Source organism: Bos grunniens, chromosome 12, assembly GCF_055505025.1.
Source record: "Bos grunniens cultivar Pamir isolate PY7600 chromosome 12, Bosgru_T2T1.0, whole genome shotgun sequence".
In the NCBI taxonomy this organism is placed as follows: domain Eukaryota; kingdom Metazoa; phylum Chordata; class Mammalia; order Artiodactyla; family Bovidae; genus Bos; species Bos grunniens.
The window spans coordinates 58,862,327-59,006,505 of NC_141176.1; the positions used below are offsets into that span (position 1 = coordinate 58,862,327).

The 144,179-nt window shown below is 36.0% G+C and overlaps 1 long non-coding RNA gene and 1 pseudogene across 3 annotated transcripts; one reads left to right on the top strand and one right to left on the bottom strand.

Annotated features, from left to right (window-relative positions):
• Window positions 1-441: 441 nt before the first annotated feature.
• LOC147361809 (uncharacterized) lies at window positions 442-111,703 on the bottom strand. 2 transcript variants are annotated; one of them, XR_015137648.1, is made up of 2 exons: window positions 111,241-111,703; window positions 442-4,278 (listed from the first exon to the last, which is right to left on the bottom strand). It is a non-coding gene; the product is annotated as an uncharacterized LOC147361809 (long non-coding RNA). The 2 variants fall into 2 exon arrangements; XR_015137647.1 differs by lacking the exon at window positions 442-4,278 and adding an exon at window positions 52,555-52,834.
• LOC147361810 (nucleosome assembly protein 1-like 1 pseudogene) lies at window positions 31,649-32,913 on the top strand (annotated as a pseudogene). Its single transcript, XR_015137644.1, has one exon. The product of XR_015137644.1 is annotated as a nucleosome assembly protein 1-like 1 pseudogene (transcript).
• Window positions 111,704-144,179: the final 32,476 nt, after the last annotated feature.

Sequence of the window (144,179 nt, forward strand, 5' to 3'; positions counted from 1 at the left end):
GTTTTTGATGAATGTATAATAGCTATTTCTAAAGTAAATCAAGTGGAAATATCAAATAGGCCTTTAGAGGAGCAAGATAAATTTGGAGAAGAGACTCTGACAGCAGATGTAAATTTGTAATTCTTCAGGGTATGGCAGTATACTTAGAACATGAAACTCCTGAGAACGTGGTTTTATATGGTAAGTAGAGATCCAAAAGCAAGCAAGCAAGGAAGAAAAAAAAAATGATACTAGAAACAAAGGGAGAAATGCTATAGCAATGACATGAAACAGCACTAAGTACATAGAATTGAATGCATACATGAAAGTGGTGAATCTATTTAGAAAGGTGTCTGGCAGTTTATTAATGGTGATATGAGAGAACATAAGGTATAATGCATGCACACATTTGGGGATGAAACAATTATGGAAGGGCTTCCCATATGGCTCTGTGGTAAAGAATCTGCCTGCCAATGCATGAGGCGTGGGTTTGATCCCTGGGTTGGGAAGATCCCTGGAGAAGGAAATGGCAACCCACTTCAATATTCTTTTCTGGAAAATCCCATAGACAGAGGAGACTGGTGGGCTTGTAGTCCATGGGTTGCAAGAGAGCTGGGCATGACTTAGTGACTAAATCAAAACAAAAATTATGGGAACTTGCAGATTTTCTCTTCTCTATTCTTCTATTCTGTCAGTAAAATGTAAAGACAGGGTCAGTGAGTTAAGCGTAAATAATAAGAACAGTTGAATCCATAAAGTCAGAAAAACACTTAAATATCATACTTTTAGCCTGGAAAAATAGATGGATTAGATAAATAGAACATGATTGTGGAATAACAGTAAGGGTTCGTGTGAAATCTTTGATCATGACTTTAAACTTGAAGATGCAAAAAAATGAGTTATCCTTCAGTCATATTCAGCATGTTGGTATATTTGTTCTGGCCAGGGTTGTAGTTTAGCCAATTGAACATGAAAAAATAAGGGACTTAAAGGAAACGGAGATGTTTTCAAAAGAATGATTGCAATGATTTAATATGGCATTTATTTAGATTATGGGGGCGAGACTTAAGGGTATTTTGAAACAGAAAAAAAGATGAAAGTATAAATTGATTATAGATTACTCCATGACTCAGCTGCTAAAGAACCTGCCTGCAAATGCAGGAGCCACAAGAGATGAGGGTTTGATCCCTGGGTCAGGAAAATCCCCTGGAGAAGGAAATGGCAACCTACTTTAGTACTCTTGTCTGGAAAATTCCATGGACAGAGCAGCCTGGCAAGCTACCCTGTGTCCATGGGGTCACAAAGAGTCAGACATGACTGAGTGTATGCACAGGCATACATGGTAGGTTAGGAAGGTTGTTGTAATGGGAGTGACACATTTAGTGAGCTAGAAACAGAAGGTGTTAATTAGATAGTGGCATACTTGAAACTTAGATTAATTTAAGGAGGCAGTGGTTGTTATTGATTGTGAAAAGACCTTGTGAATAGAGCTGTGATTGAGTGTCTGAAGTATAGTGGAATATAAGATTATTTGACTCTGGAACAGATCAAGAAAATGAGGAGCAATACACATGTAAGTGCCAAGATAGCAAAAGCTGTTTTATATGCTGCTGGATCTATTATGTAAAGGTCTAAATAACTCTCAGGTCCATATTAGACACTGAAAAATGTTTATTGAAAGAAATTAATGTAATGAATGATAAAAGATATTAATGTGCCAACTTTAAGTACATTCAGTTGTTTAATATTTCATTTTATAAATGGTGTCTTAGTTCATTTGGGCAGACTGGTGGCTTATAAACAACAGAAATTTCTTGCAGTCTTGGAGGCTAGAAGTCTGAGATCAGGATGCCAGCATGGCTGAGTGAAGGACTCCTTCAGGTCTTGGTATGGGATACAGAGGGGCTCTTTAGGATCTCTTTTCAAGGTCATGAATCTTATTCACAAGGGCTCCACCCTCTAAACTTAATCACCTTCCAAGGCCCCACCTCCTGATACCACCACACTGGGCGTGGGATTTCAACATACAAATTTGGGGAGAATATAAACACAAAAGTTAAGGTACAGTGTCAGTCGCTCAGTTGTGTCCAACTCTTTTTGGCACCATGGACTATGTAGTCCATGGAGTTCTCTAGGTCAGAATACTGGAGTGGGTAACTTTTCCCTTCTCCAGGGGATTGTCCCAATCCAGGGATTGAACCCAGAAAGACCCTAGCAAATGGGAATCAAAGGAATAAAACTGGTATGCTACCTTTATCAGTGATGTTTCCTTACTTATATTTTAGAAAAAAGCAAACATACTATTTTGTTATTCTTGCGTGAGATGCATATGGCTTTTCTGGACATTTTTATACATTTCCAAAAAAATGAATGCAATTTTAAAAAGCACAAAGGAAATAGAATGAAATACCTAAAGTGGGGATAACTGAATTTTGCACATAGTAGTAGAGAACTATATTTCTATACCAAGACAAAATTTTGGTCTTTAAAAAATAAACCATGACAATTAGATTAATGCTGAAATGTAGCAGTGAAGATTCAGAATCTAAAGACTTGAAAGAATTCACATGCAAAATGAGGACTTTGCCCAGAGTAACCACAGATTAATATGAAACAATCACTATAAGAAGAACTGAATTAATTAGCTAATAAGTCAAGTACTTAAAGAAATTTCAGTCTCAAAATGTAGCAGAAAATCAGAAGAGATATTTTAAGAGATAAATTGAAAAGGAATTTGCAGTATCTTAAAACTGTCAAGGTAGTTTGGAGGAAGGGTTAATGAAAATCTTTTTAATTCATTCTATAATACTGACATAAGAACCAGAGAAGCATAACAAAAAGAAAGGAAAAATAAAGAACTTTCAACAAATGTTGCTTTTGTACATGAAAACATGAATTTTTATCACAAATTCATTATCATTAAATAAAACCCAGGTTCACCAGGATACACAACAATAATTTCAAATAACTGCAAACTGAGTCTACCGTGAGATTGATCCTAAGCCAGAAATTGTAATGCTACTGGTAAAAGTTTAAGGAGGAGAATGGCTTTTTGGGGTTCCTATGGATACTCTAAGGTCCTATGATTAATGTCCATAGAAAATCAAATCAACCTGATATAGTCAGGATGTCTAAGGACCCAAATACTTAAGGAATTAAGGTTTCTCTCATTCAACCAGGCAAGAAACTACATCCAGCTGAAGCAATTGTTTAGGGCAAAGAGAACACCAAGTGGTTCGGGAAACGGGAGTAAAAATTGCCAATAGTGATCCACAACTAATATCTTTCTATAGCACTTAGATATCATCCAGTATGAATTGAGGTCTGTAATAGTTATGGGTGTTCATTGGAAGGACTGATGTTGAAGTTGAAACTCCAATATTTTGGCCACCTGATACAAAGAGCTGACTCATTTGAAAAGACCCTGATGCTGGGAAAGATTGAAGGGGACGACAGGAGGAGAAGGGGACAAGAGAGGATGAGATGAGTTAGATGGCATCACAGACTCAATGGACATGAGTTTGGGTAAACTCCGGGAGTTGGTAATGGACAGGGAGTCCTGACATGCTGAGGTTCATGGGGTCACAAAGAGTCGGACATGACTGAGTGACTGAACTGAATAGTTATGACTGTTTCTTTATTTCAACAATGGATATATCTGTTTATGCTTTAAATATTTTCCTTCCCATCTCCCATTCTGTTATCAACAAATATAAAATATGATAATAGTAGCTAACCTTATATCTCAATGTTTAGGTTACAGAAAAGAGAAAGTGTGATTCATCCTGAACAGGAATGAGTACCAAAGACTTTGTAAGGACTTCATAAATTTTCTTTGAAAGATGGTTAGTATATTTTCAGTTGTACAGGGGTAGTTGAATCACATTTGGAAGAAGCATGAATTTAGAACTTACTTGTGGTTAGTAGGGATGAATATGGATTCCAAATTATCAAGAGATGAACCTTGATAACCTTCTACTCTGTCAAATTAGGTAAGCTGGTACAATGTTTCTCAGAATCTCTAGACTAAGTTTGGCCATAAAATTGTGCATACAATTTAGAAGGAATAGCTAGCTAGAGGCTTATGAGTTCCATGTAAAATAAAGCAAATTAGAGCTCGTATATGGTGTCTTGAATCTGCTGAGTCACTCACTCACCTTGTCTTGAAGCAGTAACTGGGCTTCTATATCCTCTACTTTTTTTTTTGTCTGGTAACTCCTCCTTTAGCTCCTTTGGGCCAGATATGTGTTCAAACCCTTGACAGATAACACTGGCCTCTTCTGCAAACCATCTGTATCACTGGGGTTGAATAATTAGAGATGCTGAAAGGTGAATGTGGCTTTTAGCTCATCCACATAGGTTCCAGGTCATTCTCACAAGCTCCAGTTTGCCCTTGCTCACTGTCACACTGTGTCCATATATCCTTATATATCACTTGCCTTCTTTATTTCTAACCCAGCACCAGACACAGAAGCTACAGATGTCAATGAACTGTTTAACCACTCCTAAAATTGCATAAAGAAATCTTTACAATAATTTGTTATATACCATTATTAATGGCCCATCTCTAATTCATTTCTGATACAAATGCATACAAAATTGAGCAGGCTTTCTCAAACTGTCTTTTTCTTTTTGAGGGAATCTGATTTAAATCTGTAAAGAATCTCTCTAGGAATGTTCCAGATTGTTTAGTCATTTTGTCATATATAATAAGAAAATCTTTTTTAGAAAAGCATTTTATTTTAAAGTGAACATTTTCTCTATCTAACTGAAGTTATGATGTTTAATTTACTATATTATGTAACAATAGCTCAGTTGGTAAAGAATCCGCCTGCAATGCAGGAGACCCCGGTTCGATTCCTGGGTTGAGAAGATCCCCTGGAGAAGGGATAGGCTACCCACTCCAGTGTTCTTGGGCTTCCCTTGTGGCTCAAGCTGGTAAAGAATCTGCCTGTACTATGGGAGACCTGGGTTCGATCCCTTGGCTTGGATGATCCCTTGGAGAAGGGAAAAGCTAAGCACTCCAGTATTCTGGCCTGGAAAATTCCATGGACTGTATAGGCCATAGGGTTGCAAAGAGTTGGACACAACTGAGCAACTTTCACTTTACTTCATTTTATAAGAAAATCATTGAACCAGAAATTTTTTAAAAATGTCTTGGTAGATTTAGAGACAAAATACATAGTACTTGGTAGGTTGAAATTTATCAAGTTTAAGATAACTAAAATTTGATAAAATTTGTTTTCATAATTAATTGACAATTCTATTTTCCTAATTTTATTCTAAATAAAATTTAATAATTCATAATTAATACATAGGCTTCATTTATAATCCTTTAAATCAAATGTTTACTAACAATTGTTGCTTGAAAGGATATACATTTTCAAGACCTTTATACTTTGAGGTAGTTTGAGTTGTATCACTTTTAAACTGTAAACTCTTTTTCCTTTTAAATCAATAGATAGCTACCTGAAGTACTATTTTTGCAGGTTTTTCACAAGCCCATCTACTATTTTGATATAGTTTATATATAAACTATATATAAAACTATAAACTATATATATATATATATATCTCCTGTATTCTGATTTGGTAAAATATATTGGAAATGACATTAAATATCTCTTGTGTTTTTATAAATACAAGATGCGAAAACATACAGTAATCTCATTGACTCTAAAGTTAATTGTCATATGGTGATAATAACTAAATTTTTTGACTGTTGCATAAAGAACACAGCCCCCGCCCACCCTTCACTTTTGCATAAACTTGAAAGTGGCATGTCTAAATTTTTATGTATATTTAAAAGCACATATGAGCTTGTTTCCTACTGTGTAGTTTTATTTAAATCTTAGTATTTTTTATTCTTTAGTCTTTAATGATGTTTGTGACTAAGAGTAAAGCCAAATTAAAATAAGCAACTTCTCAAAATACTTAAATACAAATTAAATGGTATGATACCTAGGATTTGCTTCAAAATAGTGTGACGTAGAAGAAAGGTTGTGAGGTAAAAGAAAGACTGAGGGCAAGAGGAGAAGGGGGTGACAGAGGATGAGATGGCTGGATAGCATCACTGCCTCAGTGGACATAAGTTTGCCCAAACTCTGGGAGATAATGAAGAACAGGAAAGCCTGGTGAGCTGCAGTCCTTGGCATTGCAAAGAGTTGGATTTGACTTAGCGACTGAACAAGAAGAAAGGAGCATAGTTAAAGAAGAAAGTGTAGATGAAACAATATCAGTCAAGTTTTGATAAATGTAGAAACCTCTTTACAAGGTCACTTATAGCTTCAGGATGGGAGTTGGTTACCAGGAAGAGCAAACACATGATTAGTAGGTTGGAACTTTGAGCTTGCACAAATTCCAAGGTAGGGAGTGTGGTTAGAATTTGAGTTTAAAAAGCTGGTCATTGATTTAATCAATCATGCCTACATGATGAAATCCCAAATAATTCTCTGTATACCTGAGCCAATAGAACTTCCTGATAAACAATATTGATGGGCCAGAAGGGTAGCCCTTCCTGATTTTTGATGAGAGGGCATAGAAGCTCTGTGTTCCCTCTGTGAATCATTATAGCAGTTAATTGAACCTCAGGAGATTGTAGCCAGTTCTTCAGAAGAGGTATAGCCCAAGGATAGCCCTCAAGACTTGACCTCTAAAGTGATAGCAGTCTTTGGAGGACTTTTTTTTTTGACCTGTGGGATCTAATTCAGGTTGTTATTGTTCAGATTTAACTATAGTACACCCAGTTGGGCAGACCAGTTGGAATAAACATAACTGTTTGAATAATGTTTACATTTATTTTGACATAAATTTTTCTTTGATATAGCCTTTTATTCCTCCATTGTTTATATTCTGTAAATCAAACTGGTGTTAGAAACACCAAAATGATTATATTTCCTAAACACACACACACTTATCTTTTTATCAGTGCTCATGACACCATCTTTGTCTAGAATGTCTTTCTTACATCACATAAGTATTGTCCAGTATGATTGACTGATTCCTTTGTACTCAGTTTAGTAATAACTTCTCCAGGGTGCTTTCTCAGCTATCATACACCAACCCCTTCCCACTCCAATACCCACACCAACTGCTGAAAATGTTGAAATAAGGTATCTGTTTTTAGGATGTTTATCAAACCTTGTGTATACCTCTATTACTGTACTTCTACATCATTTGATAATGGCCATCCTTAAGAATATGATTTTATTTTTCTGTTTTGGGTTGTATCTCCAAGACCTAGCTCAATGGTTGCAACAAAGTATGGGCAATAAATATTTGTTGTGGGAATCATCTGAATGAAATGAATGCATTTGTATATGTCTTTCATAATGTGCTTTCATTGTTCTCTAGATCTAAGCTTATCATAGGATTTAGTCTATAGGAAGTTATTTTATAACTTAACTAACTTTAAGCTTTTCTATTATATGGGGAACATTGCCTTGTTATGCTTTATATAAATTTCCTTCATGTTCAGATTAATCTATTCCAGCTACTTTGTGTACATTTTCTCAATTTGAAATGTCTTTGTACATTTTCAAATAAATATTTAGTAATTACTATGTGATTTGGAAATCTGAAGTCGAAATGATAACAAATATTAATTTTGACAATATGTATTACTAACAAAGTTAGATCTTAAGCTTGAAGATTATACAAATGTCTTATTTATCATTTGAGGTTATCTACTGTTGAGCAGTTATATTCCTAATTATTCTATTAGAGTGCATCTTTGTTACACTGATTTTTTTTTTCTCTACAGTGTATGTAAAGCAGGCTAGGTTTGGTCCAACAAATATTAGGACTGTGTCTCTATAATGTCACATGTTTAGATAATGAGTGAAAATTCCAATTAGTCTAAATGCATAATCTGTGTGTAATTAAAAAAATTGAAACAAGAAATTTGTTTTTTTTTTACCACTTAAATTTGCAACTAAGATTATGTAGGCCTCTGGACTCACTGTAAGACAGTTGAGAATAGTTATCTGCATCTTACAGGAGAAATTTCTGTAAGTACTCTTGTCATCAAAAGCTTTTCCAATCTTGTATACAGAGAATGGAAAAAAATACATTTTTATCTCTATATACCATTTTACTTTCCCTGGAAGAAACACAAGCTGGAATCAGATTGCTGGGAGAAATACTAATAACCTCAGATATGCAGATGACACCACCCTTATGGCAGAAAGTGAAGAGGAACTCAAAAGCCTCTTGCTGAAAGTGAAAGCAGAGAGTGAAAAAGGTGGCTTAAAGCTCAACATTCAGAAAATGAAGATCATGGCATCTGGTCCCATCATTTCATGGGAAATAGATGGGGAAACAGTGGAAACAGTGGCTGACTTTATTTTTGTGGGCTCCAAAATCACTGCAGATGGTGACTGCAGCCATGAAATTAAAAGACGCTTACTCCTTGGAAGGAAAGTTATGACCAACCTAGATAGCATATTCAAAAGCAGAGACATTACTTTGCCAACAAAGGTCTGTCTAGTCAAGGCTAGGGTTTCTCCAGTGATCGTGTATGGATGTGAGAGTTGGACTGTGAAGAAAGCTGAGCGCCGAAGAATTGATGCTTTTGAACTGTGGTGTTGGAGAAGACTCTTGAGAGTCCCTTGGACTGCAAGGAGATCCAACCACTCCATTCTGAAGGAGATCAGCCCTGGGATTTCTTGGGAAGGAATGATGCTAAAGCTGAGACTCCAGTACTTTGGCCACCTCATGCGAAGAGTTGACTCATTGGAAAAGACTCTGATGCTGGGAGGGATTGGGGGCAGGAAGAGAAGGGGACGACAGAGGATGAGGTGGCTGGATGGCATCACTGACTCGATGGGCGTGAGTCTGAGTGAACTCTGGGAGTTGGTGATGGACAGGGAGGCCTAGTGTGCTGCAATTCATGGGGTCACAAAGAGTCAGACACGACTGAGCGACTGAACTGAACTGAAGCTATTTCTTTGTAATTATGTAGACATGGATTAAATTTGTTTATGCATGAGATTCTCCTTTCCATCCAGGTTACTGTGTCCACTTACAGGTATTATTACTGTTGAAAAGTTAAAATAATGTATAATTTCTCTCTTAAAAGACAAATGTTTCAGCAGCTGCAAAAAACATGCCCTGCTCAGGACCCTGCAGAAATGTTATCATTCAACAATATTTCTGAATAAATAAATAGGGTGAGATTCACTCCATATTACTAAATATTGCCTGGAAATTATCACCAGATCCATTCCATCTATCTATTCCCACATGTTCTTGTTGTTTAGTCACCAAGTCATGTCCGACTCCTTGCGACCCCATGGACTACAGCATATCAGGCCTCCCTGATCCTCACCATCTCCTGGAGTTTGCCCAAGAGTTTGCCAAGTTCATGTCCATTGAATTAGTGGTTCCATCTAACCATTTATAATTTACATTCTTACTATATGTATTACATGTCTAGATACTATTATCTCTGATTTTAAAGTCCCAGTCAGTTCAGTCACTCAGTCATGTACAGCTCTTTGCGATCCCATGGACTGCAGCACACCAGGCTTCCCTGTCCTTCACCAACTCCCAGAGCTTGCTCAAACTCATGTGCATCAGGTCGGTGATGCTATCCAACCATTTCATCCTGTCATCCCCTTTTCCTCCTGCCTTCAGTCTTTCCCAGCATCAGAGTCTTTTCTAATGAGTCAGCTCTTGGCATCAGGTGGCCAAAGTATTGAAGCTTCAGCATCAGTCCTTCCAATGAATATTCAGAACAGATTTCCTTTAGGAGGGATGCTTGGATCTCCTTGAAGTCCAAGAGACTCTCAAGAGTCTTCTCCAACATCACAGTTCAATAGCATCAATTCTTTGGCACTCAGTTTTCTTTATGGTCCAACTTTTACATCCATGCATGACTACTGGAAAAATCATAGCGTTCATTATATGGACCTTTGTTGGCAAAATAATGTCAGCTTTTTAATACACTGTCTAGGTTTGTCATAGCTTTTCTTCCAAGGAGCAAGCATCTTACTTTCATGGCTGTAGTCACCATCTGCAGTGATTTTGGAGCCCAAGAAGATAAAGTCTGTCACTGTTTCCATTGTTTCCCCATCTATTTGCCACGAAGTGATGGGACCAGTTGCCATGACCTTAGTTTTTTGAATGTTGAATTTTAAGCCAGCTTTTTCATTCTCCTCTTTCACCTGAAGTCCCAACCACCTTAAATATTGAGCTTAAGTCACATCTATCATTGATGCCTCTGGGTTAAAATTAATTTCTCTTATCTTTAGTACTAATGCATAGTATACTACAAAGTAATACTTTCTTGCCCTCTAACTTTAATCTGTGTAAACTATGCCCATCTAGTTAGACACAAAGCTCTTTCAGATCACCAAGAAGGTCTTACTTTCCTGTACTATTTTCCTATTTCAACCAGCAACCCCAAAAATATAGTGCCAAACACTGAGTGGGTATACTATACATACATGACTGAGTGGGTATACTATACATACATGACTAATTGATTAATAGAATGACTAAACTGTCACTCAATGTGACCTTTTTTAAGAAACTTTCTAACATGAAAAGAAAGCCTTAGGCCAATATATTTAAAAATTTTGCAAAATAATGTATTTTCTTTTGTGGATTTAGCTTTATTTGTATTTAAGTGATTGCCTATATTTGACTATATCAATTTAATAAGGGAGGAGACAAGAGGCACAGAGAGACCAACAATATGAATATCACTGCTGTAGAGTTAGGTCTGAAACAAATAAGCCTGTATTCTTATCTCTCTTAGATGTCAGCTCTTTTTTCTTGAGCAAATTACCTAAGTTGTGTGTCTTATGATTTCATCCATATAATGATAATTTGTAAATACTTCATATTTTTATAGAAAATAAATGGATAAATGTGAAATAGATGAAGAGTGTGTGTATATATATACACATATAATGATATATATCACAATATACAATGTAAGCTTTAGTATCAGATCAGATCAGTCGCTCAGTCATGTCTGACTCTTTGCGACCCCATGAATCGCAGCACACCAGGCCTATACATATAGACATATATAGTTCATAACTTACTGTATAGTGTGATCACCATAGTATTATATCATTCTTAGACACACTTTCAAAACTAGTTAAGTTGTTTTGGGGATCTAGTTAAAGAAGATACCAAGTCAACCTCTGGGGAAGAACTCACTGACATAGAAATGTAGTTATAATATTTAGTATGAACTAGTAAAAATCATCAAGTTCAGGAGAAGGAAAATTGGAGCACCAAAGAGCATGTGTCATTTAGCTCACAGCCTGCAGGGATTGCTGCCTGAATCCTAGGAGAAAATGTCACTAAAATATATGTGTGACATTTAGAGGAAAAGGCAACCTGGTCCTGTAGCCTATGTCAGGGAGCATAATGAGGATTATTGTTGGCAAATGATGACATAGATACAACCACTTAAGTCTTACCAGCTGCTCCTCATTCTGGATGTATCTTATTTGTTTTCTAGGCACTAATTCAAGAGGTAAATGAGTTTTGCTGTGGTTCAGAGATTTGTGGTTTGGGGGTATTTTTCTAGTGTTTTGGTAGTATTAACAGCATCCTGCCATCCATAGCAACAGCTATGTATGCTGGGAAACAGATCACTAAAATGCTTTATGATCTGCCCCAAATTTTTAAATAGCAGAATAGAAATAAAACCTAGGCTATTCTGATCCATTGCTGTTTGTCCTGTACTTGGCTGCCATCTTTACACAGATTTTCATAGCTTACTGATCCTCAGAGTCACTTGAAAGATATTTTAAAAATCCATAATATTGAGTCATTGAAAATTTGACCCAGTATGTTGGTGGAGAGTCCAGGAAGCATAACTCTTTAGGTGTCCTTTCTGAATCTGAAACAGCCAGCTTTGGAAACCACTGACCTAGAATATGAATGATTCTTTTTTAAAACTTTCATTATTCATTCAGCTTTGGAATCAGCTAGTCTCGGTAAGTATCCTAGTTCAGACATGTAATTAGCTGTCTGGGGGAGCTTTTCAGAACCTCATGCTACTCTTCCTTGATTAAACCTACTTAGAAAGTGTTGTGAAGATTACAAATAATATGATATGGCCTATTACAGGTACTCAACAAATGACATCTGTTAAAAGATGAATAATGATGACCTAATAAAACTGCCCCAGCATGTTATAGATGATAATTTATACAGCTTTTAAAATCATTAATGATTTGTAAATGTACCATATGCAGTAACATATTTTCTCCTAACATTTTTTATGTAATTAGGTAAGTGTCATTGCAACCACAACAAATTCTAAAAACTTAGCATAAAAATTAATGAAATTTTACTGAACTGAATTCTGTTATAAAAGTAAATTATCATATATATAAAATAATTATCACAGCAAACTAGTTTGTTGAATTACATACCATTTACTATTTTAATTCTAAGAACAGCCTATCTAGTGTTTTTATAGTGCCTTGATTTTTTTGGGTGGTTGTTAGATAGTTGTGTTTGTATTGGTACTTAGAAAATTAAATCCAAGTATTTTTAGGAATAGGTAAGTTGAATTTTTGAGTTGTCCAGTTGATTTTCCCAGTCTTTAGGATTTTGAGAAGTCATAAAAATTAAGTGGCTTGGATTCTCAGCATAAAGCTATTTTATTTTATTCTATTCTTTCTGTGGTATCTAATTTAGCCCCAGATTCACAATTTTACCACTCACCTTTTAAAATATTCCATTTGAGAAATATTATTAATGAAGTTCAGAGATTAATTATATAAAAAGTTGATAAGACTTAAGCCAGTTGTATATCTTCCTGTAAACCAATATAACGGAGAAGGCAATGGCACCCCACTCCAGTACTCTTGTGTGGAAAATCCCATGGACGGAGGAGCCTGGTGGGCTGCAGTCCATGGGGTCGCTGAAGGTCGGACATGACTGAGTGACTTCCCTTTCACTTTTCATTTTCATGCATTGGAGAAGGAAATGGCAACCCACTCCAGTGTTCTTGCCTGGAGAATCCCAGGGACAGCGGAGCCTGGTGGACTGCCATCTATGGGGTCGCACAGGGTCGGACACAACAGAAGCAACTTAGCAGCAGCAGTAGCAAACCAATATAAAGAAAAAAGCAGTAGATCTTTATGATATTGGAGTCTTCTGTTATTTTTGAACGTATTTATAGAAATCCATGCATTGAATACTTCTTACACATGCACACGTGTGAGAAAATATTTTCTACTGATGGTATAGATTCTATTGCTTTGTCACTGCAATCAACTTAAATCATTCATAGAGATATCACAAAGTGGCCTTTTTGTTTTTTTATAAATATATATATATATATATATCATGTACAAGCATATATATTTTAATATAGAAACAGTGACATAAATGTTTTGGTGTTGTTTCTGAAGCCACAAATGAATATTTTTGTTACTTTTGAAACTTAAGAGTTTAAAGGAAAAATTCTTTACTAAAGAGAATTTAAATATTTTCAATTTTTTATAGTCCTAATTGGTAATGTTCTTGACCAAGATTTAAAATGTAATCAATGTTAGTATTCAGCAGGATTTTGAGAATCAGCAGATATTATCCTATTATCAAAATTTAGGAACCCATTCTACTACAAAGACTCCAAAATGCAATAAATCATGTATTTGAGAGCTGTCATTAAATTTGTATAAAATAGCAATAAAAAAGTAATTGTGATTAGAATACATATGCTGAATTTGCTTGACATTCAAATTATGTAAGGATAATGTTTCTAATCATACATGGAAACATGGAAGCTGAAAGAAGACAAAATGTAATCTCTGTACTCAAGATGCTTTGAATCAATTATAGAAGCTAGTACCTAATTTAATAGAAAATCCAATAAATTATTACTGTGCTACATGTACAAATCAAGTTGATTATAGGAGATGGAAACATTCATTTTGATTAGGGACTAGAAGAAATGACAGATGTGAATTCAAACTTAGAAGATAATAGGTTTCAAGTAGGTAGAGAAGGCAGGAAGAGTTTTAGAAAAGACACAGTTTTAGAAAGTGCTATATGCACATCTTGTCAGAGAATGGCAGATTGGTATCTGGTTGAAGTATAAGATATTTCTGGGTATAAAAATAAGAGAGAGAAAGATATAGTGACTTAATCCAGAAAGGCCTGTATGTAAATTTAAGGACCTTGGTTTTTAAGTCTTACTAAACAATTATGGAAAATAATAATGGTTTAAACTGAGTATTAGGATAACAACTAAACACAGTATGCAGAATATATAATAAAAAGGCTGGATTTTGAGCAATTACACTACTGCTAGGCAAGGGGTTTATAAAATCTTAAATGGGCAATAGAGTAGTGTGGACATAAATGAATAAGGAGATATTACAAAATAATTTAGTGACTTATCTAAGGTAAGGGTTAAAAAAGAGAGGTAACTATGAGATTTAGTCTTAACTGGTTGAGAGGATATTACAACTCAAAATGCTAATTTGTAGCAATCAAAATCAGTTTAGGAAATGTATAAAAATATGTGGTTTTCTAATTTTCATGAAGAGATCTCTAGTCTTTCCCATTCTGTTGTTTTCCTATATTTTCTTTGCACTGATCACTGAGGTAGGCTTTCTTATCTCTTCTTGCTATTCTTTGGAACTCTGCATTCAGATGCTTATAACTTTCCTTTTCTCCTTTGCTTTTTGCTTCTCTTCTTTTCACAGCTATTTGTAAGGCCTCCCCAGACAGCCATTTTGCTTTTTTGCATTTCTTTCCCATGGGGATGGTCTTGATCCCTGTCTCCTGTACAATGTCATGAACCTCTGTCCATAGTTCATAAGGCACTCTGTCTATCAGATCTAGTCCATTAAATCTATTTCTCACTTCCACTGTATAATCATAAGGTATTTGATTTAGGTCATACCTGAATGGTCTAGTAGTTTTCCCTACTTTCTTCAATTTCCATGCAAATATGGGCTCGATAAAGGACAGAAATGGTATGGACCTAACAGAAGCAGAAGATATTAAGAGGAGGTGGCAGGAATACACAGAAGAACTGTACAAAAAAGATCTTCACAACCAAGATAATCACGATGGTGTGATCACTCACCTAGAACCAGATATCCTGAAATGTGAAGTCAAGTGGCCTTAGAAAGCATCACTAAGAACAAAGCTAGTGGAGGTGATGGAATTCCAGTTGAGCTATTTCAAATCCTGAAAGATGATGCTGTGAAAGTGCTGCACTCAATATGCCAGCAAATTTGGAAAACTCAGCAGTGGCCACAGGACTGGAAAAGGTCAGTTTTCATTCCAATCCCAAAGAAAGGCAATGCCAAAGAATGCTCAAACTACCACACAATTGTACTCATCTCACATGCTAGTAAAGTAATGCTCAAAATTCTCCAAGCCAGGCTTCAGCAACATGTGAACCGTGAACTTCCAGATATTCAAGCTGGATATAGAAAAGGCAGAGGAACCAGAGATCAATTTGCCAACATCAGCTGGATCATCGAAAAAGCAAGAGAGTTCCAGAAAAACCTCTATTTCTGCTTTATTGACTATGTCAAAGCCTTTGACTATGTGGATCACAATAAACTGGAAAATTCTGAAAGAGATGGGAATACCAGACCTCTTGAGAAACCTATATGTAGGTCAGGAAGCAACGGTTAGAACTGGACGTGGAACAACAGACTGGTTCCAAATAGGAAAAGGAGTATGTCAAGGCTGTATATTGTCACCCTGCTTATTTAACTTCTATGCAGAGTACATCATGAGAAATGCTGGGCTGGAAGAAGCACAAGCTAGAATCGAGATTGCCAGGAGAAATATCAATCACCTCAGATATGAAGATGACACCACCCTTATGGCAGAAAGTGAAGAGGAACTAAAAAGCCTCTTGATGAAAGTGAAAGTGGAGAGTGAAAAAGTTGGCTTAAAGCTCAACATTCAGAAAACGAAGATCATAGCATCTGGTCCCATCACTTCATGGGAAATAGATGGGGAAACAGTGGAAACAGTGACAGACTTTATTTTTGGGGGGCTCCAAAATCACTGCAGATGGTGACTGCAGCCATGAAATTACAAGATGCTTAGTCCTTGGAAGGAAAGTTGTGACCAACCTAGATAGCATATTGAAAAGCAGAGACATTACTTTGCCAACAAAGGTCTGTCTAGTCAAGGCTATGGTTTTTCCAGTGGTCATGTATGGATGTGAGAGTTGAACTGTGAAGAAAGTGAGCGCCGGAGAATTGATGCTTTTCAACTGTGGTGTTGGAGAAGACTCTTGAGAGTCCTTTGGACTGCAAGGATATCCAACCAGTCCAATATGCCATGCTAGTGTACTCAATATATACAATAAGATGGCTTTCACAACACCATCTTTCTGAAGGAGATCAGCCCTGGGATTTCTTTGAAAGGAATGATGCTAAAGCTGAAAGTCCAGTACTTTGGCCACCTCATGTGAAGGGTTGACTCATTGGAAAAGACTGATGCTGGGAGGGATTGGGGACAGGAGGAGAAGGGGACCCGTGAGTCTGAGTGAACTCTGGGAGTTGGTGATGGACAGGAAGGCCTGGTGTGCTGCAATTCAGGGGGTCGCAAAGTGTCGGACATGACTGAGTGACTGAACTGAACTGAACTGATGTGGTTTTCTAAAAATCTACCAACAATTGCTATATTTTAAAGACTTAATTTTATGAGTTCTCTTTAGGAAATCAAAACCTGTATAAATTTTAACATCTTAGAGATCTAAGCACAATAGAAATGATTTTAATTAAAGAAAGTATATTTTCATGTAATAATACTACCTCATTGTGAAGGCTCGTAAATAGGATTTTGACATTTCCCCATGATAAAATTTACAAATTCTTATGGGTAATATTAGATGATATGATTCACATTGTTATGGTTAGAAACATTCTTATCCTAATACTTATTCAGTGGTTAATTTTTTAGGCCATTACTCTTTTAGGGAGTAATGGCCAGCTGTTGCAAAGATCCAACACTCTGGAAAAGACCCTGATGCTGGGAAAGATTGAGGGCAGGAGGAGAAAGGGGCAACAAAGGATGAAATGTTTGGATGGCATCCTTGACTCAGTGAAAACCAGTTTGAGCAAACTCCAGGAGCTAGTACGGACCGGGATGTGATCACAAAGCACCGGACATGACTGAGCTACTGAACAACAACCCTAACAGAAAATACAGAGTTATTTATGATATGTGTTATGGGTATGTACAAATATTTCAAAATTAGGAAAGTATTCATTCTATATTTGATTCAGACCAGAATTGCAATTCTTATGTTTGGATAATGATATGTGAGAATAAGAGCAATTCACAGTAAATCTCCAATGTCAACTGTACTTAATCTTGTTACACTAAAATTTAATCAAATAACAATATAAGCTAAATTTTCTTTGCTTCCGTATGGTATCTGACATGGATACCACAAAGATATCAAATGGACAAACCCTTTCAAGGTAAAAATAAAAGAAGTAGGAGCTGCTTAGTCAAAACTAATGTATAAACTCATGGATGATAAGTTTATGACTTCATTGAGTTATTTACCAATTCCTAAAACAAGTCATTTCAGTATATGAAATGCATGAACACATAAGTAAATACTGGTTTTTATGGCTCTATTAGTCATTTATTTTTATGCCTTTGTATAGTTTATTGACCTTTTTCTCTATATGCCTACAGGCTTTGTGTCATAAAGATATGAACTTAAAAGCAATGAGTAAAATGTGAGTTTACATGATTATGTTGGCCTTGAAAATTACTAATGAGAATAATTGTAAAGGAGTAACAAAAATGGTGAGTCCTAGTTTCCTAAAAATTACTATTATCCTTAGTTAACCTAAAAGATTTAGAAGACATCAGTATTTTTTAAGCTTTCATTGTGTATATTTGACTTACAATGTCATGTTTAAGATATACATCAAACTGCTTCAGTTTTATATTTATATATATACACACACATATATACACATACATACATATACATATTATTTTCAATTATTTTACATACAGATTATTATAAGATATTGAATATTGTTCCCTGTGTTATACAGTAAACCCTTGTTGCTTATTTTATATTTAGTCATTTGTATCTGTTAATCCCATACCCTTTATTTATCCCTTCCTCCCCATTCCCTTTCCCCTTTGGTATTTGTAAGGTTTTTTTCTATGGGAAAAACATACTCTTTAAAGGTTTCTATTAGTAAAGTAAGAATCCAGTGCATTTGCAGTGTGTCTGGTTTTAACTAATATGTCCTCTGCTAGGCTTAGCTTTGAAAGCTAGAATAGGAAAAAAAGATTCAATTAATAGGCTAATTTAATTGGATTAAAAAGGCATCAGGTGGGAAAAATTCAGATGATCGAACTTAAAAGAATGGCATTATATACTATTTGCTAAGAGCCAATCACATATCAACAATGTACCAGGTCCTTAGAACATTTTTTCTAATCAATGCTATTATCAATATCATTTTATAGATGAGAAATCTGAGACTCGGCAAGATCATTAGTTAATTAAAAATGACCTAGTTAGGACATGGAAAGTCAAGGTTTTAATGTAGAAATGTCTGACTCATTGCTGAATACTGGTTTTATGTGCATTTAAGTCAGTTTTCATCTATAATTTTATGATTCTTATTCTAACAGGTGGGATGTCTGTTGATTGTGCCCAGCATTTCCTTCTATTTTTGAATCTCAGCTAATTACGCAGCAAGTATAATAATATCACTTTCATATGACAAATTAAATTTAGAATCAGTGCCCCCACATTTAAGTTAATCAATTGTCAAAGTAAGATCTTCCTCTGTTGCCTTTCTATTTAATCCTGAAAAGAATTAAAGTGAATAGCTCAGTTCTTACACTATTAACAATAACTTGAACCTTAAAGATTTTACATTTCAAGGTCTTCATCATTTTATCTTCTCAGCCATTAGTTTTACATTTTAAAAAGATGAATATGAACTAGGTCACCTACACAACTGTATAAATTTTTTTTAATTTTTTTTAAATTTTATTTAATTTTTAAACTTTACATAATTGTATTAGTTTTACCAAATATCAAAATGAATCCACTACAGGTATACATGTGTTCCCCATCCTGAACCCTCCTCCCTCCCCATACCATCCCTCTGGGTCGTCCCAGTGCACTAGCCCCAAGCATCCAGTATCCTGCATCCAACCTGGACTGGCATCTCATTTCATACATGATATTTTACATGTTTCAATGCCATTCTCCCAAATATTCCCACCCTCTCCCTCTCCCACAGAGTCCATAAGACTGTTCTATACATCACTGTCTCTTTTGCTGTCTTGTACACAGGGTTATTGTTACCATCTTTCTAAATTCCATATATATGCGTTAGTATACTGTATTGGTGTTTTTCCTTCTGGCTTACTTCACTCTGTATAATAGGCTCCAGTTTCATCCACCTCATTAGAACTGATTCAAATGTATTCTTTTTAATGGCTGAGTAATACTCCATTGTGTATATGTACCACAGCTTTCTTATCCATTCATCTGCTGATGGACATCTAGGTTGCTTCCATGTCCTGGCTATTATAAACAGTGCTGCGATGAACATTGGGGTACACGTGTCTCTTTCCCTTCTAGTTTCCTCAGTGTGTATGCCCAGCAGTGGGATTGCTGGATCATAAGGCAGTTCTATTTCCAGTTTTTTAAGGAATCTCCACACTGTTCTTCATAGTGGCTGTACTAGTTTTCATTCCCACCAACAGTGTAAGAGGGTTCCCTTTTCTCCACACCCTCTCCAGCATTTATTATTTGTAGACTTTTGGATCGCAGCCATTCTGACTGGTGTGAAATGGTACCTCATAGTGGTTTTGATTTGCATTTCTCTGATAATGAGTGATGTTGAGCATCTTTTCATGTGTTTGTTAGCCATCTGTATGTCTTCTTTGGAGAAATGTCTATTTAGTTCTTTGGCCCATTTTTTGATTGGGTCATTTATTTTTCTGGAGTTGAGCTGTAGGAGTTGCTTGTATATTTTTGAGATTAGTTGTTTGTCAGTTGCTTCATTTGCTATTGTTTTCTCCCATTCTGAAGGCTGTCTTTTCACCTTGCTAATAGTTTCCTTTGATGTGCAGAAGCTTTTAAGGTTAATTAGGTCCCATTTGTTTATTTTTGCTTTTATTTCCAATATTCTGGGAGGTGGGTCATAGAGGATCTTGCTGTGATGTATGTCAGAGACTGTTTTGCCTATGTTCTCCTCTAGGAGTTTTATAGTTTCTGGTCTTATGTTTAGATCTTTAATCCATTTTGAGTTTATTTTTGTGTATGGTGTTAGAAAGTGTTCTAGTTTCATTCTTTTACAAGTGGTTGACCAGTTTTCCCAGCACCACTTGTTAAAGAGATTGTCTTTAATCCATTGTATATTCTTGCCTCCTTTGTCAAAGATAAGGTGTCCGTATGTGCATGGATTTATCTCTGGGCTTTCTATTTTGTTCCATTGATCTATATTTCTGTCTTTGTGCCAGTACCATACTGTCTTGATAACTGGCTTTGTAGTAGAGCCTGAAGTCAGGTAGGTTGATTCCTCCAGTTCCATTCTTCTTTCTCAGGATCGCTTTGGCTATTCGAGGTTTTTTGTATTTCCATACAAATTGTGAAATTATTTGTTCTAGCTCTGTGAAGAATACTGTTGGTAGCTTGATAGGGATTGCATTGAATCTATAAATTGCTTTGGGTAGTATACTCATTTTCACTATATTGATTCTTCCAATCCATGAACATGGTATATTTCTCCATCTATTAGTGTCCTCTTTGATTTCTTTCACCAGTGTTTTATAGTTTTCTCTTTAGGTAGATATATTCCCAAGTATTTTATTCTTTCCGTTGCAATGGTGAATGGAATTGTTTCCTTAATTTCTCTTTCTGTTTTCTCATTATTAGTGTATAGGAATGCAAGGGATTTCTGTGTGTTGATTTTATATCCTGCAACTTTACTATAGTCATTGATTAGTTCTAGTAATTTTCTGGTGGAGTCTTTAGGGTTTTCTATGTAGAGGATCATGTCATCTGCAAATAGTGAGAGTTTTACTTCTTCTTTTCCAATTTGGATTCCTTTTATTTCTTTTTCTGCTCTGATTGCTGTGGCCAAAACTTCCAAAACTATGTTGAATAGTAATGGTGAAAGTGGGCACCCTTGTCTTGTTCCTGACTTTAGAGGAAATGCTTTCAATTTTTCACCATTGAGGATAATGTTTGCTGTGGGTTTGTCATATATAGCTTTTATTATGTTGAGGTATGTTCCTTCTATTCCTGCTTTCTGGAGAGTTTTTATCATAAATGGATGTTGAATTTTGACAAAGGCTTTCTCTGCATCTATTGAGATAATCATATGGTTTTTATTTTTCAATTTGTTAATGCGGTGTATTACATTGATTGATTTGCGGATATTGAAGAATCCTTGCATCCCTGGGATAAAGCCCACTTGGTCATGGTGTATGATCTTTTTAATGTGTTGTTGGATTCTGATTGCTAGAATTTTGTTAAGGATTTTTGCATCTATGTTCATCAGTGATATTGGCCTGTAGTTTTCTTTTTTTGTGGAATCTCTGTCAGGTTTTGGTATTAGGGTGATGGTGGCCTCATAGAATGAGTTTGGAAGTTTACCTTCCTCTGCAATTTTCTGGAAGAGTTGGAGCAGGATAGGTGTTATATTTCAGCCTATGTTCTTTTCTGGGTATTCATTCTTGACTGTCACTGGTTATTGGTTGGCATGATTTTAAAACATTTAACACACATTAAGAACCCTAAAAAGGCCTGTGCATGCTAAAATATTATACCTGTAACTTCATATTTTCAAGTACCTACTTTGTACTTATCTGGCTATTTGATTTATCTTTGATGCATCTCACCATTTATAAAATTTGGAAATTGATTTGTCTATTAAATTTCTAAAGGAGGTAAAAGTAGCTCACCATTTTTCTTCAACTCAAAAGTGTTAGATCTACATTAAGATCATTTTCCATTTCTCTTGGGTCTTTTTAAATTGTGTTCTAAGGTGAGAACAATGAATTATCTGACAGAAAAAGGTTTTACCTGCACTGCCAGCCTTCCAGAGCATGATAAAAGCATCTTCCACAGTTTTTATGCAACCTGTAACGACTGCAGAGCCAGGTAACTGTGACAGACAAGAACCAGACATCACCTTTATTTCAAAGATCACACAAAACAGCAGTGAATCACGAGAAGGGAGGAAGTGAAGGATGAGAACTTCAATTCACTTCATTTTGAAGGGACATGGCTTACACCTGTCTTTCTACATTTGTGGGGCTGGGGAGGGAGTGGGAAATTGGCAAGCTTGCAGTAAACCAGACTTTCTAAAAGGTAAAATGGTTCAAAGGATTACTGGAAACAGTGAATCTTACCATATTAAATGGGTCAAGGATGAGCCTTGAAAACATAAAATTAAGTGAAACAAGCCAAATAAATAAAAGGCCACCTATTATATAATTCCACATATATAGAATGACTGCAATAGGCAAATCTATAAAAATAAATGGCTTAATTGTTGCCAGGGAGACAGTAGGGCGGGGCTGCCAATGTATACAGGTTTCTTTAGGGGTAATGACATTTTTTCTAGAAATAAATAGTGATGGAGGTTACAAAACTTTAGTAAATGCAGAAGAATTGTATAAATTGTATACTTTGAAAGTCTGAGCATTGCAATATGTAAATTACTTTTTTTTCCCCAAAAAATGGCTTAACACACATTTCTGAAGATGTTAGAAACCAAAAATCTGGATAAAAAAAAAAAAAAAATATATATATATATATATGTATGTGTGCCCTCCTCCAGGGGAGTTTCCTGACCCAGGGATTGAACCAGCATCTCTTACATTTCCTTCATTGACAGGTGAGTTCACACACACACACATATTTGACTAAATGCTAGGTAGTCTAAATTTTTAATAAGCCCACATATTTTGAAGATGATAATTATTTTCAGACACTTGAAATACCCCTTGTGCTTAGTCGCTCAGTAATGTCCAACTCTTTGTGATCCCATGAACTGAAGCCTGCCAGGCTCCTCTGTGCATGGGGCTTCTCCAGGCAAGAGTTCAGGAGTGGGTCCCTATGCCCTCCTTCAGGGTGAAATACACCTTAAGTGAATGTAAAGTAAATTACATCTAATCCTTGAGCAACATGGAGGGTGATCCATATATAACTTATGTTAATAGTTGATCTTCAGTATATGGGATTCCTCTGTATGTATACACAGACCATGTATACTAATGAAAAACTATCTGGGTATATACGTGGACCAGCCCAGTTCATACCCACGTTGTTCAGGTGTCAACTTTATGTCAGAAAATAGGAAAGGCAAGAAGTTTTCAAACATATTTCTTTTTATAGTGACCATGGTATTTGAAATCCAGGAGTCCCTAAACTCTAGAAGTATTGGACAAGTATCTAGAAGTACTGAAGAATTTGCCTTTATAAGACAGATGTATAAAATAGTCAGGAGATATTAAAAAAGAAGAGCAAAATGAACCCGTGTCAAATGTTAGTATTTATATTATTCAAGTTTTAGTTTCTAGTATAGATATATACTTCAAGGTTTTAATATTTACCCTAAAGGAGAAAATTCTGTGATTAAAAGAATTTAACTTCTTTTCTTTCTCTGTCACTTTTAGAGATAGGTAATAGAGGAAGCTTTGTTTTTTATAAAAATGACACATTGAAATTGTTTTGAAAATAAAACTATTCACTTTATATGCTAATATTATAGCAAGATGTGCTTTAGTTAAGTATGCTTATTGAAAAGCAATTGTTTCTAGCTTATTAAAAATTTATTTCTTCCCCTTATACATATTCAAAACATCTAAAAGCACAGTAAATTTTTGGCAGTGTAGAACTCGGGCCAAAAATGTGTATTACTTATACAAATTCCTGCTTTATATATTTCTTAGAAGAGATCAATTCAAACACAGCATCTTATTTTTTGTACCTGGATAGTACACAAGTTGGAGAAGGAAATGGCAACCCACTGGAGAATCCCAGTGACGGGGGAGCCTGGTGGGCTGCCGTCTATGGGGTCGCACCGAGTCAGACATGACTGAAGTGACTTAGCAGTACACAAGTTGAATTGCATATAAAAATAAATGTTTTACATTTTGATTTGCAATTATTTTTATTTGCTTAATTATCTCTTTAACAATTTAAAGTGGAAATGGGATTCAGTATCATGCAGTTAACATTTTAAAACTCATAGTGAAATAAGTAAAGGGAGAAACCTCAAAGGAGAGTAACAGAAAGAATAAGACTTTTTACTTTGAAAATATGAACATGGATTTAGGTACCGTTTACTGAGTATGTATTAAACCCTCACACCATACACAAAAATAAAGTCAAAATGGCTTAAAGACTTAAATGACACCATAAGACTCTTAGAAGAGAACAGAGCAAAACATTCTCTGACATAAATTGCACCACTCTTTTCTTAGATTTCCCAAGGCAATAGAAATAAAAGCAAAAATAAACAATGGGACCTAATCAACTTACAACCTTTTAGATAGCAGAGGAAACCAAAAACAAAACAAACAAAAGACAACCTGCGATATGACCAACAAGGGCATAATTTCCAAAATATACAAACATCTCATACAACTCAACAACAAAAACAACCCAATCAAAAAATGGGCAGAAGATCTAAGTAGACAATTGTCCAAAGAAGACATACAGATGGCCAAGAGATACATGAAAAGATGCTCAATATCACTAATCGTTGGAGAAATGCAACTCAAAACTACAAACAAGTAGCACCTCACACCAGCAGAATGACCATAATTTAAAAAGTCTACAAATAATAAATGCTGGAGATGGTTTGGAGAAAGGGGAACTCTTCTGTATTGTTGGTGGGAATGTAAATTAGTACAGTCACTGTGGAAAATAGTATGGAGGCTCCTTAAAAAAAAACTAAAACTAGAGCTTACCATATGATCTAGCAAACCCATTCCTAGGCATATATCTGAAGAACACTCCCAAAACACACGTGCACCCCAGTGTTTATACCAGCACTCTTTATAACAGCCAAGACATGGAAGCAACCTAAATGTCCATCCATGAAATGAATGGATAAAGAAGATTTAGTGTATATATATGCAGCGGAATACTAAACATAATGAAATAATGCCTTAGGCAACAACATGTATGGACCTAGAAACTATTATATTAAGTGAAGTCAGAGAAAGACATATCACATGGTATCACCTACATGTGGTATCTAAAAAAATGCTACAATTGAACTTACAAAACAGAAACAGATGCACAGATATAGAAAACAAACTTATGGTTGCCCAAGGGGAAAGGTAGGGAGAGGGATAAATGAATAGTTTGAGATTAGCAGATATACTACTGTATATACAGTAGATAAACAGTAAGATCCTATTATATAGCACAGTGTATATATGTGTGTGTGTGTGTATATATATATATATATGTATGTGTGTGTATATATAAAACTGAGTCACTTTGTTGTATACGAGAAACTAATACAACATTCTAACTCAGCTTTAAAGTTCTGCTTACTTACAATATCAGGTAATCATTTTACCATACATACAACTCATAATCATAAAAAAAAAACAAAAAGCCTGAACAATAAAGTAGTTAAACTTTCCTAAAATCACAGTTTAGCTGTATAACATTTAATGGCATTGCACATTAAGTTACATGTAATGAAATTAAAATATCTGTTTCAATAAATTCCACCATACCAAACAACTGATAACACATACCTGTGAAAAAATAAGAAACATAAAAACTACAAAAAAATGTTTTCTCTACATCCAAATGGGGCAAATATTTCTAAAGTATACTTCATAAAATTTGATTTTCAAACAAGACTGCAGAGCTATTCTGTAACCACTTACTAAGTGACATATTTTAAATCACCCAGTTGTTAAATTATTATGCTTGAGTCATCTATTACCTACAAAGTTGTTTGGATACACAAGACCTTCCTCTAGCACAGTGACACAAAGCAGCGTGAAAAACCATGGGTGGAACATATTTACACAGCAGGGTAACCTTAAAGCCATTTACCTCAGTTGAAGTAGTGTGATAAGCCATGTTACCGTTATTGCTTGTGAAAGGGACAATATTGCTGTTTAACAAGCCATCCATTAATGAGAATGATGGTAGTTTTATGTGAAATGTATTCATCAAATTTAAAGGTAAAAAGGCATCTTTTCCAGAAGGAAATGTATGACATTGCAAATACACTCCTGTTTTGGAACCACAGACTTGTTATACATATGGATTCTAGATATTGATGTGTATCCTCTCAATATAGCTTGAAAATGGTGAAATTCAGTGCTTAATGTTTTATAAATAAGACATTCCCCCTAGGGTTTAAAAACATCACACTACATCTTCCTTGTAATCTGTGTAATCATTAACAGGTTTAATGCTTGTTTTTAACATTCTTCCATTATTTTTCTTAGGACATTAAGGACATATTCTATCATGGTATGTTTCTTTAATCAAGCATTAAAATACACTGATACTCAGAATTTTTTCATTTTCTGTGTACACTACCATTAGAAAGACATTACTTTTAATGTGTTTGTTATACAGAAGCCATTCCAGGTTAAAGAATGCTAACAAGATTTTGCTACTAAGATAAAGATACAAGTATCAGATTTTGCATTACAACAGAAAACAAGATCAGAACTTAAATAATCCCAACCTAAGCTATCTTATAAATATTTAGGAAACTATATGTCCTTAAGTTGCACCCACAAAAAAAATCATTGAAAAAGCATCTCTGGAAATGAAATGGTATTTGCCATTTATTTCATAGCTAGTTGGGTTTCCCTGGTGGCTCAAACGGTAAAGAGTCTGCCCACAATGCAGGAGACCTGGATTTGATCACTGGGTCAGGAAGATCCCCTAGAGAAGGAACTGGCAGCCCACTCCAGTATTCTTGCCTGGGAAATACCACGGACAGAGGAGCCTGGTGGGCTACCCTCCATGGGGTCACAAAGAGTCAGATATGACTGAGCCACTAACACTTTCCCTTCACAGCTAGTTTATTGCTGCGATTTGATACAATAATGGAGACAGTGACTTACTCTAGATTGTGCTAGGGCTTATTTTATGGATAAAATGAAGAGCAGAGAATGTATTTATTGGATGTTAATGATACTCAGTCTATATCTAAACTGACTGCCTAATTTTTAGTCAAATGAATTAGTCTTTTTACACCATCATAAGAAAGTGAGAGAGTAAGAGAAGGAGAAAAAGAGGACTAAAATTTTAATGAACTTCATGGAGTGGAGCTAAACCTAGAGAACATGTTATTACAAACTATTTCTCTCCCAATTTAACTCAAAGCAGTTTGTCAAGATTCGTATCTTTTATTGAAGGAAACTGAAACTTAGAACAGCAATGCCCATATTTGTAGCAAGTGTAAATAATAAGCCCAACTAATATACATCAAAGGTAGTCAAATATTCTAACAATTTTTATTGTTCTGTAATTGATTTTTGTCTCCTGTATCCTCAAGCTTACATCTACAGGGGGAAACTTTTGCACAAAGAAAGCAACTGAAATGGAAAGTGGAAAAGTATTCCCGAGTTTATTTCCTTTTCTGTATCCAAACCCTTGTTTCTTATCCTTTGTTTCCTTAGTCAACTAGGAAGGAACTACATGTGAAAGAGTTATCACTGATGGTAGAGCAGTCATCCATACCAAGATGGGCCAAGACATCAATACCTTTAATGACTTACCTCAAAGAGCACTTCTTAAATTAATGTAAAATAAGTCCTGGAGTTCCATAACAATTTTTGGTAGACCATAGTCAAATTACATTAGTATAATTCTCTCAAACAAAATTTTGTAAAAATACAGAAAATATATATATAGAGAGAGAGGCATTGTTTGTTTTAGTTTAGTAGCTAAGTCATGTCCAATTCTTTTACTACACACCAGGTTATGGATTGTAGCCCACCAGATTCCTCTGTCCATGGGATTTCCCAAGCGAGAATACTGGAGTGGGTTTCCATTGTCTTCTAAAGGGGATCTTCCTGACTTAGGGATGGAACCCACAACTCCTGCATTGGCAGGTGGGTTGTTTACCACTGAGCCATCAGGAAAGCCCATATATAGCATACATTTTAATATTTAAACAGTATTAGAATTTCAAATACTGTTATACTAATTTTTTGTTGGATAATATTTATACAGTCTTTTAATTTCCATTTTGAAGCCAAATGGACATATTTTAAATAAACATCATTTTATAGTTTCAATTAAAATATTCTTTTTTTTAATCTTCTATTCAGTTGAATAAACTTGTTTATTATTCTCAAACCATGACTACCTAAAATGAAAAGATTATTTCATTTTGTTATTAGCATTATTTTTGCTTTCTTTCATGTTTGGTCATTTCTTTTCCAGCTTACTTTATCTTAGAAATTCTCATTTAATACACTATGAACTTGAACTTCCAGTTCTGGATATGAACATATCCAGAAATGGATATGATATTCCTCATAAGCTCACAACCTTTATAGTCCAATCTCAAGAAAATTTCACATCATTTAGAGCTGGTTCTGTTGTTAATAGAATCTCAGAGAGAGTGTGATATGAATTCTCTAGGTAATATGATGTCAAGAATACTGATTTTTATACATCAAGAATACTTCTTTTTGAAGTTGCACACATTCTATAATGTGTAACACTAGCAAAGTAAAGCTCAAAATTCTCCAAGCCAAGCTTCAACAGTACATGAATCATGAACTTCCATATGTTCAAGCTGGATTTAGAAAAAGCAGAAGAACCAGAGTTCAAACTGCCAACATCTGTTGGATCATTGAAAAAGCTAAAGAGTTCCAGGAAAACATCTGCTTTACTGACTACACCAAAGCCTTTGTGTGGATCATAACAAACTGTGGAAAATTCTTCAAGAGATGGGAATACCAGACCACCTGACCTGCCACCTGAGAAATCTGTATGCAGGTCAAGAAGCAACAGTTAGAACCAGACATGGAACAAGAGACTGGTTCCAAATTCAGAAATGAGTATGTCAAAGCTGTAAACTGTCACTCTGCTTATTTAACTTACATGCAAAATGCCTCATGAGAAATGCCAGGCTGGATGAAGCACAAGCTAGAATCAAGATTGTCGGGAGATATATCAATAACATCAGATACACAGATGACACCACCCTTATGGCAGAAAGCGAAGAAGAACTTGATGAAAGTGACAGGAGAGTGAAAAAGTTGGCTTAAAACTCAGCATTCAGAAAATGAAGATCATGGCATTTGGTCCCACCACTTCATGACAAGCAGATGAGGTAACAATGGAAACAGTGAGAGATTTTATTTTGAGGAGCTCCAAAATCACTGCAGATGGTGACTGCAGCCTTGAAATTAAAAGTCACTTGCTCCTTGGAAGAAACACTATGACCAACCTAGACAGCATATTGAAAAGCAGAGGTATTACTTTGCCAACAAAGGTCCATCTAGGCAAAGCTCTGGTTTTTCCAGTAGTCATGTATGGATGTGAGAGTTAGACCATAAAGAAGGCTGAATGCTGAGAAATTGATGCTTTTGAACTGTGGAACTGTGGTATTGGAAAAGACTCTTGAAAGTCTCTTGGACTGCAAGGAGATCAATCCAGTTGATCCTAAAGGAAATCAGTCCTGAATATTCATTGGAAGGACTGATTCTGAAGCTGAAGCTCCAATACTTTGACCTCCTGATGTGAAGAACTGACTATTGGAAAAGACCCTGATGCTGGAGAAGATTGAAGGCAGGAGGCAAAGGGGACAGGAGAGGATGAGATGGTTGAATGGCATCAACGACTTGATGGACATGAGTTTGAGCAAACTCCTGGAGTTGGTGATGGGTAGGGAAGCCTGGCGTGCTGCAGCATATGGGGTTGCAAAGAGTCAGACATGACTGAGTGACTGAACTGACATTCTATAATTATGTGCAAAATGTTTATTATATGTAATATTTGAGTAGTGTCATTGCATCTTTTGAGATGCAGGACAACATGGGTGATCAGATAATTGCTCACAAGAGGAAAAGGTTTGGCATGGAAGCTGGGTAGACAACAGTCACAACTATAGGCACATTCCTGACCAGAGCTATTGAGGAAGCACCTATCAATTCATCTTTTAGTATTTGCATAAATGTCATTACATTTCTGCTTTAGCATAAAGCACATACAAACATTACTATTGTACTTTACAAATTATCAGCATCCTGTCCACTAACTCAGTTAATTGCCACCAGGTATCAATGTTTGGTTAACTTTAAAATGCTTATTACATTCAGAATTATTTACTATTTAAGGCAATACCTAAGAGTAAGTGATTTTTCCCCATAACTAGACATATAAATATTTGAAATAATAGATCTTGATCAAGTCATTTAACATTTTCCACCATTGTATTGAAGTTGGAAAGCGGGTGTTCATGACTTGGAAGCAAGTTTTTTAAAATACATAACCTTGTAATATAAAATATTGTCATTCTTAAAGATTTAGTATGCTCATTGAATAATCTAATGGTTTGTGTAGACTATATAAGCATAATACAAAATCAGTTGGTTTTTCATTCAATATTCATTTCAGTTAGTTAAAGCTTTGTGTATGGAGGCAGGGCTCAGTTATGTCTGACTTTGCAGTCCCATGGACTGTAGACCGCCAGGCTTCTCTGTCCATGGAATTTTCCAGGCAAGAATATTGGAGCAGGTTTCCATTTCCTACTCCAGGGGATCTTCCCGAACCATGTATCAAACCCACATCAGCAAGAGGATTCTTTACCACTAGGTCACCTGCGAAGCTCAATTAAAGCTTTACTTGGTTCCTAGTTGTTTAAAAAGTTAGTTACATAGTTTGTGCATGCACTTCTTATGAACCATTAGTTATTGGGAGAAAATATTTAAAACTAAAACTTTGATATAGATATTCATGTGTAGCAAACACCATTGAAAAGGAACCAACTACTGCTTTCTGGAAAATGATGTATAAATTTCACACAAAAAATGTTATCATATAAAAACATGTTATATGATTCCATTTAGATAAAGCTCCCCCCAAAAATGAGGGGCTTCCTAGGTGGTACAAGTGGTAAAGAATCCGCCTGCCAATGCAGGAGACACAGGTGTGATCCTGGGTCGGGAAAATCCCCTGGAGGAGGAAATGGTAACCCACTCCAGTATTCTTGGCTTGAAAATTTCATGGACAGACAGGCATGGTAGGCTATAGTCCATGAGATCACAAAGAGTTAGACATGACTGAACATGCATGCCCTCAAAAACAAATGAAAGTAATATATGGTACTGGAAGTTATGCTAATGGCTGATGCCTGGAATGCAGCATGAAAGTGCTTTTAGAGACTTGGTGTTCTGTTTCCTGAAGAATGTGGTAGTTATACAGGTGTAAGACATCAATGCCATGCATTTGTGCATGTTAAAGTTAATTAAATTATTGGAATCAGAGTGCTTGTTTTAAAAAATCTTACCCAAAATGAGGTATAATGAATTTTTGAACTTCTTTCTAAAAGATATAAAAATACATTGTCTTCTTACATTAAACACTTGATCAAAATAAAACATGGATTTTACCACATGGGATATATTAGACATAATAGAAACATAAGTGCTTCCTCCAATTACTATTATTAAAATGATATTTATGCTTTTTTAGCGCCATCTGCTCGCGGCGCCGCCTCCTGCTCCTCCCGCCGCCGCCCTGAGTCACTGCCTGCGCAGCTCCGGCCGCTCGGCTCTCCGCGCTCGCCACCGATATTTGGCATTTGTACAACATGGCAGACATCGACAACTTGCCTAGGGTAGTTAAAAGACGAGTGAATGCTCTCAAAAACCTTCAAGTTAAATGTGCACAGATAGAAGCCAAATTCTATGAGGAAGTTCATGATCTTGAAAGAAAGTATGCTGTTCTTTATCAGCCTCTGTTTGATAAGCAATTTGAGATCATTAATGCCATTTATGAACCTACAGAAGAAGAGTGTGAATGGAAACCAGATGAGGAAGATGAAATTTCGGAGGAGCTAAAAGAAAAGGCCAAGATTGAAGATGAGAAAAAGGATGAAGAAAAAGAAGATCCCAAGGGAATTCCTGAGTTTTGGTTGACCGTTTTTAAGAATGTTGACTTGCTCAGTGATATGGTTCAGGAACATGATGAGCCTATTCTGAAGCACTTGAAAGATATTAAAGTGAAGTTCTCAGATGCTGGTCAGCCTATGAGTTTTGTCTTAGAATTTCACTTTGAACCCAATGAATATTTCACAAATGAAGTGTTGACAAAGACATATAGGATGAGGTCAGAACCAGATGATTCTGATCCCTTTTCTTTTGATGGACCAGAAATTATGGGTTGTACAGGGTGCCAGATAGATTGGAAAAAAGGCAAGAATGTCACTAAAGAAGCAGCAGAAACACAAGGGACGTGGGACAGTTCGTACTGTGACCAAAACAGTTTCTAATGACTCTTTCTTTAATTTTTTTGCCCCTCCTGAAGTTCCTGAGAGTGGAGATCTGGATGATGATTCTGAAGCTATCCTCGCTGCAGACTTTGAAATTGGTCACTTTTTACGTGAGCGTATAATCCCAAGATCAGTGTTATACTTTACTGGAGAAGCTATTGAAGACGACGATGATGATTATGATGAAGAAGGTGAAGAAGCGGATGAGGAAGGGGAAGAAGAAGGAGATGAGGAAAATGATCCAGATTATGACCCAAAGAAGGATCAAAACCCAGCAGAGTGCAAGCAGCAGTGAAGCAGGATGTATGAGGCCTGAGGATAACCTGCATTGATCTACCTTCTGCTTCCATGGAAAGGATGAATTTACATCATTTGACAAGCCTATTTCAAGTTTTTTGTTGTTTGTTTGTTTGCTCATTTTTGTTTTTGCATCCTAAAAATAAAAATGTCATATAATTTAAAAAAATGATATTTATGAAGTATTAAGAAATTTTGTTCAAAATTTTAAGATAAAGGGATATTAAACATTTATTAGCATTACATAATAAAACAAAAATACACTAAACTGTTAAGTTACTACATTAAGATTTTTTTTCATACCCTATGCTTCTTTGTATCTTTAAATTTTCTGAAATTAACATTAGTTATAACCTAAAACCATGTCATAAAAATGTTCATTTCCATTTACCTATTGATTCTAAAACTAGATTTTATTCTGTGTAAAATAATCTGCTGCTGCTGCTGCTAAGTCGCTTCAGTCGTGTCCGACTCTGTGGGACCCCATAGACGGCAGCCCATCAGGCTCCCCTGTCCCTGGGATTCTCCAGGCAAGAACACTGGAGTGGGTTGCCATTTCCTTCTCCAATGCATGAAAGGGAAAAGTGAAAATGAAGTCACTCAGTCGTGTCTGACTCTTAGCGACCCCATGGACTGCAGCCTACCAGGCTCCTCCATCCATGGGATTTTCCAGGCAAGAGCACTGGAGTGGGGTGCCATTGCCTTCTCCGGTAAAATAATCTAACAGGAAAAATATATATATTTTTACTACTGTATTTATAATAAGGGAATTTGTATGACTGAAGAATATATGATATGCATCTAAAATATACAATTATTCTCTTCAGCAAGTGAGGCTGGGAAAGTTGGACAGGCACATGTAAATCAATGAACTTAGAACATATCTTTACACCATGTACAAAAAAAAAAAATTCAAAATGGCTTAAAGAGTTAAACATTAGACATGACCATAAAACTCCCAGAAGAGATCATAGGCAAACCATTCTCTGACAAAAACATATCAATGTTTTCTTAGGACAGTGTCCCAAAGCAATAGAAAGAAGAACAAAAATAAACAAATGATACCTAATCAAAATTACAACCTTTTACACAGCAAAGGAAACCATAAACAAAATGAAAAGACAACCCACAGAGTGGCAGAATATATTTGCAAACAATGCAACTCACAGGGCTTAATTTCCAAAATATATAAATAGCTCATATAACTCAACAACAAAAAGCAACCCAATCAAAAAATGGGCAGAAGATCTAAATGGTCTTATCTCCAAATAAAACATACAGATGGCCAATAGGCACATGAAAAGATGTTCAACATCACTAATTACTAAAGAAATGCAAATCAAAATTGCAATGAAGTGCCACCTCACACTAATCAGAATGACTATCATTAAAAAGTATACAAATAACATGCTGGAAAGGATATGGAGAAAAGGAACTCTCTCCTACACTGTTGGTGGGAATGTAAGTTGCTACAGCCACTATGGAAAAGAGTATGGAGGTTCCTCAGAAAACTAGAGTTACTATATGAGCTAGAAATCACACTCATAGGCACAGATCTGGACAAAACTATAATTCAAAAAGATACTTGCATCTCAATGTTTATAGAATCACTATTCACAGTAGCCAAGACATGGAAACAACTTAAATGTACATTGACAGATAAATGGATAAAGAAGATGTGGTGTGTATATATATACACCATGGGATACTACTCAGCTATAAATTCGATTATCATACTAAGTGAAGTAAATCAGAAAGAAAAATATAATATGACATCACTTATATGTGGAATCTAAAATATGACACAAGTAAACTTATGTATAAAACAAAAAGCCTCACAGAAAACAGACTTGTGGTTTCCAAGATGGAGCAGGGCTGTGAGAAGGGTTGGAATAATAGATCGGGGTTAGTAGATGCAAACTATTGCATATAGAATGGATGGGCAACAAGGTCTTATTGTATAGCACAGAGAACTATATTCAATATTCTGAGATAAACCACAATGGAAAAGAATGTAAAAAAGAATATAGAATATATATAAATGTATACATATAAAACTGAAAATCTGCTGTATATCAGAAGTTGACAGAACATTGCAAATCAGCTACACTTCAATTAAAAAGCAAAATATACCATTATGGTGATTATCATGTTATTTTTAAAAAGGTTTATAATAGTATAATAACAGTATCATAAGCTGAAATGATCTCAGAGATTGTAATTCTTTCAACATACTTTTTTAGTACTATGTACCCTGAAATAGTCTTATTAAATGAATATTTTAAATGCGCAGTATTTAAAAATTAAGAACCATTCATCAAATCTCAATTAGCTCTCAGATGCTGATGGTCTGCAATAGCTGATGTCAAAATAATGTATTCATTATTTCATAACAAAGGCCTATAATCAAAGCTTTGTTTGCAGGGTAAGTGTGTGGAGGAAAAGTAAAGACATTCCAAAGTCTCAAGCTGGAAAAAAGTAAGGATTAAAGGGTCCTGTGTATCTTAATGCAGTTGCCTCCAAGCCACTTGTAGTTATATTTTTTGGTAGGTAATAGATTCCTGAATTTTATCTCTATCATAAAGAAGTGGAGCCTGAGAAAGTTACTTCTTGTGCTTAACTGGCTAACGGTGCCCTTCAACTGGGTTTCTCTTGACTCCCTAATAGACTTGAGATCAATCCTAATTGTTTCCCATCTCCTCTTTGGTATAAGTAGAGTCAGGCAGTTGCCAGTTGGGCAGCTTTGGTCTGGAATCTTGGTATACTAGCTGCTCTTTCTGCATCACTCACCATATGGGAAATCTTTTTAATAAGTAAAATCTCACACTTGAATAAAGTGAAGGAAGGAGAAAACTCAATACCTACATGTTTGTAACAGCTCACAGAAAAGTTGGGGTGGTCCAGAGAAGCAGCATGTATTAGTTATGCAAATATATATTTTTTCTATTGAACGATGAAATTGTCTGGGTTGGCTATTTGCTTAGATGACAGAGCACAGAGGCCACAGATGAACACATGTAATCTTCATCCTCTTGCCTTTCAAATCTTTTTGAATCGAGTTTGGTTTTGGCAAGAGCATTTGAGAAACACTAATCTTAAAACAGTGAATCTCAGCTCTGATTTCATTTTTTAAAATAAAGAAGCAAAGACATACCTCAGAGCAATGAAATAACTGTCTAAGGTTAAAGCCGGGAGGTTGTTATGAATGTTAAAACCTAAGAAGCCGTGCTAGGGCAGTGGTTTTCAATGTGTGACCAATGGAGTAGCAGCATACTTGTCACTTAGGAACTTGTAGGAAATATTAAAACAAAAAACAAAACAAAAATATGGGGTCCACTTATTCCATCAGAAACCCTGGAGGTGGTACCCAGTAATTTGTGTGACAGCAAGCTCTGGAGCTAAGTCTGATCCATGGCAAAGTTTGAGAAGAACTACATGTGTAGACTAGAATGTAAAGGAGTGACTCAATGTAGTTGATGTGTATACTGGATTTAAATTTACTGCAGCAGTAAGTAACAGTGACTAGGAAATTAAGTTCATTGCAAAAATTTTGCCTAGAAAAATTACCTAGATACAAACATAACTAACTAGGAAGAGGTCCTTATCACATACTCTTCCTTATAGGATACTCCTCAATTTATGAAGGTAAACAACACTGCTATGAGTAGGCGAATATGGAAAAAAAGAGAAACTACATTATTTTACACTTATGCAATGTTTTCCTATTAAGTTTTTCTACAATGATTGTTTTAGTTTTATCCTCAAGTTCACCAATAATGTGATACAGAAATTTCATATACACTTTTTATGGACAAGTAAGGATGCTGAGGATTATTGTAAAATTACTTGTTTAAAATCCCCTGGCTAATAATAAACAGAACCCAAACCTTTGACTTTGGATTCTATATTCTAACCTATGTATATTAAGAAAAAGATGGGAAAAATGCAGTCTTTGACAGCGTAACTATTCATGAAGTTTATCCTGTGCATGTATTTGTGGGTGCCCTTAGATTTACCAATCCCACCCCCATGACAGAAAAGGAAACTGAGCTTGTACACGTTCTGAGTTATAATTAAAACAATCAAGTCCAAGGTCTCTAAAAAGATTCTGAATAGATTGCAGATTGCTAAAATGCAGAATATAATCAAGCAAATCCAAAGAGGATTTAAAGACAAAAACTTCTCCTGCCTTAATTATATGTACTAGTTTAATAGAGAGCCTGTAATAAAGAGGGATAATTTTGTTTTTTTAGCAGAAACTCATCATCTTGCCATTTGTCATAGCAAATATTTATCTTAAAATCTGCATGTGAACGACCTTATAACTTTTCTCTCTGTTAACTATTTGCATCTGAACTTCCCTTCAACAATAGAAAAGGTTATTCAAAGGTCTTTGACTTCTCTCATCTTCATTTAGGTCTGTGCATGAGAGCAAATGATAGAGCCTGCTGCTTCAATTACTACCACGCCACACCCATCAAAAATAAATTCAATTTGTTCTCTGTATCTGTGTCTCCATTGCTGCCCTGCAAATAGGTTCATCAGTTCCATCTTTCTAGATTCCACATATATGCATTAATATGTATTTGTTTTTCACTTTCTGACTTACTTCACTCTGTGAGGAGATATATGTATACCCAGGGCTGATCCATGTTGATGTATGGCAGAAACCAACACAATATTATAATTATCCTTTAATTAAAAATAAATAAATAAAGGAAAATGACATTGAAACATGTATAATATCATATAAGAAACGAATCGCCAGTCCAGGTTCGATGCAGGATACAGGATGCTTGGGGCTGGTGCACTGGGATGACCCAGAGGGATGGTATGGGGAGGGAGGTGGGAGGAGGGTTCAGGATTGGGAACACGTGTACACCCGTGGCAGATTCATGTTGAGGTATGGAAAAACCAATACAATATTGTAAAGTAATTAGCCTCTAATTAAAATAAATAAATAAATAAAGGAAAAATCCAATTTGTTTCAACTGTATAGGAATAGAAATGTGTGAGCCTGGTTATAAAGTAAACTGAAGCATAGATCATACATTACTCATTGTTCTATTATATTATCTTGCATATACTAAGTTTGATTTTTTTATATTGGTTTCAGTGCCCACATCAATGTATACAGCATTCTAATGACAGAAAAGTTCAATAGAACTGGGTATCTATTATGTACCACACATTGTGCTAGTTCCTGGGAAGTTAGGGGTGAATAACAAACATATTGCTCTACTTTGGAAAGATGATGAACAAATAATTTTGAATGCAATAAATATTATGAATGTGGAAAGATAAAGAACTGTAGATATAACCTAGGTAAGAAGACATAGTAAGTCTTCCGAGATCAAGATGCATGGCAGCTAAGCCCTAAAAATGATTTTGTTAAATAAAGAAATTTGGTTGTTATGGAGGAGCATTTTCATTCAAAGACAGAAGTGTGTTCAAAAGCACATACAGAACATGGCTCAACTCAGAGCAGAAAGAAGAAAAGCAGGGATGAGAGTATGGGGGTGTGGGGGTGCGGGGAGCGTGTTAGGAAACAGAAAGAAATGGGGAGGTTTTGTAGGATAGGGATAAAAACAAATATCAACGCTTGAGAAGGAAGATAATTAGCCTTGGGGGAAGAGGGAAATGAAGAGACAAAGATGGGAGCGTTAGGTCTAAGAAAATCTGGAAACTATGACAATGTGATGCATGTAGCCTAATGACTACCTACTATGTGAGGAAGGAAGAACTGTCTGTGTTTCCCTTTTTACATTACATATTAGTAATATAAAGTAATCTGTAAATGCATCTTGGAACTTTATACTTGAGCTAGGAGGAACACCTTTGTATTTTTTCCATTTGCTTCTACTTTTTTCTCTCCTCTCAGCCTACATATTAATACAATGTTGCTCTTTTTCTACTCTTTGTAAGGCTAAGACTAGTCTTGATGGGCAGTTGTTTTCAATTGGCTATTTTTTCTACTTGTGAATGTTTTGTTGTACAAATCATAATTTTGATAGAATTGAAAATGACTTTCTTGAAGTCAGTTTATACTATATATTTTGGAATTATTTCCGTTGTATTTGGAAACCTCTTTTGATCTGAATCACAAAAATAAGATATTAAAGGGATACATGGGACATTCTCACTAAATGCCACCTGTACAGCTAAGAACTGCCATGTTGTCTGGCATTAATTTATAGGGCTCAAAGAATTGATGCTTTTGAACTGTGGTGTTAGAGAAGACTCTTGAGAGTCCCTTGGACTGCAAGGAGTTCCAACCAGTCCATTCTGAAGGAGATCAGCCCTGGGATTTCTTTGGAGGGAATGAGAAGAAACTCAGTTTATGCTGAAACTGAAACTCCAGTACTTTGGCCACCTCAGGCAAAGAGTTGACTCATTGGGAAAGACTCTGATGAAGGGAGGGATTGGGGGCAGGAGGAGAAGGGGACGACAGAGGATGAGATGGCTGGATGGCATCACTGACTTGATGGACATGAGTCTGAGTGAACTCCGGGAGTTGGTGATGGACAGGGAGGCCTGGCGTGCTGCGATTCATGGGGTCGCAAAGAGTCAGACACGACTGAGCGACTGAACTGAACTGAACTGAAGCCAAAGAAACCCAAGCCTTAATTCTAGCCATATAAACCTAGGCAAGTTACTTAAAATTCTAAAGACTCAGTGACTATCTAAAAAATAAAGAAGACAATAATTGCTTTAAAATAACATATACAAGGTATGTATCTTATAATGCTCAATAAATGTTAAATATTTCTATACAAGGTATTTTGAAACAGGATTTTGTCATTGTTGTTCTTTGTTCAATACTGTTTGTTGAGAAAATACTACATTTAGGTTGGACTGTGAAGAAGGCTGAGCGCCGAAGAATTGATGCTTTTGAACTGTGGTGCTGGAGAAGCCTCTTGAGAGTCCCTTGGACTGCAAGGAGTTCCAACCAGTCCATTCTGAAGGAGATCAGCCCTGGGATTTCTTTGGAAGGAATGATGCTAAAGCTGAAACTCCAGTATTTTGGCCACCTCATGTGAAGAGTTGACTCATTGGAAAAGACTCTGATGTTGGGAGGGATTGGGGGCAGGAGGAGAAGGTGACGACAGAGGATGAGAGGGCTGGATGGCATCACTGACTCGATGGACGTGAGTCTGAGTGAACTCCGGGAGTTGGTGAGGGACAGGGAGGCCTGGCGTGCTGTGATTCATGGGGTCACAAAGAGTCGGACATGACTGAGCGACTGATCTGATCTGATCTGGTCAAATCATTAATGATGTTAATTGCTATTATTACTATTAATTATTAAAGAAGGATTGCCAGATTTAAGGTCAGAATGCGTGGCAAACTGGGCTTCCCTGGTAGCTCAGTTGGTAAGGATTCTACCTGAAATGCAGGAGACCCAGGTTCTATCCCTGGGTGGGGAAGATCCCCTGGAGAAGGAAATGGCAACCCACTCCAGTATTCTTGCCTGGAAAATCCCATGGACAGAGTAGCCTGGCAGGCTACAGTTCATGGGGTTGCAAAGAATCGGACACGACTTATCAACTAAACCCCTAGCACAACGGTAAACATCTGGTTTATTCTGTAGACACTGTCACCTATGATTGAATTTAATGACTTGCAGTGTATGTACATTATATTCAGATCAGATCAGATCAGTCGCTCAGTCGTGTCCGACTCTTTGCGACCCCATGAATCGCAGCACGCCAGGCCTCCCTGTTCATCACCAACTCCCGGAGTTCACTCAGACTCACGTCCATCGAGTCAGTGATGCCATCCAGCCATGTCATCCTCTGTCGTCCCCTTCTCCTCCTGCCCCCAATCCCTCCCAGCATCAGAGTCTTTTCCACTGAGTCAACTCTTCGCATGAGGTGGCCAATGTTAGGTCCACAATTTGTGCTTGTTATGCTATCTTCTCTAAATCTGGAACCATTTATCACTGTGAGCCATGGAGAAGTAACAAAAACCTCTATGGGTTTGAGGCCCTATTCCAAGCTCACTCATCTAATGCTTATTGGAAATGAGTTTTACACCAATGCCTGTTTGGTGCCCCACAGTCCATCTCTTTACATTTCACAGCACCATAAATCAAACAAAGAGTTCCCACAATGCATTTCAATTCAACAGAAGGTTCAACTACAAGAACTTCCTACCAGGAACTTGAGAGGTACCCTTCCGGGAAAAATGAGATGCTAAATTACTTTGCCAACAGTCAAATAATATAGTCTCTGTTGTCCAAATCCTCAAGGTCCTTGTGATTAATTTCTAGCCCATCATTAAAAAAAAAAAAGAATTTATTTACATGACTAAGTCCGATCTCCTTTTTTCCCTGGGAAATTATATATAATAAACATCTATAAATAAAAAAGTAGTGTGCTATGGTTATTTCACCACTGCCTTCTGTGGGAATTGGACTCAGATGTCTAGGTTTTGGGGAGCATATTTCATAGGATACTCAAGAATATTGAAATGTTAATTTACAACATCCTAAGTCAACACTTGGCAGTGGTAGAGGAAGAATCAATGACATATTAGATCCCACTGGCTCTGACTGGATTACCTGTAACACTGGAAACCCAATGTTGAAGATGTTAAATATTCCAGATGGTTCTCAGACATCACTAATAAGTTACAAAGTCGTTTTATATGCCGAGCCAATCTAAAACATTCCTGATACACTGTACATAAATGAAAAAAGAGCTTCCATTTCACGGTTATCTCTCTGGAAACTGTCAAAATAATAAAATGTAACTGCCTCATCAAAATTGTTCTGTGACCTATTTGCTTTGGACAATAAAAAATATAAAATTTATTATGTATGTTTTATATTCTTGGAGAAGGAAATGGCAACCCACTCCAATATTCTTGCCTGGAGAATCCCAGGGACAGAGGAGCCTGGTGGGCTGCCATCTATGGGGGCGCACAGAGTCGGACATGACTGAAGCAACTTAGTAGCAGCAGCAGCATTTTATATTCTAATTTTTAGACACAGTTCCAACATCAGAATAGGAGGATGAAGTTCACATTGGAAAATCTATAAAGAATCTTATACACTTTCCTTCTCATTTGGGACTGTGTCTACATAATGCATGGTAGAAGCAGGTGTTTGCAAGATATAAGTTCACATACACACAAATTTATATAGGTACTAAATAATTAAAAGGTTTCATTTGGTATGCAGTACATAGCACAGATGAGTTTGCAACATTAAAGTCTTTGGGGCTGTGGAATTGTATCCTGATATTCAGATTGGTGATGGATTTTTTAGTCTGGGAACAGGGAAAAGTCAACTAAACTGATGATTTTGAGATTGTACATCCCCCCTATTTCCCATCTGCTCGAGTGAAAATCATAATATTGCACTGCAGTATTAAATCCGTCAGTTCATTTGCATTCACTTCTCCCTTGGGGACTATTGTCCTCTGTCTTTTTATGTTAGAACACATGATTAATTTATTCATCCACAGTTACACTGGAAACAAAGCTTATATTTAAGAGGTAACAGTTGTTTTAAACAGAGGTGAAAAGACAACTCTAGACTAGTGGTCCCCAATCCTTTTGGCACCAGGGACCAGTTTCATGAAAGGGTCTCCTTCACTGATGGTTCTGGCAGGGCTGGAGGGGATGGTGCAGGAGGTAATGTGAGTGATGGAGAGTGATGGGGGGTAGCTGAAGAAGACTTGCTTACTCCCGCTGTTTACCTCCTGTTGTATGGCCTGGTTCCTAAGAGGCCACGGACCGGTACTGGTCCATGGCCTGGGGATTGGGGGACCTCTGCCCTACATGATATTTTCAGACTGAAATTTAGTTGACAGAAATAACTTTATGGTATTACAGTCATTGCATATTATAAAATACATATAGCACAATTTGATGTACATATTTGTGTGTATATTTTTATAAAGATGATGCAATCATATTTATACATTTAAGGCAAATAAAATATGTATGTACATAGGGATAATTTAGTTTTTCTAAAACTTTAGTACTTTGCCCACATTTCCCATAAATTGTTATTAATTTGAAGATTCTAGCCCCTATATTACCTAATTGTCAAAATCTCTTTCAAGATATACAGTTTACAAGTGAAAATAAATCAGCATATAAAAGCTAAATGATTTTATAATATAAATATTTAGGAAAGTAAATATGAAATACATGAACTTTTGCTATGGTACATATACACAATGGAGTATTACTCAGCCATTAAAAAGAATACATTTTAATCAGTTCTAATGAGGTGGATGAAACTGGAGCCTATTATACAGAGTGAAGTAAGCCAGAAGGAAAAACACCAATACAGTATACTAACGCATATATATGGAATTTAGAAAGATAGTAACAATAACCCTGTGTATGAGACAGCAAAAGAGACACTGATGTATAGAACAGTCTTATGGACTCTGTGGGAGAGGGAGAGGGTGGGAAGATTTGGGAGAATGGCATTGAAACATGTAAAATAGCATGTATGAAACGAGTTGCCAGTCCAGGTTCGATGCACGATACTGGATGCTTGGGGCTAGTGCACTGGGATGACCCAGAGGGATGGTATGGGGAGGGAGGAGGGAGGAAGGTTCAGGATGGGGAACACATGTATACCTGTGGTGGATTCATTTTGATATTTGGCAAAACTAATACAATTATGTAAAGTTTAAAAATAAAATAAAATTTAAAAAAATAAAAAATAAAAATCAAATGAACTTATCTACTAAACAAAAATGGGTTACAACTGTAGAAGATAAACTTATGGTTTGGGGAGGAGGTGAAGGGGTGGAGAGGGATAAATTGCAAGATTGGAATTGATACATACACCCTACTGTATATAAAATAGAACTGATAAGAACCTATTCTACCACAGGAGACTCTTCAATACTCTGTAGTGACCTAAGTGGGAAAAGAATCTAAAAAGTGTGGATATATGTATGTGTATAATTGATTCACATTTCTGTACATCTGAAACAAAACATTGTAGATGAACTATACCATAATACAAATTAAAAAATTAAATCATATTTGAACTTAATGAATGACAAAATCAGCCTAAGACTAGTGTCTTCATATAGTTCTGAGTATTTTACAACGTTTATGGGACTTAAAGTTAACAGGTTATGTTAATGACATTTATCATTCTTCATTCCTTATGTATACATGCATGCTTATCAGGTCAGTTCACTCACTCAGTCATGTCCAACTTTTTGTGACCCCATGGACTGCAGCACGCCAGGCCTCCTTGTCCATCACCAACTCCCAGAGTTTATTCAAACTCATGTCCATTGAGTCGGTGATACCATCCAACCATCTCATCCTCTGTTGTGCCCTTCTCCTCCTGCCTTCAATCTTTCCCAGCATCAGGGCCCTTTCCAATGAGTCAGTTCTTCAAATCAGGTGGCCAGAGTATTGGAGTTTCAGTTTCAGCATCAGTCCTTTCGATGAATATTCAGGACTAATTTCCTTTAGGATGGACTGGTTGGAACTCCTTGCAGTCCAAGGAACTCTCAAGAGTCTTCTCCAACACCACAGTTCAAAAGCATCAATTTTTCAGTGCTCAGCTTTCTTCACAGTCCAACTCTCACATCCATACATAACTACTGGAAAAACCATAGCTTTCACTAGACAGACCTTTGTTGGCAAAGTAATGTCTCTGCTTTTTAATATGCTGTTTATGTTGGTCATAACTTTTCTTCCAAGGAACAAGTATCTTTTAATTTCATGGCTGTAGTCACCATCTACAGTGATTTTGGAGGCCCGCCAAAATAAAGTTTGTCACTGTTTCCATTGTTTCCCCATCTATTTGCCATGATGTGATGGGACTGGATGCCATGATCTTAGTCTTCTGAATGTTGAGCTTTAAGCCAACTTTTTCACTCTCTGCTTTCACTTTCATCAAGAGGCTCTTTAGTTCTTCTTCACTTTCTGCCATAAGGGTGGTGTCATCTGCATATCTGATGTTATTGATATTCCTCCCAGCAATCTTGATTCCAGCTTTGCTTCATCCAGCCCAGTGTTTCTCATGATGTACTCTGCATATAAGTTAAATAAGCAGGGTGACAGTATACAGCCTTGACGTACTCCTTTCCCTATTTGAAACCAGTCTGTTGGTCTATGTTCAGTTCTAACTGTTGCTTCCTGATCTGAATACAGATTTCTCAAGAGGCAGGTCAGGTGATCTGGTATTCCCATCTCTTCAAGAATTTTCCAGAGTTTGTTGTGGTCCACATAGTCAAAGACTTTGGCATAGTCAATAAAGCAGAAGTGGATGTTTTTCTGGAACTCTCTTGCTTTTTCGATGATCCAACAGATGTTGGCAACTTGATCTCTGGTCCCTCTCTGCCTTTTCTAAATCCAGCTTGAACATCTGGAAGTTCACGGTTCATGTACTGTTGAAGCCTGGCTTGGAGAATTTTGAGCATTGCTTTACCAGCATGTGAGATGAGTGCAATACATCCTTATACATACTTATATATTTATATTGTGTGTGTATATATATATATATGCATGCCTACAATGCAGGAGACCTGGGTTCAATCCCTGAGTTGGGAATATCCCCTGGAGAAGGGAAAAACTACCACTCCAATGTTCTTGTATGGAGAATCCCACGGGCAGAGGAACCTGGTGGGCTACAGTCTCTGGTGTCGCAAAGAGTCAGACACAACTGAATAACTAACATTTTCATATAGGCACAGTATATAACATGTACATATTTCATAGTTATTTTCTTACTGTCCCTCAAATAAGCATAGAACTATAGTAATCACATATGAAGAACAACCAGATAACTCCAAAATGAGTATTCTTAATTATCACTTTTATCTAATTTGCTGTTCCTTGCTATATTTTCTATTCTCTTTCATATAATACAGATCCTGGGAATATTGAGTTATTTCAAGAGATACTTCTAGCATGCCTTTATGAACTATTGACATTTATCTCTAATAAAGTCTACCATTTTTTTGCTTTCTAGGTAAAATTTTAAGTTATGGTGACTCAACATTCCTCTACCAGTTCAAATAACACCCTGAACAGCCAGATCTATTGGCCTCTTTCCGTTAGTGTGGTTTACATTCTGAATTCCATGGTTTTACTGGCAGAGTTTGCATAGGAATGTTGGGTTGTGTCATGTAGTAAAGTATTTTGATTTCCTTCAGAGCTATCATTCCTCTGGACAACTACTCACTGCTACTTATCTCTGCTTGCAGTCTTTACACACAGGTATGACGATTAAATATATTTGTTACTGATTATCACCCCCTGCATATCAATTCATTTATTAAAAAAAAGAGTTTCTAAATAATCAGAATGTAAGTGATGTGAGAGGAGCAAACATTGTTTGCATGCCTTTAAATGCCAATAAGAAATTGTGCAGGTGTTTGGTAGTTCAAGGGCAAGGCATCAGAGGCTTTTCCTTAAATCAGGCTTGTTTGTCCCTTTGAATGAGCTTCCTTTTGTATTCATTCCTTTTTTGGGTTTTGTGTCTGAAGATATGATGAATATTTGTTTCCTCACTAAAGTTTTACAAAATTGAAGGGGATTCTCATAATTTAGAATTACAAAAGCAAAAATAATTTTGGGGGAGAATTCTGAAATCCTAGAAAAGTTACTGAAGGGAGTAAATTTCTCCCAAATGCGACTTTCTGCTTTCCCAGTTTAACCAACACTTAGCCATGCTATAATTTTTCAAATTTTCTGCAAAACTAGTTTTGTTTTTTTTTTGCCTGTTTTAGTTTATTTCCACTGTTGTTTTAAGCCTGGTGCTGCTTGTTTGATGTATGTAAGAGCCATAGCTGATTACAGATTTAAATGGGACAGAAAACATCATGAAAGAATTAGAAACTTTTAATCAGGAAGGGCCAATGTGTGCTCTTATTCCAATGTTACATTTGACAGTGGTATGCTGGTTTTGTAGCTCAGGGAATTTGTCTTATTCGAAGGGTCTCTGTTGTTAGACATTTTAGTAGAGAAGGCACATACTTCCTTACTTATTCATTCATATGGAGATATAATTATATAATATAGATTCAATATGCTCAAAAAATACATGTTTTTGTTTTTCTTTTTAGTAGAGAAAACAAAAAATCAATTTCTGTGCCTCATGTTTCTTTTCCTCATTCATGGTAACACTGGGTATAGTCTTACTGTTAAGGATGACTTGGATCAAACTAGTCTTCCTGAACACACTTGACATTGCTTACTGATTCCCTCCTTTAGAGAAGACAAGATTTTGTAACATTTTATCCATTCATGTAATCAATATGTATATTACCTCTATTTTGCTCCAGGCACACTGCTAGCTACTAGTAATCCAGAGATAAACTCCTCTCCTCATGGAATTTGGTGAGTGTTCCCTGTGAACTTCAGAGGGTGTTCTCTGCCAGGACAGTAAACTCTCTAATTCTAGCAGAACCTTCTTTATCGCCTTGCTCTAAACCTCTTGTATTTTAGTGACACTTTTCACTGTATTTTTTCTATAATAAGTAAAAATAATTTTTAAAGTAATAGAAAGTGTGAGATTGAGGAATGTGCCTTATTATCTATTCTTTCCATATTATATTTAACCTGGAAAATTGAGAAGACTGAAAGTATATGTACAAAGAAAAATGTACAGTTCACCTTGTAGCCACTGATAACTACTTTACATAATTTTCTCAGATTGATTTCCAATGTAACAAATCATAAAGAAAACTTTTCTAGACATTTTTCAGTCTTATTGTCTCTTTTGACAGCAAATGCTACTGGCATTTACAATTTAGCTTAATTATTAGCAAATATGAGTCCAAAAATATGCTTTATTCCAGTTCCTCTGAAATCTATGCATCTCCTAATATTAAAGTTATTCCATCTTTATTTAAAAATCTTAAATTGCACCATTTTCATCAGCAACTTATTTCTCAGAAGCAGTTTCACAGCAGTCTCTTTTTACCACATGTCAATCAACATGATTAGTCCTGCCAAATACTCAAAAGTAAGAAATAAAAGGGCAAAAATAAGACAGACCTGCCAGGTTTAACTTTGCAAATCAAATAATGTAAAACCTCTGTATTTGTGATCATTGTAACCCTAAGAATATTTAGGAAATCAAACCAGTTAATTCTAGAGGAAAACAACCCTGAATATTCACTGGATGCTGAAGCTAAAGCTCCAGTACTTTGGCCATCTGATGGGAAGAGCCGCTGACTCTTTGGAAGAGACTTTGATGCTAGGAAAGATTGAGGGCAGGAGAAGAAGGGGGCAGCAGTGGATGAGATGTTTAGATAGCATCACCAATTCAATCAACATGAATCTGAGTTAACTCTGGGAGATAGTAAAAGACAGGGGAGCCTGGTTTGCTGCAGTGCATGGGGTTACAAAGAGTCAGACATGACTTAGCAACTGAACAACATCAAGGAGGAAATGGCAGCCCACTCCAGTATTCTTGCCTGGTGAATTCCATGGACAAAGGAGCCTGGCGGACCACAGTCCATAGGATCACAAATAATCAGACATGACTGAGCAGCTGAGCATGCATGCAAACACAGCCTTAAAGCTAAATGTATCACTTTTTAAACTTTTAAATAAAAACCTGCTATAATTTTCTGAACACTGTCATTTTTAGAAACAAATAGTAAATTTCTAAAACTCTAGAGTATCTCATCCTCTTTGCCATTTTACTGCTTTAAAAACCGTGGGCCGAGTCAATCAGCACATAGGATTCTAATGGTGACAAGAGTAAGTACAATTCAAGCTAATGATAGTTTACCACTCACTTCTCAGAAAAGTTCTTCACCTTTAAAATCTAGACAACCGTCATCCCTTTCCTGCTGAATAAAAATTGCTGTTGTTTGCAGCAATCATTCTAAATCCACCCAGACTGCCAAAGGATGGCTGAAGAAGACCACAGAAAGAATGTGTGTAAATAGTGATACTATTGTGGCATTAAATCATCAGACCTGAATCCTGTGCTAGTTGTAGCTTTTCTGTTATCTGACTAAATATATATTAATATTGTTCAGAGCAATTGGAGTTGTATTTTTTGCACTTCACTGCTGAAAATGTTTTAAATAAAACATGGTCTCTAGTTTTGATCAAATGTTAGCTTGATCTTCACTCAACAATTGATGCACCCTTTGGACATTTATTAAATATCTACTATCTCAGGAAAGACTGTATTTGGCTGCAAATAAAAGTGTCTTAAACAGGATACATGTTTATTTCTCTATTGTATAAACACTCCAGAGGTAAGTGGTTACTGACTCTGCTCTATGAACTCTCCAGGGAACCAAGGTCTTTCCTGTTCAGATCTCAGCCATGTTTTGAAAAGGTTTGTCTCTAACCCCAAACCTCACGTTCGAAAATGAAGCATGCACATCCCAAGGAGTGACAAGGAGGAGGGGTTGGAAATAAAGGTACAATGTATTTGCCAGCTCTCCAGATGACATTCCTGTTCATATTCCACTTGACCTGAACTTATCCACACAGCTACACTTGACTTCTGAATTGACATGTATAATTCTTGAAAAATAGGAATACAACATATTGAGGACAACCAACAATTTCCGTCACTACCACCGTGTGTCAGAGATTATGTTACCTACTGGATATTAACAGGCTTCCCTGGTGGCTCAGACAGTAAAGAATCCACCTGCAATGTGGGAAACCTGGGTTTGTTCCCTTGGTTGGGAATATCCCCTGGAGGAAGGCATGGCAACCCACTCTAGTATTCTTGCCTGGAAAGTCCCCACGGACAGAGAATCCTGGCAGGCTACAGTTCATAGGATCACAAAGAGTCAGACATGACAGAGCAACTAAGCACAGCACTAGATATTAACAAAATACATATTTCAGAATAACATCATGACAAAGATATTACCAATGAATAGGATAGCCATGAAATTTCTGACATACACCAGAACAACTTTAAGTGTAAAACTGGCACCATTAAAAAGTATACTGGATAATCAATGTAAAAACTGCCTATGGACATAACCTATACATACACACACACACACACACATATAACAGATATTACTTATTTTAATTAAGTAGGAAAAGTACAGAAACTTCTGATACCTAAGTGAGATTTCCATTTAGAGTATTTCCATTTAGATATCAGAGATGCTTCTGTACTTTTCCAACTTAATTAAAACAAGTAATATCTGTTATATAATTTTTCTTACACAGCTGTATATTGATGTTTTAAAATATAAAAGCTGAAATAAAGTTTAATGTATTAATGAAAATGTCAGAAAAATGGACAATTTTATACATTTGGAGACATTTTTAAAGCTGTAAATAAATATGTCTCTGTACCTTTTATTCTGTATGATACTTTACGAGTTCTCATGTTTCTCTTTTTGAGTATTTCTTTTTCCTCTATTGTTAATCTGTTAATGATTTACCTTCATTTTGGTCACTGTGCTTTTAAGAGTAATTCTAACACCCCCATATAAAATTGTTATTCCAAGGTAGTTTACAGTGGGCTGAACAAAGAGATAAAAAGGGCTTGTTAGAATCATGTATAAAATAAAATGCCAAGATGTATCCAACAGAGTAAAGTGCATGAATTTTAGGGCATGAAATTTTAGGCAGCTATTTCAGGTTACCTAAATGGTTGTGTGATTATTTACTTCAATTTTTGTTTTGCTTCAAGAGAGCTCAAACTACTAAAGGAATCTGTGCCCAGAAAATACACAATGTCTGTTTGCTCTGCATTATATCACATTCACTCATTTGTATGGCAAAATGAGTTTTAGACAAATTACTAATTCCCTCATCGTTGCCTTCTTGTAATATGTCTAAGACATCAGGGAAATAGAAATCAATCTATGTTGTTCAAACAGGCTGAGTGGTTACTCAGGTTACAGAGGACTGAGTGATCAAAGTAAAGGTGACCAGAACTGAAGGAATGAAAGTGAAGAGGAGATAATATATCAGATAAGAAACCTAAGTTGCTAATACCTCTGAGCAGGAGCCTACCAGGCTGCATCAGGTACCACACACTAGAAGAGGCTATACTGGTAGTCCTGGGCACACCAATGGGTGATCAATATTGAAACATCTAAAAAAAGCTGAAGTCCAATAGCACCTCACTGCTGCCCCTACTCCAAGTAATTCTAATTAGAATTCTAATTAGTAATTTTAATTAGTAATTCTATTTCAGTAACTCTAGCTCTACCACAATCAGAAAGCTTCTCTTTTCCTTCCACTTTCTGATCTACCAACACTGCTTCCTATTGGCAGAACCTATTAGAAAGCCAACTGATGAGACATAGAAAAAAGATAGTTTATAAATTCCCAGTGTCCTAAAGTATGTGGCAAATCATACTTTAGACGGACACACATGGAGGCCAAGATTAAACAGTCAAAAGATAAGAATACAGACCAAAATTTGGACTCTATGGGAGAGGGAGAGGGTGGGATGATTTGGGAGAATGGCATTGAAATATATATAAGATCATATATGAAAAGATTCGCCAGTCCAGGTTCGATGCACGATACTGGATGCTTGGGGCTGGTGCACTGGGACGACCCAGAGGGATGGTATGGGGAGGGAGAAGGGTTCAGGATGGGGAACACAGGTATACCTGTGGTGCATTCATTTTGATATATGGCAAAACCAATACAATATTGTAAAGTTAAAAAATAAAATTAAATTAAAAAAAACAGAAATAAAATGAAAAAAAAAAAAAAACAAAAAACAAAATTTGAGCTTGAGAAGATTAACGATGTAAGTAGAAAGTGACAGTTGATCTTACTGGTTCTTGGATATGCCTATAATGTTTGCTCCTTATCCTCATAACTGCTTTCTAGGTTCTTATGCCTGGAAATTTTGAAGTACCTCAGCCAGAACCTCTCATTACTAGATTCAATTTGGATCTTACTTTAATCAGTTATAACTGATGAAACTAACTAAGTAAATCATAACTTAGTAGCTACTAAGTACATGGGTCACATAGCCATATGAAGCACGTGTACACAATTAGACTGAAATCTCCTGTTATTACTTCTCTGGAAGGTTGATATGATTATAAAATGCACTTGTGTTTTGTAATGAAATTATTTTGCTGCATTTAGCAATATTTTCATTGGACTAAATATATATTTTCTTCATTTTGCTTTGCTTATTCATCTAAAATATGTACGGACAGTATTAATCTGTACACAGTATATTGGTCTGGTCAGGATAGCCTATGTTTTATTGGGCTAACAAATGACTCCATAATTCCTTACACACAAAATTTTATTTCTTTTTATCCCTGTGGCTGCTGTAGTTTCAGGCATCTGTCTAGACAATACTGTTGGACTGATTTACTTCATGTGTGAAATCAGTCATCCAGTTTGCTCAGATCTCAACACCTCTCCTATATCTCCAAACAAGGTCTTCTTACATTTTGCATCAAGCTATATAATGCAAGTGGAAAGGCTCACAACAGGTTTCCTATGCTCATACCTGGAATTGATACCTCGATTCTTGTAGCAAATCATAGACCAACATAAATGTAAGGGGGCTGGACAAATGGGAGGTCTTGTTTCTTTTACACTTATTATTTGTCCATAGAAGTTATAAGGACCAGGGATATAAAGAAGGACATCTGATAAAATGTCCTTTTGGAGAAAACTAAACGTAGGCAGCATAGTTAGGAAAGAGCTCCCTGAAGATGTAACATTTGAGCTCAGATCTGTATAGGATATGCCTTGACATACTGTCTGTGATTGATTCTGACCCAGACTATGTAGTCACATGTTAAATTATGGATATTTTTATCTAGTAGTGATGCAAATAATTTGTCCAGAAGAAGCCAGTGTTCTGATTATATTGCCTCCTAGAACATAATTTTTGTATATAAGCTGACAAATTATCTCAGTTTCAAGCATTTCAATTCTCAAAATATTATCTTTTTCATAAATACAGTCAACTGATCTTTGACAAAGGAGTAAATGTGAAAGTCGCTCAGTCATGTCTGACTCTTTGGGATCCGATGGATATACAGTCCAAGTAATTCTCCAGGCCAGAATACTGGAGTGGGTGCTCATTCCCTTCTCCAAGAGATCTTCCCAACTCAGGGGTCAAACCCAGGTCTCCCACATTGCAGGCAGATTCTTTACAAGCTGAGCTACAAAGGAGCAAAGGCAATTCAATAGCAAAAGGATAGTACTTTCAATAAATGGTAATAGAGCAATTAGATATCCACATGGCCAAAAAAGATTAACCTAAAAACAGACATTTTATTTTTCACAAAAATTAACTCAAAATGATTATATGCCTAAACATAAAACAAAATACTATTAAACTGCTAGAGGATAATATAGGAGAAAGTTAAGGTGATTTTGAGTTTGGCGATGACTTCTTGGACACAATAATAACAAAGGAACAATCCATGAAAAAAATGATAAATTGGTCTTCATTAAAACTAAGAATTTCTAATTTGTAAAATAACAAGAAGATGAGTTGATAAGCCACGTATTGGGAGAATATTTTTAAAACACCTATTGGATAAAAGATGAATGTCTAGAATATAGAAAGAAACCTTAAAACTAAATGCTGCTAAGTCGCTTCAGTCGTGTCCGACTCTGTGCGACCCCATAGATGGCAGCCCACCAGGCTCCCCTGTCCTTGGGATTGTCCAGGCAAGAACACTGGAGTGGGTTGCCATTTCCTTCTCCAATGCATGAAAGTGAAAAGTGAAAGTGAAGTCCCTCAGTCGTGTCCGACTCTTCGTGACCCTATGGACTGCAGCCCATAAGGTTCCCCGTCCATGGGATTTTCCAGGTGAGAGTACTAGAGTAGGGTGCCATCGATAAGAAAATAAATGATCCAGTATAAATGGGCAAAAGATCTGAACAGAAAACTCATCAAAGAAGGTATGTAGATGGCAAATAAGCACATGAAAATATGTTCAACATCATATGTCATTATGAGTAGCAAATTAACACAACAGTGAGATGTCACTATGTATCTATTGGAAAGTCTAAAATTCACACACCAACAATACCAAACACTGGAAAGGACATGAGACAACAGAAACTCTTATTCATTGCTGGTGAGTATAAAACGGTACAGCTACTTAGAAAAACAATTTTGACAGATTCTTCCAAGTCTAAACATAGTCTTTCCATATGATCCCACAATTGTATTCCTTGGCATTTATCCAAATGAGTTGAAATATGTCCACATAAAAACCTGCATATGGATGTTTATAACAGCTTTATTCACATTGTCAAAACCTGAAAGCAACTAAGATGTCTTGCAATGGGTGAATAAACTGTGGTACATCCATACAATGGAGTGTTACTTAGCATTTGGAAAACATAGCTATCAGGCCACAGAAAGATATTGAGGAGTCTTACTAAAAGCATATTTCTAAGAGAAAGCTTCCAAATATGAAGTCTGTGTACTACAGGATTCCAACTGTATGACATTCTGGAAAAGGCAAAACTATGAAAACAGTAAAGAGATGAGTGGTCACCAAGAGTTGGGAAGGAAAGGGAAAGATAAGTAGTTGGAGCCCAGTGGAGTCTGGAGCAGTAAAACTCTTCTGTGGATAAATGTTATTATACATTGTCAAAACTAACAGAATATATAATGTAAACAGTAAATCCTGATTTAAAAATATAGATCTTAGCTGGTAATAATGTAGCAATATTGGCTCATTAATCTTAAAAGATGTACCACACTAATGTAAAATGTTAATAATAGTGGAAACTGAAGGGAAGGTAAGATGGTATACGGTAAATCTCTACTTTCTGCTCAATTCTTCTATAAATCTAAAACTACTAAAAAAATCTGCTCAAAAATATTCTTTGTATCAATTCTACCACATGGCTTGTGCCATCATAAGAGAAGTTTTAAGATTTCTGACACATTTGTACTCAAGTGAGATCAAGCTTATATAAATTTTGAGTATTATTTTGACAAGTAGGTCAGAAAGAATAAAATATTTAGGAGAAGTTGAAAAATATTTTAATACATAAGGGCTTATTTTATTAAACATTTGGTATTAAATTCAGCTACAGTAATTCAAACAATATGGTGCTGATTAGATTCAAAAAGATTAAGACTTATAGTATAATGGCTCTAAAATAGCTCAATGTATTTCAAGATATTATTTAATATACAGAAGAAGTTTTATTTTACATAATTAGATCAGATCAGATCAGTCACTCAGTCGTGTCCGACTCTTTGCGACCCCATGAATCGCAGCACGCCAGGCCTCCCTGTCCATCACCAACTCCCGGAGTTCACTCAGACTCATGTCCATTGAGTCAGTGATGCCATCAAGCCATCTCATCCTCTGTCATCCCCTTCTCCTCCTACCCCCAATCCCTCCCAGCATCAGTCTTTTCCAATGAGTCAACTCTTCGCATGAGGTGGCCAAAGTACTGGAGTTTCAGCTTTAGCATCATTCCTTCCAAAGAAATCCCAGGGCTGATCTCCTTCAGAATGGTCTGGTTGGATCCCCTTGCAGTCCAAGGGACTCTCAAGAGTCTTCTCCAACACCACAGTTCAAAAGCATCAATTCTTTGGCGCTCAGCCTTCTTCACAGTCCAACTCTCACATCCATACATGACCACAGGAAAAACCATAGCCTTCACTAGACGAACCTTTGTTGGCAAAGTAATGTCTCTGCTTTTGAATATGCTATCTAGGTTGGTCATAACTTTCCTTCCAAGGAGTACACGTCTTTTAATTTCATGGCTGCAGTCACCATCTGCAGTGACTTTGGAGCCCAGAAAAATAAAGTCTGACACTGTTTCCACTGTTTCCCCATCTATTTCCCATGAAGTGGTGGGACCGGATGCCATGATCTTCGTTTTCTGAATGTTGAGCTTTAAACCAACTTTTTCACTCTCCACTTTCACTTTCATCAAGAGGCTTTTGAGTTCCTCTTCACTTTCTGCCATAAGGGTGGTGTCATCTGCATATCTGATGTTATTGATATTACATAATTACATAATTAAGGAAATTATTATGACATAGAAAAATGAACTATTCAAATAAGTTAGATTTTTACTCAACTATCATCCAAAAAATAAATACTAAAAAAAAAATAACTAACACACACAAATATATGGAAGAAAAAATAAAAGAGACTAAACTAGGATTTATGTGCCTGTCCCCTTTCCTGCCCTGGCTTCCATTGTGGCTCAGCTGGTAAAGAATCTGCCTGCAATGTGGGAGACCTGGGTTTGATCCCTGGGTTGGGAAGATCCCCTGGAGAAGGGAAAGGCTACCCACTCCAGTATTCTGGTCTGGAGTATTCCATGGACTGTATAGTTCTTGGGGTCACAATGAGTTGGACACGACTGAGCGACTTTTACTTTTACTCTCACTTCACTTTTCACTTTCCTGCCAAATTTGCTAGAGCTAGCACCGGGTGGTGGGGGAGGGTGTGTTAGGGGAGGGAAGAATGTATAATTTCACAACCACACTTAGACTGGGACAGGAGTCTATTAGAATAAATCTGGAATATTAAAAGAAAATTGAGCAGAGCTAAGAAACACAAAATTCCATATATTTAAATGGCCTGCCAAGTTCCAAGTAGTAAGAATGAGAAATGGCCCACAAGATGCATAACATGGTAAAATCTTTGAACTCAAAGGAAAAAGAGAAACTATGAAAAGCTTTTAGAAGTAAGATATATTGCCTGCAAAGGAAGAAAATAAGAGTGTTGTCAGCTTTCTCATTACCAAAACTAGATTATGTAGACAATGTGTTAGGAGAAATTGATAACTATTCTTAATGCACAGGGCTCATTTTATCAGCCCAAAAATAAACATTGCAAAAACACAAGGACTTAGGTTTACATCTTATACCCACTCCAGTATTCATGTCTGGAGAATTCCATGGAAGAGGAACCTGATGGGCTATAGTCTACAGGGTTGCAAAGAGTCAGACATGACTGAGCATGTACATGCACGCACACACACTCTACCTATGCTGGCCTATTACATGTATTACTTTATTCACTCTCATAATATAAGTAGAATTGTACCTACTGTATAGATGAGTAAACTGAGGTTCCTTGTGTATAGTATGGAGAACTATAATTCACATACAAATTATCTGATGCCAGTGCCTTCTTAATCAATGTGTTATAATGAGATTGCTTAAATTAAAAAGTGAGAAAGTATTGAACATCCATAATATCAAATCACACGGAAGACCTCACGTCAGTAGTAATCATAAAAATCATAGGAGGAGTCCTATAAGTAACACTAGGAATAAAAGCAAGATACTAAAAAGCAATGAACTCTTCACTAAAAGTGAACAATTATATTTGTAGTGGATACAATATATTATGTATTAATATATTTAATAAAAGTTTGTGTATATGTATACAGAATCAGGAAAGAGAAAAATTTAAAATAATTTGAGCTTTTATGTGAAGATAATAGTTATGTAAGACTAAACTAGAGTATCAGCTGGAGAAGATTCTTGAGAGCCCCTTGGACAGCAAGAAGATCCAACCACTTAATCCTAAAGGAAACCAACTCTGCGTACTCATTGGAGGGACTGATGTTGAAGCTCCAATATTTTGGCCACCTGATGCAAAAATCCAATGAAAAGACACTGATGCTGGGGAAGATTGAGGGCAGGAGGAGAAGGGGACGGCAGAGGATGAGATGGTTGGATGGCATCACTGACTCAATGGACATGAGTTTGAGCAAGCTCCAGAAGATAGTGAAGGACAGGGAAGCATGGCCGGTGGCAGTCTATGGGGTCACAAAGAGTTGGACATGCCTGAATGACTCAACAACATTTTTTTTTCAAAGTTCTTCAAAGTGTTTTTAATTTTTTTAAATTTTTTTTTAACTTTACAATATTGTATTGGTTTTGCCATATATCAAAATGAATCCACCACAAGTATAAATGTGTTCCCCATCCTGAACCCTCCTCCCTCCTCCTGTGTTATATGTCCCAAATTTTTCTACTTTTCTAAGAAAGTAATAGAAAATCCTGTCCTATCAAGATCTTTATTTCTTATGATTCTTTTTTTTTCTTAGCCAATAATCTTTTATTTTGCACTTCCCCACCCCTCATCCCTATCCACAAAGCACGAATGGGTAGATTTGTGTTTGTGAAAATATTGTATAAAGTATGTGAGATGATTTTAAATTAATAGAACAAAAACTACCTATCTCAACATAGATGTTTTGCTTCTTTATAGAGATAGAAAAGTTTTAGCTTCTAGAACAAGGAGGGCAATGTCTGTACTCTTGAAAAGATGACTCCATTTCCACTGATTTGTAATTTAACATTCATGGCACAAAATATCTCTGATGATTCTTATTTTTTTCCTCCAGAAATTATCTCTCCACAAACTCTCTAAACTTTACATAATAGTTTTTTTTCTTCACATATACATCTGTAACAAGCTTCTCAAATTTTACAGTACTTTAGAATCATGAAAGATGTCTATTAAAAAACAAACTGCAATCATCTTAGGCCCTTTTGTGCCATTTGATTCAGAGGATCTAGCTCAAGTATTTAAATACATACATGTTTAACAGTCTCTCTGGATATTCTAAATGGATGATCTACTGGCCACATTTTGCTTCATTGTCTCACTAGAAGTTTCTAGTGAGAAATAGTACTTTTAGTACTTTTAGTGAGAAATAGTACTTTATTGAAATAGTACTTTTTATTCAAAGCTTTTAATGATCTATCATTTTTAACAGTTAAAATATTAAATACTGTAGCTAGATGTTCAATGGCATATGTGGTTAATACTGTAAAATTAATCATTAAATCATATATTTATCCATTCATCAACCCTTAGATTCCTTAAAGACATATTAAAACCATATTATGTTCTAGGCATTATTGTTGCTCTGCTGCTGCTGCTGCTAAGTCGCTTCAGTCATGTCCAACTCTGTGCAACCCCATAGGCTGCAGCCCACCGGGCTCCCCCATCCCTGGGATTCTCCAGGCAAGAACACTGGAGTGGGTTGCCATTTCCTTCTCCAATGCATGAAAGTGAAAAGTGAAAGTGAAGTCGCTCAGTCGTGTCCAATTCTTAGAGACCCCATGGACTGCAGCCCACCAGGCTCCTCCATCCATGGGATTTTCCAGGCAAGAGTACTGGAGTGGGGTGCCATTAGTTTTCCCAAATATCCACTGCTTTCATCTATGCGGCATCTATTTACTATCTCTATGACATGGAACAACAGACTGGTTCCAAATAGGAAAAGGATGTACGTCAAGCCTGTTTATTTAACTTCTATGCAGAGTACATCATGAGAAACACTGGACTGGAAGAAACACAAGCTGGAATCAAGATTGCCGGGAGAAATATCAATAACCTCAGATATGCAGATGACACCACCCTTACGGCAGAAAGTGAAGAAGTACTAAAAAGCCTACTGATGAAAGTGAAAATGGAGAGTGAAAAAGTTGGCTTAAAGCTCAACATTCAGAAAACGAAAATCATGGCATCCGGTCCCATCACTTCATGGGAAATAGATGGGGAAACAGTGGAAACAGTGTCAGACTTTATTTTTCTGGGCTCCAAAGTCACTGCAGATGGTGACTGCAGCCATGAAATTAAAAGACGCGTACTCCTTGGAAGGAAAGTTATGATGAAACTAGATAGCATATTCAAATGCAGAGACATTACTTTGCCAACAAAAGTTCGTCTAGTCAAGGCAATGGTTTTTCCTGTGGTCATGTATGGATGTGAGAGTTGGACTGTGAAGAAGGCTGAGCGCCAAAGAATTGATGCTTTTGAACTGTGGTGCTGGAGAAGACTCTTGAGAGTCCCTGGGACTGCAAGGAGATCCAACCAGTCCCTTCTAAAGGAGATCAGCCCTGGGATTTCTTTGGAAGGAATGATGCTAAAGCTGAAACTCTAGTACTTTGGCCACCTCATGCGAAGAGTTGACTCATTGGAAAAGACTCTGATGCTGGGAGGGACTGGGGGCAAGAGGAGAAGGGGACGACAGAGGATGAGATGGCTGGATGGCATCACTGACTCAATGGACATGAGTCTGAGTGAACCCCGGGAGTTGGTGATGGACAGGGAGGCCTGGCGTGCTGCGATTCATGGGGTCGCAAAGACTCGGACATGACTGAGCGACTGATCTGATCTGATGGGATGAATATCCCAATATATCCTAATGGGATGCTTTCTCTCATTGACATCAAAGCCATAGGCTTTTCTGTGACCAATGGATGTAGTAAGGAGCAATATATCACATTCAACCAGAAGTTTTCAGAGCCACTGCATGGTTTTGACACTGCCTGTTCTACCCTCTGCCACAAAATCAGCATACCCCAGGTATAGGGTGCTTTTTAGCCTGAGTGGTAAAATAATAAGACACACCTGCTGCTGCTGCTAAGTCACTTCAGTCATGTCCGGCTCTGTGTGACCCCATAGACAGCAGCCCACCAGGCTCTGCCGTCCCTGGGATTCTCCAGGCAAGAACACTGGAGTGGGTTGCCATTTCCTTCTCCAATGCATGAAAGTGAAAACTGAAAGTGAAGTCGCTCAGTCGTGTCCAACTCTTAGCGACCCCATGGACTGCAGCCTACCAGGCTCCTCCATCCATGGGATTTTCCAGGCAAGAGTACTGGAGTGGGGTGCCATTTCCTTCTCCAAATAAGATACAGATAGAGATACAAAAGAAGACATAAAATAGGAGTGAGGAATAAACTGTCATATGAGGTCAGTGGGTGATATCATTTTAAAAATTAGCTTATACACAGTAGAAATTTTTCACCAATCTGGAGGCAAGAAGACTAAGATCAAGGCACCAGCATCATCACATCATCTGGTGAAGGCCCTTTTCCGGTTCACAGTCAGTACCCTCCAGCTGTGTCCTCACGCAGTGGAAGGGCAATATCATAATTGTTTTGACAGCAGAAATCCTGCCACTTCCGTGTCTGCACCGTCTTTTTCCTCTCCATGTGGTCTCCTGAGGCATGCTGTGTACTTCCTCCAGGACTTGCGAGTAATAAACTTCTGTCTCAATTCTTGTGTGGTCTGTTGAACCATGTTCACTATTTGGCATTATGTGCTCCCCTTAACAAATGTTAATTTAATAAAGTCATGGCACCCTCATCTGGTCCTTTGGAGCTTTTGGGGGATTTTCTCTTCAGAGATTTTTATTTCTTTTTAATGGCTGGTACCTCTAGAAGGTATCATTCAACTCTTGCTTGGTAGTAGAGAGGCACTGTTCAGGTTTGAATAGTAGACTTTACACTGAGAAAATGTATTCCACTTTTAAATGACCTCTTAATCCACTAGAGGACTCTACTGAGGTTTGTAGAAATGGCCACTTAGGAATTAAGTGTGATCATTTCCATGTACGATTACTTCATACTTCGTTAAGACGCTCACTGAAATAAGTAAGACTGCCTGGAGATTTAGGAGTTTAGGATGATAGTTTCTGATCAAATAGCCACATTTATATTAACATATCTTACTGTATTTTTAATTGAAGAGCGTGTATAACTTTTTACTGTATCAGCAGGATATTCAGTCATTTTATATTTTCAGTCTACCAAGGCATTTGAAAAAGTTTGTTATATTTTATAGCAAAATGTAGAGATTTGTGTGTATTATAACATAATTACTTTGTTTTATAACTGTTTGCTCCTTGGAAAAAAAGCTGTGACAAATCTAGATGATATATTAAAAAGCAGAGACATTACTTTGCTGACAAAGGTCTGTCTAGTCAAAGCTATGGTTTTTCCAGTAGTCATGTGTGGATGTGAGAGTTGGACTATAAAGAAAGCTGAGCGCCAAAGAATTGATGCTTTTGAGCTGTGGTGTTGGAAGAGGCTCTTGAGAGTCCCTTGGACTGCAAGATCAAACCAGTCAATCCTAAAGAAATCATTCCTGAATATTCGTTGGGTTGACTCTTGCTGAAGCTGAAGCTCCAATACTTTGGCTACCTGATGCAAAGAACTGACTCATTGGAAAAGACCCTGATGCTGGGAAAGATTGAAGGCAGGAGGAAAAGGGGACAACAGAAGATGAGATCGTTGTATGGCATTACTGACTTGATGGACATGAGTTTGTACAAGTTCGGGGAGTTGGTGATGGACAAGGAAGCCTGGCATGCTGCAGTCCATGCAGTTGCAAAGAGTCGGACATGACTGAGAGACTGAACTGAACTGAATAACTGAGAAATTATGTCACAAGAATGTTGAGTAATAGATTGCCTCAAATTGAGGGTAGGACATATTGGGAGCTGTCTTCATTGGTTTGGTGCAAAGTCTTACCTTTGGCCCTATTACCTTCAGAATTTTTACTAATGCTTTTGATAAAGTTATTTTGTTTGCTAATGTCACTTCAGATGGTGATTGCAGCCATGAAATTAAAAGACACTTACTCCTTGGAAAGAAAGTTATGACCAACCTAGATAGCATATTACAAGGCAGAGATATTACTTTGCCAACAAAGGTCCGTCTAGTCAAGGCTATGGTTTTTCCAGTGGTCATGTACATTTGTGAGAGCTGGACTATGAAGAAAGCTGAGCACCAAAGAATTGATGCTTTTGAACTGTGGTGTTGGAGAAGACTCTTGCGAGTCCCTTGGACTGCAAGGAGATCCAACCAGTCCATCCTAAAGGAGATCAGACCTAGGTGTTCATTGGAAGGACTGATGCTAAAGCTGAAACTCCAGTACTTTGGCTACCTCATGTGAAGAGTTGACTCATTGGAAAAAACCCTGATGCTGGGAGGGATTGGGGGCAGGAGGAGAAGGGGACGACAGAGGATGAGATGGCTGGATGGCATCACCAACTCGATGGACATGAGTTTGGGTGAACTGCGGGAGTTGGTGATAGACAGGGAGGGAGGCCTGGTGTGCTGTGATCATCCATGGGGTCGCAAAGAGTTGGACTTGACTGAGCGACTGAACTGAACTGACCTGAATGACACAGACCAAAGTAAGGAGGAATAATTAACATTTGATGAGTATTCACTTCCAGATAAGCTGATTAAGAAGGAAAGAAATACTGATCCAAACAAAATTTTAAAAACTACAAGCATACAATTATACATGTGCATGTATGTGTGCACCAATAAACCCTCACTCTCTACACAGATTGCATTCCCAATTTAATTACCCAAGGCTATAAAATCATAATGGAAATGAGTTTTCCATGGTACCAAAATATCAATAGATGTAGCCAGAGTCCTTCGCTGGGGAAGGCTGCTGCCCGTAGCACTCTATCCGAACAAAATACATTCTGATTAGACTCCAAAATACCAATTAATGTCACAATTCTGAATTTTTATGCATGGGACTTTAAAATGACATTTTGGAAAATCTTAAATTATCAATCCAGTATGCTGTTTTTAAGGAAGTGTACACAGGTTGTGAACCAACCTCTCAATCAGCAAGGTCATACATTCTTCTGGAGAGAGCAATCAAAATTAGTGCCCAAATGACTGAAAAATATCTCTGCCCCCAGCTTTCACAAGAAATCCCCCCTTTTTCGTACATTACCACAACTAGATTTCAAAAATAAACACCAAAAATTTATCCATGATAAATGGAACATCTATACTGAAATTTAAAACCCAACAATAAGCATATAAATAGACAGGGAGGCAGGGGTAACTTTGGTTCACCAAGGTAAAATGTTCATGTCAAATGTGTGTTGTTTCAGTTTGCTAGTCCATTATGCATTTACAATAGTAAATAGCTGTATAGTGATACATTTTAATTAAAATTGTTAATTTTAAACACTTAAAATTGTTACAGAGTAATACAAATGCCAAATAGCATACTATAAGAGGAATGTGGAAACATGGTTTGGAAAAATAAATAAAATATTTTCAACTACTTGATGGATTTACTGATGGAAAAATTAAGATTTATTTAATATTTGAAAGACCAGGGAAAATCATAGGGAAATTGATTTTGAATCAAGTAAAGAAATTGACTAGAATCAGATCAATCCATTAAAAGGTATCTACTGTATCAGAGGAGAAATGCAAAGTGACTTGTTAATATGAAGTTTAGATAAATATCTGCAAAAAATTTTGTAGAAGGAATTAAAATGAAACAGTTAAGTCACAAATCCATATCTAAATCTGGTTGTGAAAAATAGGTTATAAAATATAGGTCTGAACTCCATGAAAACTTTATAACGATATTGTGAAATGTAAAAGTGCCCAGGAAATAGATCCATATTAACAACATTACTAACTTCAACACACAGGCTCATTGATACCATGGCCTAATTTGTAAGTACGTGTGATATCAAACCTTATAGGAAGACAGAAGGTCATCTATGGCTGTGGTTCTCAACCCATTAGAATAACCTAGGGGATTTTAAAAACTTATTTTTTTTTTAATTTTTTTTTAAATTTTAAAATCCTTAAAGATCAGTTTTATTATTTATATTTTACACATGAGGAAACAGAGGTTTAGAGAGTCAGTAAGACCTTAGATTTAGGGGCTGTACAGCATCTGATTCAAGATTTTTTTTTTCCTTCTTATGAATTTACTTATGAGATTTACTTTATTAGCAACTTCCAAATTTGCAGTAAATATTATTATTTTTTTTTATTCTTCTTTTATTTCTAAATTTTTAAAAGAAAATCCATCCTGAACCCTCCTCCCTCCTCCCTCCCCATACCATCCCTCTGGGTCATCCCAGTGCACCAGTCCCAAGCATCCAGCATCGTGCATTGAACCTGGACTGGCATCTCGTTTCATACATGACATTAAAAACTTATTAATGTTCAGTCCTCTCTATATTCTGTCCCCTCTATATCTAGATATTTTGATATGTGTTTAGTGGGTCTTTCCGTAAGTATTTCTTTCAAAACTTCTTGGTAATTACACAGGTATCCACACCTGTGAGCCATTGACGTGGTCTAAATTATTATAGTAGGAGTTAATGGCACTGTCAACCCCGTTGGATAGTTTATGTACAGTTCCTCAGAAAACATTTTCTCATTTATTCATGTACTAAATAAACAGCCTTTTCACCCCGGCTAAGAATAAAAGGAGAGTAAAGTAACTCTCTCCTGGATGAGATAAAGACGTAAGTAATTAACTGCAAGACAGGATGAATATACATAGCAAAGAGATGAAGTTGGAAAAATAGGAAGGTACAGATTATGATATGAAAGGACACACATCTTGAAATGGCGCTTTGGATCAGAATATTGGAAAATCCTAGAATAGAGGGGTAACTGAGATCAGCTTGGAAAGAACCTCCTATATCCTAAAAATTGTTACCCTGGAACAAAGTATAGAGATATTTGAGGCACTTTTCCGCTCACTCCTTTTTTTCCCCAACACATAGACATATAGGAGCAGTCTTTAATTACTCTTTGGCATGAACTATGTGTTCTTTAAACATTTCAGAATATCCAAATTTGAAATTCCCTTCTCAGTCCCATGTCTCAAGGGAGAATACAATCCTTGTTATCATCATCTGAAAAGACCTAGAAGTGGAGGCTGAAGATTACATGGTTACGCAATGGGTAATTCCGAATAGGAAATTTTGCACTTTGGACAATCAGAGCCTTAGAACAGATTGTTTGAACTGCTAAATTTCACAAAGGAAAAAGATTTAATAAGCAATTTATTAATAGAGTTTAAGAGCTTTAGACACTAATTTAAAGCCCGTATCTAATTATTTATACATGTGTTTTAATTATAGTTATTACTATTAAATACTAAATATATTATTATATTATAGCTAATGCTTATCTGGTGCTTCCTGCATGCTTTTATTTTATAACATTATTAACTGATTAAGCAAGTTGTACACAGTAAATAAAATTTAGAAATAAGTTATGCATCTATGAGATTATTTCAATCACTGGGATGAAATGACAGCGGGTACCAGGAAGTTCCAAGTAAAAAACACATATGTAATATTGTTAATGCTGGCTTAAAATAGCCCTAGAAATAGGCCACATTCTGTGTTCAAATGAGGTCATGGTCTCAATTCAAGCTTCTGTAAAACATATATTTTTAGTCTTTGGCATCCCTTGTTTGTATGTGTGTGTGTGTAAGAATGTGCATGTGAATAGCAGAGATTTGATAAGATTATGCAGGCATATGGCAAGAAGCTGGGTTTCTTGGCGTGTTTCAGCAGAATGACTTTAGTGATTTTTGAGTTATAAGTGAGCAAAAAAAGAATACTTTTTAACTTTGTAAAACATTTGGATTTTCATAACTCTATATAATCCAAAATAACAGCATTTATAATACTTGGCAACCTTAACATTCTTATTTCAAACTCGAAGCAGCTCATGTTGTGAAGTCTATGGAAATGTAATCATCTGCAGTCTATTTCCAATGCATGCAGAAGAGGAGTTTAGTTTCAGATCCTATTTAACTAAATAATTAAAGTTCTTGCAGATACTCTGATTTGTTTAGCAGTATTAGCTAAAATGAGATATGAACTAATGATTTCTAAATTAATATACTCATTAATTTACTTATGATAGTTTGATAATATCACTTCAGAAAATACTCATTTGAATGAAGTCCCCTAATGTTTTGCAATTTTAAGTCAGTTTTGGGAAGTAATAATAAAAAAGTTATTGGTGATAAGCTCCTTGTTACTCTGGTGTTGATACAAGCATGATATGTTGTTTAAACATATAATGGCCAGAGTAGATAAGCTTTTAAAAGACACATTCTTAGTGGTTTCTGAAAAAGAAAACATATAATTTTTTTTTTTAAATCATGAGGATCCATTCTGAAGCATGGAGATTATATACATACATATATATATATATATATATATATATATATATATATATATATATAATTGTAGTTCCTTTAGAGTATAAAAGGCATTACACTTTTACACTGTGCTGGGAAGGTAAAATTCATATGGCTACTATGGGAAACAGTGGGAGGTTGTTGGAAAAATTAAAAATAGAACTCCCATATGATCCAGTAATCCCACATCTGGGCTTTTATCTGAAGGAAATGAAAACACTAATTCAAACAGACATGTGCACCCCCATGTTCACTGTAGGATCATTAAAAGTATCTAGGACAGGGAAACAACCTAATTCCACTGAAGGATGAATGGATAAAGAAAACATGGAAAACATATACAGCTGACTCTTGAACATTGTGGAAGTTAGAGGCAGCAACCCATCCATCAGTGGAAAACTCGAGTATAATTTACAGCAGGCCCTTGATATTTGAGCTTCTTCCATATAAATGGGTGTTGGTTCCACATCTGTGAATCCAATTGATTGAGAATTATGTAGTATTTACTACTGAGAAAAATCCACATATACGTGGACTTGCACAATTCAAATCCATGTTGAAGATTCAACTGAGTGTGTGTATATGTGTATATATATATATACATATATACAATCACATACCATGAAACATTATTCATCCAAAGGAAGGAAGGAAGCCTTGCCATATTGTCACAACATAGATGGACCTCAAAAGCATTATGCTAAGTGAAATAAGTCAAACAGAAAACGATGAATACCACATGACCTCATTTGTACGTGGAATCTAGCAACCAAAACAAGAACCAAATTCATATATACAGAGAACAGATTGGTGGTTTCAGGGGTTGGGGATGGGCAAAATGGATGACCAGGATCAAAAGGCACAGACTTCCAGTTATAATGTAAATAAGTCCTGAAGATATAATCTACAGCATACTGACTATAGTTAATAATGCTGAACTGTATTTTTAAAAGATGCTATGAAGGTAGACCTTAAAAGTTCTCATCACAAGAAAAAAGAATAGTAACTAAATATGGTGATAGATGTTAATTAGACTTATTGTGATGATCATTTCACAATATATACAAACAGAAAAGGCATTACAGGTCAAACCTCATTATCATGGGCACAAAGTAACTCCTCAAAAACTATTGTTAAGAGTGGTTCTCAATTATAAATGTGCTTTGAAAGCTTTACCACACAGAAATTTTGACCTTGTTATAATAGTCTGGCTCACATACAGATGGCAGTAATCACTTGATTATCATTCCCACAAAAGGAAAACATGAGAGATTTCTCTCGGTCATAACTATTATGTGAGTACGAATGGAGAATCTTAAACAATCGGATGACATATGGGATGTTTGTCTTCATTCCCCTTAACTAATTTCTACAAAATGTTGTATGTGTTTATTTTATCAAGATGAAGGATGTATATAACTCTTGTGATAGATATTCTAATTCATTATTTTATGGGGAAAACTCAAGAAGTAATATTTTTTAAAAATTTGCAATTGAAAAGGAAAAAAAGAAAAAATCTTGTGCTTATGTTTGTATATATATCTGTATAAGTATGCAAAATATATATAAACATATGCACTTATATGCATACATATGCAATGTGTCTATAGTTAGGTCAGTTATTTCGATCTTGTATCTTTTTAAACTATCAATATTGAAAATTTATATAAAAACTTTCAAATTCTTACTCTGTTGGAATATTATACATGGTTATTCACTCTCATGCTTAAGAAATAATTAGTACCTATCAGAGGTCTATCAGTTTCTAACACCTATGACAGGTCTGAATACAGTGAAAGTTGCCTAAAGCATGACCAGCTATGAGAGCAAATACTGGAAATAAAGGTTTGAATTTCATTCCCACCACCATTATTCTAACTGTGTCATATTACTTTATAATATCATTCAACAAATGACTTCATTTACAACAATCTAAAGTCTATACAGCACTCACTAGTTGGAGCTGGAAAGGTTTTCAAAATATTATTTCACATTTTACCACAGAAATAAAACTTTTACATATAGGTAGCCATTTAGGTTCAGTTTGTGTTAGGAAAAAAATATCCCTTCTCTAAATTGACAGTTTTGAAGTTGAGGTTTTGTGAGACAGAATTGCCCTTTATGGCAATCCTGTGTTTAAAGCATCGGAGGTACGCTAATTAGCCTCCTGTCCAGGCTATTGATGGAAAGAATACAAAATGCACGCTAGTATTCATGATGGTGCAATTTGAAGCTGATGAAGTCAATGCAAATGTCATGTATGGGATTTTTCAGGGAGAGGGGAGGGGATGGGATAGTAACAGAGTGTTCCTCTATGAAAGGAGTGTTTGTGCAGGCTGCTCAAATGAACTGCTTGTTGCTCTGCTCAGCTGGCACAAATCCACAACGTTTAGACCTCACATGTTCTTAGAATCCCTTTGTCTGGGATACTATACTGTATTTTTAGCAGTTATGAAGATTCCTTATGTCCTTCAAGCATCTAAAAACACAGTGATGTTGTTATTTTTGTTACTAATCCACTCTAGCAGCGTTAAGTCAAATTCCATTACACTTAAGGGCATGTGGAGATAGTGTAGACACTAGCATGAAACCAAAAGATATCTTTGGCACTGGACATTTTTTGGGTAGAAATGAAATGTTTGTGTTAATACAATGCTTGTTAATCATTAGCCTCTTTTCTCTATAATATCTTTTCAAATTATAATGTGCCAATGCTTTACATTTCATGAGTGGTAAAATCTGAAAAGTATTTTTTTAAATCAGAATTAACAAAATTAAAGTTTGTCTGTTTTACTCAGAAACGGATATCAAGAAAACTCTTAGGCAATCTTAATTTAGCTCCAGAGCAAGAGAGGCAATGGTTAAATTAGAAGAGAGAGAGAGTATGTGTGTGTGTATCTGTACTTTTAGAACAAACATGATGGTTGTGGTTTAAAAGAAGAAAAAAAATTTATTCATTGTCTTCCTATTATGTAAGTAAGTTGATTTTGAAGTCAATATGAGTTTAGCAACTTTTCACTTAAAATGGTGATATTCCTGGATAGTTAAAAAAAAAAGTAAAAAAAAAAAAATCAATACAAATCAAGGCCAAGAAAGATATTAAACCAGACATAAAACATTTTTAAGAAGCTAAATTTAAGCTTGTTATAATAAAATTTTGAAAGCAATAGAAAATTTTTATCAGCTAAATCTGGGTCAATTATGAACTGTTAAGTTACTGAGCCAGATAAAATTGGGGAATGTATTAATTATTTCATTTTATCACTTTGAATTAAGTACAATATTAAAATTACAGAAATGCTTATATTTTAAAGGGCATAGACATAACACTCTAAAGAAATTTTAATAGATCATTAATAACATATCAATCAGTAACAACATAAATATCAATATGTGAAATACTTTCATTGGAAAAATATGCAAAAGTTATAAACTATTTAAATTACTGAATGGCATTGTGTTGTGATGTATATTGGTATAATAGTGTAATTAAAGGTCCATATATTTTTTAAGTTTAAACAAATACTAGGGAAATGATGTACTGATATACAAAACTGCAAAATGTCATTAAATTTTTAAAATTAAATCTTTACTAGTATTAGTATAACTCCTTAACTAAAGACGTGCAAAATAGAAGGAAAAAAAATACGTAGTGATTCTTAAACTTCACTAGGCAATATATACTTATCTGGAAGACTTATTAAAACCCATACCTTTGGGCTGTACCTCTAAGTCTCTGGTTCAGTGACTCGGGAGTCAAACTTGAGAATTTCTAACAAGCTCTTGTAAGTGATACCAATGCTGTTGGTGTGAACCACTGGACTAATAAATAAATAAGGAGACACTAACTTACATAATGGGTAAAATTGTAAGGCCAAGTTGCCATTATTTTTAAGAAAATGATCACATTTTAATTTTTACTTGTTTGCTAAATAGAGTGTGAAGCAAATGAGCTACAAAGATTTAGAGATGTATTTATTCTTTGATAAAATCATAGGCAGATTCTATAACTTTATGGTCCTTGTCAGATTTGAAAAAGTCAAGACAGGTGTCATCAAGTTTAATCTCTCATCTCCTGTGTAATTCAAGGCATGTCTTCTATAGTTTTCTGCCTAGAAATGCTTGAGTCTTGGCCCCAGAAACCCATATGCTAGAGGCAGAAATGGTATGGTCTGCCTTCTCACTGCTCTTGTTCTTTCTTTTGGGTTCCTCTATCCTTCACTGGATTGGGGTAGGAATATGTGTCTCATTGGCTGCACTTTTAATTCTCCATTATCTAGGCTAGAATTGATGTCACAAAATTCTGAAGACTACTATCTCATTGAAACATGGGTAAACCTACCGACAGGAGATTCCCAAAGATGGTGATTCCTGTGGCTTGCTCCATTCCAACCTTCTTCTGCTATCATCCCAGGCTTTTCTTCACTTGGCAGCCAGCCAGCGTTCCCAGCTAGGCTCCTGCCACATGCTTCACATCTGATTCTTCTGTGCTAAAATGGAACTGTGTCCGCATGCACTCTCAGGTTCTGCTTGCTGTTCAACCTTGCCTCTTCTTCTTGCCGAGGACTATCGCTTCAGTTCTTTTCCCACCCCTGCTTAAATGAGCACATGGAGGAGCCTGGTAGGCTGCAGTCCATGGGGTCGCGAAGAGTCGGACATGACTGAATGACTTCACTTTCACTTTTCACTTTCCTGCATTGGAGAAGGAAATGGCGACCCACTACAGTGTTCTTGCCTGGAGAATCCCAGGGATGGGGGAGCCTGGCGGCTGCCGTCTATGGACTCACACAGAGTCGGACACGACTGAAGTGACTTAGCAGCAGCAGCAGCAGCTATGATAGTTGGATGGAGAAGGAGACTTCCAGTAGAGGAACGAGGGCAACCCTTAAATCTCTTGAGTAATTTTGTTGGAAATATCCTCATTTGGTTAAAACGGAGGGTTCACCTCCTTCACTGTTGGTGGGACTGTAAAATGGTACAGGCACTCTGGAGAACAGTATGGAGGTTCCTTAAAAAGGTAAAAATAGAACTACAATATGGTCCAGCAATCCCACTCCTGGGCATATATCCAGAGAAAAACATGATCTGAAAGAATACATGCATCCCAATGTCCACGGCAGCACTGTTTATAATAACCAAGAAGCAATCTAAGTGTCCATTGACAGAAGAATAAAGAAGATGTGGTACACATATACAATGGAATATTGCCTGCCAACTTGATGAAAGTCTTGATGAAAATACTTGATGAAAAGTCTTGATGAAAGCCTGGCCTCTGGATGAAAGTGAAAGAGGAGAGTGAAAAATTTGGCTTAAAACTCAACATTCAGAAAACTAAGATCATGGCATCCAGTCCCATCACTTCATGGAAAATAGATGGGGAAACAATGGAAACAGTAAGAGACTTTATTTTGGGGGGTTCCAAAATCTCTGCAGATGATGACTGCAGCCATGAAATTAAAAGATGTTTGTTCCTTGGAAGAAAAGCTATGACCAACCTAGACAACATGTTAAAAAGCAGAGACATTACTTTGCCAACAAAGGTCCGTCTAGTCAAAGCTATGGTTTTCCAAGTAGTCATGTATAGATGTGAGAGTTGGACTATAAAGAAAGCTGAATGCCGGAAATTTGATAGTTTTGCACTGTGGTGTTGGAGAAGTCTCTTGGACTGCAAGGAGATCAAACCAGTCAATCCTAAAGGAAATCAGTCTTGAATATTCAATGGAACGACTGATGCTGAAGCTAAAACTCCAATACTTTGGCCACCTGATGCGAAGAACTGGCTCGTTTGAAAAGACCCTGATGATGGGAAAGATTGAAAGTGGGAGGAGAAGGGGACAAGGATAAGATGGTTGGATGGCATCAGCACCTTGATGGACATGAGTTTGAGTAAGCTTGGCGAGTTGGTGATAGACAGGAAAGCCTGGTGTGCTGCAGTCCATGGAGTCACAAAGAGTCAAACATGACTGAGTGACTGAACTGAACTGAATTGCCTTGCCATTAAAAAGAATGAAATAATGCCATTTGCAGCAACATGGATGCACCTAGAGATTGTCATGCTGAGTGAAGTAAATTGGAGAGGAGGAGAAATATCCTATGACATCTTTTACATGTAGAATCTTAAAAAGAAATGATACAAATGAACTTACTTACAAAACAGAAACAGATTAACAGACTTATGTGAGGAGAAATGAGGGGAAGGGAAGGTTGGGGAGCTTGGGATAGACATGTACACATTGCTTCATTTAAAATGGATAACCAGGGGCTTTCCTTGTGGTCCAGTGGCTAGGAATCTGAGCTCCCAGTGCAGGGGGCCTGTGTTTGATTCCTGGTCAAGGAACTAGATCCCATATGCTGCAACTACAAGTTCACATACCACAACTAGGATTTGGTGCAGCCAAATAAAAATAAAATTAAAAAAATAAAATAAAATAAAATGGATAACCAATCAAGTTCTACTGTATAGCACAGGGAACTCTGCTCAATGTTATGTGGAAGCCTGAATGGGAAAGGAGTTTGGGGGAGAATGGATTCATGTATATGTCCCTTCGCTGTCTACCTGAAACTGTCACAACATTGTTAATTGGTTATACCCCAATAAAAAACTAAAGTTTTTTAAAAATGGAGGGTTCAGAAATTGGAGTAGAATAGGAGCATCAGGACCAGTTCTAACCCTCTTTTAAGTGCTGAGGGCGGCGTTAGGCCTCCAGCTGCTTGTTTTCATTGTTCAGGTGCTCAGTCGTGTCTGACTCTTTGTGACCCCATGGACGGCATCACGCCAGTCTTCCCTGTCCACCATCTCCCAGAGCTTGCTGAATCTCATGTTCATTGTGTCAGTGATGCCACCCAACCATATCATACTCTGTCGTCCCCTTCTCCTCCTGCCTTCTATCTTTCCCAGCATCACAGTCTTTTCCAATGAGTCAGCTCTTTACATCAGGTTGCCAAAATATTGGAACTTCAGCTTCAACATCATTCCTTCTAATGAATATTCAGAGTTGATTTCCTTTAGTATTGACTGATTTGATCTCCTTGCAGTCCAATGGACTCTCATGAGTCCCAGCACCACAGTTAGAAAGCATCAATTCTTTGGCACTCAGCCTTCTTTATGCTCCAACTCTCAGATCCACACCTGTTACATTTTGCTTATCAGCCCCCATTTGTGGATTCCAGTACCAATATGAGGTAACAATGAAAGTGCAACTGAGTATCCTGTTACATGACAAGAATTCAACCTCATAGCCACATTAAGAACAAAATCACAAAACTAATTTATCAGAAACATTTGGTAGGAGGGATGGGAGTTATGATAATGTTTTAAAATTAGTGTTATGATGAGGATGCTAAAATTCAGGTGGAATCAAAAGGAAAATTCAATAATGGGAGTGGTTTGTTTGCATAATGGCAAGATCATGGCATCCGGTCCCATCACTTCGTGGGAAATAGATGGGGAAACAGTGGAAACAGTGTCAGACTTTATTTTTTGGCCTCCAAAATTACTGCAGATGGTGACTGCAGCCATGAAATTAGAAGACGCTTACTCCTTGGAAGGAAAGTTATGACCAACCTAGATAGCATATTCAAAAGCAGAGACATTACTTTGCCAACAAAGGTCCATCTCGTCAAGGCTATGGTTTTTCCTGTGGTCATGTATGGATGTGAGAGCTGGACTGTGAAGAAGGCTGAGCACTGAAGAATTGATGGTTTTGAACTGTGGTGCTGGAGAAGACTCTTGAGAGTCCCTTGGACTGCAAGGAGATCCAACCACTCCATTCTGAAGGAGATCAGCCCTGGGATTTCTTTGGAAGGAATAATGCTAAAGCTGAAACTTCAGTACTTTGGCCACCTCACACGAAGAGTTGACTCATTAGAAAAGACTCTGATGCTTGGAGGGATTGGGGGCAGGAGGAGAAGGGGACGACAGAGGATGAGATGGCTGGATGGCATCACTGACTCAGTGGACATGAGTCTGAGTGAACTCCGGGAGTTGGTGATGGACAGGGAGGCCTGGTGTGCTGTGATTCATGGGGTGGCAAAGAGTCGGAAACGACTGAGCGACTGAACTGAACTGAACTGAACAATGAGTAAATTTTCTCAGCAAAACAATCTGTGGGAAAGAAAGAGGCAAAATATTCAAAACAGACATTATGGAGGCAACCTGGTGGTGATCGGTGTAGTCAAATTTATAGACAGAAATGCCTGGCTCTAGGTAGAACTAAAATGTGCCTATTTTGTTTATAGTCAAAGCTATGGTTTTTCCAGTAGTCACGAACGGATATGAGAGTTGGACCATAAAGAAGGCTGAGCGCTTTCAAATTGTGGTGTTGAAGAAGACTCTTGAGAGTCCCTTGGACTGCAAGGAGGTCAAACCACTAAATCCTAAAGGAAATCAACCCTGATTATTCATTGGAAGGACTGATGCTGAAACTGAAGCTCCAATATTTTGGGTACCTGATACTAGAGCCAATTCAATGGGAAAGACCCTGATGCTAGCAAAGATTGAAGGCAGGAGAAGAAGGGGATGATAGATGACAAGATATCTAGATGGCATTACCGACTCAATGGACATGAGTTTGAGCAAACTCCAGGAGATGGTGAAGGATAGGGAAACCTGGCATGCTGCAGTGTTTGGGGTCGCAAAGAGTTGGACACGATGAGTGACTAAAAAACAATAATTTGGTATATTAGGGCTTCCCTGATGGCTTAGATAGTAAAGAATCTGGCTGCAATGCAAGAGACCCAGGTTCAGTCCCTGGGTTGGGAAGATCCCCTGGAGAAGGGCATGGAAACCCACCCCAGTATTCTTGCCTGGAGAATTCCATAGACAATGGAGCCTGGCATGCTACAGTACATGGGGTTGCAAAGAGTAGGACATGACTGTGCAACTAACACTTTCACTTTGGGTTACTGGTCTACTTCTGGTATTCTCAAGGTCCAGTTTTATTAGTTACAAACAAGATATGAGTTACGTTATTAAGTCTTTAACTTTTTAATATGTAAAATAAAAATTAACCTTTCTACAGGACTGGTATGATGATTAGATGGACAATATACATGAAGAGCTGTTGCAAATTTCAGTGTTGCACTATTAGTACAGTCCAGCAGGCCCTAAAGGAAATCAATTAAGACCACGTTTGAAATATTAGGTCCGAATTTTAAATTAAGGAGGAATTTTCAGATACATAAAGAGCAAGTTTACCAAATAGGATTCAAAACGAGAGTGCCTAAGAATCACTTGGTGGGGGGTTGTTAAACTGGAGATGTCTTCATGGCTAGAGTGAAACAAAGTAATTAAATCCAAATTTATTTTGGATTCTTTTTAAAATCACATGTTGAAAAGTGTGGGAGAGGGGTTGATGCTGGTTAGTGTATTATACTGAGAGAATAGAATAAAAAAGATAAAATGGGATCAGAGATGAATTTTAGCATTAGCTGAAGATCCATTAAAACTCAAAAACTGAAGTGTACTCTCTCACATAGTCATTATCCTGCACATTTGTTTAGAGATATTTTGACCTGTGCTCTCTTCTTTCGTTGCCTGCTCTGTTGTGCTCAATAGTTAACAGATAGGTATTTTAGCTATAGTTATTACATAGCCTGTATCTTCTATAGATACTTCATCTTGTTTTTTGTTACAGACTCTACTGAGGTTATATTTTTCAGACAATGAATCAAGGCATATTTTAGTAATGGGAGAGAGGAAAACAAGGGAAAAAAAATTTTATGTCCCAATCACCATCTTTTAAGAAAATAAGTCTATTAATTGGAGCTAACTTATGGCATTCTATTAAAAAGATTTAACAAAAGGCACTCCTACCAACTGTGTAAAAGGATTATTACCACCGTTGGATATTTTGAGTTTTCAGAGTTAGAACAAGATTCTAAGTATTAACATAGTCTAGACATTTTAGCCATGAAATTAAGATGCTTGGTCCTTGGAAGAAAAGCTATAACAAACCTAGATAGTGTATTAAAAACCTAGGGACATCATTTTGCCAATAAAGATCCATATTGTCAAACCTATGGTTTTTCCAGCAGTCACAAACGGATGTGAAAGTTGGACCAGAAAGAAGACTGGGCACCAAAGAATTGATGCTTTCAAATTGTGGTGCTGGAGAAGACCCTTGAAAATCCCTTGGACTGCAAGGAGACCAAACAGACAATCCTAAAGGAAATCAACCCTGAATATTCATTCAGGAAGGACTGATGCTGAAGCTCCAATATTTTGGCCACTTGATGCGAAGAGCTGATTCATTGGAAAAGACCCTGATGCTGGGAAAGACTGAAGGCAAAAGAAGAAGGCGGGCAGTAGTGAATGAGATAGTTAGATAGCATAACCGACTCAATGGACATAAATTTGAGCAAACTTCTGGAGACAGTGGAGGACAGGGAGCATGGCAGGCTATAGACCATGGAGTCAGGAAGAGTTGAATATGACTTAGCGACTGAAAGACAACAACAGTAATTGCTCCTTATTTATTGTAGTCAGAATATTTACTTTTAATGCATTTCTGCCTTAAATCATAAATGGAACAAATTAATTCATATGATAAATATGTAGGAATTAAATTGTACCCTGGAGAAAATCTGAGAGATCCCAAGAAATTGTTTCCCTATTGATCATATGCTATCTAGTTTAAGGTCACAAAAATGCCTGACAGAGTAATTGTAAGAACTGATAGTTATGTGGTGGTTAACTATGTTTAGTAAGATATTGTGAAGGGTCTGAAATTTTACCCTACTTGCAAGCAGCCCGTTAGTCTGATAGAGTTTTATATCCATATACTGACAGAAGAACACGGGCCTCTGTGTCAGAGACAGTTTATTATTCACAGAAAAAAGAGTAGCCATAGCAATTCCATGCACTGGTTCATCCTGTCCCATTTCCTGCAGGGAAACATTGTGAGGACCTGTCACTACAGGAGAAGAACTTTGAATTTTAGAAGATTCTCACCTTTATCAGAGCTGTTTGTGACATTGACCTTCCCATCCTCCCTTCTAGAGAGATTGAGATTACTCATTACCTAGGGATGAAGCAAATTTCCTCCATGGGAGAGTAGGATGCTATCTTTAAGGTTATTACCCCATAATGTAAGCAAATGCTTCAAGTAAGAGGAAGTAGAAGACGTCATCTTCAATATCCTAGGATGAGTCTAAATATCTCCAGAGGGATATACTCTTTGCAACTTCCAATTCCAGTTGCTATTCATACATGCCCTTTGCTCAGAAGTGAAGAGACCACACAGAAACATAAGGAATCCATGGAGAATTATATTCTAAGATTGTGTAGCATAATTTTTATGCATGTTTTCTAATTTCAATTCCTATGATGGTAGGTTTTTTATTTTGTAGGTAAGGAGAAAATCAAATTTAAGTAGCTGTCAAGATAGATTAAAACAACCCTCATTTCAGCTTTATTTTCTGTGTTCTTTCAGAGCATCAGTAGCTGTCATGGGCTGAATTTCTCCCCCTAAAATTCAAATGTTGAAGTTCCAAACCCCAGTACCTCAGAATGCAACCAGATTTAGAGATAAGACTTTTAAAGAGGTGATTAAGCTACAAAGAGGCCTTTCAGGCTGGTCTTAATCCAGTCTGACTGGGGTCCTTGAAGAAAGGGGAGATTAGGACACACAGACACAAGGATGCATCCACAGAGAGAGAGGACCAGGTGAAAACACATCAAGAAGGTGGCATTCTGCAAGACCTGGAGAGAAGCCACAGGAGAAGCCAACCCTGCCAATACCTTGATCTTGGACTTCCAGCTTCCAGAACTCTGAGAACATAATTTCTATCGTGTGAGCCATAGAATCTATGGTATTTCCAAACAAGCCTAGAAAAAATAATATACTACCCTAGCCTCAGATAGCTTGTGCTTCAGATGCAAATAGCCAGGAATTCAGAGATAGTAATGTTGGATGCATTATACAAGGAAAAAATGATTACACTGTGAAGAACTTTGATAGGTACAATTCAAGCAGGTCACTACATTCAAGATGAGGTTTTATGCTTTGATATTCTTCAACATCAAACATGTTCTCAGAGCCTAGGGCTATTTAGCCTGGAGACCATGCCCTTAATAAAGAATATACTGATAATTATGAACTAGCAATAAGTAGAAAGATGGGGACTACCAAGGGATGTAGGGACTTCTCAGGTGGTGTTAGTGATAAAGAGCCCTCCTGCTAATGCATGAGCATTCAAGCCCTGGGTCAGGAAGATCCCCTGGAGGAGGGCATGGAAACCCACTCCAGTATTCTTGCCTGGAGTATACTATTGACAGAGGAGCCTGGTGGGCTACCGTCTGTAGGGTTGCAAAGAGTTGAATATGACTGAGGGACTAACACATACACAATATTACTAAGGCTCAGCTTCCTCAACTATGAGCATTTTTGCCTGGGCTACTCCCATACCCTCTCCTGCCATCTCAGTTAGCATGGTGGTTCTTCCAGGGCAGCATTGACTGTGAAAACAAGAAGCTTCCATGGAAGAATAAGCTGACTTTGTTTCAATGTGGAAAGTTCAACCTCAATGATAATAGTAAAAATAGGAGCAAACACAACTGGAATCAAATATGGAAAGCTTGTAGCTCTGTTCGCTTAAGGTAACAATTGGAATTGTGGTTAGTTCACTGGGCAACCAAAACTTTTAGCAAGGTGATCTTAGAAATAAGAGCCAAGGGCTCTCCCATATTTCTGCTGGGGAGCTATGTGTACTTGGAGAGGAGACCCAAAAGGGCCCAAGACCTCCAAGCAACTATGGCTGAATGAAATGCTCTGAGCACGCACATGGTGTCTGAAGGGCGTCTGGTAGAAACACGTGCAAACTACCCGGACTTGGGAAATACCCTCTAATCTGGGACAATCATCGCTGCAGAGTGTGGAATCTTCACTGGTTTTGGGTTTGAACAAACTTTAATCAGTCATTGGCTATCTGGCAAGCTGTGCAGACACAGGTAGCATCATTAGGAATCAAGGGCAAAACCAACAAGCAAGAAACAGACAGAATAAAAGTGAGTGAAGCATCACTGAATGATCACACACAGCAGAGGAGAGGAGTCTACAGATTAAGTCCAGGAAAGTTATAGCATAAAGCAAATCAAAGCAAAACATCAAAGATAAGCAATGATAACAATGTTGCTCAGTTAAGAAAATCAGAACCCAGAAATGCTACAACACCCTGTGTTGTGAGAAAGGTACAATCTACAAAACCAAATAAAAAAGTTGAATCATGTAAAGAAATAAGAGAATCTTGCTCAATAAAACTATTAGATGATAGAAACTGTCTCCAATGGACCTACATATTAGATTTTTCAGACGATGATTTCAAAATGACCACTGTATCCATATTCAAAGAATCAAAGGAAACAATGTTTAAATAATTATATAAGATATGAAAATGTTTCACTAAAAAGGTAATATCAGTAAGAAATAGAAATTCTATAAATACACCAAATAGAAATTCTAGTGTGAAAATTTTAAATATAAAATAAGACATTTTCTAGATGGCCTGAATAGAAGGATTGAGATAGCAGAAGAAAACCAAATCAGTGAACATGAATATGGATCAACAGAAATACATAATCTGAAGAAAAGAAAGGAAATACATAATCTGAAGAAAAGAAAGGGAAAAAAAAGGATAAACAGAACCTCAGAGACCTTTAGGACATGAGGCACACTGACATACATATATTAGGAAGCCCTAGAGCTGAGCAAAGAGAGAAAGGGCAGGAAAAGAAATGAAAGATAATGGCACACAACTCCCCAAATTTGGTTTTAAAAAATGACACCAAAGAAGTTTAAAGGCAAAGAGATCCACACACAGATATAAAATAGACAAACTGTTGAAAGCCAAAACAAAAGAAAATTCTTGAAAGGAGCAACCGAAAAACAATTCACCACAAACAAGACAAAAAGATTAATATCTTAGTTCTCATGAAAACCACCAGAAGCTATAAGTTTATAGGATGGTATGTTCAAAATGCTGAAATATATATGTATATATTTAATGTTCGCTCAGTTGTGTCTGACTCTTTGCAACCCCATGGACTGTAGCCTACAACGCTCCTCTGTCCATGGGATTTTCCAGGCAAGAGTACCAGAGTGGGTTGCCATTACCTTCTCCAGGAGATCTTCCCAACCCAGGATCGAACCTGGGTCTCCTCTTTACCATCTGAGCCACCAGGGAAGATGGCTATCTTTAATGATATTAATATATATATTAATATCATTCTTATTATTATCATTAATATATATAATAATATATATAGTGGCTATATTTAATAGGTATTATTCTTTAAAAATAGAGAAATGAAAGCATTCCTGGATAAACAAAAACTGTGATAAATCATTGCTAGTATACCTGTCATTCAAGATATGATAAAGGAAATTGTCAAGCTGAAAGACAATGATACCAGATGTTAACACACATATGAAGAAAGCAAGATCACTGGAATTGATAATTATGTGGGTAAATGTAAATTGTTTTTAAAATGTACCTCTTTTCCCTTCTCAAATTCTTTAAAGAATGCATGCTTCTATAGCAATAATTATACTACTGTGCCTTTCATATTATCATATGTAATATGAATACATAATATATATGAAATTATAGCAAAAAAGAGAGGGAAGGATGGAGTTATATTATAGAAAAGTTGCTATGGTTGTTGCTCAGTCGCCTAGTCATGTTCAACTCTTTCTGACACCATGGACTGCAACTGTATTTAACCGGAATTAAACATGCATTAATTGTTGGGATATAATTCCTCATGGGTTTCTCTCATTTCCATACATCTTGTCAGCAGAGACATTTTTGCCTTTTGCTAGACTGTCCTTTCAAGAATATTTATATAGTGAGCAGCCATACAGGACAGAGATACTGTCTTCTCACTGGAGCAAAACATCAGCAAGCTTGCTGTCCTTGTATGAGATTCAGGTAAGCTAACCTCAGGGTCACCTTCTGTCATGAAACTCATTTTGTGGGCACATGCCACCTGACCATTTGCAGTTTGCCCTTGTAGGAATTAGACCCAGGGCATAAACATGATAATCCTTTGCCTTCCAATACTGTGTGGATAATAAAGTCCTTGGCTTGCTCCCCATGAGTCAGTATCAGTATCTGCTTTCTGTCAGTGTTCATGAGAATGTTGCAGGCATCAATCTGGTTTTGAAATTAGGGTAAAATCTCAAAGTTTCTATAGTTCTTGAAATTTATTGAAAGTATTCAATAGACTGTGATAAATTAATCCATGTTGCAATTCTTACAGCAACCAAGAAAAAAATTGAAATGTATAGTTAAAAAATCACTGGGGAATTAAAATGGACACTTAGACAATACTTTACACAAAATTTTGGAGGAAGAAGCAACAGAGAAAGAAATACATAAGAAAATATTTAAAAATAAATGTGCTGACAGAATTCAAGCATATTAATCACTATATTAAATAAATTTTGACTAATTATCCAACCAAAATGCAAGATGAAAATGCAACATTCAATGCATGTTGTCTACAAGAAGTACACTTAGATCAAAGATATCAATGCCAAATTCTCAGTAACTACTAAAACAACTGTATTAAAAAAATCAGCATTAATACAGAAGTCTTGAACTATTAACCAGCTCATCTGTAGAATACAGCACACATATCATGTACGAAAGGAGTTGCCAGTCCAGGTTCGATGCACGATACTGGATGCTTGGGGCTAGTGCACTGGGACGACCCAGAGGAATGGTATGGGGAGGGAGGAGGGAGGAGGGTTCAGGATGGGGAACACATGTATACCTGTGGTGGATTCATTTTGATATTTGGCAAAACTAATACAAGTATGTAAAGTTTAAAAATAAAATAAAATGTAAAAAAAAAAAAAAAAAAAGAATACCACACACAGCAAAAATATAATTCCTCTCTTTCCCCAGTGCACATGAAATATTTTTCAGGATGTGGCAACTACTACATCTTGAAATAAGACCCAAACTCAAAAGGACTGAAGTAATTGAAAGTATGTTCTTCAAATATACTAGGATTAAATTAGAAACAACAACAACAACAAAAAAAACAGTTGGGAAATCTTCAAATATTTGGAAATGCAGCACAGTTTAAAACCTACAACTGAAAGAATAACAACAGGAAAATTAGAAAATATTTTGAGCTGAATGGAAACAAAATCAAGACATATAAAATTAGCCCCAATTTTTAAAAAAAGAAGAAAAATCTTTATTCAAAAAAATAAATTCAACATTCTGAAAATAACCAAAAAAGAAAAACAAAGCAGAAGAAATGAAATAATTAATATCTGAGAATTCAGAAAATCAATAAATAAAACTGATAAAAATAAAAGATGATTTTGAAAAAAACATAAAAATTGACAATTTTTTGACTAATCAAAATAAAAGAAGACAAAATCAGAAAATTTAGAAATCCATTAGTAATAAATCAACAGAAATTAAAAGTACTGAAAGAGAATATTATGAACAATTTCATGCCAATAAATTAGAAAATGTAATTAAATTGACAAGTTAATGCAAAAGATAGCAATTATAAAAACTGATTCAGGAAGAAAACAGAAAATCTGAATTGGCCCATTACTGGTAAAGAAACTGAATTAAGAATTTAATAAAAATATCACATGAAGAAAGTTTCATGCTCTTACAAATTCACTAGGGAGTTTTATCAGATAGTTAAAATATACATAATGATGATCTTAAACTCTTAAGAAACAAAAAAAGTGGAAGCATTTTCCAACTCTAAGACTATCTTACCCAGATATTAAAACTAGGTGTAAGTAGCCCAAGAAAGTAAAATTATAGAAAGTGTGTGTATGTGTGTACTAGTCAACCAGTCGTGTCCAACTCTTTTGCAAGTACATGGACTGTGGCCTGTCAGGCTGCTCTGAATTTTCCAGGCAAGAATACTGGAGTGGGTCGTCATTCCCTTCTCCAGGGGATCTTCCCAATCCAGGGATCGAACCCAGATCTCCTACATTGCAGGCAGAGTCTTTACTGTCTGAGACACCAGGGAAGCCCCAAATTATAGAAAGAACATGTACATAAATATAGATTACTGATAAAACATCAGCAAATTAATCCCACAACATATTTCGAAGAATGTATATTAGGATGAATTGGAATTTTTCCAGGAATGTAAGGTTTGTTCAACATGGACAGAGGAACCTGGCAGGCTTCAGTCCAGGCGGGTGGCAAGAGACGGACAGGACTTAGTGACCAAACCACCACCACCACCGCATCTGAAAATCAGTCAAAGTATCAATAATACACCATATTAAGAGAATAAAAGAATAGAAAAAACACATCATATCACAGTTTGGGGGAAGGCATTTGGCAAGCCCCAACACATATTAACAATAACAATTTACAACAAACTACAAGAAAAGAAGAATGTACTCGTATAATGACAGCATCTATGAGAAACTTATGGCTAATACCTTACTTAATGGTGAAAATAGTGTTCTCCTAAGCACAGGAACAAGGCAACAATAGTTGATCTAGTTACTTCTATTCAAATATTGTATTGATGGTTCTAGCCAGAGAATTAAAACAATAAAAATGAATAAAAGGCATTTAGATCTGAAAAGAATACTGCCTTTGCATGCAGATAACATAATCCTGTATGCTGAAATTTCTAAGGAGCCTACAAAAAAGGCTACTAGAATTAAGAACTATAACAAAGTAGCAGGATACAAGATCAATAAATTAATTTATATGCCTACTGAGAACCAACAATTCAAAAATTAAGAAAATAACTGTTTATACTAGCATCAAGGAGAATAAAGTACTATGGAACAAATTTAAGAAAGAAATCAAAATTTGTCTACTAAAAACCAAAAACATTGCTGAAAGGAAATTTAAAAGAAATGGAGAGATAGTTCTTTATGCTGCTTTACAATACTGAATTGGTTTTCTCTCCAAATTAATCTGATTTGATGCAATCCCTATAATGAAGCATTTTTTCTTTTGTAAAATTGACAAGCAAATCCTAAAATTTACATGGAAATGCAAATAACCTAGTATATTAATAAAATTTATTTGAACTACAAGAGCAGCTTTACTATAAATCTAGTTAAATAAGATAATGGCGGTATTGGCATAAGAATAGATGCAGAGATCAATCAAAATGAATTGCCAGTTTAAAAATGAACCATTATATTTATGGTTGTAGTTCAACAAAGATGCCAGGACAATATACTGGGCAGATGATAGTCTTTTCAACTAATTGTGCTGGGAAAACTGGGGGTACCCATTTCAAAGAAATATATTTAGACATATCACATCATAACAATAACAATAAAAACTCAAAATGAGTCAGCTGCTTAAATGTAAGTTCTTTAAACATATAAAAATTTTAGAAAAAAATGAATGGGAGAAAATTAGTTTGACCTCGGATTGGTCAAAGAGAGTTGTTAGGTATGAAAACAAAATCATAATCCATTAAAAAATGATAAGCTGAACTTCATCAAAACTAAAAACCTTTGCTCTTCAACAGGCATCTTGTATTAAAACTATCAACAATAACAACAACAAAAAATAAAACTTAAACATTGGGAGAAAATATTTGCAAATCACTTATCTGATTAAAAAGGCAAGACACAAAATAGGCCAGATGTCATTTAGAGGAAATTACAGAAAGGCAAATTGTTAAGACAGAAAGTGAACCAGGAGGTTTTTGATACCTGGTATAAAAACGGGGATAGACAACAAATGTGTACAAGGGAGGGAGCTTCCCAGGTGGCTCTGTGTTAAAAGATAGGCTCCTACCTATCAATGTAGTAGAGGCAAGAGATGCAGGTTTGATCCCAGGTCAGGAAGATTCCCTGGAAATGCAACCCATTCCAGTATTCTTGCCTGGGAAATCCCATGGACAGAGAAGCCTGGTGGGCTACAGGCCATGAGGTCACAAAGAATCAGACGCAACTGAGCAAACGTGCACATGCACAAGGGAAGTTTTAGGCCAATGAAAATGATCAAAAGTGGATTGTGTTGATGGTTGCACTACTCTGTGTATTTACCAAACATCACTGACTAGGACACTTACACTTGGTGAATTTTATGGTGTTCAAATTATAACTTAATAAAGTGATTTTGAAAGAAAAGAAGTAATAGGCACTCATGCTTGAAGTTTAGCTAAAGAAAATGTAAAATAAATCATTTTTTTGATTCGCATGACTAAAACTTTATCAGTCATGCCACTAAAACTATTCACATACCATGCATACTCAAGCTGCAAATTTCACTGGTTATGTGTTGTCTCTTGTAATTTCTCTATCATATACTTCTTAATTCCCCTTCCATAACACAAAGTCCACAGCACCCCTTCACCAGAATCTTTTCACATTTCCTGACATGCCACGTTTAGTTGCTCAGTTGCATCTGACTCTTTGCAACCCCATGGACTGTAGTTTGCCAGGCTCTTCTGTCCATGGGATTTCCCATGTATTCTTGAGATGGATTATTAAGATGGATTAATAAAATGGATTATTCCCCTAAAGGCCCTGTCTCTTGTGTAACCCTGTGAAGTAAAGGAAACTCTTACACCCACACCCCAGGCATTCCTTGCTCCCTGAAACTTCCACATTATTTCCTTAATGCTCTTTTATACAAAACTCAGTTCTTTGAGGTTTATCTATGCTGTGATAATTCAGCATTTTTTCTCTTATTTAGAAAAAAAAAAAAAAGACCTTTGCACACTCTTTCTGTTTTTGTCATTAATCATATAAGCTACAGCATCTACTGGGAGCTTCTACTTCACCGATTCTTTGAACTCATCAGAATTATATTCCTTTGATCTTGGTATTTTCCCTACCATTGGCCCCCTTCTTCCACAGTCATTCTAGGCCTCATTTTCCATTATCTTAACCACTGACTTGTCATTAAGCTGGAGGCTGTCTGTGTACTGTCCTTTAATCATATCCCTCTCTCCTCCCCCAGCAAACTCAAAACCTGAATTAGAACAAATGACTGACTTCACATTCATTGCCAGAGAAAAATATCCAGCTATACAGACCAGTGCTGATATATAAGCTTTATTTTCTCATATCATCTGAGATCTCTACAGTCTGAACAACCCTAAGTTATTGCTGAATCCTCATTCTCCAAATTATTTTAAACATTATCTGCCTTTGTCCTCATTCTCAACAGGAAATCTTTCCCTCAAATTCATAGAACAAACACTCAACTTTCTGCCACCAATATTCAAATCATTGTCTTTTTTATTTTTCAAAGGAAGTTACCTTTTACAGCAGTCATAATCTTACAGCTTTCTCTTCCTTCAGGTTTAGTTCTTAGTCCTGTCTCCGGTCCCACCCTTTTTCTTGGATCTTTTCAATGACTGCTTACATTTACTCTCTTTTTCCTTTTCATTAACCTACCATCCCTGATTTTCCTGCACAAACACCTTGAATTTAACTGAATCAATTGTTGCCGTGTTCCATCAATGACAAAACCCTCTTAAATCTTGCTTCTCTGCAAAATCTCCTTTGTATAAATAGCTAGTGGGAACCTGCTATATAGCACAGAGAACTCAGCTTGGTGCTCTCTGGTGACCTAGAAGTGTGGGCTGGAGGGTGGGGTGGGAGGGAAGCTCAAAAGGGAAGGAATATATATATATGTATACTGTGCTGTGCGTAGTCGCTAAGTCCTGTCCGACTCTGTGACCCCATGGACTGTGGCCCATTAGGCTCCTCAGTCCATAAAATTCTCCAGGAAAGAATTGGAGAATATTGGAGTGGGTTGCCTTGCCCTCCTCGAGGGGATCTTCCCAACCCAGGATTGAACCTAGGGCTCCCACATTACAGATGGATTCTTTACCTATTGCACCGCCAAGGAAGCCCAAGAATACTGGAGTGGGCAGCCTATTCCTTCTCCAGGGGATCTACCTGACCCAGGAATCAAACCAGGATCTCCTGCATTGCAGGCAGATTCTTTATCAGCTGAGCTACCAGGGAAACCAGGATATATGTATACATATAGCTGATTCACTTCATTGCACTGCAGAAACTGACACAACATTTAAAGTAACTATACCCCATGAAATAAAACAAAAAACCTTTCTAATAGTTCTGAAACTGCTGTTAGTTTTGCTAAAACAAATATTCTTATATAAATAATTGAAAGACATTTAATTCTACTCATCATTTATCTTCATGAAAACTCTATTGCTTTGATTCCTTTCTTCCTCTGTGGACACTTTTTTCCCTCACCTCCACCATATCTTCAATTGCATCATTCTTTCAGATTATGTTTTTTGTCCTCTTCTCTTTCCTCCCTCTGCTCTATCTAATATGCCAAATATTTACCATTAGAAATAAGCCACCTTATACACATCTAATTCTCTTCCTGAGCAGCAAACAAAACCCACTTCTGACTTTCAAATAAAAAATAAGGAATTAGGGCATATTTATCTTGGCTTCTTATTCTCTAATGTGTGTGTATAGATATAAAATAATCTTTCTTATATTTTAATGTTGCAGAAAAGATGTCTCCATCCAATCCAAAGCCAATTCTTCTCTCTCCCTCTCTGCAGTGGGTACCATCTCCTCCTACTTTCCAGGAATTCTAACACCCTAGATCATATCCACTTCCTTTTTTATCTTACAATTATCTTCCTTCATGGGTACTTTCGCTTTAGGCTGTATTTTTTCATCTCATTTCAGAAAGACTCCCTCCACCGTGAAACTCTCTTTATCAAACATCTAACATATCTCCATTATAGATATGTCTTTCAAGACATATTCAACTAGGTGTGTCCATTATTCAACTTTCATTTATATCTTAGAATCATGGAAATCTTGTTTCACTCCCATTTCTTCACTAAACCTGCATCCACTACAATTGATTTCATTTGAGAATTCAGCAGCATCTGGAAGGCTGCGTCTTGAATGTTTCTTTCCCTTATATTTGCTAAATAGCACTTTCTGAGGTTCTCCTTTTGTTCAGAACAGTCTTTCTCATTCTCCTTTACACACTTCTAATCCTTTATTGATTCCACAAGTATTAGTGATCTCAACTTTATGCTTTCAATACTCTTGTTACCTTCTTATCCAGCCTCTGCAGTATATCTTTCATGCTGATGGCTTTAAATGAATCATTTATGCTGATCCCTTTAAACTCATAGTGTTCTAATATTTGTTTTACATTTATGCTCTATATTTATAACTATCTATTAAATATAATGGGCTTCCTAGGTGGTGCAGTGGTAAAGAATCTTCCTGTAATGCAGGAGGTGTAGGAGATGCAGTTTTGATCCTTGGGTTGGGAAGGTCTCTGGGAGTAGGAAACGGCAACCCACTCCAGTATTTTTGCCTGGAAAATTCCATGGATAGAGGAGCCTGGCAGGCTACAGTTTATGGGGCTGCAAAGAGTTGTACACAACTGAATGACTGAGTACATAAAATTAACTATAATTACTGACTAATTTATAGTAGAGGCATACAAATTCAGTATGTTTCAAGTTATTGTTTGTCCCTAAAACATGTTCTTAATACTGCACCAATCTTGTTTAAAATCACCATAATAAATCTTCAGAACCATTATTGTTTCACTACTATTAGATTGTTAATATATATAAAGTATGAACTATATGCAGTTGCTATGGCAATGTAATAGCATTATGATGAACTACATACATATGTCACATATACTTTATACATAATATATAAATTACGATACATTATACACAACACATATATATATATATTTATATGTGAATATATGTACATATTATACATAGATTGTGGCTGTACTTTATTTATATAGACATATAAAAATACCTATGGTATATAATCGGAGAAGGCAATGGCACCCCACTCCAGTACTCTTGCCTGGAAAATCCCATGGATGGAGGAGCCTGGTAGGCTGCAGTCCATGGCGTAACTAAGAGTTGGACACGACTGAGCGACTTCACTTTCACTTTTCACTTTTATGCATTGGAGAAGGAAATGGCAACCCACTCTAGTATTCTTGCCTGGAGAATCCCAGGGACGGTGGAGCCTGGTGGGCTGCTGTCTATGGGGTCGCACAGAGTTGGACACGACTGAAGCGACTTAGCAGCAACAGCAGATGGTATATAATATATAATGTATTTGTATATTATATATGTATGTATAATAATACATGTTTCCCTGATGGTTCAGATGGTAAAGAATCTGCCTGCAATGCAGGAAATCTGGGTTCAATCCCTGGGTCAGGAAGATCCCCTGGAGAAGGAAACGGCAACCCACTCCAGTATTCTTGCCCAGGAAATCTCAGGGACATAGGAGCCTGGGAGGCTACAGTCCACCTGGTCACAAATAATACAATGTATTTACAATTGTATTATTGTAATACACAATACAAATAATGTGTTGTTTATTAAATAAAACGTATTTAAGCAAAATGCATGTATGTATAATAATAATGTATTTATATATGCATGTATAATAAATGCATACTATACATACAGAGTGTGGCTGTACTCTATTATCTGTTTGGTTTGTGAAAGTCTGTCTCAATCCAGGGCTTCCAGTCTTTCTTCTGTGACACTCTACCTCCCTATGTCATTACACAACTTTGAGAAATAGTGATATATGTTGTAATAAAAACTTTTAATTTTAGGATATGATGTGGGATCAGTAGGTTTCCATAGAATAACTTTTCTTTAATATGATTGAGTCAATTTCTTTTTAGGGTTTTAAATAATCTCATAAATTATGGTATATAATATTCTCCCTATCACCTCAGTTTAAAACTCAGTTCAGCCTAGTGGGATTCAGGTAATAATGCCATCACATATGTGACATGGGGGAGTTATGTTTTCTTGGTTTTTTTGATGTAGGAAAGAAAGCTTGTTTTCTTTATTTAGGACTAGTGGCCTCACAAGATATTAATTTGGTAGAAGATCATATCAAGGTAACCAATGTTAAAATATTCTGTGAGTATAATAATAATGGGATAATTAGTAGGTGATAGAAATCTACTAAGGCTTAAATGCATTCCTGTTGATTCTGGTGAGGGAATAACTCAGACTTCTGATAGCTTTTGCTACCTATAATCCCTAATAAGAATTTGTATTTTCTAAGGCTGCTGAGAATCTTCAGAAATATATAGAAGTGATATTCTTTAGATCAATGGGTTACAATGTGGGATTTAACTGTACGTATGCTCTTTTAAAATTCCATTCACATATTACTACTATTGAATATCACCTCTAAGTATGCTGGAAATCAAGGGCTCCTACTTTGACTCTTAAGCAGCACATTACAAATGGTTCACAAAAATGCTGTTTAGCTATATCTGTCTACTTAATGCTAACAAACGGCAGTAGCTTTGCAGAATTTGGTATGGTTTTACATTGTAGTCAGTTTCCTATTGCAAACAAAGAACTGTATTATACAGTGCTAGAAAATCCTCCAAATTAGGCTAGATATAGTACTTAATCTGAGGATAATATCCAGAGTTAGAAAACCCATTAGAAATATATACATATAATCATATGTGCAAACAAGGAACTAGGAGTCTGTTCAGCTGCCTAAAACTTGAAATTCTTCTGGTGGCATTTAAACCTACTTCTCACTTTAAAAAGTAAAAATGACTAACATGTCTGCCACTATAGTATATTTTAGACTCAATTATGCAGTATGCCCACATGACATTCACATACCACCCACTAAACCTTATACCCATCACCCCAACAACTTACACCCCCAAGATCTTCCCTCTTGCCAGCTTAGTTTTAGTTGTGCTAAACTTCAAAAAAAGACCAAAATCAAAATATTGAAAGTATCCAAAATAATGTTAGATAAATCAAAGTAAACAATAAATGAAATACATCTTCAAATTTCAAACCTGGAATTAATTAAATTTGGTACTAGCTAATTTTGAAGTATATAATACAAATATTTCTAATATTGATACACATAACTATTAGGAATTATCAAATTATTTAAACCAGCATCAGGTATCAATACGGATATGTTTATAGTTGAAAATAAAATCTAAAATTCCTTTTATCATATATTTGAAAATGTTAAAGACTGAATTGAATGGTATCTATGCAAGGACTCTATACCCAGTTCAGCTAATTTATTAAGTAACAAATTAAACATATTTATTTGAAAAACAGAACATTAGTCTATTAGTTCCCCTTCATGATCACAGCCCTGTTGTGATGAAGGGGTTTGCATAACTCAATGAAGCTATGAGCCATGCCATGCAGGACAGGATCACCCAAGATGGATGTATCATAGTGAAGAATTCTAACAAGAATTCCAGAGAATATCAAGGAGATAAAAGAAAGCCTTGTTCAATGAACAATGCCAAAAATAGAGGGGGGAAATAGAATGCAAAAGACTAGAGACCTCTTAAAGAAAATAGGAGATGTCAAGGGAGCATTTCATGCAAGAGGATGCACACAATAAAGGACAGAAATGGTAAGGACCTAAGAGAAGAAGAGATTAAGAAGAGGTGACAAGAATACAAAGAAGAACTACACAAAAAAAGGTCTTAATGACCCAGATAACCATGGTGGTGTGATCACTCACCAAGAAGCAGACATCCTGGAATGCAAAGTCAAGTGGGCCTTAGGAAGCATTACTACAAGCAAAGCTAGTGGTGGTGAAGGAGTTCCATATGAGTTATTTAAAATCCTAAAAGATGATGCTGTTAAACTGTGGCACTCAATATGTAGTAAATTTGGAAAACTCAGCAGTGGCCACAGGACTGGAAAAGGTCAGTTTTCATTCCAGTCCCAAAGAAGGGCAATGCCAAAGAATGCACAAACAACTGCTTAGTTGCACTCATTTCATATGCTAGCAAAGTGATGCTCAAAATCCTTCAGTCTAGGGAGGACACCAGGCACCCAGAAAGGCAGTCTAAATGTAAGACCAGAAACTATAAAACCCCTAGAGGAAAACATAGGCAAAACACTCTCTGACATAAATCACAGCAGGATCCTCTATGATCCACCTCTCAGAGTAATGGAAATAAAAGCAAAAAGAAACAAATGGGACCTAATTAAATTTAAAAGCTTTTGCACAACGAAGGAAACTATAAGCAACGTGAAAAGACAGCCTTTAGAATGGGAGAAAATAACAAACAAAGCAACTGACAAAGAATTAATCTGAAAAATATACAAGCACCTCATGCAGCTCAATTCCAGGAAAATAAACAACCCAATCAAAAAGTGGGCCAAAGAACTAAGCAGACTTTTCTCCAAAGAAGACATACAGATGGCTAACAAACACATGAAAAGATGTTCAACATTGCTCATTATCAGAGAAATGCAAATCAAAACCACAATGAGGTACCATCTCATGCCAGTCAGAATGGCTGCCATCAAAACGTCTACAAACAATAAATGCTGGAGAGGGTGCAGAGAAAAAGGAACCCTCTTACACTGTTGGTGGGAATGCAAACTAGTATAGCCACTATGGAGAACAGTGTGGCTGCTGCTGCTGCTGCTGCTAAATCACTTCAGTCATGTCCGACCCTATGCGACTCCATAGACGGCAGCCCACCAGGCTCCCCCATCCCTGGGATTCTCCAGGCAAGAACACTGGAGTGGGTTGCCATTTCCTTCTCCAATGCATGAAAGTGAAAAGTGAAAGTGAAGTCCCTCAGTCATGTCCAACTCTTAGCCACCCCATGGACTGCAGCCTACCAGGCTCCTCCATCCATGGGACTGGAGTGGGGTGCCATTGCCTTCTCTGATGGAGAACAGTGTGGAGATTCCTTAAAAAACTGGAAATAGTACTGCCATACAGCCCAGCAATCTCACTGCTGGGCATACACAGCAAGGAAACCAGAATTGAAAGAGACACATGTACCCCAATGTTCATTGCAGCACTGTTTACAATAGCTAGGACATGGAAGCAACCTAGATGTCCATCGGCAGACGAATAGATAAGAAAGCTTTGGTACATATACATAATGGTATATTACTCAGCTATTAAAAATAGCACATTTGAATCAGTTCTATTGAGCTGGATGAAACTGGAGCCTATTATACAGAGTGAAGTAAGGCAGAAAGAAAAACACCAGTACAGTATATTAACGCATATATATGGGATTTAGAAAGAGTAATGATGACCCTATATGTGAGACAGCAAAAGAGACACAGATATAAAGAACAGACTTTTGGACTCTGTCGGAGAAGGCGAGGGTGGGATGATTTGAGAGAATAGCATTGAAGCATGTATATTACTATATGTGAAATAGATCGCCAGTCCAGGTTTGATGCATGAGACAGGGTGCTCAGGGCTGGTGCACTGGGATGACCCAGAGGGATGGGATGGGGAGGGAGATGGGAGGGGGGTTCAGAATGGGGAACACGTGTACACCCATGGTGGATTCATGTCCATGTATGGCAAAAACCACTACAATATTGCAAAGTAATTAGCCTCCAATTAAAATAAATAAAATTTTAAAAAATCCTTTAGTCCAGTCTTCAACAGTACATGAACTAAGAAATTCCAGTTGAAAAATCTGGGATTCAAAGAGGCAGAACCAGAAATTAAATTTCAAACACTTGTTGGATCATGGTGAAACCAAGAGTGTTCCAGAGAGACATCTACTTCTTCATGGACTATGCTAAAGTCTTTGACTGTGGGGATCACAACAAAATAAGGAAAATACTTCATGAGATGAGAGTACCAGACCACTCTACCTATCTCCTGAGAAACCTGTCTGTGGGTCAAGAAGCAACAGTTAGAACTGGTATGGAACAATGGCCTGGTTCAAAATTAGGAAAGGAGTATATCAAGGCTGTATATTATTACCCTGCTTATTTAACTTATATGTAGATTACATCATGCAAAATACTGAGCTGTATGAATCATAAGGAGGAATCAAGATTGCCAGGAGAAATATCAGCAACCTCAGATATGCAGATAATACCACTCTTAGGGGAGAAAATGAAGAAGAACTAAAGAGCCTCTTGATGAAGGTGAAAGAGGAGAGTGAAAAAGCTGGCTTAAAACAACATTCAAAAAAACAAATATCATGGCATCCAGTTCCATCACTTCATGGCAAGCACAAGGGGAAAAGTGGTAACAGTGACAGATTTTATTTTCTTTGGCTCCAAAATCACTGTGGACAGTGACTGAAGCCATGAAATTTAAAAAACTGCTTGCTCCTTGAAAAGAAGCCTATGACAAACATACAGTGTATTAAAAAGTAGAGACATCACTTTGCTGACAAAGATCTGTGTAATCAAAGCTATATCTTTTCCAGTAATCATGTGTGGATGTGAGACATTGACCGCAAAGAAGGCTGAATGCCAAAAATTTGATGACTTTGAATTGTGATACTGTAGACTCTTGAGAGTCCCTTCGACTGCAAGATGATCAAACAAGCCAATTCTAAAGGAAATCAACCCTGAATATTCATTGTAAGTACTGTTGCTGAACCTGAAGCTCCAATAATTTGGCCACTTGATGCAAAGACCCAACTCATTGGAAAAGACCCTGATACTGGAAAAGATTGAGGGCAAGAGAAGGGTGAGACAGAGGATGAGATTGTTGGATGGCATCACAGACTCAATGGACATGAATTTGAGCAAACTCTGAGAGATAATAGAGGACAGAGGAACCTGGCTTGCTGCAGTCCACGGGGTTACAAGGGTTAGACCAAACTTAATGACTTAATTACTGAACAACAACACAATGTTGATTAGTTATTGCTGTCTTTCTTTAAGGTATATTGTGTTACTATTCCCTAAATAGATAAACTTTAAAAGCATTTTTTTATATTTTAATCTTTGGTTGTACACTGTCATATTTCTAACTGTCATTATTATTTTCCTTTTCCTTCCTGAATTAACCTGTATTCTCTTTGCTTTGAGCAATAATCTACCTGTCATCCTGCTTTGGCAGAACCTGGATTATCAGATGAGGCAATGTTTTAAACCTGCCTACTTCCTTAATCCATGTAATACATATATTAAAGCCAACTGCACACATCTTCTAGCTTTTAAGTTCAAAATTCCACCTACTTGTTTACACACACATTCTCTTATAATACTCTAAACATTCATCCAGCTCTTGAAATTTTCTCCCAGGCTATATAGACTGGACTTTCTAACAAAAAATATGTACCTAGATTAACATAATATTTGATTCACATCCAGGCAACTAACTTGGTACAGATATGTAGAACAGGTTAGCAATATTTTAAAACTACCTGGAGTGTTATCTGGAGAAGGCAATGGCACCCCACTCTAGTACTCTTGCCTGGAAAATCCCATGGATGGAGGAGCCTGGTAGGCTGCAGTCCATGGGGTCGCTAAGAGTCAGACATGACTGAGCGACTTCACTTCCATGCATTGGAGAAGGAACTGGCAACCCACTCCAGTGTTCTTGCCTGGAGAATCCCAGGGGCAGGAAAGTCTGGTGGGCTGACGTCTATGGGGTCACACAGAGTTGGACATGACTGAAGTGACTTAGCAGCAGCAGCAGGAGTGTTATCAGATTTTGAAAGAAGGCTAGTAATGCCAGAGTCAGGTAATCATTGCTTATTTTGACCTTACCCTGTAGTAAACACAATCAGGGCATGAAATTGAATTGAAGACTGTAGTGAGACAAAGACATCCTTTTCAAAAACTGTCAACTGTATCACTTGAGTGATGACCTTAAATAAAACAAACAGGTTCATTGATTTTTAAAAAAAAAAAGTTAAGCAAATTTTTTCTTCTATGTTAATGAGGCTGTTTTGTCTGTTTTTATGTTAAATAAATACTTTACCTACAAACGGACAGATTTTCAAAGTGCATGAAGGAATTGATGACAAGCAAGCATAGAACAACCTTGCAAATTCATTGACTATAAACCTAATCTTGCTTATAAGCTTTTGATTCACTATCAGTTTGACATAATATATACTATAATTAATATTTATGAATAATTGCACACACATGTGAATCTAGTTTAATACCTTTTTTTTCATTAAACATCAGGAATTCATTGCATGACAAAATTTTTATTTGTAATTAAGGGTAATAATGATTTTATATGATTTGAACAAAAATACTTTTTTTAATGACAGTGAATTATCTTCAATGCTGTAACTTTTAGCTGGAACATTATCTGATGATGTTGATATTCACACATTTAACAAAATATTTAGTTCTTTGAATTTTCATTGTGTTTGTCTGACATAAACTACTGAATGAACTTTCTTCTGATAACAATAAATGATAATAACATTGATATACTGATATCAATATATCAATGATAAAGTAAATGATAGTAATATTAAAATCAGTCATATTAAAAATATTTATAAATTATCCTCTCAGTTAATTCTTTATTATTTTCATAACAGTAATTCTTGAGATATCAAAGTAGAGAATGTTTGTATCATGCATAATATTAGATGACTTCTTTCCTTTTCATTTATTATTATTTTTCTTAATATTCTAAGTGGTCACTATTGTAAATATTTTTTAAAAATCTGGTCAACAATGGCACTACTGTACAATTCTCTAAAGGTGAATTATCTTAGTTAAAAGTAGTATCAGTTTAACCTGTTTTTACCTTCTCCCTTTGGTGCAGCAAAGAAAATCACCTGTTCAAGTATTTACACAAGAGGGCTAGATAGAGGTGGGACTTAGGCCTTGCTAGCTAATATAAGTAAACAAAAACCTAAGCCAGAGTCAATTCATTTGAATACAAGGAAATGAAACTTAAGTACAACCAATCACAAATAGCCACCTAGACTTTTCCTGAAGTCTGCTGCTGCTAAGTCGCTTCAGTTGTGTCTGACTCTGTGTGACTCCATAGACGGCAGCCCACCAGGCTCCCCGGCCCCTGGGATTCTCCAGGCAAGAACACTGGAGTGGGTTGCCATTTCCTTCTCCAATGCATGAAAGTGAAAAGTGAAAGTGAAGTTGCTCAGTCGTGTCCGACTCTTAGTGACCCCATGGACTGCAGCCTCCATTCATGGGATTTTCCAGGCAAGAGTACTGGAGTGGGATGCCATTGCCTTCTCCATCCCGAAGTCCAGAATTTCCCAAATAAGACAATTGCTTAACTTATAACTTAAAGATGTTATAGATAATATCTTTGCTTTGCTTCCATAACTTCTTTACAAAAACCTTTTTTCTGACTCCTGACCGTGGAGCACTCCTAACCATTTTGGTTTGGGGCTGCACAATTCCAATCAATCAAATTGATTGATTGAACTCTTGAAAAATTATAATGTACTTCAGTTACCTTTTAACACGTTTAATGACTTCTGATCATCAAGCTGTTTATTCAGTATTCTTCCATCTTCAGTGTCTCTCAGTAATAATTGGATAATTATATTTCCATTAAATTGAGAAATTACACTTTATTAGAATTATAAAGTATAAATTCAAAATCCATAAGGTCCTATCCTCCAACTTTTTACAAATTAATCTCTGAAATCTAAAGACATTAGTCAGGGTGATTCATGTATCTAATAAGGCCTGATAATTATTATTTAAACTTATTGTACCAAAATAAGCCTCCAAAAATATTTGACTAATTATTTATTATTTTAGTTCACAGAAAGACCTAAATTTTTATTTACCACACAAGTTCTCAATATCCCCAAACCACCCTGTAACAGGCTTCATGTTTGCCAAAAATCTTAGTTTGGCAGAAGAGAGACAGATGTAAAATCAGCTTAGAAGCTTGAGCAGATTCACACAGTGTGGTTACAATGATCTTAATGGAAGAAAAATCATAAAAAATTGCATCTTCATCCTTCAAATTACTAATATGATCATAAAGAGTATTTCAATATTAAAATTATCCTCCAGTACTGGTGCCTTCTGTAAAAATTTATGTTGTTATTTTTGGTGAATTAGGATACTTGGATTTGCATATATGTACACATACATAATTCACTTATATTATTCAATTAAATTTTATTTGACAACTCATAGATAATTCATAATTCATACATGTAATTCACTTAACACTTGCAAAGTATTTTCTTTATGCCAGGTACTATGCTAACCTCTGAGGCTTCCCTGGTAGCTCAGTTGGTAAAGAATCCTCCTGCAGTACAGGAGACCTGAGTTCAATTCCTGGATTGGGACAATCCCCTGAAGAAGAGATAGGCCACCCACTCCAGTGTTCTTTGGTTTCCCTGGTGGTTCAGATGGTAAAGTATCCGTCTGTGATACAGGAGACCAGGGTTTGATCCCTGGGTTGGGAAGATTCCCTGGAGGAGGGCATGGAAACCCACCTCAGTATTCTTGGCTGGAGAAAACCAGGCAAGAGGAACCTGATGGGCTACAGTCCATGGGATCACAAAGAGTCAGACAGGGCTGAGCAACTAAGCTCAGCACAGCACATGCTGACTTCTGGAGATGAAAACAGAAGAAGGTATTCATAGGCTCCACTTTAATTCTGCTTAAAATCTTACAGAAAAAACGGCTTCGACTCTAGTCCAGAAACCTCTCATTTAAAGTCTTGATGCAATGATGAGAATAAATAAATGTAAAAGTAAATTGTTAAACTTTCGTTTTACTCTACCAGCCCTTCAAACACAGGTTTGGAAGGAAATATGCAAAATTGAGGAGAAAAATGCTCAAAGACTGACTAGAATAGTGTTCTCTGTATTAAAAAAAAAAAAAAAAATGAAAAATTGACAAATTCATCACATTGGTTAAATTAAAACTTAAAGCTTTATTTGAATTGCTTGAATAATTTTTGTTAACCATGTGGTCCCATTTGTTCATTTTTTGCTTTCATTGCCCTTGCCTGAGGAGACAGATCTAAAAACATATTGTTAAAGCTGATTTCAAAGAATTTGCTGCCTGTGTTTTCTTCTACAAGTTTTAGAGTTTCGGATCTAACATTTAAGTAAGCTTTAAATCTCTTTGAGGGTATTTCTGTATATGGTATTAGAAAATAGTCCACCTTAACTCTTGTACAAGTTACTGTCCAGTTTTTACAACGTCATTCATTGAAGAGACTGTCTTTTCCCCACTGTGTATTTTTGCCTCTTCTATTGTGGATTAATTGACTACCTGGGAATGAGTTTATTCCTGCCTGTCTATTCTGTTCCATTTATCTATGTATCTGATTTTGTTCCAGTACTGTGCTTCTTTGATTACTATAGCTTTGTAGTATAGTTTGAGGCCAGGGAGCATGCAGTTTTGCTCTTTCTCAAGTATGCAAGTTCTCAAAAAAATCCTTCCGCAGATCATTTTCAGAAACTACTCGTGGATGTGATCTGATAAACACAAGGCAGGAAGCAAAAAAAAGGTATAATACCAGAGTTGGAACAATCCAGCAAGGAAGGTAAGGAATATTTCCAAGATAATGAGAAAGGGAAGTCTCAAGGATAAAACCAAGTGATAAGAGGAGAATGAATTCAGAATGCACCAAAAAGAAGGATTTCAGGAGAAACACTTCCATATTCAGACTGAAATGAATCTGACATTACCTGATTCCATTTTCTATGCTGAAATATAATTTTTAATTCTTTTGTGCTTATATGGATTCATTCAAATCAAAAAGGTAGTCAAAATTTAAATTCAAAAGTCTCAATCACATGTTATGTAAAAGAGATAATCTAACCATACCACACTAACAAAACTTACAAAGATATAAAACTTAAACACTGACTGTTTATGAAAAAAGTTATATACTATACACAGAGGATGGAATAAGAAGATGTTTGGTGGTGGGGTTGAGAGGGATTATGTATTGACTAAATAATTTTTCAAAATAAAAATCAATAGATTATGTCTGCAATTAAAGATCAGGAAATAACAGAGTACCTTCTGGGTGATAAAAGTGTAAATTAATAAAATACAAAACAAGTAATAGGCCTGCCTTGGTCAATTCTACCATGGAAAGAGGCAAATGACTGCAATTTTTAAATTAGCATTATAATATTATGCACTTTTAATAGCTTGGCACTTCAATGGATACAATAAAAACGGAATTTAATTTTTTGAGAAAATGATAGGACATTCTTATTGGGAAAAGTTTCCATATAAATAAAATAAATAGTGCATCTTTGGTAGATATATTTATTATAATTTTTGTCATAAGAAATAGAATAAATGATTTGTTTCCAAGCCATGATAAGGCAATACTCAACTGTTTGGGAAGAAATGAAATCCTGTAAGAACGTTATAATGAGGCTCCCAGCTTGATCAGATACAGGTTTTGCTTTGCATGTTGGCCAGAGGGAAAGCTGACTGGAAATTTACCCAAGTTTTTGTTGCCCTGAATCTAAGCTACTCTCTGTATTTGGGCAAAATGCTCAGTACACCTGCCAGAATGTGCCCTTTGTGGGGTGGAAGGTTGAGGATTAAGGGTTGTCATAAAGGGGAAATGGAAAGAGAATTCTACAGTTGGCAAATATGCAGAGGTAGATGTGAAAACATTCACATTTATTTTATTTCTTAGAAACTTAATGGCAGTGGGTGGGGGAATGAAAATGGAATAGTATTTTTGTTTAATTCTGATCAAAAGCTACTAAGACAGATAAGATATTATTAAATAAATTTACAAGAATTTCTATGTGTTTTTAAATTTCTAATTTCTTCTTTTATACTCTTTTCATATATAAAGAGGAACATGCTTCCCAGTGTCTAATTCACTACCTGATAAAAAGCTGAAAAGATAAAATGTTACATTAAATTTTTCAGCTTTTATAACACATTTGATTAAAAGTAACAGATTCAAGTGCTTGTTACTTTGCCTTTTAAATAGGTCTCAGGCGGAGGGGGGTTGGGGAACTCATTAGAAATCTCACTGGAAATGAACTGTTGAAATTTGTTACTGACTTCTGCCACCCATGCAATTACTTAGATGACATGGCAATGAAAACATATGAGAGAATAAAATAAAAAATCTGACAGTCTTGTAGGAAATTGGGCATGGAATGCAGCATACATATGTCATAATAAATTTTCACAGTGCATAATAGCAGTTCACAATGTAGTTTCCCCAGTTTGTTTCCCACAACACAAACCACAAAGAAGACATTATTTTCCTAAAAATGTTAATCTGTTTTTGTTTTTTTTTTAATTAGGAGAGTGAAGCTTGACCAAGTCAAATAATCCCAAGATCTCAGAAATTACAGCATCAAATACTGTGATATCAAACTAGTGGGCAAACAAGTAATTACACACAACATGTATTTTAACAGAAGCAATGTTTCTGGCAAAATCACTTTGTAGATTCTAGATAATTTTTTAAAATGCTTGTTAAAGAAAATGTGGGTGTTCTCTTTGTAAAATGAAAATTAACACAGCTTTTATATAACTCATCATCATATGTAAAATTTGTTGAATAAAATAGTACTGCTTCAATATGTTAGATAACTGTTATATATTTGAGGTTTCATGAGCTGTCACACTTGCTGAATCAGTGTGACATCTAAGTTGAACATGGAGTAGAACACGTAAGTTCCCTAAAATGAGTGTGACACCTGCCATGAGGTTTTGTTTTAAGGGATTTTTGTAGACAGCACATTAACCAAACAACTATAAGCCAGTCACAACACTCAGACTGGAGTGGCAATATGACACATAAATGTTGTTATCTGTTTTACTTGTCAAACCAAAATTTCACATTCTGTGATGTAGCTTGAGGTTATGGGAACAGAGATCATTTGGGGGATTTTCTTGTTTGTTTTAATTGTGAATGCAAATAAACCAAAAAGGGCATATAACCAACATAACAGGCAAGATATTAAGTAAAAGAGCATTAAATCACTAGAATATGCCTAAATACTATTGTCTCTCAAAAATAAATCCTAAAAATGCAGGAATATTGAATATGAAAGAATGGGAGATGTGTTTCAGACACAAAACAAAGAGGACATATTCTCTCTGAAAACCAAATGATTTTTAAAGTATTAGATTCTTAATAGAACAGTAATTCTTAAGATAAATAATTAGAATAATTAAGTGTTAAGTACAGCCAAATATTTTGATGCACTAACAGAGCCCAGACAGACCCATATATAATATATATCCTCATATTTATATGGGGAGATTATGAAATTCATTTACTGTCATAAAATAAGACCCCTGCTTATCTGGAAATCTACTTCCAATATTGCTAAAATTAATGTAATTGTATTCAATTTTAAATGTCCTTGAGAAACTTGGGGATTTGAGTAAAATACAGAGCTGATTTTCTTCTTTGTGTATTATAAACTTCTCAATTTTACATGTTAGAATGAACACACAAGGATAACACTGATTAGTTGTACTTCTTTTGAGACTATAAGAAAACTGTATGTGGTATAGAATTTTTATATCTATTTGTAGAATGTTTCCCTGTGGATGAGATAGTAAAGAATCTACCTGCAATGTAGAAGACTCTGGAGAAGGGAATGGCTACCTACTTTAATATTCTTGAATGGAGAATTCCAGAGACAGAGAAGTCTGGTGGGCTACAGACCATGGGGTCACAAAGAATCAGACACGACTGAGGGACTAACAGTTTTTAGCTTTTTATATTTAAGATAAATAGTCTACTAAGGTATGAGAAACATATTTGCCTCATATCAAATATGGGCGGCAGAGGTAGGTAGAGACATAGCCATGATAACTGAATCAATGCACTTTTAACAACATGAAATCGAGAACCACACAAGCCAGCGAAGCCTTTGTGGGAATGTCTGGGTTCACCTCTGGGGTTAGAAGTCTCCGTGGGAACCTGTCTTGGATGGACTGGATTTCAGGAAGCCCAGTGTGCTTGTGAATGTCATCAAACCAAATCTCCTCTGTCCCTGAAGAAGTAACTTGCCCTTGAACATATGCCTATGGTACCAGAACCAAAGACAATTGTGTGGAATCTGGGGTTTTCTAAGGAAAGGCTAGAAATGTCAGATAGCTTGCTTCCTAAGTACCAATGCTGAAGAATTGATAGTGACTGCTTTAGACAGTGTGTGAAGAAGAATTCTTCAGTTAATTCTCTACACAAGTGGGGAAATGCAATTATCAGTTAGGCAGCATACATGCTGTTTACTTGCCAACCTTGAACTGTATTATTCTGAAACTAGAAATCCTTAGAGGCTTTACTAGCTGGATGGGCAATATCAAAAAAGCATAGCTGTGGACAACACAGAGGAAACCAAAATTTCCCTCTTCTGTGAATTTCAACTCACTGTACTTCCACCATTTATAGTTTCAAGACGATAAGTATATAGGGCTTCCCCTATTAGGCAAATAATATTTGGGATGGTTAACATAGGAAGGCACTGGAGTTATCTTTATAGCAAATTTGCTTTATATATGATCTAGGTAAGCTCTTAGCAGACTCCAGCAGTACCAGGGTCATGAATTGCTTTGCTCTCTGTGCCTGTTTTATGCACAGATGAGACTGTGTGAGATATGCAGTGTGGATGACAGCTGGACGGCATTGGGGGAGACACAAATGAAAATAATCCGCAGGTTTAAGCCGCAGGAAACTCACCCTCAGGTTGATCTCAAGTACTTGGATGGACATCAGTGGAGCTCAACTTTCTTTGGAACTCTTTTTATCTCTAAAATAATCAATTGGACTTTTATACTATTTGATCGCAAACTTCTAACACCAGAACTCTATGTATCTTTAACATGTTTCTTATTTTATCTCATTTTGACTTTGTTCTTTTCATCCCTCTTCTACCTCATTTTCTATATTTCTCTTCTATTTTGCTCTTCTTTTCAATGCATGGAAGAACACTTACATCATCTGTTAACCAGTACTGCCAATTTGTTTGGCCTTTTACTTTTCATTTATCCAGCAAAACCGCCACTCTGCACTGACATAATCGTTCTTAGTGATACTGGTACAGGCTGGAGTAAGTGAAGTTCACCAGTAATGAGGACTGGTGTTATTGTCTCTGTTTCTATTCACATTCAGGATCCCAGTCCTGCCCTGTAATAACTTTTCCCATTTCCTGACCATTTATTTGGGTATTGTTTTCCTTCAACTTATGCCACTTTTCTTCCCAGGAAGATAAAAAGGCTATTAGAGTAGAGCTCACTCAATTTTTCTCTTACCCAACCTACAAACCTATTGTTTTGTAGGAACCTGACTAGGATTTTCTGTGGACCTGGGTGCCAACTAGTGAAGGAAATAACATGTGGAGGGAGGGTGGTGGTCTTGGGTACTAGAATACAGCTCATCTTGGCCATATTATCACCCTGTGCCGTGTCCCAGTCAGGAGGTTGATGACATTTAACCATTGTTTATAGACTGCTTAAGATCCAAACTATCCTAACAATCTTCTGCATTGTGAGTACAAGAGAAAGGGAGGGTTATAGTTAGGTCCCGGGACGCATGAACCCACCCATGGCTTCTCTGACCCATGCTCCAGCTTCCCTTCTCTCTCGCTTCTAGTACCCACAGTTACTAAAACAGTGCCTCTAGTATATTAAACAGTCAGTTACTCTTTGAACACAAATTGAAAAAAATTAATCTGACCACAAACTAATGGAGGTATTCATAATTATAGGTCCTCATCTAAATGTTTAGGGCACTAATATAAATGAGGAATAAGCATATGTAAAATTGAACAATTTTGAGATTAGAAATATGAAATTATTTTAATCACCATTATGAATATTTGCTCTCAAACAAATGGTGTGTAAAGCACATTATAGCTTTTCCATAAATGTTAAATCTAAGCACTTCAAGTCAGATCTAAATTTTTAGTTATAAAACATATATTTTAAGTAATGTCCATATTTTCCCCATGTTTCAGAAACATTGTCACAGAGGATGGGTTCACTTTGTACTTTATTAATCTGAATTATTTTTAAATACTTAAGTATATATATTTGAGTGGCTTGGTGGATAGAAGAATAAAATTACAAAAATATCTTTCAAAAAGTAAAATGCCTTACATTTTTACTCAGTACTGAATTGTCAATCAATATTCATTATTCACTATTTTATTTCTACATGCATAGGACGTGGGTCTCAGTGAACTCCGGGAGTTGGTGATGGACAGGGAGGCCTGGCATGCTGCGATTCATGGAGTTGCAAAGAGTCGGACATGACTGAGCGACTGATCTGATCTGATTCAGATCATAATGAATAAATATTAATGTCAAACAATGTTAAAGGAATAGCAAATTTAATTTTCTTTTTAATGCAAGACTTATTGGAAAAATGATACATTTTAATCTTTATATTTTAAACTATCTAAAATCTATTGATTTCTTATTTATATATAAATGACATAATTTAAGTTGTATTTGTTAATATTAGGTACTTATGAAAGTTGTTTCTTATTGCACAGAACAATTGATAGTAAATATGTACAAGAGGTCTGCCAGTATATAGAAGTTGTCCCTAAAAAATTTTAAATATACATTAAATGTTCAAATATACATAGGTGTTATCTGTAATTTTCACTTCTAGAAAGAAAAAATATTCTAATCAATGGGTTGATTACTTATGCTTTTATTATTTAAATATTATTGCATTCTCATTTGGCAATCAGTTACAGATTACCTCTTTAATCTGCTACACATACAAAATATTGAAATGTATGTCAGCTACCGACAACTGATTTTATGGCCTCATGCCTTACATATTGACTACTCACTTGGATTATCCTTTGCCAAATTATTTCCTGGAGTTTAATTCTATACTGTGACTTGAAAATAGGTTTAGGCATTTATAGAAAAGAACAAAGTATACTACATAAATTGTAATGTTAACTTGTAGTGCTACATATGGGCTTTCCTGGTAGCTCCTGGTAATGAATCCTCCTGCAAAGCAGGGGACCCCGGTTCAATTCCTGAGTCAAAAAGACATCCTGGAGAAGGGATAGGTTACCCACTCTACCATTCTTGGACTTCCCTGGTGGCTCAGACAGTAAAGATTCCTCCTGCAATGAGAGAGACCTCAGGTTCAATGCCTCGGTTGGGAAGATTCCCTGGAGAAGGGCGTGGCAACCCAATCCAGTATTCTTTCCTGAAGAATCCCCATGGACACAGGAGCCCAGTGGAGTCAGACATGACTGAGTGACTAAGAACAGCGCTACGTATATTTTGACCCAATTCCTTCTTTTTTCCCAAAGCATCTTTGAAACACTCATGTTTTCTTGACACTGACAATCCTACCTTAGCTGCTGTTCATGTGGATTCCTAATTCTGTGGTATATAGACTCAAATGAGTCACAAAGCATTAAAAGGAATGTATTATTAGTATAGCTTCATGTATCAACTGACTTAACTCTTTATGTTAACTAATTCATTTTGAATCTCTGACATTAAGAGTGCAGTTTTCTCATCTTTCATTGACCTGATTTTAAAACAGGTCAAAGAAAAGGAAGAATTAGAGAAATACTTTGGCAATTCAAAAATAAAGTATTGAAAGAGTAAAAACAAAAGAAAACCAAAAAAAACAACAACTTTGCATTTCATCATTTCAAATAATAATAAAGTAACAATATTTAATCATGGATATTACATATCATAGATTTCTCTTTCTGCTAGTATGGGACATTTCATTATCACTACTACAATGAAGATGTTTAATAACCACAGATTAAACATAGGCCCAGATACCTTTATAGGCTAGGTATTAATCACAAACAAGACCCACTCAGAAATACATGAAACAAAAAAGCTAACTGACGATAGTAGTCAGAAAAACCCAGGGAAATACTGGCACTAGGAAGAAAAGGATCTTGAATGTCAGTCTGTATGTAATGCTCTTCCTGCTTAATTTCTTTTCATGAATACTAGTGTTTAATGAGAATGCCCTAAGATTAGATGTGTTTTATCAGAGTCTGGTGGTATTCAAGCAATGAGATACAGGTATAAATCTGAACTTAAAAGTTTTTGTAAATTGTATTTCTATGTGACAAAAACAAATTTATTGTAGTAATTATTAAGTGTCTTTAACATGTAAAATATCATGTATGAAACGAGATGCCAGTCCAGGTTCAATGCACGATACTGGATGCTTGGGGCTAGTGCACTGGGACGACCCATAGGGATGGTATGGGGAGGGAGGAGGGAGGAAGGTTCAGGATGGGGAACACATGTATACCTGTGGTGGATTCATTTTGATATTTGGCAAAACTAATACAATCATGTAAAGTTTAAAAATAAAATAAAATTAATTAAAAAAAAAAGTTTTTGTAAATTGTATTTCTATGTGACAAAAACAAATTTATTGTAGTAATTATTAAGTGTCTTTGATTTTTTACATTTTAATGTGGCTCTAGATCAATCAGGTTTTTACAGAAAAACAGAAGCAGTAGACTCTATCTACCATTTATCAATCATCAAGCTATCATCTTAAAACTCATATTCAAAAAACTAAGATCATGGCATCTGAGCCCATCATTTCATGGCAAATAGATGAGGAAACAATGGAAAGAGTGAGAGACTTTATTTTCTTGGACTCCAAAATCACTGCAGACAGTGATGCAGCCATGAAATTAAAAGACACTTACTCCTTGGAAGAAAAACTATGACAAATCTAGACAGCATATTTAAAAGCAGAGACATTACTTAGCTGACAAAGGTCCATCTAGTGAAAGCTATGGTTTTTCCATATAGGTTTTTTTGTTTTGTTTTGTTTTTCCAGCAGTCATGTATGTACGTGAGAGATGGACCATAAAGAAAGTTGAGTGGCAAAGAATTGATGCCTTTGAACTGTGGTGTTGGAGAATTGGAAGTCACTTGGACAGCAAGGAGATCAAACCATTCAATCCTAAAGGAAATCAGTCCTGAATATTTATTGGAAGGACTGATACTGAAACTGAAGCTCCAATCCTTTGGCCACCTGATGTGAAGAACTGGCTCATTGGAAAAGATCCTGATGCTGGGAAAGATTGAAGGCAGGATGAAAAGGGGATGACAGAGAACAAGCTGGTTGGATGGCATCACTGACTCAAAATACATGAGTTTGAGCAAGCTCTGGGAGCTGGTGATGGACAGGGAAGCCTGGTATGCTGCAGTCCTTGGGGCAGAAAAGAGTCAGACATGACTGAGAGACAGAACTGAACTGAAGCTATCATTTATCCATATGTAAAGACATTTATTATAAGGAATTGGCTCACTTTATTCTGGGAGCCAGCAGGCCTAAATTTTATAGAGGAGTCCACCAGGCTGGAAACTTTGGCAGGAATGGATGCAGCAGACTTGAGGCAGAATTTCTTTTTCCTCTTGGTGATGCCTCAGGTTTCACTATTAAGGTGTTTCAAATGACTGAATGAGGTCAACCCATATTGTTCAAAGTTCCCTAGTTCCTAATGTTAACGGATTGCACAGCTGTAAACCATATCTAACATCACAACAGCAGCTAGATTAGTGTTTGATTAGAAAACTGGGCATTATAGCCTAGAAAACTTCACAGATAAAAATGAGTATCACAGAGGTTATGTACGTATGAACCATAGCAGCATCTGTCATACTAATAGACAAATTTTCTATGTTCTGTTGCTTATGACTTTTAGTAAAAACTGTTTTTATGGTATTTAGATTTTTTCTAAGGTATCACTTCTACATAAGCAGAATCCTATTGAAAAATATTAGATAAGCTTAAAACACCATTGAAATTTAATATTTTACATGTTACTTAAGCATTCTTATCATGAAGCCTTTTGAATTAAATTTAACCACTCAGTATATTTATATTTTTGTCTTATTAATGACTCTATTTAAAATGTAATGATTTTAGTAAATATAAAGCACATAACCACTTATGTTTAAATGATTTAATATCTAGTGATAAACTTATTTCCTAGCAATATTTCCTATTTTTTTTCATTGTATACTATATTTAATGAATTTTTTAAAATCCAAGATTTAGAACCTTGATATCTTTAGATAAATACATTATAAAATTAGCAAATATTCCAATTTCATATCATAACAAATCATATAAGACTGATATATTTTATTTTTCCTGGCTTGTTTTTGCCTTTGTCCTCAATACTGGACCTAAAACTTAAAACTATTTTTTTCAAAAATGACCTGAGTTAGGAAAAAAAATCATTGTTATTATTATTTCAATTACAAATCCAAAGAGCAAGATTCTATTCTAGACCAAAGTATTACTCTGGATGAAAAAATAGGAAATTTATTACCTTTTTCAGATTATGGACATGCTATAGTTATAATATGAGTGTTAATATAGCTACATAATTACGATCATCAGGAAAAATTAGCATTCTCTAAAATTTGCTATCTTATTTCATCATTTTATCTACTAAGAATTATCTGTAATTCTAAGTTTTAAAAAATATTTTACATTTTAAGTCTTTTATTATTTTCTTTGGTGAACTGTTTTTATCTTCCATTATTTTCAGGATAGGATGTCTTCATATTTTAAATCACCAGTTCAAAATATTATGTAAGTTATTTGTCAGCATTGTCACAGAAGAAATTTAGATTCTTCTATGTATTTTTTTTTCAATTTACTTTTTCATCAGTGCCTACAGGGAAAACCAAGAGATGACCTTGGAGCGTAGGCAACTAGATAGGAAACATGAAAAGAAATTCAGTTTGAAATTGCAATGGCAAGGTTGTGTGCTCTTAGCAATATTCTGAAACACAGAAAAGCAAGACAGTTGTGATAAGCAATGAGGCAGATGCAGAAAGATTTCTGCTGTTATATATCCAGAAATGGTAACAGTTTATTGAGTCTCACTTGGGAATTTAAATGAGTAAATTTAAAAGAGGACTTTGAAATAATATATTTTTTCCTATTTGAAAAATTGCTTCTTTAATGTATTAAAAAAAATAAACTCAGATGTAATCTAACAAAGTTATTTCTTTTAAATCATACATACAGATGGCAGGGTACTATAAATTACTTTCTACTATACTTGAGGCACTCCATAAAGACTTATCTAATAATTGACTGACTGTTTGGATGATTGATGAGTAGTAAAAAAGTCTCCATTCTTGCCCACAATAATAAGAGATTTAAATCTAAATTGAAACATGTTTTACTTTGGTTATTTGCCCTTGGCATTTGGCCACTTCCCAGTCTGCCAATTTTATCTTGTGTACTGAATCTTACAAAATGATATTATAAAAATCTGTCATCAGTATCTGTTACATTTCTACCAACACACTAGTTAAAAATCTACATGGAAATGCCATCAGAGTTTTGAAATAGGACTTATACACCATTTGGGCAGACAAAATACGCCTAGGCACACAAATAATGAAGGGTGAATGGCCAGGTGGTTTGCATGAAGTAAGACCAGCAATTTCAATGATTATTTGTGTTTTCTGTTGTCACTGCCATTATCCCCTAAGAATTTGAACTGTCCAAAGTGGACCTGCAAAAGTGCATGGCTTTGTAATCATAGCTGGAGTCAAATATCCATTACAAAAGCTGCCCTTTAAGTTTTTCTTCATATGGTTGCTTAAATCTCTAGCTGAAATGAGTTGAGAAAATGTTTGCAGAAGTCAGGTCAGTTGAGCAGCTTAACTGCTAACAGCCCCGACCGAAAAGAGGTTTAGGTATGAGTCTTGGAGTGGAGGTTTTCTGAGAAGACCTGACCCTGCTTTCCAGGTTTTCCACATCAGCCTGTTTCAATGGTAGCACGACAAACTGGGCCTAGATATGCCTATCTTCCCTAACTTCACATTTAGAAGAAAATTGAAATATACTGTATCCATGCTTATATTAAAAATTGTTTTAATAGCATGTGTGGGGACATGAATTTATTTCATCCTTCATATTGATCATAATAGAACTTATACACACTCTTAATAATGTCCTTGAGGATATTTCATACTCTTTAGCCATTTGGCACTGATTCTTAAATCAAAACACTTCTCTACACTACTGTATTACTGTTCTATTGCTTTAGCAAATTGCCACAATATATTAGCTTAAAACAACACACATTTACAGACTAACCTTTGGAGGTCAGGCAAGTCAGAAATCCAGGTGGGCTCAGCTGCTCTTCTGCTTAGGCTCTCAGAAGGCCAGAATTGGTGACACTCAAGTTCTGTCCCTTTCAGGAGGCTCTGGGAAGGAATGAATGTGTCTCCAAAACTCCTGCTTGTGAAGGCGTTCATTTCCTGAGACTGAAGTCCTTGCTAATTTTCAGTTGGTGAGCAGTCTTTAGTCCTGAGAAGTTGCCCGCGTTTATTCTCATAATCTCCAGGTGCCTCTAATACCTTTTGGACCACTGTTCCTTCCATGAAATGATAGGTAGACTCCTTCTCATACTCTCCCTTTTGCTTCTGCTGCTTCTCACTGCCGTCCTCCTCTTCTTCCTCCAGCTGGAGATGCTTCCCTGCTTTTAAGCACCCATGTGATTAGATTGGCCCCGGCTGTGTGTTTCAGACTACCTGCACTCGCTTAAGGGCCATGCCTTATGTCAGTCAAGCTCTTTTTATGCAAGGTAATATTCAGAGGTTTTGGGGATGTGGTCACTGCACAGTCGTTGGAGGGGCATTATTCTACCACAGCCGAAGACTCACAAGAACTGATTTATCTTTAATTCACCTTAGCATTTGTTTGTCACATGTTCCAAAATATGAACATAAATGCGTTGCTTGTTGTGGTTTAGTCGCTAAGTCATGGTGTTCCACGCTTTTGTGATGCCATGAACTGTAGCCCACCAGGCTCCTCTATTCATGGGATTTCCCAGGCAAGAATACTGGAGTGAATTGCCGTTTCTTTCTTCAGGGGACTTCCCTGACACAGGAATCAAACCTGATTCTCCTGCATTGGCAGGTGGATTCTTTACTGTCTGAGCACCAGGAAAACACAAAATACGTTGTTTACTATTACTTAATATAGCTATCCTAAAGTGAAGAAATATTTTGATGTTGTTTCTGTCTTAACTATAGACTAAGTAACATGGACAAAGTTTTAATTGTAAAACAACTTGAACCAGTTAAAGAAGTAAGTACCTGTGATCCACCCAAACCATAGCATCTTAGATGTTATGGTAAGAAAAGTAATAAACTGAATATTAAAATATGACACAGTTTCCATTCAATTTTCTCAGTCCCCAGGGGAAGAAAAAATTTCTAGGATCTGAAATTTTCCTTTTTTGTATTTTGTTTAAAATTGCTAACATTTTATTTATTTTTAAAATTAAAATTATCTTTATTTCTTAAAAATCTTATTGGTGTATAGCTGATTTATAATGTGTTTGTTTCAGGGCTATAGCAAAATGACTTAGTTATACATATATCCACTCTTTTTTTAGATTCTTGTTCCATATAGGTCATTACAAAGCAATGAATAGAGTTCTGTGAGGTATACTGTAGTTCTTTTCAGTTATCTATTTTATATATAGTAGGGTGTATATCAGAGAAGGCAATGGCAACCCACTCCAATACTCTTGTCTGGAAAATCCCATGGACGGAGGGGCCTGGTGCGCTGCAGTCCATGGGGTCGCTAGGAGTCAGACATGACTGAGCAACTTCACTTTATTTTTTCACTTTCATGCATTGGAGAAGGAAATGGCAACCCACTCCAGTTTTCTTGTCTGGAGAATCCCAGGGACCGGGGAGCCTGGTGGGCTGCCGTCTATGGGGTCGCACAGAGTCGGACACGACTGAAGCGACTTAGCAGCAGCAGCAGGGTGTATATATCAATCCCAATTTCTCAATTTATCCCTCATGCCCATACCCCTGGTAAATGTAACTTTGTTTTTCTACATCTGTAACTGTATTTCTATTTTGTAGATAAGTTCATTTGTACCCATTTTTTTTTAAGTTTCCACATATAAGTGAAATCATATGATATTTGTCTTTGACTTCATTCAGTATGACAGTACCTAGGTCCAATCCATGCCACTGAAAATGCAATTATTTCATTTTTTATATGGCTGAATAACATTCCATTGTATATATGTACCACACCTTCTTTATCCATTCCTCCATTGATAGACATTTAAGTTATTTCCATGTTCTGGCTATTGTAAATAGTGCTGCAATGAAGATTGGGGTGCATGTATCTTTTTGAATTATGCTTTTCTCTTGATATATGCCCTGGAATGGAGTTGCTGGATCACATGTTAGCTCTATTTTTACTTTTTAAGAACCTCCATACCTGGAGAAGGCAATGGCACCCCACTCCAGTACTCTTGCCAGGAAAATCCCATTGATGGAGGAGCCTGGTGGGCTGCAGTCCATGGGATCGCTGAGAGTTGGACACGACTGAGCGACTTCACTTTCACTTTTCACTTTCATGCATTGGAGAAGGAAATGGCAGCCCACTCCAGTGTTCTTGCCTGGTGAATCCCAGGGACGGGGGAGCCTGGTGGGCTGCCGTCTATGGGGTCGCAGAGAGTCAGACATGACTGATGTGACTTAGCAGCAGCAGCATACTGTTCTCCATGGTGGCTCTATCATGTCACCAATTTTCTTGATGTCTTGTCCTTTTTACTGCTCAGTTGCTCACTAGAGTCCAACATTTTGAGACCCCATGGACTGTAGCTCACCAGATTCCTATGTCCATGGAATTTTCCAGGCAAGTATACTGGAGTGCGTTGGCATTTCCTACTCCAGGGGATCTTCCCAACATAGGGATTGAACTTGCATCTCTTGTGTCTCCTTCATTGGCAAGTGTATTCTTTAACACTTGCTAGTTTGGAAGCCCCAGATCTCTTCCCACCATCCCTGGATGGACTTTTTACATCCTCAACAGTAGACCTTGTATTAATGCTGACTGAAATCAATAAGTATGTGATGGAATATTTTTTCCATACTTATTCTGAATGGGCATCATATTTAAATAGTTGAGTCCCTATTTCCCATTTATCTCCTTAGGGAACTTAAAATTCTTAGAGCAGAAAAAGACATTATAATTTGTGCCTTTCAATTTGTTCCTTTGCCTCTGCAACTTAAACAGTATTTGCAGTTCTATGTTATACAGTATAAGTTCTGAAATGAAAAATGCCTTGACTGTTCCTCATTCCAAACATGTTCTTTAAAAATAATATGTTTATTAGTCTTAAAGATGATTTTTAATAAACTCTTTGAGGTTTTTTTATTAAAGCTTATATTTCCTAAAATGTGTGAAGTAATATCTTTTGTTCATGTTTCAGTTTTTTTTTTCTATTAATTTTACTCCATTCTTAATCTATTTTTAACCACTACTAAGTAAACATATGTAAACTCCTTATTGTTTAAAGCATAAAAGTCTGATGATTACTGAGTTCATAGATGAAGTAGAAACTGAACAGATGCATTAATACTTTGTATCTGATATTAAGAGTAAAAATTGCCTACCTCTATTTTGGGATTTAACTTCTTTATAGTCTGCGCTTTCAGTTCTCAGGACCGTTCAGCAATGATGGATGTTCTAGAAGGAAGGCAATGTCAGACCTGCAGACATGCTTGAACACCCTGTGGTAATTTACGGGCTGCTTTCTTGGTGCTAATGTAACGAGCTACATCATATTTGAGGTTCAAGAAGATAAAGAATTTGTCATTTCAACATCTTGACATGTATGACTATTAGAAAAATAAGCCATTTTCCAAAAGATAAAAGTTATATACACTTTTTCTGTTATTACACATAAATATAATTAGAACTAAACTAATTATGCAAAAATTCTGTTTTAGAACATTATTATTTAAAACTGATAATAAAATATTTATGGAAATCAAGAGCTAAGTGTGCACTGATATTTTCTTTCTTTCTTATAACTACTGAATATTAACTATGTTTAAAAGCATCAAATATAAAATATTAGTAATATCTAAAATTTTATGTATGTATATATATGTAACATATACCTATGTGTATGTATCTATATATATATAGATACATACACACATATATTCATAGAAACAATGAAAAGATCACATTAGGAATTATTTTTCCAGAAAAGAACAGAAGTATAAGCCAGGAATGCTAGGGAATTATATTTCAGAAGAATATACATCTTCCCTGATGGAATTATACATATGTCTTTGTAAATTCATTGAATTTATCTTTATAGTGATTTCTACAGTTAAGCATGTGGTGATGAATAAATGTTTTTCTTCATCTGACAAGTACAAAAACTTTTATGTAGATTTCAAGCCAAATATCATTTTCCTAGTACCCAGTTAAAATTTTAATTACCAGTAAGAAGCATGGACATAACACATTTTTCACAGTTGCTTGAATACTTAAATACATCTTGCTATTTTCTACCCAGGCTAAGTAATCTCAATTGATACATCACTGTCTTAAGATTTTAATAGAAGATGGTTTCCTGCTAAAAACAAGTCCAGATTTACCAATTAAAAATGCTTGAGATAGAAATTTTACTTATTTAATTTTTCCAAAGAGTACAATTGTAGTTCAAATACAGCTGCTATCTAGAATTCTACTCATTTTAGAGTTTGAGAAGCCACAGTACACAAACCAGTAGGTATTTGATTAATGTCTAATGAAGACTTGTTATATTGTATACATTTGTTAAGTGGGCCATGTGAAAAGATTGATTAAAAAAATCATTTTTACATTAGATTTTGACTTTACTTATTATTGCATATTTTCTCATATTTTTTGATATCTAAGTACTTCCCATCACTTTCTTAATTTCTAGAATCTTTTTCATGAGATACAGGTGAACCTTTTCAACTAAAATCAAATTTCGTTACCTTTTCCTTTCAAAAGCCACCTAAACCTGTGAGAACTACAATTTCCTATGTTACTAGTTTGAATTTGCTATGTGACTAGTATAAATCACTAGTATAAAATATAATTACATTCACCTAACTTTCAGAGTTTGTGATATATGTAGTCTCTGCACCTCAAGTTTTAAAAAGTAATGGATGATTCTCTATGTTAAACAATTAACTTTACAGATTAACTAAATCTGGTTTAATCTCATTGACTGCACCGTGTCCCTGCTGTTCAGTTATTATTTTGCCTATTTATCCCTATTCTTCACTGCTTCCCAGGCTAAACTGAACCTTAAAGTCTTATAAATTACATCATGGAGTTCTCTCTCCTGGGGCATAGTAATATGTGTACATCAGGTAAAAACATGGAATTGAAGAGAAAATTTTACAAAGATATTGGCTGTTCATAAATCTAGTTGAAAACACTTCTTTCCAATAAGAAAATATTTCTGTGACTTAGCTTTCTAATCAGTAAAACACTGATAATAATAATAGTACCTACCCTATAATATGCTTACAGGGATTAAATGTCTCAAATGTCTTAATAATGCCAGTGTCTAGCAGTTATTAAAGGTTCCATGAGTGCTCTCTGCTAAATCTTACTCTCCATCATTTCTTAGACATGGATATAACCCCTTTCAAGTTCATTTTCTTTTACTTTCAGCAAATAGAACTAGTAATACTCATTCAATCATCTTCACCGAAATTTCATAATGGCTCTTACCATTATTTCCAAAGGATCTTTCTAAGAACAATGAGATCCCTATGCAAACTGGGGACTAGGACAGCACAGGAAGGAGAAATCTACCGTTCCATATACAGGGGATTCTTTAGACAACTGCAATTAACTTAATGATGTTAAATTTAAAACAAAGATAATTTTTCAACTTTGCATACACTAATACTATAACTAATGATAAAAATAATCAATGTTAAGTTTACTACACTGAAGAATAAAATTTTAAAGTAAATTGCATCAACATATGTATTTATATATTTTAAAATACTTTTTTATTTAATTTTATGTTTATTTATAAGAATATTAAATATTTTGTATTTAATTTTATGTTTATTTATAAGAATAATGTATTCTTATTGTTTAGACCCTAAATTAAAGTCTGTCTTAATCATATCAAGGAAATTGAAATCACCAACAAGTTAATGTTCTATCAAAATGTATATTACTCATACACTTGCTAAATTGAAATACCTGTATTGCAATAATATTTTGCAATTATATTGTCTTTCTTGTGTCAGATGTTTTACAGTTTCTTATGTGTCTACACAGAGGTCATGTTATCTCTCATTACAATGGAGTTTTCCCCTTAGTTAAACCCACATTTAAGCAAAAGAACAGTGTCCTCATATTTAGTTAAATGTAGCAATTAAAATTATCCTTTCTATTTCTTTTGAAAATGTCTGGGGAACTTAAACTCATAGAATATGCCTATGAAGACTGGAGAAGGCTGGAGAAGACTTTTGAGAGTCACTTGGACAGCAAGAAGATCTAGTCAATCCTAAAGGAAATCAACCCTAAATATTCATTGGAAGGACTGATTCTGAAGCTCCAATACTTTGGCCACCTGCTGGGAAGATTGGAAAGATCCTGATGCTGGGCAAGACTGAGGGTGGGAGAAGGGGGCGACCTATGATGAGATGGTTGGATGGATGGTTGGATGGCATCATCACTCAATGGATACGAGTACGTGCAAACTCTGAGAGACAGTGAAAGACAGGGAAGCCTGGCGTGCTGCAGTCCATGAGGTCACAGAGTCAGACACAACTGAGTGACTGAACAACAACTATGAAGCTAATATTAAACCAAGAAACCATAGCTAATAGTCAAACTTCCAAACCCAATCCAAGAAAAGCAGAAGGTGATATAAATGTAACTTGCTCTATTACCAGGTATGAAAAAAGTGAAAGTGTTAGTCATTCAGTTTTGTCCAACTCTTTGGGACCCCATAGACTGTAGCCCAACAGGCTCTTTTGTCCATGGGATTTTCCAGGCGAGAATACTGGAGTGGGTTGCCATTTCCTTCTCCAGGGGATCTTCCTGACCCAGTGATCAAACGCAGGTAACCTGCATTGCACACAGACTCTACCATTTGAGCCACCAGGGAAGCCCATTACCAAGGAATATACCATCTCAAAGGCTGTCTGATTTAAGGAGCTGATAAACTTTCAAAATCTGTTAAGTTAACCCATAGACCAGTGATACTTTTTTGTTCCCAGTTACATTTGTACAATCCACTTGGTTAGGAGGACAGTCTTCTGGTAATTACTTATGGCCTGCTCTGACAATTTTTCAGGTCCTGCAGGGACCTGAGTCACCAGTGATTCCCTTCTCTTCTTAGTGTGTGCTGTCAAGAGCCTCTCTCAGATTATACCGGTGGCTGTAATTACGCTGTCAATGGGCATCAGTAACTCTGCCATTTTGCTACCCTCTCAACATCTATGTGATGTCATAATCAGGTTTCAAATTCATTGTTTTCATATGAAATTAGGAGTGTACTGCTATGTCTCCTGAAGTTTAATCATGTTCTTCAGGTTTACATTTGTTTCAGCTCATGATAATAGCAATCACCAGGCTTCTATCGTGTTTTTGGCATTACACTGATGTCAAGGCTAATGAGATACATACTGTCTGACTTTAAGAATTTACCTTTATCTGAGAAAAAATAATTTCCTTGATCCCTCTTCAATTAATATTTCTAGATTTGTCAGGCAAACAATTCTACTCATATAGACAATTTTCTTTTAATGTACCCATCATCATCATTAAAGCCTTCCTAACAAGAGTATGGTTAAAGCAGCACTGTCATACAATGTTGTTGCAATATGAATATGAAAAGTACTCTATGGGCAGCTTTTGGAAATTGTTGTTAAAATGATAAGTATCATTCTCTTGAACCCAGCCATTTTACTTATAGAACTTTTACTATATAAATATACCTCCTCATGTAAGAAATATATGATTATTTACTGTAGTATTTTCTTATGACTGGAAATTTGGAAATAATGTGAATTTCCCTAAATGATACATCAAATAAATTACAGTGTATGTACCTGTGTCTAAATTTATACACACACTTATGTACAAAGTATAATATGATCTCATGAGAATCCTTTTTTATGTATTATTGTGGGTAAATCTCCATAATATATGGCCAAGTGAGAAAGCAAGATGTACAACAATGTGTATAGTGTGCAGCCATCTGTGTTTGGAAAGGGGTCAGGGAGAAGAATATGTATACATATTGCTTAAACATCTAGTTAACTATACAAGGGATAAACTGGAACCTGTTACATCCTTGCCCCCTGGGAAATGAATTGGGTGTCTGTTAGGAAGGGAAGGCGTTCTTACTTTATATTTTCTCAGCCTTTTGAAAGTTGAATTATAGGATGGTTTAGCTTAACCAAAAAAGAAACAAAAAATGATAATTTGAAAAATGTTAATCTAACTTCTTTCTATCTGAGTGTCTCCTAATGTTTCTAATATGATTAAAACCTATTTCCCCCAAAAGATTCTGGGGCAAGTAGATTGCTGACTTCACTAAATTCAAGCATAGTCTATATCATTAACTCAGGCGTTGTATCTTCAGTATTTAAGATTCAATGATTTTAAAACTGAAGATATTTATTATATTTCAGTTTAGCTTCACCTTGGGAATATTATATTTTACCATCATTTGGAAATTAAAAAATGACACATTTGACAATTAAATAAAATTTAAATAACACCTGACCATAAAAACACAAAAGAAAAACAAAGGCCAGTCTTATTTTCTTGGAAACACTAAATGAAAGTGAAATGATTAGTCCCTCAGTAATGTCCAGTTCTTTGGGACACCATGGACAGTGGCCTGTCAGGCTCCTGCTACTGTCCATGGTATTTTCCAGGCAAGAATACTCGAGTGGGTTGCCATTCCCTTCTTTAGGGGATCTTCCCGACATAGGGATAAAACTTGGCTCTTCCGCACTACAGGCAGATTTCTTACTGTCTGAACCACCAGGGAAGCCCAGAGAGAATACTTAAATGATGGGGCTTATTTAGGATGCGGGTGGAACATTGTTTTAAAGTTATTTTCACCAAATAATTATTTTAAGAAATATTTCAGATATTGTGTTTATGGATCTTTTGTTTACTTATTTAGCAAATATTAATAAATACCTACAAATATGCATCAGAATTCTGGGAATAAATAAAGCAAACAAATCCATGTCTTCATGCAGCTTATAATCTGGTAGTAAAATAATGGCATTAAAATACAATTAAGAAATAGCATCACTAAATGGCATTAAGAAATCAATGAATCACATATATACTATATTATATTCTTAATATATCTATGAAAATAGATATATAGATATATCTGAAAAGTACAGTAGGAGGAGGAGATTGGTAAGAATTGATCTGAGTCAATTTTTAATAAGGTAGTCAGGGTAGACCTCATTGAAAGGAATAGTAAAAGCAGCAAGTGCGAAAGTATGATATCCTTAGTGGAAGAGAAAACTGATTGTTTTAGATATACTTTGAAAGTAGAGTCACCAATATTGTCTGAGAGATTAAATGTGGGATGTAAGAAAAAGAGTATAGTAAAGAATAATCCCAAAGTTTTTAAGCTGTGCAACTGTAAAGGAAGGAATATCTACTAACTGATATGAACAACTTGAAAATAGTAAGGAGGAGAAAGTTAAGAGCTCAATTTTATGCATGGTTTGGGGATATCTAGAAAATAGCCAGTGGAAACCTGTTGAAAACTGTCCAACGATTTCCTGCAGAATTCTATACTGGAAGTGTAATTTAAGAATCATTAACATACACATTATTATCATACACATCAATCCTAAGGGAAATCAACCCTGAATATTCATTGGAAGGACTGATGCTTAAGCTGAAGCTCCAATACTTTAGCCACCTGATGGGAAGAACTGACTCACAGGAAAAGACACTGATGCTGGGAAAGATTGAGGGAAGGAGGAAAAGGGGCAAACAGAGGATGAGATCATTGGATGGCATCATCGAATCAATATACATGAGTTTGAGCAAACTCTGAGAGATAGTGAAGGACAGGGAAGACTGGTGTGCTGCAGTCCATGGGGTTGCAAAGAGTGGGACATGTATGCATGCACACAAATTAAAAGTGATGTATCCAAAGGTTATTAAACAAATAAGTGACTGATTTGGGATTTAAAATCAGGTCAGAAAGTTGTTTCCACTAGACTCTAGTGAAACTCAATAACAATGGTATTTAATAATACTTTGTGTTTCAATTTTAAAATCATATATTTATTCTAAATTGCTTTCAGTTGACACCTAAAACTGAAATGGGTAAATTTTGAATTATTTTTATATATGCATTTAGGATATTTGTGTGTATATATTTCAATTTTAGTAAACTTTAAGTGTTTTCCAAGATTTTTCAAAATGAACCCGTTGACCTGACAGTGATTAATTGCAGGACTGGAAAATTCTAGTTACTAGCCAGCTCAGACTGTCACCTAGGTATTTCAGTAAGGCCTGGAAAAAAAGTAGGTCAGTTTTTCTTCTCCTTGTCTCAGCCTTTCTTCATTTCTTTTTTTTTTTTTTCTCCCTCTGTGATTTGTGTGTGTGTGTTCATGAATGTGTGTGCATGCTCACACATTCAGGTATGTTTGTCTGAGTGCTTAAACCAGAAAACAAGAAAAAGGAAAATGTTGAAAAATGCAGCCTGTATGAAAGCCAAGCATAATTGAAGCAATGTTTATAAGGATGTTAATTGTACCACATTTCTGTGATTGTTAGGTCCTTTTTGGTTCTTATGATGAATTCTATACTCTTGTCATACACATTTAGGATTCCCTGGTGGTTCAGATGGTAAAGAGTCTGCCTGCAATGTGGGAGACCTGGGTTCGATCCCTATGTCGGGATGATCCCCTGGAGAAGGAAATGGCAACCCACTCCAGTATTCTTGCCTGGAAAATCCCATGGATGGAGGATCTTTTTGGCTCTTACTATGAATTCTATACTCTTGTCATACCTATTTAATGCTTTAGAGAAGCAAAATCTCATTTTAACTCTGGGAATAAAAGCTAATCCAAAGTATACTGTTTACTAATGAGTTAAATTTAATATTTTGAAAAGAATTACAATATAATTATGGAATTTAAAAATGTTAAAGTCATATGCAAATTAAAGGAAATATATGAAATATATTAATATAGTTGCTTTTGATGGAAGAGGCAAATGACAGTAAGGAATGGGATGCTATGAAACGATTATATGTATATACTACAAATGAAGGTAAAGATAATGGCATGAGGGGGTGGAAGGAATAGAGTTTGGGATTGACATATTTACACTATTGGTAATATGTATAAAATATATAACGAATGAGAAGATACTGTATACTTAAGGGAACTCTTCTCTGTGGTGACCTAAATGGGAAGGAAATACAAAAAAGAGGGGACATATGTATTTCTGGTTCACTTTGCTGTATAGTAGAAACCAATACAACATTGTAAAGCAACTTTATTCTAATAAAAATTAATTTCAAAAGATAATGGCTGAGATAGGATTAAGAATAATAATGAATCATGAAAAGAGGCATACAATTAAATGGATCCTCTGCAGTTAAGATAAAAATAAAATTTTATAATAGAATTCATTTGTGGTATAATACTATAAACAATACTATTAAGTCAAACCATATGAAACTGCTGGATTCATAGGTAAAATGTCAGGTATTGGCAATGGCAAATATTTAAACTTATCCTAATAATAATAGCTCATATTTACCTGGGATATCATACATAGAACATTCCATATGCCATTCTTACAAAACCCAGTGCTATACTTGGGGATTAGCCATGCTAGTGATGATTGAATTGACACTCAGAGAAGGTAAGTAGCTGAAGTTTGGAAGCTATTAAACATCAAACTAGATTTTTTAAGTCCTAATTTATTTTCTACTAAATATGAAGGTGGTTATGGGCCTATGTTCTATTACTCATTCCGCCAGCAATTTTGAAAATTCTTAAATTTTAATATCTTTATCTATAAAATGAAAAGGTTGAACTATTTGACCTGGTTTATAATTCTTGGAAGTCTGTCAAAGATCTTCAAGTATACTTTTGTCCTTTTAATAAAAGTCTCATTATTATTTTTTGCATTTAACTCTGGGAGTATGAATATACTTCCTCACACATTATATTGCTAATTAGCAGACAGGGTCACTGAGACTTTGGCTAAACCACTTTCAGAAGGTTCAGTATAACTGTAAAGATCTGTTTAAGCTAAAACATGAGGAGGTCAATCTACAGTAAATTCTGACAGTGTTACTGTTTTCTTCATTCAGTGATCTTGTTCAATAATCTATAGCAGTAGCATTCACACATTTTTGGATGGCAAAATTTGATTTTTCAAATGAAATATTATATAGAATCTAATATTAAACAGTCTTTTTAAAGGATATGTTCTTATTAAGGTGGCAGAGATGAACATGAGCCATTGCTCCCATATGATTATATATAAACATCCCTGAATACATGTGTATATATGACTGGGTACCTTCACTGTTCACCTGAAACTGTCACAACATTGCTTGTTAACTGGCTATACCCCAATACATAGTAAAAAGTTTAAAAAAACGAAAAATAATTCCTGATATCCTGGTGTTCCAGAAAATCTGGTTCAACAATCATTGTCCAATATTTGTATATTCTGTTACTCTGCATGTATAAGAAGGCTAAATCAATCTCCATCTCCCAGTTTATCTCCTTTAATTTTCAGGATCCAACACGTCATTTCCAAGCTGGCTCTCTGATTCATCATCTATAAACAATGGTTTTTTAAAAAAGCATAAAATTCTACCACTTGAATATTCTATGATGTTCTGAATTGAGTCTGATTAGGCAAATACCAAACAAATATTTAGTGCACATGACAATCCTTTTATGTATTTAATTCTCTGAAAATGCATTGTGAAAGTCTGTTTGAGACAAAATAACTGTTGATTACCACTGACATTTCATATATAGACATCAGAGTTTGTAATTCCTGTATGATATTTGTTACTATCCCACACGGTGGGCCCTTCTCAGTGGACACTGACACCAGTATGGAAACATAAGGGAAAAAAATCATCTACTTACTATTCATTATTGCAGAGTATCCTGAGGGAAGCAAAAAAATTCAGCACTGAATATAAAAAGAAAAGAATGTTTTCATAAGGCACAAACTGTTTGTCATATCCGCAAAGAATATAGTGATTCAAGGTTAATTATGTTTTCAATAAACTGTTTTACTTTGTTAGGAAACGTGCCTCCTTATTCTGGGAGTGTTTTCCTTAGCATCTCACAACATGTTGGATCATGTAAGTCATTTTGTCTCTTCTGATTCATCTAAGAAACCAATTCAAAAATAAAATTAAATTATAAAAGATGGAGCTACAAAAAGAATATTTTTTCACTCAATGGAAAACGCTCTGGACCTCCTAAAAGCCAACCTCTTTCTTTCCTTTTGAAACTTCACTTGTTTTTGGTAGTTGAAAAATTGTATGCATCTGGCACTATTTTATCACATCCAATTCCACAAACATTGCTGTGTTTCAATGCAGCTTTATTAAAAAGACAGATAGCAGGTTGAATTTTGTCCATGAAATGTCACTTACTAATTCCTAAGGAGTAAAGAATCTGCCTGCAGTGCAGGAGATACAGGATACTCGGTTTTGATCCCAGGATCAGAAAGATCCCCTGGGAGAGGCATGGAAACCCAGTTCAGTACTTTTGCCTGGAGAAACCCATGAACAAAGGAGCCTGGCAGGCTACAGTCAATAGGATCACAAAAAGTTGGACACGACTGAAGTGACTAAGCACACACTTGGAGATAACTTTTAAAAATCTATTTTACATCATTATTATTATTCAGTTATTACAGTTATTAGTTTATTATTAGTTTACATTACTATTATTAATTTATGTATATTCTTAGTTTATATATTCATTCAGAGGCATAGAGGAGGAAAAGGGCAAAAGAAACAATAATGTGTAGTCTAAATAAATAATATAGTATAAATTGCATGTTATAGTAAGTAATAGTTCATTAGAGATATGTAAAACAGTAAGAGACTGAAGGAAATACATACATGGAAAATAAATTTACCTATTTCAGTCATATAAAGATAGAAATGGGTTAAAAATCTATAAACTCACCAGTTTTTTTCCTCACAATTTTCTTAATACATTATTACATGAGAGAGATGGCTCCCTTCTCGATGAAAATCTATAGGGAACACAATGACAATGCCCCTGGGTTGCCAAGCTGCCTGCCACAAAGCATACTATATTGGTTCTCTGCTTTCTATTGGCATTTGTTCTAGAATCTGGCAATCACTTCATTTCTCTGGGCTGCAATTTTCTCACCTATGAAAGGAACAGACCAGTTTAGATGGCATCTACAATTCCTTTCATTTTTAAAATTATATTACATTGCAACCCATTTCTCACCTGATATCATCAGAGATCACAATGGAAATTCTGTGTCCCTTTTTATGTTCGTAATAGCAAATCCCATATAATATTTTGTCTCATGTCCAATGCTGCCAACTCACCAATCCTAGGCTGGCTACTTATCTCCATTTTAACAATGTTTCTATGTCTAAGTGTCTTTTATTTTTCTGTTGCCAATGAAAAACCAAAAAGAATTAACCTTCACTTATCAACAAAGAAAACTAAGCTTTTATATAATGCAGCCTGGAAATTTTTCCTCTCAAAAAACACTCTATGAATCAAAATGTCATTTTTTTTTTCTGGTTTTCTGCTTTGTTGAACTACTTTTTGAATTTGTGGAAGAACATCAACAAAGGAGGCAGTCCTTGAAGCAAAACAACTGACAAATAGCTCCTCTTAGCAGCTAACAAAGGCACCGTTGTGCCACCATACAGCAGTTGGAAAGTTTCATGAAGAAGAGAAGTGGAGAGCCAAATAATTGACTTTTGAAGAAAAAAAATCCCTTGAAAATCATAATAGATTACCATTATTAACCTATGAGTGACTAAAACCAACTTCTTAACAAACAGAAAGCTTTTTTCAGGATTTTAACCACAGGTAAGATGCTTGCCCAGCTTCTCAAGGGTCAATCTATGAAAAGGGGGAAGATACAAATTAAAAAGGTAAATTCAAGAATGAAATCTACACTCATGAGATCATGTTTCTTTATCATGAGTTCAGCTGTATAATTTCTAATTGTGATAAACAATGTAGACTCCTACAAACTAAAATTTTCATAGATTATTTTATTTATGAACTAATTAAAATAAATGTTTTTTTATCTACATCTTTATAACTAAAATTTAAGTTTATTCACACATTTCAAGTCAAAGGAAAGGGACTATGTATAGCATGAACTTGAACAAAACACGCCTACAATGAAAACTCCAGTTCTTTATTCTTTCAAATCCGGGGATGGCAGATGGGACCCAAGAGATACATGAGTAAATTGAAGATCGTTTTTATGTGATTGATGATGTGGAAAGAGTGCCAGGAGTGTCTGTAGAAAATCTCAGTTCAAATTCTGGCTCTGTCAGTTGCCAAACACTCAACTTTGGTCAAAGTTATTGAAACTTGTATTAGCTATAAAGTTGGAGTAACCATCTGCCCTTCATACTTAACAGTTGTTGTGAAGTTCAGAATAGGTCTTGTATATTTAAGAATTTAGAGAACAGTAAAATGCGATAAAACTGGAAGTTAAGCTTATCTGGAAGCACGGGGAAAAAAGTCAAAGAACTGAGAATCCACAGAATTGCACTGCTGGCTTATCCTGGTTCTGCCTCTGATCAACTGACTGACTTTTGATGAGTCATTCTCTCTGGATCTTCAAATTCATGTTGGAAAACAAGGGAGTTGTTGCTTGAGATGGTCTCTATGTCCACTTTGGCTCAAACTTCTATTATTTATACCAGAAAACCTTTCCTCGGGGTCTGGTTTCTCTTATTAACATGTCTTCTCACTGAGTGAACTCATTGACTTCTGCACTGGCTTAACTGTCTATATTATAATTTACTTGCAAACTATAATCTTTGACTACTACTATGCTATAAGTTACTGAGCCCTCATCTATATCTCCATTCCAAATTCCTTTGAAAGGTCAGAAGTTTTCCCCTGCATATGCTTGAAATACATTAAATACATAGTGTAAACAATTACACTCTTCTTTGGATTCCCCATCAATTGATGGCACTAAAAACCATCTTAATAACTCAGTTTTTTAAAAGATGAAGAGAGAGAGGATCAATCTTGACACTCCCTTGTCTCTCATTTCCTAAATCAATTATTCACAAGTCCTACAAAGTTTTGTCCTTTAAATGTCTGTTCTACACAACCTATGTTATCTAAAAGATAATATCAAAGCAAGTCATTTATAAAAAACACACAATATAGAAATAAATAATATAAAAAGAGAAATACACCTATAATCTTATCTCTCAAAAGCTAAACATCAAGTTTATAGTATATCCTCATTTTCATTTCCCAAACATTTATAAATATACAAATATTATTTTATGAAACTCAAATAACATTTATAATGCCCAGAAAATTTCATTTTTCATATATGATTAAAATGCAAATCTTTATGTGACATGTTTTTGTATATTTCCAACTCATTGCTTTAAAAATTCACATAGTAAATTCATCCCATGAATGGGTATTTAAGCTGCTTACCATTTTTATAACATTCAACCTTATTAGAGTGACTATATACTTTTACATATTGAGAAAGCAAATATGTATTCAGATATATGATTATATGTACTTAATATATGTATACAAAAAACACATAAAAACATTACACACATTAAGTCTTTGTTTTTAGAAGGAAAACTCAGTTTTTAAATATCATTCTTTTTCTTTCATATACTGTTGTCCTAATTCAGAGACTTAATATTGTCTTTTCTCTGTCGCCATGACAATTTTGTCACTGTTTCTAATGCCTACAAGTTTTTTTGTCTTCAAATCTGTTTTCCCATATCACCAGTCAAGTATTTTATTTAAAATAGAAATGAAAACATGATGGTCTCTACTGAAATGATTTAATGTCTTCCAGACCCAAAAAAGATAAAGCCAATCTTCACCAATGCCTACGAACTCTCTATGATCTTGCTATGATCTTGTCCTCCACAGTACTAGCAATTTCATCTCTCTTGCTATTACTACTTTACATTAATTTGGGGCAGAAGGAATACATTATCTTACAATATCTTACAATACCTTATCTACATTTTTGACTGCCTTACTTTCATTTATCCTCTAAGGCCTAGTTCAGATATTACATTCACCAGGAGGCTTTTGGTCTCTCCCACTGGGTCATATAATCACTTTATGCACAGCACTTCCGAAGTCCTGTCACCACGTTATCTTCCCACATCAATATTCTTAAGAGACAGGGAATATCAGTTCAGGGCAGTTCAGTTGCTCACTTGTGTCTGACTCTTGTGTCTGACTCTGACCCATGGACTGCAGCATGCCAGACTTCCCTGTCTACCACCAACACCCAGAGCTTGCTCAAACTCTTGTCAATTGAGTCAGTGATGCCATCCAACCATCTCATCCTCTGTGGTCCCCTTCAGTCTTTCCCAGCATCAGGGTCTTTTCCAGTGAGTAAGTTCTTCACATCAGGTGGCAAAAGTACTGGAGCTTCAGCTACAGCATCAGTCCTTCCAATGAATATTCAAGGTTGATTTCATTTATGATTGGCTGGTTTGATCTGCTTGCAGTCCAAGGGTCTCTCAAGAGACTTTTCCAAAGCGACAGTTCAAAGCACCAATTCTTCAAGGTCCAACTCTCACATCCATTCATGACTAGTGGAAAAACCATAGCTTTGACTATATAGACCTTTGTAGGCAAAGTAATGTCTGCTTTTTAATACGTTGTCTAATTGGTCATAGTTCCCCCCCCACCCCCACACCCAAGGAGCAACTGTCTTTTAATTTCATGGTTGCAGTCACCATCTGCATTGATTTTGGAGCCCAAGAAAATAAAGTCTGTCATGGTTTCCACTGTTTCCACATCTATTTGCCATAAAGGGATGGGACCAGATGCCATGATCCTCAGTTTTGAATGCTGAGTTTTAAGCCAGCTTTTCACTCTCCTGTTTCACTTCCATCAAGAGGCACTTCAGCTCCTCTTCACTTTCTGTCATAAAGGTGGTGTCATCTGTGTTTCTGAGGTTATTGATATTTCTCCTGGTAAACTTGATTCCATCTTGTGCTTCATCCAGCCCAGCATTTCACATGATGTACTCTGTATATATGTTAAATAAACAGGAAGACAATATATAGCCTTGACGTAATTCTTTCCCAATTTGGAACAAGTCCATTGTTCCATGTCTGGTTAACTGTTGCTTCTTGACCTGCATACAGATTTCTCAGGAGGCCACTGAGGTGGTCTGGTATTTCCATCTTTTGAACAATTTTCTACAGTTTGTTGTGATCCACACAGTCAAAGGTCTTGACATAGTTCATAAAACAGAAGTAGACATTTTTCTGGAACTCTGTTTCTTTTTCTATGATCCAGGGGATGTTGGCAATTTGATCTCTGGTTCCTCTGCCTTTTCTAAATCTAGCTTGAACATCTGGAAGTTCTCAGTTCATGTACTATTGAATCCTCGCTTGGAGAATTTTGAGCATTACTATGCTAGCATGTGAGATGAGTGCAATTAATGTGCAGTAGTTTGAACATTCTTTGTCACTGCCTTTCTTTGGGATTAGAATAAAAACTGACCTTTTCCAGTCCAGTGGCCACTGCTCAGTTTTCCAAATTTGCTGGAATATTGAGTGCAGCACTTTCACAGCATCACTTTTTAGGATTCGAATTAGCTCAGCCGGAATTCCATCACCTCCACTAGCTTTGTTTGTAATGACATTCCTAAGGCCCACTTGACTTCTCACTCCAGGATGTCTGGCTCTAGGTGAGTGATCACACCATCATGGTTATCTGGGTCATTAAGATCTTTTTTGTGTAGTTCTGTGCATTCTTGCCACCTCTTCTTAATATCTTCTGCTTCTGTTAGTTCCATACCATTTCTATTTTAAATTGTGCCCATCTTTGTATGAAACATTCCCTTTGTATCTCTAATATCTTTGCAGAGATCTCTCATCTTTCCCATTCTATTGTTTTCCTCTATTTCTTTGCATTGATCACTCAGGAAGGCTTTCTTATCTCGCTTTGCTATTCTTTGGAACTCTGCATTCAGATGGATAAATCTTTCCTTTTCTCCTTTCTTATTTTCTCAGCTATTTGTAAGGCCTCCTCAGACAACCATTTTGCTCTTTTTGCATTTCTTTTTCTTGTGGATGGTCTTGATCACTGCTACCTATACAATGTCAAGAACTCTGTCCATAGTTCTTGAGACACTCTATCAAATCTAGTCCCTTGAATCTATTTGTCACTTCCACTCTATAATTGTAAGGGATTTGATTTAGGTCATACCTGAATGGTCTAGTGGTTTTCCCTACTTTCCTCAATTTAAGTCTGAATTTGGCAATAAGGAGTTCATGATCTGAGCCACTGGAGAAGAAAATGGCAACCTGTCCCAGTATTCTTGCCTAGAGAATCCTGTGGACGGAGGAGCCTGGTGGGCTGCTGTCTATAGGGCCGCACAGAGTCGGACACAACTGAAGTGACTTAGCATGCATGCATGCATTGGAGAAAGAAATGGCAACCCACTCCAGTGTTCTTGCCTGGAGATTCCCAGGGATGGCGGAGCCTGATGGGATCGCACAGAGTCGGACATGACTGAAGTGACTTAGCAGCATCAGCAGCAGATCTGGGCCACAGTCAGTTCCCAGTCTTGTTTTTGCTGACTATATAGAACCTTCTGCATGTTTGGCAGGGAATATGTGCCATGTCTAATCCCTAGCATCCTGTAAAAATCAGCAATTACTGATTGAATTTAAAATTATGGTTTTAAAATTAGTAGTAATTTACCTGAGGTTAATAAACCTTCTCAGTTGTCTGAAGAAAATTCCAGATTGCTACTTGTTCTATGTTCATAGTTAATATCAATGATTGATTACTTGCAGCTTTCATGTTAGTTTTGTTGAGGATGAGATGCCCATAAGGGAGTGAGAGAAATAAGAATGACCTCATGACATGAAACTTTAGGATCTTTACAAAGTAGGCTGGTGCAAAATTTATATGATAGTAGGAAATCTATTAAATGCCTTAATAGATAAGTAAATCATTAGTCAGAAGAAAAATATAAATTTTAAACATTCAGAATTAAAGCATTAGTGACAAAACGTGGCATTTGCCCTTCAACTATCTAGGAAGAAGACTCCTTAACTCTGGGCTTTCACATTCATGCATAATTAAATTTCTCAACCAGTTTTATTATTCTGATTGCCTACTCACAATATGAAGGGATTTTCAAAATAATGAATAAGCAGTATAGATTAGACACCAGCCAATGAGTGCTACACTTAATCTGAATAAAACCAGCTATAGATAACAGCTGTGTTCATGCTGACGAACACCGGCTGGACCTCAGCTTTATTACTGTATTAGTTTTCTAGGGCTGCTATGACAAAATGCTATAAACCGATGGTTTAAAAAAAATTCAGAAAGAGACTCACAGACTTCGAGAACTAATTTATGGTTGCCAGTAGGAAGGGATAGTTATGGAATTTGGGATGAACAGGTATACACTGCTATATTTTAAATGGATGATCAATAATAATTTACTGTATAGCACATGGTAGTCTGCTCAATGTTAGGTGGGAACTGGATGACAGGGGAGTTTGGGAGGAGAATGGATACATGTATATGTATGGCTGAGCCCCCTCATTAGTCATCTAAAACTATCATAACAAACATTGTAATCAGCTATGCTCTGATAGAAAGTTAAAAGTTTAAAGTAAAAAAATAAATAAATTAGCTTGCAATTAAAAAATATTAAAAAAATTATTCTCATGCAATGTAGAGACTAGAAACCTGAAATCAAGGTGTGAGCAGGCTTGGTCCTTCTGAGACAGGGTAGAATCTTTCTTTGCCTCTCTAGCTTCTGGTGGTGACAGTCAATCCTTACTCCTCATCTTAAAGTTGCATCACTACAATCTCTGAATCTATCATTACATTGATGTTCTTCTTGTGTGTATCTCTCACTTCTTTTTATAAAGACAACCATCATATTGGATTAAAGGCCACTCTACTCCTGTATGACCTCATCTTAAATTATATCTGCAATGACCTAATTTCCAAATAAAGTCATATAAACAGCATAGATTTCAGTATATCTTTTGCAGAACACAATTCAACTCATAAAGGTTATCAAGCAACTGCTTTGTTTCAACGTCATTTCCAGTACAACTTACTCTTGGAATGTATTACCACATGGAATCCCTGAATTATTACTGAGGACATATCTGTGAGTCACTTTAAAAAGGGAAGTTTTTCTGAGATTATTTAATTATAAATTATAATTTTAAATTTTAAATATAAAATTATAATTATAAAATTATAAATCTGTACTGATTATTTAATCAGTACAGATAGGCCATTATAATATTAGTAGCCAACTGAAAATATCTTAGATTACAAGGTTCAAGACAGACCTTAGATCTTGAAATGTTCATCTGTTCATTCAGGTAATAAATGTTCTATTAAGAGGTCTTTAAGAAAATAGGAGAAGCTTGTTAAATCTTTACTCTATAAAAGGCAAAAAGATAGGACACTGAAACATGAACTCCCCAAGTCAGTAGTTGCCCAATATGCTACTGGAGATCAGTGGAGAAATAACTCCAGAAAGAATGAAGAGATGGAGCCAAAGCAAAAATGACACCCAGTTGTGGATGTAGCTGGTGATAGAAGCAAGGTCTGATTCTGTAAAAGCAATATTGCATAGGAATGTGGACTGTTAGGTACATGAATCAAGGCAAATTGGAAGTGCTCAAACAGGAGATGGCAAGAATGAACATTGACATTTTAGGAATCAGTGAACTAAAATGGACTGGAATGGGTGAATTTAACTCCAATGACTATTATATCTACTACTGTGGGCAAGAATATCTTAGAAGATGGAGAAGCCATCATAGTCAACAAAAGAGTTTGAAATGCAGTACTTGGATGCAATCTCAAAAATGACAGAATGATCTCTGTTCATTTCCAATGCAAACCATTCAATATCATGGTAATCCAAGTCTATGCCCCAACCAGTAATGCTGAAGAAGCTGAAGTTGAACAGTTGTATGAAGACCTACAAGACCTTCTAGTACCAACACCCCCAAAAGATGTCCTTTTCATTACAGGGTACTGGAATGCAAAAGTAGGAAGTCAAGAAACACCTGGGGTAACAGGCAAATTTGGCCTTGGAATACAGAATGAAACAGGACAAAGGCTAATAGAGTTTTCACAAGAGAACACACTGGTCATAGCAAACACCCCCTTCCAACAACACAAAAGAAGACCCTACACATGGACATCACCAGATGGTCAACACCAAAATCAGATTGATTATATTCTTTGCAGCCAAAGATGGAGAAGCTCTATACAGTCTGCAAAAACAAGACTGGGAGCTGACTGTGTGATCATGAACTCCTTATTGCCAAATCCAGACTTAAATTGAAGAAAGTAGAGAAAACCTCTAGACCATTCAGGTATGACCTAAATCAAATCCCTTACAATTATAGAGTGGAAGTGACTAATAGATTTAAGGGACTAGATCTGATAGACAGAGTGCCTGATGAACTATGGATGGAGGAGCATGACATTGTACAGGAGACAGGGATCAAGACCATCCCCAAGAAAAAGAAATTTAAAAAAAAAATGGCTGTCTGAAGAGGGCTTACAAATAGCTATGAAAAGAAGAGCAGCAAAAAGCAAAGAAGAAAAGGAAAGATATACACATTTGAATGCAGAATTTCAAAGAATAGAAAAGAGAGATAAGAAAGCCTTCCTCTGCTATCAATGCAAAGAAATAGAGGAAAACAATAGAATGGGAAAAACTAGAGATTTCCTCAAGAAAATTAGAGATACAAAGGGAACATTTCATTAAAAGATAGGCTCAATAAAGGACAGAAATGGTATGGCCCTAACATAAGCAGAAGATATTAAGAAGAGGTGGCAAGAATACACAGAAGAACTATACAAAAAAGATCTTCATGACCCAGATAATCACAATGGTGTGATCACTGACCTAGAGCCAGACATCCTGGAATGTGAAGTCAAGTGGGCCTTAGAAAGCATCACTATGAACAAAGCTAGTGGAGGTGATGGAATTCCAGTTGAGCTATTTCAAATTCTAAAAGATGATGCTGTGAAAGTGCTACACTCAATACGTCAGCAAATTTGGAAAACTCAGCAATGGCCACTGGACTGGAAAATGTCAGTTTTCATTCCAATCCCAAAGAAAGGCAATGCCAAAGAATGCTCAAAATACCACACAATTACACTCATCTCACACCTGGTAAAGTAATGCTCAAAATTCTCCAAGCCAGGCTTCAGCAGTATGTGAACTATGAACTTCCAGGTGTTCAAGCTGGTTTTAGAAAAGGCAGAGGAACCAGAGACAAAATTGCCAACATCCATTGAGTCATCAAAAAAACAAGATAATTCCAGAAAAACATCTATTTCTGCTTTATTGACTATACCAAAGCCTTTGTCTGTGTGAATCACAACAAACTGTGGAAAATTCTGAAGAGATGGGAATACCAGACCACTTGACCTGCCTTTGGGAAATCTGTGTGCAGGTCAGGAAACAACAGAGAGAACTAGATATAGAACAACAGACTGGTTCCAAATAGGGAAAGCAGTACAGCAAGGCTGTATATTGTCATCCTGCTTGTTTAACTTATATGCAGAGTACATCATGAGAAACGCTGGGATGGATGAAGCACAAGCTAAAATCAAGATTGCCAGGAGAAACATCAATAACCTCAGATATGCAGATGACACCACCCTTATGGCAGAAAGTGAAAAAGAACTAAAAAGCCTCTTGATGAAAGAGGAGAGTGAAAATGTTGGCTTAAAACTCAACATTCAGAAAACGAAGATCATGGCATCTGGTCCCATCACTTCATGGCAAATAGATGTGGAAACAGTGGAAACAGTGACAGACTTTATTTTTTTGGACTCCAAAATCACTGCAGATGGGTTACTGCAGCCATGAAATTAAAAGATGCTTACTCCTTGGAAGAAAAGTTATGACCAACCTAGACAGCATATTCAAAAGCAGAGACTTTACTTTGCCAGCAAAAGTCCGTCTAGTCAAGGCTATGGTTTTTCCAGTAGTCATGTATGGATGTAAGAGTTGGACTATAAAGAAAGCTGACCGCTGAAAAATGATACTTTTGAACTGTGGTGTTGGAAAAGACTCTTGAGAGTCCCTTGGACTGCAAGGAGATCCAATGAGTCCATCCTAAAGGAAATCAGTCCTGAATATTCATTGGAAGGACTGATGCTGAAGCTGAAACTTCTATACTTTGGCTACCTGTTAAGAAGAACTGACTCATTTGAAAAGACCTTGATGCTGGGAATGATTGATGGCAGGAGGAGAAGGGGACAACAGAGGATGAGATGGTTGAATGGCATCACCGACTCAATGGACATGAGTTTGAGTAAACTCCAGGAGCTGGTGATGGACAGGAAGGCCTGCAGTGCTGCAGTCCATGGGATCACAAAGAATTGGACACAACTGAGCAACTGAACTGAACTGATATTCATAGTAGACACGTAAATGGTCATCACATATTTGTCAAATGTAACAAATAGGAGAAAACAGTTGGCAATAAACAAACTTCTTGCCATAAGAAGCACTAGTTTACTAATAAGTCAGAAACTTGTGTCATTTAGTACAGCTCTGAAGTTTCATACACAGCCAAAAATATGCCCTTAACTTTCTCTCTAATTATGCCCCCAGGTTGTCACAGAAACAGAATGAAGATCTATCTATCTTCTCCACAATATATGAGTTCTTTTTTTTTTTTTTTTGTATCATATACTGTATCAGATGCTCAATTAACAAGGATGAAGACAGGAATAAGAAAGGAGACAGGGTTGTCTGAAGTGTCTTTACAAATTACACTTTGATTCAGATTCTGAAAACACCAATCCTTCCATCTCAACTCCCATGAAAGTAACAGTTGAGAAGCCACTATTTCTAATGATGTTTGGTGGTATTCTCAGTCGCATTCAAGTAGAAAAAGAAAAGTGAACGACGACCAGTCTTAAGAATGATGACTCTGTGTGTTAGAGTGAAAGAATGAAATTCATCTGGGACAGCTGTCAGGTTGGACTATTCGCTTTTTTCTCTATGTAGACAGTGATTTTCAGAGATGCCTAGAGAAATATTAAAGAATAAATACATGCAAATTTATGATAAATGAGACAAAACAACCATAAACCCAAAGAACTACTAAGCATGCTATGGAACTCCACACGTGATGGAGTAGAGGGCTCTGGGTTTAATATGATTTGGCTCCAGGCAGGCCTGTTTTATTTTATCTCAGCTTTGCTTTTGTTGAACTATCTTAATTCAGTCATTAAAGAGAGGTAACATTGTGGCAAACTTCTGAATATTTATGTGCTTTTACATTTGGAAGAAGCTTCCAACACTAATAAACACTTATGAGATTTACAAGAAGTCTTTTGTTCAGCAGAAATGGAAAAGCTAGGCCCTTGCTATATTATTGAAGGAAAGCACCGCTTTGTAAGCTGAGCTTCTTGCAGCTTCAGAAAGTGATCGTACCACACATTAGGTAAAACGATAGGACTCTCTTCTGAAAATATTAGGGACCACTTCTGGCATCTAACGTCGCTTTGTAACAAGGAATAAAATCATGGCAGGCATTATTTACACAACAAGCTTGGTAGAGAAAGTAATCTTTCAGGTACTTAACAGAATTAAGTAGTACAAAATAATTCTTAAAACCTATGTTAAATATTCCAACAATTACAGTGAGAAAACCATTGCAATAAGTAAAACATCTTGATTCCCAAATAGTTCCAATATTAAACATGTTTCACATTCAAAATGTAAGAAGCCACACCTTGTATTAATTGACCTAAATATTTCTTGTCAGGCTTGGTATCATAGCATTGAGGGCTGCCAGAACTGTAATTGTGTGTGAGTCCTGAATTTTTGCCAGTTCTGGATGCAACCTCATTAGCATATTCATAAATCACAGCCTTGTGCAGGTGCCAGCATGCTGCAAAATGTTTTGTGACTATTTGTTGCTGCAATAGAGGCAAATAGTAAATTACCCTTAAAAACTCCCATTATATACCATAAAACACAACATGTAATGCTGTAAAATAACTGCAAAGTCTTCTTAACAATTAGTCTACACCAAATGAAGCAATGCTTTGTTTTCTGAGCAATGTAAATACAAGGGATTCAGACCAGAAGAAGTAAAATTGACATTGTTTTACATTAGATGAATTAGAAATAGGTTGTCATTTGTTAAGTGATCAATAAACATGTTCTGAATAAATAATATTCCATGTTCAAGGGAAAAAATCAGAATTCAGAAATTACATTTCCCAATAAAATTGAATTCTTAAATTCTTTATACCTTAAAGGCCTTTCCCCACTAAATAAAACACTAATAAATAGTTTTAAAATAGAAATACTATCTAACACTCAATTCTTCTTCAAGTGCACATGTGCACACACACAGGCTTTGTTAATGGAAACTATTGATTAGGAAATAGTCTTACTCCTTTTATCCATCCTCTTCAGAAAAGATCTGGTCAAATTAAAAGAAAATTATGGTTCCATAAGTGGCCTGTGTTTTTAGAACCCTGTGTTTCTGGATTCTAAAAGAAAAGTCTTACTTCCATGTGTGTACACACATACACATATACACAATTTTCTGTTCTTTGTAACTTAGCTACTGGGACTAAAACTTACATAAGCTGTATGGGTTTTTTTAAGGGATAATCCTATATGAATTATCAGCTGTAACTCTGACATTTTAGTTCCCAAATATGGCATTACTATATTTCTATAATAAAGATATATAATTAACAATTGCATGTTGAATATTTGTGTATCTTTTTGTGTAGATGGATTTGAGATAAACATCTATAATCTTAAATCTATATAGAGATATATATCTATACAGAAATTCCCCTGATTATAATGGTTCAACTTAATAACTTTTTTGACTTTAGGATGCTATGAAAGTGATAAGCATTCAATAGAAATCATTTTTCAAATTTTGAGTTTTGGTCTGTTCCCAGGCTGGCCGTATGTGGTTCCATACATTCTCTATTGTGATTTTGGGATGAGGCAAGGAGCCTTAGCGCCCAGTCAGCCATGTGATCACAAAGATGAACAACCCATAGACCTACAGCCTTTCTTTACTCAGACAATCATTCTGTTTTTCACTTTCAGTTCAGTAGTCAATAAATTACATAAGATAGTCAACATTTTATTATAAAATAGGCTTTATATTAGATAAGTTTGCCCAACTGTAGGCTAAGGTAAGTGTTCTGAGAACATTTAATGTTGGCTAGGCTAAGCTGTGATATTCAGTAGGGTAGGTGCGTTAAGTATATTTTTGACCTAATATTTTCAGGTTACAATGAATTTGTCAGGATGTAAGCTGGTTGCAAGTAGAGGAAAATCTGTAATCTTAAATTTACATAGATACCTCTAATGTATACTCTATAGTATAGAATATATGTTAGATATATATCTTAAATACATTAACACACTACTATACATATACACATACAGGCACACACATGTACACATATATATACACTCACGCACAAACTTAGGTGACATAATTTAAGGAATCAGTTTTCCAGCTGAAGGTAATTATTTAAAAATATTATATTTATATAAAATAATGGAATAAAATACACACTACAATCATAATTTAAAACACTTATTTTTAAAGTGTTTTAAACCTCAAGTTTACTACACATTTTAATGTCTAGCTATAGTTTGTATAAAGTGCAAAAATTTTAGAAATTAAATGTAGAAGCTTTAAAATTGAAATCAGCATTTTTCCCATAATATATCAGCATATCATGTCTTTGTTTTTGTGATCTTTTCATTTTATTTAAGAAAACATACATTAAGTACCTTCCTATGTGCAAGACATTATTAAATAATCTGGGAATAAAAGATGAACAAAATGCAGTCTTTCAAGGAGCTCTTGGTTTAGTGAGGGAGACAGACAAATAATTAGCAAACTTCAAAATAGTACAGCATATGTAATGATAGAGTTATGCCTGGGGAGCTACTGTTTTTAATTCTCACCATTCCTAGTTATACAAATGATCTTTTTAATTTGAAATGTTCTGTTAGGAGATCAAAACTTCAGGCAGAAAAATGCGAGCTGTGTAATTTGAGCTTTCCATCTTCCTCAAGTTTGAGTTACAGGACTGCACCAGAGTACAAGCAGACAAGGGAACATCTTAAAATAAATGTCAGTTAACAGCTGCGCATTTTCTCCTGGCAACAAGCCGACTAGGTGTGAAAGATAGGAGAACCTGGGAATTGAAGGTGCAGGATCTTTGGAATCAGAAATTGTTACGTTCAGATACCTGCAACTCTACCGTTTTGACAGCATTACTCTGATAATTTTCAAATTGACAGAATAGTTTCCTCATTAATCTTAAATACATTTTGCTGTCCATTGTTTGCTGCATTCATGGAATGAAGGCAAAAAAGGAACCTATTAATTGTATTCTCTGATTCTTGTAATAGTCTCTTTGCCTCCCCTTCTGATCTCAGAGACACTTATCATAAAATTGGTATCACATACTCCTGTCAGTTTCAGATGTTTTCCAAGGAAGAAAGTAAATAATATTCTCACACCTTGTAACTGATTCACCTTTTTATTGGACAGATTAGGAAGTATTCTGTTCTCTCTCTCCTTCTCTCACACACACAGGAACACACACATCCCTATACATCTTTGACACAAAACAATGAAAAACAAATGGTCACCAACTGTATGATCAACATGAATTCTTTGGTCAGCCAATAGGTACTACACAGAATTTAAAAACCCAGTTTATAATATAGATTCTGCTTGTATTCACAATCAAGTTATTTACTTTCTAGATTTAATATATGTTTGGTGTCAGAACTTTAGAAATGAGATTCAAACAAAATATCTAAATGTTTAATTTATTGAAATGGGCATTTTTTTTCTTTGAAAAAATTTCTAATGAACCATCTAACAGAATTCAGAGGAAAGGTGAATACTCCATTTCAATAGTAAGCTTATCCTTTCAGATGGATATCATTTTATTCCTTTCCTCAATGGTCATTCTAACAAACAAGATAAGTCTGCCAAATGGCTTATCATGTGCCTTAGAATATAGTTTGAAACTGAAATGCAAAAGTTTATCTTTGCTTTAAAAGATGCCTAAAGCACACAGATAAACTTTTTCCTGAATTAGTTATCTCTTGTCTTGATTTTTTAAACAGACTCAAAATTATGAATGTGTGTTTTAAAATTATTTTTCTATATCCTCTTATTTATGTAAATTCAATTTCAAATTGGTAATTTAACATTATCTACTCTCTTTGTGCTTTGAAGAAAATAACCTCTTAATATTTTCCCTTAGAAAACAGAACATTAATTCAGGATCCTCCCTATTAAATATATTACCATAGTCTACAACATTTCTTTATGAGTAATATAAATGCAAAACATGATTCTGCCATATCTCACTGATTCTCTCTTTCTTCTTTCTCTTGACCTCTATGTACTGCAGTATCTGCTGCCACAAATCAAAAATTTCTAGAGCAAAACTTTTCTCTAAGAGTAAAATAGAATGAACTAAATAGGAGTTTCTATTTTTACCTACAGAGAATGCACGCGCACGCGCGCACACACACACACACACACGCACACACACACACACACACACAAAGAGGTGTATTTATCTGATTAGAAATTTATACTAAATAAGCATTATTTAAAAAGCCCCTAAAAATTCAGAAATAAATGACTGTAAATCTTTTCCTGAATTGGGTGCTATCCTCCTGTGGTGATGTGGCCCTCTTGCAGGGTCTAGATTGACAGACTTTGGGGACACTGAAACTTTCTTCTTAGGATTTGGAGCAAAAGTAGCAATTGACTGATAATATGATTTGCCCTGCTGAGATGGACACCTAAAATATCTTTAAATTAAAGTAGCTTGTTTTCTTGTTTTGTTCTTATGATGAAAGTTAAGCCATATAATAGACAGTCATTACAGACAGTGTCAAGACTGTTTTTCATGAAAACACCTGTACAAATGTCCAAATAATACATGTCGAAAACCAACAAAAATTAGATTCTAATTAAAAAGCAAAAGGAAAGTGGGTGTTTATGAGAGGAAAATGGCTTCCTTCCACTGCTGTCTCTTGCAAGCTATTAATTCATACTCATCAAACATATATAGGATATCTCTTTTGTTTCTATCCTAGTACTATACTGAATAAAGAGATGAAAGAACATAGCATTAAAATAAATAGAGATATATAATGATGCAATTATAATTAAATAATAAAAACATTGAAAATATTATACTCATTTATTTGGCCTCATTGCCAAAAATTTTTTACTATTATCTACATTCTGTGTGCCAAGGACTACACAGACTGATTTATAATCTGCACATCTTTTATTTAAGCAGCAATACTCAATAGTATTGATATTATTTTGATGCTTGAGGATAAGAAGTTGAAGCTCAGAGAACTTTAAATATGAAATATGACTGAAAATATGATTCTTGACTATCAATGGCTGGATCCAAATTGAGTCACTCCAGAGCTATGTTTTTTTCATTATTCATGAAAGTTAAGTAGGCCTGGACTGTTTACAAAATACTTGTCAGAAAAGATGATGAGTGAGATGATGTGTGATCCAGGCCTTGAAGCTAACTAGGATTTTGCCAGATGGTTAAGATGTTGAAGGACATTCCAGGACATGGGAACAGCTTATGAAAATAAAGTGACATATTTGTGGATCAGTGAATTCTGTGTAGTTTGAGCTATGGTCTGAGTGAATTTGTGAAGAGTTGTGTAAGGACTTGGCAGGAAACAGCAGATGTAGTTGACATTTTTATTTTGTTATAAGAATGAAAGGAATTTTTAAAGAACTTCAGAATGAATAAAAACAAAGATTAGGGAAGTCAAGAAGCAGTACCATCAGTTAAGCAACTATTAAAATAGACTGGAATTAGGGCATGTATGGAAAAGACAGAGTGATATGGTCATTAAAACACGTTTATTTCACCACAGATAGTTTGAGAAGCACTTAATCTGGAGGATTAATTCCTGATTGGGTATGGATATTGAAGGAAGAGATTTAAAATGCTGAGGTTCCTACCTGAGGGGTTTGTATGAGTCATATCATCTTCAAAATAGGAATTTAAGAAGGTTGTGAAGGGAAGACAGACATTGAATCAGTCTGAGCCATGTTCTGTAATCATCATGCAGCACATGTACAAAGCAAACAGAGAAGTAGAAGAGTAGACCCTGAAACACATAAATGTTTAAGCTGTGGGCTAAGGAGGAGAGACTATCAAGAGACTAAAAAAGGCAGGAAGAAAGAAGGAGCTGCTACTGCTGCTAAGTCGCTTCAGTCATGTCTGACTCTGTGTGACCCCATAGACCGCAGCCCACCAGGCTCCCCGTCCCTGGGATTCTCAAGGCAAGAACACTGGAGTGGGTTGCCATTTCCTTCTCCAATGCGTGAAAGTGAAGTCGCTCAGTCGTGTCCGACCCTTAACAACCCCATGGACTGCAGCCTACCAGGCTCCTCCATCCATGGGATTTTCCAGCCAAGAGTACTGGAGTGGGGTGCCATTGCCTTCTCCAGAAAGAAGGAGAGGTTTCCTAAAAACAAAGGATACTTCCTCCTCATTTGCTCACAGCTGAAACCTTTATGTTCTCCAGTGTATACTCTTCTTCCAACTAATGGATATAAAGTTTCAGTTATATTTGATGAATAAGTTCTATATCTCTTTTGTACAATATTGTTCCTATAATTAACTGCATGATGCGTACACTTCAAAATTTGAGAGTAGGTCTTATGTTAAATATTCTTATGACAAAACAAAGAAAGGAACACAGGAAATGTGTGAGGTGCTATATACGTCTATCACTTTGGTTTCAAGAGTGGTTGCCTGTGTCTAGACATATCATTGGAGAAGGCAATGGCACCCCACTCCAGTACTCTTGCCTGGAAAATCCCATGGACGGAGGAGCCTAGTAGGCCGCAGTCCATGGGGTCGCTAAGAGTCCAACATGACTGAGTGACTTCACTTTTACTTTTCACTTTCATGCTTTGGAGAAGGAAATGGCAACCCAATCCAGTGTTCTTGCTTGGAGAATCTCGGGGATGGCGGAGCCTGGTGGGCTGCTATCTATGGGGTCGCACTGAGTCGGACACAACGGAAGTGGCTTAGCAGCAGCAGCAGCAGACATATCATATTGTACACATTAAATATGTGCACTTCTTTGTATATTGATTTTCTTTCACTAATGCTGCTGAAAAAATATTTTTTCAAGAGATGGTCAACAATATCATAAAGTATAAGTCAAAGGAATGAGAATCAAAAGAGATCATTGGGTTTAGCAAAATGTAGTAAAGTTTTCTATATGAATGTGGAAAAGAGGGAAATTTAGTGAACATGTTTAAGAAAGGAGATGAATGAAGAACCTTCATATTATATGATGAAATGTCAATCAGGTTTGTGGGAATAAAGCCAGATAAAGTCAACTCTTATATCAAAAGATTTGCATAGTAAAAAGGAAACAGCAAATAGGATGGTGGGTCTAGAGGGAAGGGGAATTAATACATTAGAAAGATTTTCAACTATTTATTGTTTCATGCTTAGATATTTAAATAAGTTTAACATCTTCAAAGAAGAAAGGTAAATGGAAAAAGGGAAATTGGAAGGGAGGTAGAACTGCAGGAGGGAAAAGACGTGGTGGGGGGGGGGTTGGAGACTAATTAAATATGAGAAAAATAAACTAAAAAGCAAACTCTCAGATAAGGCATGTAGGATGGGAGTCAGAATGAGGTGAAGAGATTGTTCTGGAAAGAAAGGATAGGGAAGGAAATTTCTTGCTGTTAAGTTCAGAGGAAAGAACATAAATACTGAATTTATTCTGAAGGCAGGGAGAAAAGTGAGCTGAAGGAACTCTGACGATTTGTATTTTCTTCAACTTTCTGAAAGATGGTCATCAGCGAAGACAAGTGAGTTGGAGGTAGAGTAGGA